Raw genomic sequence first — 144,179 nt, 5'->3', positions numbered from 1 at the left:
TCATCCACCTTTACCTCCAAGTCCTTCTCTGCAGGGCTGCTCTCCATCCATTCATCCTCCAGCCTGCACCAGCTATCAGGGGTTGCCTCAACCCAGGTGCGGGACACCTTGCACTTGGCCTTGTTGAACCTTACGAGGTACACATAGGCTCACTTCTCGAGCTTATCCAGATTCCTCTGGATGAATCCTATTCCTCAGGTGTGTCAACTACACCAATCAGCTTGGTGTCACCTGCAAACTCCTGGAGGATGCACTCCATCCCATGATCTGTCTGCAATTCCTTTTTATTGTGGCAGTTGTAAGCAACTGCAGGTATCTCCAGGAAAAATAACTCAGCTCAGGATAACAAAGCAATGTGAAAGCACTGCTCTTGTGATGCGACCCACACATCATGTGTCATAGAGCAGGAAGCAGAACAACTGCAAACACCTTTCAAATACTGACATGTATGACTGGCACATGAGGCTTCTCTCAGGATATGGTTTCACACCACTGCTCAGCTGGTCTAAAAGCCTGCTATGCCAAAAAGAGGGATCTCTCCCCCAGCTTCCAAGCCTGGACCCACAGTGAACAGATTCAGGGAGCGAAGCTGGGAAGGCTCCATACTGAGGAGGAAGTACTCAGACACACATCAGCACAAAAAGATCAGTGCCAGCACAATGCTGGGAGCAAAACCTTTCCTTTGCAGTACCATTTTGACATTCTATCAGTGCAGCTACAGTGCACAACCATGCTCTAATTTAGGTTTCTAACTAGAAAGGTGTACCTCATGTTCGTTATTCCTCTCCCAACACAATGAGTCACTCTGTTACAAATGCTTCTGTATCACTGTAGTGCTCTCCACCTGACAGGAGCACACATCAATTGTGGATAAAGTGGTTCTGCTTCTGAATGTAGACAAAAACTGAGACAAAGCCAATGGTAAGTGAAGGACAGGTTGCCCAGGGAGGGAAATGATCACAGGTTTAGGAGGAAAGCGGAAAAACCATACAGACGTTTACCTATGCTTGGGTCACCGCTCATTAATGCTCTGAAGAAAATCACTGAACATGTTATAAATTATGCTACTCTCAGCTTACTCTCTTATTATCCAGCTCAGACAGCATCCAGTACCCTTTCACATGCACAAGCTAATGAGAAGACTTGCTCTGAATAAAACGAAATGAAGGAAAGAAGAATTGGGGCCTTCGTTTGAGCAAGAAAATACATTAGGAGACCCAGCAACAGCTTCTCTAGTCACTCTCTCCATTTCCACCTTCCCCAGAAAACGGAAAACCTCTCTGAAAGCAAACTGTGAACTATGTGGGCAGAAGACAGGGTTGTTCTCTCCTGATAATGTTTTTATCTACTCCCTGTTGACTTGGGATTTACAACAGACTTTTCAAAAGCTTTCCCATTCAAGCGGCATTCCATTTTAAGTCGTCTCTGGAGACAGTAAATTGTGTTCAAGGCATACCCTCTTGTGGCAGATGCCAAGAGGATGAGGCCAGACCTTTCAGTGGCACCCAGAAACAGGATAAGGGGCAACAGGCACAAAATGGAACACAGGAGGTTAATTCCATCCTGAACATGAGGAAAAAAAAAACACTTTCCTGTGAGGGTGCCACAGTCCTGGAACAGACTGTCCAGAGAGGTTGTGGAGTCTTCTCCAGAGGTTCCGAACTTGCCTGGACACAGTCCTGGGCAACCTGGTGTGCGTGACCCTGCTTTTGGACTAGATGATCTTCAGAGATCCCTTCCAAATCCCTAGCATGCTGGGATTCTGTTAAAGCTAGTGCTAAGTCAGTCTGGATCTGGAATGAGTTCAGAGGTGTCACACAGTGCCTCAACCCCCCATGCAAGCGTCCAGTAATGGCTTCTGCTCTGGCCTGTACAGATCTTACAAGGCTATGTTCCGGTCCTACAAGGCAGTTTCCGTGAAAGTATTTTAAGACAAGAGATTTAAGTTTGGAAGGGTGGAAGGTAAATGCATTGCTGCACAGAAACTGCCTCTAAGGAAAGGAGGGTGCACTTCTTTCCTTTCCCCTCCCATCTTCTTTGTGGGGCACCTGGCTCCTCTGCTTCATCCTGCTGATCCAGCTGCTGCCTTTCCCTGTGGACATATTTTGAGTCCTTTTAATTCTGTCTAGAGTTCTCACTGTGAGGCATGACAGAGCTGATGCCTTTGAGGAGGAAGGGAAGCCTTCGTTAGCTCTCTAGGGAGTCAGTTTATACTAATACTCTTGGGTTTACTAGTCAAGTGTGTCTTTGTTTCTATAGGCTTTTGCTTCTGAAATCTTATTGTGAGATCAAGTGATAGTCTGCTGCTGCTTGCAGGACTGTAACCACATAGCTCATACTTTGGGATCTTTACTAGGAAGGGGAGGGAGAATTGACAAAACACTTGGGCCAAAATTGGATGTTTCAGCTTCTCTGGCTGAAGTTAAGTTATACTGTTCTCTCTCAGCAAGTTGTGGATTGTTTCAACCCTTAACGTTCAGAATAAAATCTTAGTTAATAGTAATTATTAGTCTGTTTTATCAGTGATAGTAACAGATGAGATGATGTGTAGAAAAAGAGTTATCTCCCCTTTGACAGCCCAAATAGAAGATATCACTGGTATACTGCAGTCTGATGTTGGATTTTATTTCAATATAGAAAATATTTATAGAAGTGTGTGTTACAGCTGCATTTTTCTCAAGCCATGATTAGAAAGAAAAAACAATTGGGACAGAAAGTGGCTGCTTGCTTTTGAGTACTGAGCTTTTCCTAACAGTCAAAATTAAAGGGGGTTTACCCCCTCTCTGTAGCCCTCCACCAAGACTCACAAAATCTTTCCCCTCTCTTTGCAACAGTATAAATAATAACATGCAAAACAATAATCTGATTCTTCACAAATGACTTACAAATATTCAAGTCTGGATCACAGAATCACAGAAACATTCAGGTTGGAAAAGGCCCTCAGGATCATCAAGTCCAACCGAAAACCTTACTGTACAAGGTTCACCCCTAAACCATATCCTCAAGCACCACATCCAAACGACCTTTAAACACATCCAGGGTTGGTGACTCAACCACCTCCCTGGGCAGCACATTCCAAGGCCTGACCACTCTTACTGGGAACATTTTTTTCCTAATGTCCAGGCTAAACCTACCCAGTCACAGCTTGAGGCCATTCCCTCTTGTTCTATCACTAATTACCTGTGAGAAGAGACCAGCACCAGCCTCTCTACTACGTCCTTTCAGGTGGCTGTAGACAGCAATGAGGTCTCCCCTCAGCCTCCTCTTTTCCAAACTAACCATCCCCAGCTCCCTCAGTCGCTTCTCATAAGATTTACTCTCCAGGCCCTTCAGCAGCTTTGTTACCTTCCTCTGCACTGGCTCCAGCCCCTCCACATCTCTCTTGTATTGAGGTGTCCAAAACTGGACACAATACTTGAGGTGGCCTCACCAGAGCTGAGTACAAGGGAACAATCACCTCCCTACTCCTGCTGGACACAGCATTTCTGATACAAGCCAGGATGCCATTGGCTTTCTTGGCCACCTGGGCACACTGCTTGCTCATATTCAGTTACTTGTCAATTACAACCCCCAGGTCCCTTTCTGCCAGACAGCTTTCCAGCCACACTGCCCCAAGCCTGTAGCATTGCTTGGGGTTGTTGTGAGCCAAGTGCAGGACCTGGTACTTGGCCTTGTTGAAGCTCATCCCATTAATCAGTTTTCCTGCAGTCTAACACAGGTCCAGACTGAAGCATGTTCATAGAGGCAACCCCACTGCCCGGGATTCCTCCCAGCAAAGAAGGTTGCACCCACTGTTCTTCACTCCAGACCAAGATTTCCTCTTCTAAGATTTAATTTTAAGCACCATCGTCACAGGGCTATGCCCACAACTTCCACATCAGCCTTTCCCCTGCCTGCAGGGGGTACAAATCTTGGTTTTCTTTTAGCTCATGTGTCACTTTGGAGGTGGTAAGAAAGGTCTGTACAAACAAGTATCCTCCAGTCATCAGCGTCACTGGCTGAACACAGAGAACAGCAGGTCTGAGATCTACCCTGAGACCAAGTATATGGAGGATATAACAAAAACATTTTCAGAAATAAAAAAAAATAAAGCAAGCAAAAAAAATTACTAGTTTTGGAAAAATAACTACACTTGATTCTCACTCTTCCTTTGATTTGCAACAGGAGGAGGAAGGGGTGTGAAGGAGGGAGAAACGAGTTGTTTAAACAGCAGCTGTTACATCAATACTGATATAATGGAGCCACAAGCATCCTGCTCCTGTCAGAGCAGTCACTGTTTAAGTACAAGCTCTGCCTTTTGAAGAGGACTTTATGACCTCAAACACAAACCTTCAGCTACTTTTTCTTCCTAATTAGAAGTCAATTATCCTGCTGAGTGGTGACAGAACAACTCCACAAAGTAAACCCTAGTCATATCAGGGCCTTCCCTGATGGAGTTGCACTGGAAACCTCCTTGCTCACAAAAAAGCAAAGAGGATTTCACTTGCATTTCCCACAGTTGTTCCCAGGGGCCTCTCTTCAAACTACCAAGTGAACCTTTGGTGTAGAAAAAACTTCATTCAACAATGTGAGCTAACATGCTTTCATGAAAACTGAAATGTCACCAGTCAATCTTTTATCAAGTTTGAGGCTATCTAGAAAGTGTTTATGTCCAGCTCCCTGTAGATTTTATTCAGAGAGGGGACTTAGTGCTACCAGCAAATATATTTCCCTGCTTCCCAATCATTACCATAGCAATGCAAATCTCCTGGAAAGTCCCTTTAATGATTTCTTAACCACTCTGACATAGTTTTATTATAGTAACTTACTGCAACATATTCATGTACAGGTTAGTGGTTGACCTACTGGAAAGGTTGACCTGAACTCCATAGAGAAGGACCTGAATGTCCAGGTGGACAACAAATTCACCATGATCCAGCAATGTGCCCTTCTGGCCATGAAGACTAATGTTCTCCTGGGGTACACTAAGAAGAGTGTGGCCAGCAGGTTGAGGGAGGTTCTCCTCCCCCTCTCTTTGCCCTACTGAGGCCACATCTGGAGTACTGGGTCCGGTTTTGGGCTCTCCAGTTCAACAGAGGCTGGAAACTACTGGAGAGAGTCCAGTGGAGGGGACAGAAAGATCATTAGGGAACTGGTCAATAGCTAAAGGCCAGGAAGCAAAAGGACGGGGACAGACACTTTTCAGTGATGCTTTGTGACAAGAGAAGGGGCCTGGATACAGATTAGAGCCAGGGTATCCTTTATTTTGCAGGGAAGATTTCATGTTCTCCCACAGCTCTCCAGGCTGGCATAATCCAGCCCTACTTCCAGCTTGATCTGTAAATAGCTCTAGGAAACCACTCCAGCAGGCTACTTGCCCTCCAAAGGAGATAACCTGTGATCAGTCACTGTTGTTTCTGGAACAGAGAGCACATGTTCAGGGACAGGCCCGTACAAACCATCCTTGTATGAAGAAAAGGCAGAACAAACCTGTGAAAAGCCTGATGATCCTTTATCTCATCATGAAAACTATAGCTACACACTCAGTAACTCTGCTTATTGAGTTCTGGTCTAACAAGAAGTGTCCCTACTCATGGCAGGTGTATTTGGAACTAGATCCATTCTATGAAAAATGTCAGTTAATGTTTATCCCTCCTTCAAAAGGAAGCCCTGCATGGTTTGTCTGAGCAGGAATAGTCAGATTCTACACACTCCTTTTTCAATGAGGACATAAGACAGGAGCTGAAAGAAACCAGGATAGAGCCTTCTCCTTGTAGCAGAAACGGCATGAAAAATACAGCTAAGGAATATGCTCAGATAGCCTCCTGCCAGGAGCAGTTAAGGAATGAACTCAAGAAAGAGCCTGGAGAAGAACAGCAGGGGAGCTGAAGCCACAGCCCTCAACAAGGGATAGCTGAGCTTTGTTATTTAATACCAAAGCAGTCATACCAGAAGAATAAAAGAGATGGAACACTGCAGACCTGCATTAACACACTGTGGAGCATCCTGCATGCAACCTGATGGCTTTAGTGTCACTTCAGCACTCTTCCTCTAACCTGCCATGTGATTCCAGAAGAACTGCAAGCAGAAAAATAATAAATATACAAACAGTGATTTATTCTACCTAAATATGAACCAGTTCCTGGAAGGGAAGGGAGGAGAACAGGACTCAAACTGATATTACAGGCTTAGCAAGTGTCAAAAAGGCAGCCTGTTACAGCTCTACCATTACAGCATTGTCAAATGCAGCCTCAAGTCCCCATTTCAATGGCTGTAATAAATGAAAAGTCCCCTGAATGATGGTGTTAGTTGGCTTCTTGGAGCTCTCCATTCATAGCATCCTGCTTCCCTAGCATGGCTGGATAACAGCAGGGATCCCAGCAAGGTCACAAACCTTCCCTCGCTCCAAGCTAACACATGAGGTTTCCACTCCATGGAGGCTCTCCATCACAAGAGATTTGCCTGGGCAGAGCAGAAGTCCAACAGATAACTCAGCATTTTGCAGGCCCTTTCCACACTCCCTATACTGTTCAATGATAAAATACAAATAAATAGATTTTGTGCTCCAGTCCAGGAAGAACTGATTCTGCTGTCAGAGAGATCAATGCCTGGTGCATCTATACTCTCTAAGGACTGCTTGGCCAAAAATAACACTGAAACTGAGAAACAGCCAATTTGGCTGTTCTTATCCCAACCAGATTAAAAATTACTCTCAATTTACTATCTTAGTAAACTACATCTGAAATTGTTACAGTAGGCTGTCTGTGGGCTGGCAAGCTAGCTGCGTGCAACTTCACATGAGCATGTATAAAAAGAATGAGGAAGAACCATAAATGCACTTATGAACATGGCAAGGAATGGAAAAAAATTCCCTCCAACAGTCCTTCACTTCAAACAAGCTGGGGCTGGGACATCCTGGGTAGTGACAGATCCCAGATCAACTCACAGTTTCTGGCTGTATTTCTCTCCTTCTTTCCTCCTTTTGCCATACATGTCCCACGTCCAGGTGAACTCTGCAGCTTTGATTCAGGACTGTGTGAGGCAGCTCTGTGTGCCCAGAGTGATGTGCCTTGGCAGGCCAGGAGAAGCTTTAGGAAGCTGCTGTTTTATCACCAGTGAAATTACATTTGCTGACATACTTTCCTGGGCACAGCAGCAACATCAGCTGCTTCAGGAGAAAACAGCTACAAGGACTTGGTCTGCACACATCTGTAGGTCAAATTTACAGTACCATGATACCACAGACTGGTACAGAAGAGCTCCAAGGCTTTTGGCATGGTACTGCTATGGGAGAAGGGGTCACCACACCCTAACAACAATTAATAGGGGCCCTTTGAAACACAGTCTGAAGCAGACAGAAGTAAGGTCCTTTGGCTTCTCTGAACAGAACAAAAGGCCCAGATCACTGTGTGGGTTCTTTGGTTTTAAAAGAAGGAAGGAAGCACTAGGAGATGTGGCAGAAAGGAGAAAGGAGGAAAAGCCTAGTGGCAGGAATAGCCCTAGAGCTATGAGGGGTAGGGAGAGAATGCCCTGGGTAGAAAAGCCTCAGCACAGGGAAAAACTGCTCTGGATAATCCCTGGTACTCTGACTCAGTGCCAAGGCAGAGAAAAATACTCAAGTGTTCCTGAGGTGAATCAAGGTGCAGGTTGCTCAGGCTGCTCACAGGGCAAGACTTTAAGCACCCTTGTGGGAGCCATGATTCACCTTAGGGCAGCACCAAAGCCACAAACATGAGTCAGGACAGATATCTGAAACCACAGCCCCAGGCATGTCAGTCTGCAGACCAGCACTGCAGACCTTTGACTATAACCCAGGGTGTTATGATTCTGATCACATACATTCAGTTCTACTTTTTGGAAGCCACAGAACTAATAAAATAAATACCACTAATGCAATGCACAGGGCATGGAGGGGCATGCCTTGCTCTTGCAGAATCAGCACCTGTTTGGTAACACTGATTTATACTTACTTAATCAAGGCTAATTCTCTCTTTAGATATCACTTCCTCTCTTAACCACTAGAGAGGGGGGAGAAGGTTTAACGTCGAGATTGTTTCTTGGCCCCATTTAGAAGACAGTATATAGCAGCAGCCACTGAAGTCTTATGAAATCACTGCAGGATACAAAGATACATCTCACATCCTGGCTGACAGCTTTTGCACAAAGCCACACAATCCCTGCCTGGGCTCCTTTCTAAATACTGTATTGTTCTAGTGACCCAGGGCACTGGAATGTATCAGGTTTATTCATAGCTTTTCTGATAAGGGTGTTCAGGCACATAGACTTCTGCTTTTTAGAAAAAGAAAAAATAAGTCTATGGCTTATTATGTGGAGTATAAAAAATTCCTCCATTTTTATAATCCTGGAAAAGAAGTGAAGTAAAAAGGACAAGCCTTCAGAAACCTAATGGTTCTTTCAAGCTTCTAGTAAGTAGGGCTGTAAGAACATTTGAGAGGAGAAAAACCAGACCAGTAACAAGACCAGAAGTCACTGTCAAAAGGAAAGAAAACAGAAGAGTAGTGAAAACAACCAAAGACATGGAGCATGGAAGACTGTCAAGGCCTGAAGCAAGTTGCCCAGGTGGAGTCACCATTCCTAGAGGGATTTAAAAGACATATAGATGTGATGTTGAGGAGCATGGCTTAGTGGTGACTTGGCAATGCTGGGTTAACAACTGGACTTAAAGGTCTCTTCCAAGCAAAACAATTCCATGATTCTGTCTTCTGTACAGAGGACAGTTGCATTAATTAGGACATTCTAGTCTTGAAAACAGACCTCCAGTCAGGGAAATGGTAGGGATCTATAGAATCCAAACCAGCATGGAACTGGCAATCATACAAACAACCATTCCCTATACAGGAACTTGTAGCAGTAAACTTGTTAGGTTATCAAAAGGAGGCAGCTCATCACAAAGTTATAGTTAAACTCTGAAACACATGGGGGCAAGACAGAGGCCAACAGCACATGTGAGTTCAAGTAAGAGCTAAATAAACTGATGTGAGATGAAGGCCGTCTCTACATGGCACTGCTGGAGACAGAATAGACCTCTGGTCTCTCGCAGCCCAGCTGTCTGTTTGAGATGTTCTGAGTTTTAGATGAAGCTGTCAAGAGTCTATGGCATCTTCTAGAGAAGGACAGCAGCTTGACACAGGAATTCATCTGACTCAGTGTCCAGTACTCTTTGGGAGGACATATCAGCAGCCAAATCCTCCTTGTGATACTAAACTATCTGTTCTTGCTCAGTCTTGTTGATTTCAGCTGTGAGTAAAGTCCACATGAGCACATATACTGCTAAGAGCAGTGCTTGCACAGGAAGCATCAGGCCTACACTCACGTTCATACAGATGATGCCACATCCTCATAGGAAGAGACCTGTAATACAATATCCTGCAATACTTAGCTTTGCTGCCAAGCCAGGAAGCCTCAGGTGATGCTTGAAAATACTTTTATATTCCAGTTGCAGACGAGTTATTTTGGTATTTAGTGCCACAGAGCCTTGCATAAGAATCACTTGTTGAGGACTCCCTAGAAACAGGTTATTTTGCCATTCTGCTCCATGGCAATTGTAGACAGACTGTGTTTCTAGCATCTCTTCTGTTCTAGCTATCTGCCAAGAACAGCCCTTGGCTCAGCTATCTCCTACTGACCTAAATTCACACATGCAGTCTTCTTGCTTTAATCACAGTCTTCTGCCCTGCAAAAGAACTCCAAGGTTGAAATCCTTGTCTCCTACATTCATTCTTCCAGCCATCAGGTCCACAAATGCATAACAGCTTCTGAAGGTCAACGCCGAGCCTGCTACACAGAACACCAGCCGTAATAAATGTTCTGCAGGCCAAATTATGCCCTTGGGGAAGCCTATGCAGCCCAATGGCCTTCTGTGGATTGCACAGCTGTCAGCCTGCAACTTACTATGTTCTATTTAAGATATGCAAGGAGAAAGAGAATTCAATGGTATCGACTTATTTTAGCTACTGAAGTCAGCAGATCTGACTCTAAACACATACTGGGATTAGATCTGTCGATTAAGACCATGGCACGATGGCACCATCGGTCAATAACAGCATCATTTGTTCTTCACACGACCTCTCTGCTACTTCCAGTTCTATTATTCACTATTGCGTTTGTTACAGGAGTCAAAATAGTCAGGACCAGCTGAGAGGAGAGTCCCCACTGTGCTTGGCATGCTACACAAATAGAGTAAAAAGACTGTCCTGAATCCAGAAGTATAACAAGTTGAATCAATGCTGCAGAAATCAGGAACAGAACATCTGAAGCAACGACATGTTGCATGTCACTATACTGCTCAAATATAGAGTTTGTACCAGAAACAGCATGGCCAGGAGGACTAGGGAGTGATTGAATATCTGTACTCAGCACCGGTGAGGCCACATCTCAAGTACTGGGTTCAGTTTCCAGACCCTGATGAGAAGAAGAACATTGAGGTACTGCACCATGTCGAGTGAAGGGCAAAAAAATCTGGTGCAGGACTCAGAGCACAAGTCTAGTGAGGAGCAGCTGAGGGAACTGGGGTTGTTCAGCCTGTAGAAAAGGTGAGACATTTCTCTCCACAGCTACAGAAAGGAGGTTGGACTAAGCTTGGGGTCAGTCTCTTCTCCAAAGGAACAAGTGATAGGACAAGAGGAAATGGCCTCAAGTTGTGCCAGGGGAGGTTTAGGTTGGACATGAGGAACAATTTCTTCCTTGAAAGGGTTGTCAAGTCCTGGAACATGGTGCCCAGGGAAGTTGCGGAGTCACCATTCTTGGGGAGATTTATTTATAAGACATGTAGATGTGGTACTACAGGACATGGTTTAGTGGTGACCTGGCACAAGAATTCTCTGCCCTGCTTCCAGAATGTACGTAAACCAACCTGCTGACACACTCCAGCCACAAAGTGTATTATTTGATCCTTGTCTTTCCTTTATGAACACTTTAGTTTTAAAATTCATCATCCCATGTTATCCTTATGGGAGCTGCCTGCTAGGACTGTTACAATAAACTTAATTGTGCAGTGGTCTCAGTCCATCCATGCAGCTCCCACACTCACCTGCAGTTTACATCCAGAAGCAGAGTATCCTCCCACTTGCAGATGCCTACAGCAGGCAGTTAACTGTTTCAGTCTGACAATACCACTGCACCACACAGGCCAAAACATTCCAATTAACCAGTACTTACTTAACTAGCTAATGACCTTCACAGGAGCCAGTTAAAAAGTACTTGCAGACACCTCATAAAGCATGGGTTCATTACCATAGCCCATTAACATGCATGCCAGATATTTTAATGTGTAAAAATCCTCCATGAAATAACGATTTTCTCCTCCTCTTTCCGAGAAAACCTGCCATCCTTACCATGAACTAGGCAACACTTTCCAATTATTTTTTTCTTACCCTTTCCAGCTCACAAGTCAAGTCAAGCCAAGCCTCATCTGCCTGATTTCACAGCATGCCTCTATGAGTAACCCCTACATGTGCCATGGCAGGTCCCTCACTCAGCCTCTTCACTGAGTTCAACAGCTCCAACAAGGCTGGAAAAAAGGAGGCAAACCTTTGCTCTCCTGACCCCAGAGCCTCCTCTGCTCTGCAGCACAGGAAACTGCACATGACACATTGCTAAATTATGTGGTAACACCTTTAAAGTTGATTCCCCACAGCCTTGAGCAGGTAGAAGACATAACTGAATCAGTTCTCTGCTCTGCTGAAACATGCACACTCCTGCAAGTGGGATACAAATAAAATTTACCACTTCAGATAAAAGGAGCTGGAACATGCTCCTCCCAAAACAAGAGTGAAGCCAAAGAAGCTTGTATTTCCAGGACAACACTGTCTAAGCACGCAGACTTAATGCTGCTCCCTTGTGAAGTCAATTTTAAGTCAACCTTAGGCACTGCACATAATCTTATGCTTAAAATATTAAGGTACTCACTGTGTAAGGTGACCAACTGGAAAACTGCAATCTGTCCTTAGGTATGCAACTCACTACTCATCTGTGTGGAGCCTATGAGAGAGGAAAAAAAAGTTGTAAATATAGACAAAGGGACAACAAAAAGTAATCTTAAAGTATTTTTAAAAAATCAAGTTGTCCAGCTAAGCAAGGCAAGAGAGACACAAACACACACACTCCCAACACTGAGGTCAGGAACTGGTCTCTCGAGAAAATAATTGAATCATTAAGGTTAGAGAAGACCTCCAAGATCATCCAGTCCAACCATTAACCCAGCACTGCCAGGTCACCACTAAACTATGTCCCTCAGAACATCTACACAGCTTTTTAAATCCCTCTAGGGATGCTAACTCCACCTCTTCCCTGGGCAGTCTGTTTCAATCTCTCAGCGAAGAAATTTTTCCTCATGTCCAGCCTAAACCTCTCCTGGCACAACTTTAGACCATTTCCTCAGCCTGTCACTTGTTATCTGGGAGAAGAGATCTACCCCTACCTCACTCCAGCCTCCCCTTTCAGGGATTTGTAGAGAATAAGAAGGTCTCTTCTGAGCCTCCTTTTCTCCAGACTAAATAACCTTAGTTTCCTCTGCTGCTTCTCAGATGACTTGTGCTCTACACCCTTCACCAGCTTTGTTGCTCTTCTCTGGACCCACTCCAGCACTGCAATATCAAATGTTGTGATCTTCAAAACAACTATGGCACCAGCTGCCTCTGGAGCTTCTCAAAAAGGTCAGACTTGATCCAACTCAAGAGTGAAGCACAATATTTATCTCAGAGTAGCAACAATAGCCGCACAAAACCAGTTACTATACAGATGGTGAATCACAGCTCTTCGTGATGCATGCCGATCACACTGGTCAAGAACGTTAGAGGGAAACAAATTTTTCCCCTCACTGGGCACAGAAACTGCTTTGCCAAGACACAGTCTTCAAGGGTTAGATGGACTGTGATCTAGTTCTTTCAACTCACTTTATCCCCAGTTTAAGCAAAAGATTACCTACAGAAATGCACTGGGGTGCAGACAAAAGAAAAACTCATTGCTAGATACACGTATTAGTATACATCACACACAGACCAATTATGCTTCAGGGAGACATTTAGTCCCTGTTCAATTAATAGAGACACCTTAGAAGATGAGCATTAAATAATTCCCTACAATGCAGCCAGGCAACTGGCTACTTCAGTAAATTGCTATTAAAATAACTCGACATATCCCCATCAACAAAATCCCAGTCAAAACTCTCCCACAGAACGACAAGAGGTCAGTAAAGAGGGAGGAGGGGCAGGAATGGTACTACTGCAGTGCTATTGTATGCTTATATTAAAGACTCCTCATGACAAAATTAAATGAAATGGATGCTTTTCATGTTTATCAATAACAGAGCTAATGGTTTTTATGTAAATGCCATTACTTTCAGCTAGATCTGCAAGAGACTCAAGCCATATAGCCCCATTTCCCCTTGCCAGTGACTCCCCTTCAGGCAGCCAATCTAAATGCAAATTACAATCAAACAGCTAAACCAAGAGCCTTCTGGATGATACTGGAAAAGTATAACCAGGGACAAAGCACACAGATGAGAACAGCCCTCCTCTTCTGGAAAGACCTGCTGATCTCACCTTGCTTTTTTTCATCCTGAACACATAAAAAATTGAACTTGGTTCTCATTTGCAGTCATATTGTTTACCTATACAGTACCATCAAGAGCAGGGAGGATCAACAGAATGATCTGGACAGGCTAGAACAATGGGCTGAGGCCAAGAGGCTGAGGTTCAACAAGGACAAGTGCTGTGTCCTGCACTTGGGCCACAACAACCCCATGAATGCTCCAGGCTTGGGGAAGAGTGGCTAGAAAGCCACCTGGTGGAAAAGGACCTGGGGGTTTTGGTCAACAACTGGATGACGATGAGCCAGCAGTGTGTCCAGGTGGCCAAGAAGGCCAAAAGCATCCTGTATCAGAAGTACTGTGGCCAGCAGAACTAGGGCAGGGATTGCCCCCTATAATAGGCACTGGTGAGGCTGTACCCCAAATACTCGGTTCACTTGTGACACCCACATTCCAAGGACAATGAGGGGCTGGAGCGGGTCCAAAGAAGAAAAATGAAGCAGGTGAAGGGTCTAGAGCTCAAGTCTTGTGAGGAATGGCTGAGGGAACTGGGGTTGTTTAGTCTGCAGTATAGGAAGCTCAGTGGAGACATTCTCAATCTTCCCAACTTCCTGAAAGGAGGCTGGAGCAAAGTGGGGTTTGATTTCTTCTCCCAGGTAACAAGTGATAGGATGAAAGGAAACAGCCTCCAGTTGTGCCAGGGGAGGATTAGATTAGATATTAGAAAAAACATCACTGAAAGACTTGTTAAGCCCTGGGACAGGCCACCGAGGGCAGTGATAGAGTCCCCAGCCATGGACAGACTTAAAAGCTGTGTATATGCAGTGCTGAGAGAAATGGTTTAATGGTAGACCTGGCAGTGCTGGTTGGACTTGATTATCTTGGAAGTCTTTTCCAACCCTAATGACTACCTGCTTCTATCTTTCTCTGTCCTATTGCCCTCAAGTATTAAAACAAGGAGGGGAATGTTCAGCTACCAGGCTAATAAGAGACAATATCTCTTGGAGATGTTTCACCTGTACCAAGAGCATTCTGGTTATTAAACCAGAGCAATAATAAAGCCCCAGTTGGACTTGGCAGAACAAACAGCAACATTTTCAGGGGAAAATTTCTCCTCGGAATCCAGTTGTCTGTGTAAGTCAGAGGAAGAAAGTATTATCACAAGATGGTTATTAGGAGGCAAAGATATAAAACTGTTGCCAGCACAAGGAGCACCATTCTCGCATCACAAAGGCTTCTTTGAAAAATACTTAAATCCCAACCCTTGCCTGGAGCCTGTAGCAAGTCAGGCACTTTGTCAGCACTGATTAAAACAAGGTACTAATGGCAAATCTGAAAATAACTAAGACTGGCAACTGCACTGCTTGGCAAGTAGAATGAACAGAGGAGAAACCAACGATTAAAACAAAGGCCAAACATCTGACTACGGCACAAGTCCGTGAGCAAATCTCGGAGGGGACTGACTTTAACTACCACAAGCAGCTGAACACCAAAACTATCATTCCCAAGAGGGACTCATGTCCTCAGAGGGATGCAGCTAATTAACAGTATAGCTGTACACACACTCATTACACAGGTGAAGAGCTTAGCCCTTTGTATGTTTTCCAAGCACAGACTACAGGAATATTCATGGAGCAGAACTTGGCTAATTAACATTAATAACCCAGAGACCACTTCTGCAAACAGCTGGGCTTTGTGAATCAGCCAGCAAGAGAATATGCAAAGCTGGGAAGCCAGCGAGACAACACAGCCGAGCAGGCACCTAGCTTGCTTCTTTAGGTATCTATAATTAAATAATTTATCACTGTGCCTCAATGTCTCTGAGAGAATGTGTGGCCTGTAAGAAAAACACCTCTTTGCAAGGCCCTGCTACATATGTTTAGTCAAGTTTGACTCCCCATTGAAAAAGGCTGTAAAGTAAAACTACTTTCTGTCAGGAACTTTCCACAAGTCTGCATTTCAGAGAGCTCATCCACCTCCTTTCAAGCAGTTCTGACATACTTCATGGTTAATTACTCGCAGATCTCTTGTTTTTTACACCAAAATGCTGGCTTTCAATCCTAAATCACAACCTGGAATTGCTATGGCTCCCTTCTCCTCCTTTTCAAGGAAGGTGATTCTGCTGCTCTACTCCATGCTGGTGAGACCTTACCCAGAATACTACATCCAGCTCTTGAGAACTCAACACAAATCAGACATCAATCTGTTGCAGTGAGTCCAGAGGAAGCGACAGTAATGATCCAAGGGCTGGAGCACCTCTGCTGTGAGAAATGGTGTTGTTCAGCCTGGAGAAGGTTCCAGGAAGACCTTCTTGCAGCCTTTCAGTACTTAAAGGGGCCTATAAAAAAGCTTGGGATAATCTTTTTAGAAGAGCCTGTTGTGACAGGGGACAAGGGGTGATGGTTTTAAGCCAAAAGAGGAGAGATTCAGACTAGATAGAATGAAAACTTTTTTTTTTTTTTTTTTTCACAATGAGGGTGCTGAGACACTGGCCCATGTTGCCCAGAGAGGTGGTAGATTATCCATTCCTGGAATTATTCCACATCAGGTGGGATGGAACTCTGAGAAACCTGATCTAGTAGAAGATGTCCTCCTCACTGCAGAGATTTTGGACCAGATGACATCTAAGGGTCTCTTCCAACCTAAAGTATTCTGTGACTCTGTAATTCTTTTCCCCTACTTAGAGCTTGTCACCACATTGGCCACATGTGAGAACTACCTGTGAGCAGTGGAAAAAAAAAGGAGGAAGCCTTTAAAAAACAAGCACAGCTTTTCTTCTCCCCAGTCTGGATGCTTCAGCAAACAGTTCACAGTACAAGCCTGTCAACAGATGTCCTGGCAGAAGAAGCGAGTGGCAGCACTGGGATGCAAACGAGCACTCAGGCACAGCAACAGAAAGAGAACTCTCCTGCTCCAGACAAGACATTGTGTGACCACACAGTGGTGCCTTGGTGACGGTGCCACTCAGCCACCTGGGATTTCACACCCAGCCACCTCGTGCAAGTGTAATCTGATTTAGCAGTCGTATTCTGACTTCAGCTGTCAAACCACAACCATGGTACATTTGCTGCAGCAGCAGGTGCAGCAATGTGCTGGAAAACCAGAGCTCTTCTGCCACAAAGCCATTTCCTCCTAGAACTGAAGGTTCAGAATCAGAACTGCTGTAGCTGTATACCGGTGCCCAGCTGTGCCACACACCCCCCAGTCACCACTTACATGCTGCTGAACACAACCTCAACCACTGACTTAACCAAGTAGATGGCAGTGACAAAGAGTATTTCTGGGAGACCTTATTGCAGCTGTTCAGTACTCAAGAGAGCGGTGAGTCACTGGTACAGTTCATCCAGAGAGGTGGTAAATACCCCATTCCTGAAAGCTTTCTAGGTCAGATTGGACAGGGCTCTGAGCAACTTGATCTGGTTGAAGATGTCTCTGCTCACTGCAGGGGAGTTTGGACTAGATGGACCAACTAAAGGTCCCTTCCCTTCCTTCTATGATTTTCCTTTGGATGGCAGAAACTTCCAACAATTATTTGATTTTTGCAAAGGGAAGGAACAAAAATTGCAAATCTTTCTCCTCACAAACTGCTTTCTAATGGCTCTTGTTCTTAGCTGTACAATTCAAGACCAAGCTAAACTTACTCAGCACTCAGCGGTTTTTTGTTTGTTTTTTTCCTTTTCCCTCAAAACACTTTCTGTCATCACTTAAACCCATCCTGTGTCTTCCCCCATTAAAGCTCAAGGTTTTCCCTTTGCAAAGGTTTAGGTTTCTGCACACCAAAATGGCCTGTTCAGCAGCCCCTTCTTACTGCCTTTTGTGAGAGGCTTGATGTGATGATGAATACATAGAAATGCAAAGCAGGAGTCCACACAAAAAGAAGCCAGTGTGTGAGGTGTGAGCCAGACGAGAGGCTGGAATGACTTATCACCTCATTAAAGAGCTCCAGTCTCCATTTTTATTAGATATATTTAGACACCAATGGTTAAAAAAAAAAAAAAAAAGGTAGTTATATTCTTAACATATGGCCCTGGATCAGTCACATGGCTACAAACAAAAATAGGCATAGCACATTCTCCAAACATAGGCATGAAAATCATTTTATGGTGCACATGTCCTAGAAAATGTCAAGCAATTCCAATGCACACAAAGGTGTGACTGGGTTTAGCTACTGCAAGGATGTGCCTTGTCCCCGTTCTCTTGCATCACATATGCCTGTGCGTATCACAGATACTACAAAGGACAGTAAGAAGGAGGAAGAGCAACTCCTGCTCAGTCCTAATGAACATGTACACAGGCTCACAAACCCTTTTCTTGAAGGAAAAGAAACTGCTTTCAGCACAGCCTGTAGGCAAAAGAGCTAACTAATGCTGAACTTCACATCATACTGTATGTAAGGTACAAACGTGCTTGGAAACACAGCAGCACTCACCTTTTCATCACTCTGTTGTGCTCAAGTCTTACCACACAATTAAGGAATTTCTTCAGTGCTCTTATTTCTGTTTTCTGACATCATTACACAGAGTTTGAAGAGTTTGCAAGCTGTCCAGTGCAGTAAAAAGGCAAGTCATGTATTTGTTTTCCTGTGGAGAAACTGAGGCAATGAAGAGGCAAACTGCCTCTTCATTTCCTATTTCAGTGGTAAAAATGAGCTGACAAACCAGTCAAATATCTTCTATGGCACTGCTGCAGCCCAGTGTCACCCCTTCTTGCTGTCACCTCTATTCCGCAGGAAACCACGACTTCAAGGCAAAACCTACCTCAAGAGTCAATGTACGCAAATGTGTATAACGTGCACGAAGCACAAATTACTAATGCAAATTCTATCTCTCCAGCTTTAATGGTAATGATAAATTATGGCCAAGCACATACATGGACACTTGCCCTGAAGACAAGAAGGCACACCCAAGAGCAAGCCTGTCTGGCAACCACTAAACACACATTTCTGTACCATACGTGGGCAGCAGCTGTTGTCCAGAATATTTTAACAGCAGACACTGCACTGCTGGCAGTAGGAGGCAAAAAAAAAAAAATAAAACAAACAAACCACAACACAATGAAAAAAAGATCCCTGAATACATTCCTTCTCCTAGTCAAAGCCAGAAAATAAGAAAGAAGCAATATAATTATTTCCACACAAGAAGGAAAATAAGCCCAAGAACACACAGATGGAAAGAAACAAGCCTCCAAAACTGGATTTGCAAAATTGTTATGGGTCTTCTGTGCAGGACTGCAACTTCACAGCAGAAGTCAAGAAGAGCAAAAACTACAGATAAGCCTACTGCAGAGCCCACACCACCCCCTCTTCTGTACCCTTCCCCATCCCATCACTGACTGATTCAAAAACAAATCCCCAAAGTTTCTGCCCAGCATCCAAACAGCAGTGAGGTTATCTGTGATACCTGCTGGCTTCATTTCAAATGCTGGTTCCATTTCTTCCCCACACTAGTGACCCCCATCACAGCCTGCAGCAGTGTCTGCACTGAGGCAGCACCCCAAAGCCAACACAGAGCCTGCAGCAGCAGGTGCCATAAATACCGCCCATCCTTCATGGTGTGACCAAATTTCAGTTTGCCTGAAGTTATCCTTTCTGGAGCGGCTTCTGTTATAAGAAAATAAAATACCCAAACATGTTCCTACCTTCTGCATCAAACACAAAACTCCACCACTGAATCACCATACCTTCCATCCCACAGATTCACTCAGCATGTCCATCCACAGATTGCTCAGCTGAGATCAAGAACTTTGGGTCCAGCATGAAGGTTGCAGGCAAACAAACCCTCAGCATGAACAAAACCAGGCTCTCGCACCACCCTGCTTCTTCCAGATAGCAAAAGCATAGCTTGGACGCACTCACTCTTCATGGGCAAGTAAAAGCACTTTAAGGAGGGCTTTTTTTCCCTCCCTCCACTTTGTTTTAAAGGGCTGAAGAATTTCCTCTCTGAATGCTCCCAGTTGTGGCTCACGCTGAGTTATTTTTAAAAGCACAGAACCAGATTTTCAAGACCCTGAATGAGGAAATGCAAAGCTTTTATTAAGCAATAATAGCCCAGACAATGGCCACAATTTCCCAAGGGTCTGAACACTGCAGCTGACAATAAGCTTTATTCCTCCACAAAACCTCCTTCTCCGGCTGGAAGGGTTTGCTTTGTATGATCTAGGCTCAAGTTAGAGAGCTAAAACAAAAACCTCTGTGGCCATTTTCAGTGTGATTTCCTCCATCAATGAACATCTGAATATCTGATCAGAGACACAAAAATCACTAGGAAAAGACATTTTGCACTATCTTGCTCCCTCCTTTGCTAGTGCAGAAGGAGTCCTCCATCTAGCTGCACCTTTCCCTCATGGATGGATTGTAGTTGACAAACTGGCCAATCTTTCCAGTGTCAAGTGAGTGAAACAAAGCCTTTCAAATTCCTTCAATGATATTTCAACCATCACATGACTCTCGCTAAAACGGCCAGAAACATGCTTCAAATCTCAGACCTGCTGCCAGGTAGTGAAATCGGGTCCAGCAACCACATCAGCTCTTCCTTCTTCGGAGAAGGAAGAAGTTGCAACTACAAGGAGCTTTGTACAGTCTCCAAAATTACCCAGCATCCAAGGTTTGGCCTTGAGTAAGCCACTTCTCATTCAATAAGGTGTCGTGGTTGGCCACATCAGATTAAGCATTACACCTAAACTGGCTGGTCTGGCTCTCTGTACAGCTAGCAAAAACAGCAGGCACTTCTGGGGCACATAAAACATAAGTGGTTCAAGATGTTTGCTTAGGACAACACGTGCTCCAGAAATGGTTGTTTTTCTCTGCTGCTACAAAGCAGCAGAGAAAAAGGAAAAAGGAAAAAAGAAGAAAGGCTTTGTACACAGCTACATCTGTACAAAAGAGTCCCAACCTAAACACTGCTCTCACCTTAAAGACCAAAGGAACTAGTACAATAAATTCATCAGTTCTTCAAACCAAGCCCACAGTATTTCTACCCTCTCATCATCTCTCCCCTTCCTTGTCCCAGCAAAAGCAGTGCTGTTGCACAGCAAACTGAGCATGCAGCTAACACTGCAACAAGAAAGCTTGTATTCCATCCCATCACTTCCCAAATCTGGTCTACCACACAGCTAGGAGAGAGAGACCACAGGACCTCTCCTTTCCAGCTTACTACAGCTTCAAGGGGTTGTGAAAATATTTCCTAATCTTCTGTGTATCTGTCAGTCTATGACTGAGAGAGCTTATGCAAAGGAGAAAACACTTCAACACCCTTCACAAGCACCTGCACTACTCCTGCTGCTGGTGCACCCTCTCCAAAGCAGCCATCAGGAGCTGCAGATGTGAGAGACACATACCTGCTGAATCACTTTCCCCCTTCCACCACTCTCAGAGGTACAGACAATGGAAAATGGTTTCACGTTTGTCCTGAACTTCCTAAGGGAGAGAAGGAAAAGGCATTCAGAGGATTTAATTCAAACACGTTTCATCCCCTTTACCTTTTCAACCCTGCCTGTCAAATCAGACACAAGGCTCTATCATCCTTTGTCTGGTTTACTGTAAACTTCAAGGACACTTGACCCAACATAATCCCTCAACTTGGCTTAAAATGCTACTGACACGTTATTAATGACCTGCTTCTCTCTAAAACGTCTGTCCACATTACATATGTAGACAGCTCCATACTCTGTCCAGAGAAGTATGTTCAGAAAACTGACATACTCACAAATTGAGGATGCCAAACATGTCCAGATATTGCCATGCAGAGAATCCACAGAAGTACTTTATGTGCAGCAATATCTGTAAATCAAATAATATTATTTTCCACCCTCAAAATCAAGAGATTTGCTTGATTACCTAGCGATCTCTCTGATCATGACAGACAAAGCTGTTGAACCTCATGCAGCTGCCTGAAATGCACACTCAGGCAAAGAGCTTACTCATGACAATGAACAACAAATGTGGCCCTTTCAGAGCTTGCTTCCAATTAGTGAAACTCTCAGTGCCACTGCACAGAGTTTCACTAATTGGAAGCAAGCAATGAGGAAAGAGCCCATCACAGCCAGAGGAGTGGCCACAGGTGACAAATGTGAATGCCAGCAACCAAATCACAGTCCCCGTAACCAACACAGTGAAGTTCAGATGCAGACTGCAGTCAGGGCTTCATCTGCACTCAGTGAGAAGCCAGAGAGACTGGAGTAGTGTTAGGATGACAGACAGCAGACCTAAAAAGGCAGCCTTGACAGTGAGAGCAGCTTCAATTAACACGATGTATTTGCAAGGCCGGACTCCAAAATGGTCCTTGCCATCCAATCACATAACTGTTGTTTAAAGACATGCCATTATAAGGCTATTGGGTATCAGCTGGCTGAACAACTCATCCATGTCAGATGCCAAAACTACCAGCAAGTAGGTCAGTCACATACTCTACCCTGTTCAGAGCCCTTCAACCGGGCGGTTTGAGAGGTTCCTCACAATCCCATTTGCCAAACGATATGTCATTTTGTGGTTCAGGAGCAGGCAAATCACAGCCCACCTCATTGACAAGAAGCCTTTTCATTGCTATCCTTCCAAATCATGTTATGCAACAAATAATTCACTCCTACACAGGTAGGGGCAAAATGCTGTTCAGCATTCATAACAACTCTACGTTATACTCTATATTATACTTAGTAGAAAGATCATGGAGATGTTATACAGCTCTGCAAGCGACTTACATCAAGCCAAAAAGTACAAGGTCAAATTAAGATTCCTTTCCTGTTCTACCCTTCGTGCCTGTCTGTGGGAATACAAACGAGATTATTAAATAGAGCTGTTAACTTTCAGATGCAGTATAACAGCTATTTATTGACTTATGGAAGATCCAAGCACACTCCTCAAAAAGCATGTGCCAAGGATAAGTTATTTGAGGTACTTTAAGAGCCACTTCTCTCCAAAGAGAGAATATACCATCTCTGGGAAAGATTCAGGGCTGTATTATACTGAGCCTTCATTGCCATCTATGACCTTTACAGTAATACAATAAATATTTTAGCATATAATGAATTTACTGCATTATATTTGCTCTCTGGGCTACTAAATATCAGCAAGGAACTGATCAATTGTAGGCATAAGGCTCCCACAAAGCTGAAAGATACAATAGAGATCTTACTGCCTGCTTCAATACTGCAGCAAAACACTGAGGGGTTGAAGAGAAAAAAGGTGTCTTTAAACAACCCATGAGCTTGCCATTTATATAAGCTTCCACCAGATTCAGAGATCCTTGCAGTCACTCAAGCAGCATTGCTGCTGAAACTGCATCTTTATTATTTTTAATCCTGGCATTAATTGACGCCGATGACAAACCTCTCAAAGCTAACCTCAAAGACTCACAAGCTTCCCAGGAGTTTGAAGGACATGCTGCATGGTAGCTCTCACACATGAGGGAAGCTGCATGTGTGTGTTAGCTCCAGTTCTGCCATCAGCTCATTTGGATGATTCCAGACATCTCTTTGCATCTCCATTTCTTTGCCTGCTGGGAGACTCAGCACTTTGTAATATTGCAGTAGCATTTCAAAAAACACACAGAGTTGTCCATATCTACTCCACTCATGCAAAGGAGATGCCACGGTCTCTTTCTAGATACCTTCATCTCAGCAGAGGGTAAAGCATCCACAGAACACATCAAACCAGCAGTTAGCAGCACTGCTGATCTCTACTGAAACCTCAGGCAGCCTGATTATCTCATTTTTCTGAATCTCATTTTCAGCAGATTAAGAAAAATTATCCCAGGGGTATGGCAATGGACCAGAATGCAGGAGATCATTGCAAGACATCTGTAATAGCACACAATTAACAACTCTTCAATTTTGTATGATGACCTCGCTCATTAGGAAGGGTTTTTATCACCCTCAAATAACAGCTTTAGAAACACTACCCGCCATGTTCCCAACAGGTCTTTCCTTACTGCCATAGCAAGCCCAAGGCTTCTCTTTCCTCCCCTTGAGATGGACTCAAGGCAAGATCCTAATTTCCTGTACTACCTGCAGTGAAATTGCACATACACAGACATACCAAACAAGCTCAAACTATACCATTCATTTCAGCTTAGTCAGCTCACACCACAGACTAAGTCAGTATTAGCCAGATATTTAGCAAAGACTACAATTTATTTAAATTACAGAATCATACAATGTTTTGGGTTGAAAGGGACCTTTAAAGATCATCTAGTCCGTATCTCCTGCAGTAAGCAGGGACATCTTCAACAAGAGCAGGTTGTCAGAGCCCCATCCATCCTGACCTGGAATAGTTTCAGGGATGAGGTTTCTACCACCTCTGTGGCAAACCTGGGCCAGCGTCTCACCACTCTCAGCATTAAGAAAAATAAACATCTTCCTTGCATCTAGTCTGAATCTCCCCTCTTTAAGTTGGTTCAAACCACCACCCCATGACCTGTCACAAAACACCCTGCTAAAAACATTGTCCCCAGCTTTTTTATATGCCACTTCAAAAGTTCTGAACAGCTGCAAGGTGGTCTCCCTGCAGCCTTCTCTTCTCCAGGCTGAACAACCCCAACTCTCTCACCTTATCCTCACAGCTAAGGGGTTCCTGCCCCACATCATTTTTGTGGCCTCTTCCAAACTCACTGCAACAGACTGATGTTGTTCTTATGCTAAGTGCTCAAGAGCTGGACTTAATACTCCACATAAGGTCTCAGCAGAGCAAAGTAGAGCCGCAGAATCCCCTCTCTTGACTTGCTGGCCATGCCACTTTGGATATAGCTCAGGACACAGCTGGCTTATGTACTGTGAACACATATTGTTGATTTATGCCCAGCTTTTTCACCCACCAGCACTCTAAGTCCCTCTCCACAAGTCTCAATCATATCAGCCCCCCCCCAACCTGTACCAATACTGAAGATTGCCCTGACTCGGGTGTAGGACCTTGCACTTGGCCTTGCCAAACCTCAGAAGGTTTACAGAGGCCTACTTCTTGAGCTTGTCCAGGTTCCTCTGGATGGAACCCGTCCCTCAGGCATGTCAACTCCACCACTCAGCTTGGTGTCATCTTCAAATGTGTTGAAGGTGGACTCAATCCTACTATGTCATTGATATCACACAGTACCGGTTCCAGTGTTCAGCACACTGCGCTCACAGAAGCAGATAAAGCAAAGGATGAGAGACAGCAGTACATGCTGTTTGTGGTTTGGGGGTCAAACACTGGATAGCCACAGAATTCTTTTGGCTAGGAATCTTCTGTTGTCAAAAAATGGGGGTTGAGGGAGTAGAAGGATCAGTGTTTCCCAAAATCAGCCCTTCAAGCCAGGCCTGCTTCACGAGAAACAACCTTCCTGTGAACACCACCACGTGCGAACGAGAATATCTCATCTTTCAGAGAGGCAGGGTTGCTAAGGCAATCAAACAAAAGGCCCCTTGTCTGCACCTCTACACAGTTTCTCAACACATTGCCATCACTGCAAGCTATAGGGCAGTTCGGTCCATACAAGAAGCTCCAGCTAAAACCAGCCTCCATTGCAAAACCATGTTTCTCTGATCAGTTCTTAAGAGCACTCAATGTTTTCTGGTATCTTCATAGCTGCTCCACAGCTGGCCAAGAAGAGGGAAATTTTGAGCAAAAGGACTTACGGGGAAATAATGCCAAAGTGGAGGAAGTCAAGTGAGAAGGAAGAATGTGAGAAATAAAACAATAAACAGATCAAGCATAACTTCACCACAGCAGTTGCAACTGGCCCACTACTCTTACTCTAAGTTTTTAACAGAACCATAGGGAAAGAAAAAGAAACTATCAATTGGAGGACAGTCCCTCTGCTTCCCATCCCCTCCTGCAATTTTTATAATTTTCTGAAATCCAGCTGTTTAAAACAAGCACAGCCTAGCAGATATCGATGCTGTGAGTCAGCAACATCTCTCCACAAATGTCATCTCTCCCAAAGTGACTGTTTTTCAGAGCAACATCTCCAAACCAAGCGCAGCATCAGTGCAACTCAAAGAGTTTTCTGCCAGTGGTGTTTAGGGGAAGAAAAACTGCTGAAGCCACCCAGCATGCCAAGCTGGGTTGGTTTATCTCAGATCATGTCAACTTCTGACTTGGAGAGGCTTCATATTAAAAGACTATTTTTTGTTATTCAGTATAAAAGGCTAGAGAAGACAAAAGCAATTCCTTCAGCTGTTACTTCCATTTCTCACAATAGCATCTTTTTCCCTCCTGCACCATCACAAGCAGATACCAAAGCTCCTGGGCCTCTTTCACCCTGTTGCGCATGCTGGTTCATCCTGCTAGTTGGCAAAGCTCTTTGCTTACACTAACTCTGGGAAATGATGCCAAAATTGAAGATTAAAGGAATAGGTCAATGAAAAATCCCAATAAACAGACTATCCCATCTGGTGGGAGGGGGGAAAGTGTCAACACAAACCTCCCTCTTACACAGCCAACCACAGTTAAGTCCCCTCCTGTCAGCAGATATAAAGCATTACACACATCAGAGCTGCCACCAGCAGTGAAAGCTGCTCATAAGCAACAAAGTGACATGCATGAAAACTAAGTGTTCCTTGTTTTGTACATAACTATCTGGGACAGGCAGTCCAAAGACCAAGTAAACAGTCCACGTGGAGCCCAAACCAGCTGCATAGCATGGAGTCTCCCAGCCAACAGTGTTCCTGGGACCTTGCAGACATCTAATCACACTTGGCAAAAGGAAGATCCACATTCAGAAGAAACCCTGTTTTGCAGTGCTGCAGCTCACAGAACTGATGGGTTTGGTTTTAATTCTGTCATGGAGTAAAAATTAAAAACAGTGAGACAGGTATCAATGTTTAGCAACAGAAGTTTTATATGCGTATATTCTTTTTCCCACGGACAAACTCTCCAGCTACAGAAGCTGAAGGAAATCACACGGACAGCAGCAGACACACATACACGTTTGAAAGCACAAAGAACAATGCTCTGCTGAATCCAGGAATTCAAAAGCCTGACAGACTTAACTCTCGTTTATCCCTTCGTAAATTAGCTACTGTTCAAACATGAAGCTTGGGCATTACATCATCTGTTTGCAGGGAATTTAGTATTTTCCTAAAGCTAAATCATTCTTGTGTTCACAGCTTGAGAAAGATCATTTGATTTGCAACAGACCCAACAAAATGAAGGGGTGGATCAAACTTTTTGCCAGAGCCCTGCAAGCACGGAAGCACATATTTAAACTGTTTTGCAAGTACAAACAGAAGAAGATCTTATCTGGAATCTAGCAGGAAACACAGAGTGCCCCTCAGGTTTGTCTATGCAGATTCAAGAAGGAAAAGCCTGCTTTTTCAAGTTAGGAGGTGCAAACCCCAGCTTGATTAGGGGCTGAAATCAAACAGCTTCACACAGCTTCAAAGGCCTGTGATTTGGTCCATTTAATTCTTTCACTCCTGCCACCTATGCAAGTAACTCCATGTGTCAGTGTGAGAGTGAGTCTTAGACCTTCATCCAGTGGATGAAAATCTGGACGTGAGCCAGCCACACGCACTCACAGCTCAGAAGCCAACCATATCCTGGGCTGCATCCAAAGCAACACAGCATAGCCAGCAGGCAGATGAAGAGGATTCTGCCCCCTCAGCTCAGCTTTGGTGAGACTCCACCTGCAGTGGTGTGTCCAGTTCTTGAGACCTCAGCACAAGAGACACATGGGTCTATTGAACCCAGTCCAGAGGAGGGCCACAAAGATGATCAGAAGGCTGGAACCCCTCTGCTGTGAGAGCAGCCTGAGAGCTGGGGTAGCTCAACCTGGAGAGGAGAGGGCTCCAGGGAGACCTTCTTGCAGCCTTTCAGTACTTAAAGGGGCCTATAAAAAAAGCTTGACATAATCTTTTTAGAAGGGCCTGTTGTGACAGGTCAAGGGTGACCGTTTTAAGCCAAAAGAGGGGAGATTCAGACTAGATAGAATGAAGACTTTTTTTTTTCCACAATGAGGGTGCTAAGACACTGGCCCACACTGCCCAGAGAGATGGTAGATTCTCCACCCCTGGAATCATTCTAGGTCAGGTTGGACAAGGGTCTAAGCAACCTGCTCTAGCTGAAGATGTCACTGCAAGGGAGTCGGGACTAGATGACCTTTAAAGGTCCCTTTCAACCTAAAGCATTTTATGACTCTATATTTCTAGATACCAAGCTGCCTTAATGCACCAGACTGAGAGGCGGGGAAGGACCAGCTGCAAACTGAACTACTGGAGATATTTTTGGTACCCATTCTCTTGTTCAGCTTTGAACACTCATCTTGGCAAATTATTGTCCCTTAAGAGACACAGATCTCCACTAGTGCAATTTTGTTTCTCAAAACTGAGCAGAACCCTAATTTTGCAGCACCTGCACTTCCTTCAATGCTTCTTTCACAGAGCTTTGAAGGACCAGGCTCTCACAGACTCACCAAGTACAGCTTCAGAAAACAGTCAGTGCAAGGGGCTCTTGTGAAATTCATACTTATAGAGTTGATCTGAGAGATTTCATACAATCTGGTTTTTTCAATTCTTTGATCTCAAGAGTTGTCAGATTTTAGAGAGGAAAAAGGAAGAATGCGAGAAAATACATTTCAAAGGGGTAAGGGGAGGAACCATTGGTCTCGGCCTCAAGAAGAGGGATTAGTGTGGGGTGACTAAAGCCCCTGCAAATGTTTGACATCATCCTACATACCAAACCCACAGCAGGCTGTGACAACCACACAGTAACATCGAGGAACAAGATACCACAAAGCTTTTGCTGAAGTTCAGAGGGGTGGGGGGGAACCACAACACATTTTAAAGTTGGGGTTTTTTTTTCTAAACCTGGTACAGTCCTATGACCTAATCACGTTGCAACCTCTTGAGCTAAAACAAAACAAAAAACAAACTAAAACCAACACATACCAAAAAAGCAAAACACCAAACCACAATAAGCACCCAACAAAACCAAAACCCCAACCAAAATGCAACAACAAACCACAGCCCTTTCATTATCATGCCTTAAGACAGTCAAACACAAAGTGAGAATTTTCTTCTTAGATTAAGAAAGCAAGCTTTATTTGGGAGTAACACCAAGAACAAACAGTTCTGTCTAAAAAAAAAAAAAAAAAAAAAAAAAAGGAAAAAACCCACAACCAAACAAACGCAAAAAAACAAACCTCAAAGTTTCAGAAAACTACATCTGTTGAAGTCCTGTTAAAAGACAATTTAACCTTTAGAAAAGCCAAAACTGTAACACACAGAATGTAATTAAAAAAAAAAAAAAAAATCAAAACAACTCAATTCTACTCTATCTCAAGATAGCCAGAAGCTGATCAAGTCAAGGAAACAAATTTTCTCTCTGAGATTCTGAAAGGTCATTTTAAAGAATTACTACAACACAATACTGAAAATAAATATGCCAATTCCTTGTTTTGTTTTGTTTTTTTAATTTAACAAGGCATCTTACTGATCTTGTTATTACTTGGAAGGAGTAATAATCCCAAGGATCACAAAACTGGTTAAATAATTATATGAATACCAAGGATCCATTAAAACTGTGTTTCAAAGTGAGAAGGCTACACAACTGTTTGTTTCCTCTTTGTCTGCTTTTGCATAACACAGTTCCCAAAGGAGATCTCACCTGCAGTTAAACCTGGGCTAGAATGAAGACATTCCTCTCCTTGTATTGGAAATAAGGGAGATTATTAATTTCACTTCTCCTAACAGAAGAAGAGAAATCATAGTAAGATAGCCTCAGAATAAAGAGGCAGGTAATAAAAAGAAGTGCTGAGGCCTGAAGAGATTTGTACCAATAGCACCTCTTTCCAGTTGTCTCACTGCCAAGCAACCCTCAAAACCAGGCATTTTCTTTTTTCAGTCCAACTCCAGACCCCATTAGTAGGAACTGCTTGCATCAGCACAAACCTCAGCTTCACCGGGAAGCAGGCAGGGACTGAAAAAAGAGCATCCTTTTCTAGTGACCTTCATAGTCATATACAACAGTGAACTGTTCCTGTCCATTCAGCGCCTTCATTTATAACAAGCTCCCCCCCAGCACTTCATTAAATTACCCTCAGTGGTCCTGAGCAGAGTCCAGGTTTGCAATGAAGATAAAAGAGCACTGGAGCAGACCTCTGGCATGGCACAGCAGCTCTATCACTGTCCCACTGCCAATTCTACACTTGCCCAAGCCTTGCAATGATCAGCCGTTCCTGTCACTACCAGAGAAAGGGGCCAAGCATTGTTAAAAGCCCAGCTGAAGATGTCTGATGTCCTTGCTCATTGAAGGGAGGTTGGACCTGATGTCCTTTAAAGGCCCCTTCCAACACAAACCATTCTGCAATTCTATGACAGCAACCAAGAGCAAGAAAAGGAAAGAAGGGGTGCCTAGCAACCTCTCCTCAAATCCTGCTAGTAAGGAAACCCCTCACCTCTCCCCTCTAAAAATAATCCAGCAGCAAACTGCCTGTCTATCAAAGAGAATCAGCTTACTGAGGCATCATATAAATAAGAGGGACCACCAAGCTGAGAGAGGGAGAGGGACCAAGGCCATCTCTTCCAGCAGCAAGCTCTGAAATCAGTTCAACCATACCACGAATCCTGAATCCAAAAGGTCAGTATCAACAAGTACTGGGCACTTCCCTACATCACAGAAGCTGTATGATGCTATGGAAACATTAAACTCTATTTCCTAAAGATCTGTAAAACACAAAATGTCCCCGTGTACTCAGTACAGTTACAGCCACAACTAGAATATGGATTCAGTTTTGGGCCTCTCATTCCAAGAAGGGCATTGAGGTGCTGGGGTGTGTCCAAAGAAGGGCAAGTTAGGTGAAGAGTCTAGAGCATAAAAGTCTTCTGAGAAGCAATTGAGGAAACTGCGGTTATTTAGCCTGGAGAAAAGATGGCTATGGGGAGATCTTCATTTTCCTCAACTTCCTGAAAAGATGCTGGAACAAGGTGGAAGGTGGTCTCTTCTCCCAGGTAATAAGCAATAGAATCATAGACTGGCTTAAGATGGATGAAACCTTAGAGATCCTCTAATCCAACCTCTCAACTAGACCAACAGGACAAGAGAAAAATCTTAAGTTGCACCAGGGGAGGTTTATTTTGGATATCAGGAAAAATTTCTTCCCCAAAAGGGTTGTCAAGATCTGGAATAGGCTGCCCATGGAATTGGTGAAGTCCCCATCTCTGAAAAGATTTAAAATGCGTAGATGTGGTGCTGATGGACATGGTTTAGTGGTGACCTGGCAGTGCTCGTTTAATGCTTGGGCTTGATGATCTTAAAGGTCTTTTTCAGCCTAAACAATTCTATGATTCTATGAAGCAGTAAAGAGTGAAAGAAGAGCTAGGGTACAATCCTGTCTCTCCCCAAAAGGCTCCACATAAAAGCACAAATAGTCTGTACACAGCATAATTTAACACAGCGCTCCCTTGGTAGGTACAAAACATCTCAGCTCTTGGTAAACAGGCTAAGAATAGGTACAGGGACAGCAAAATGCTCAGGCAAGACACTCCTGAAAAGCAGCACTGAGCTTGCAAAAAACATTTGTGACACCACTTTTCCTTTAATGAGTTTTAAGAGGAGGAAACTCACTTTGGTTCTTTTTATAATACCTACTCTATTACATTTGTCGAACAGCTGCCACTTTCTGTCCCAGATAGAGCTGCTGCTAGCGATAATCGAAAGGATCGCCGTGTCTGCACATGTATTACAGATCAGAGATGCATATTCAAACAGACTTGAGATCCATCTGGAGATTGCATGTCACTCCTTCCACAGCGATGGAATTAAAGAGATGCAAGTCAGTGCAAAGCCCAGGTCATGCTTGTATAAACTATGCCAGAAGATGCTCTGGGCCTTGCTGCCTAAGAAACGTCTGAAATGCAAACTCAGTAAGACAGACACTCAACTGATGTAAAGACATCATCTTCTCCAACATCTCCTTTGACGAGAAGAAATAATTGCGTCGCTTGACCTTTCTAATCAAAATCATCATTGTGCCTGCAATGAAAGAGAGAAGAATCCAGAGAAAGGTTTGATTCCTGAGGGGTGGGGAGGAAACCAGCTTCTGTACAAAAGCCTCAAGATACCTGCCAGCTCCAGCTCAATCCTTGTGCCTAACTAACCACACAAAAGGTTAGTTTTACTGTCACAAAGTAAAAACAAAGCCAGAAGACCCTGGAGGCAAAAGGGAAAACCCAACAACAAGATTTCTTTGAATCTTTTTAACATTATATTCATTAAATTGTCATTGTAAGAATTTTACAACTAGCATCATCAATAACACTTTGCAGCTGATTTACAGCTTTCTCATGAAGAAAGGCAGCCTCAAACCTCTTTTATAGGTAAGAGGCATAACACGTTTGCTGACTATGACAGAGTCAAACAGCAAAGAGCTTCTGGGTCCACCATCTCCTGCCTGCTCCCACAGAAAGGAACCACATCATAGAATATATGTTCTGCTCTTAGTAAGATTGACAAAATAACAACCATCCAGAACATTTCCTACAAGATCTTTACAAGGACAGCTCTTACCTTTCTCCAGGTCCTTGTTTTTGTTTCCTGATGCGCGGTTGAGAATTCGCAAAGAAAGGCTTAACAGCAGCTAATTGTCAGACGCCACAGTAATTAGTGGCAGTTTTCCAAGGCATCCATCTCTGGCTGTTTTAGATAGCTCCCTCCTCCTCAATCCCCACATTAAAATGAAGGTACACAAGGTAGGCGGCAGCTTCTTTTACAGGAACCAAGGCCTTCCCAGGAGAGATGCCTAATGAAAGAAATACCTTACCCAAACAATGCACGGGTTCGGGTTTTTTCCTTCCCATTTGCTATGGGACTGCTATTTCTATTAATAATCTAAGAATGATCTGAACCTATTACTTGATGTATTAGGAGATGTACAATGCATTTCTGGGAGTCTACAGGCTTGCGTATCATGTTAACTCTGGCCAGTGGATTATCTAAAGGAAGACAACAGGATCATACCATCCTGTCCTTCTGCCCACCTGCTGGTTACACATCATGGCTTTTATGTAACTACTCCACTTGTGGTCCACAGGTCAAGGAAGTGTATTTCGTTGCTCTACTCCACTTTGATAAGACGCCACCTGAAGAACTATGATCGGTTTTTGAGCCCTCAGCATAAGGACGACATTAAGCCGTTGGAGTGGGTCTCGAGCAGACCACAAAAATGATCCAGGGAATGGAATCCCTCTCCTGAGATGACAGAGTTGAGATTGTTAAGCATAGAGAACAGAAGGCTCTGAGAAGACCTTCTTGTGGCCTTTCAGTACTTAAAAGGGGTCTATAAGAAAGATGGGGACAATCTTTTTAGTAGAGCCTGTTGCAAGGGGTGATGGTTTTAAACTAAAAGAGGGGAAATTCAGATTAGATATAAAGAAGAATTTTTTTATGCTGAGGGTGGTGAGACACTGGCCCAGCTTGCCCAGAGAGGTGATAGATGCCCCATTTCTGGAACTATTCCAGAACAACTTTCTCTACCTGAAGATGTCCCTGCTCACTGCAGTAGTTTTGGACTAGATGGCCTTTAAAGGTCCCTTCCAATCTGAACTATTCTATGATCCTATGAAAGGCTTCTGGCATGTGTTATTTTCAGACCCTTCGAAGTTTCCTTGCAGACACAAAGACTCCCAGTAGCAATTCAGAACTACTCTGCTTAGACTTTACAGATCCCTTGGAAAAGGGCTCACACCGTTGCTCTATGTATTTAGGCTTTGCTCTCAACTCTGAGATTCCCCACTTATTTGGCAGCTCTTCTTGTCACAAGCTCCAATGCTTTCATGCCAATCTTTTCCAGGCGTCATCTGCATGTCAGCAGTACTCCACAGCATACACTCAACGTCAACACAATCCAGAACACATCACTTCCCACTAAGTGCCTACAGAGAGCAGACCTGCAGTATAATTACTTCCCCCTGCCCGTAATAGCAACACTAAAAGACACATACAAATTCCATCCCAATGCACTCCGTTACAGATGATGTGGAGGCATTCCGTCAAGGGAGTCTTTCCCACCTTCAATGACGTGCTTCATTCCATCACATTCAAATCCAGACCCAGAAGGTGGGGTACATACAAAAGGTTATCTTCACATTGAAAATGGAGGGTGCTGATGGTTTTAATTGAGATGCCTTTATATAAGCAGGACCCAATTTCCACATAAAGGTGCCAAACCTGAGTTCGTCGTCTGTTTGACTGGAGTTAAAAGCACTCAACCTATTGAGAAGTGTTCCTCAAGGAAGACAACACATGCACAGAACAATTTATTTTCTGCTCCATAGCATTTTGGCTTTTGAATAAATAAAACTCACTTGCAAATGAATTCATAGATGACCAATACACTGGCAGAGATTTGAGATGACTGCATAGCCCCACAGTCCTTTCATGTCACACAAACAGCAAAACAGCTCATCCTACAGAGTCAGATGTCAGAATTTGCACTTCAGCACAGCAGCTCTCCCACCAAAACAACAGGAATGGAAACAAACCTCAGGCTACCTGCACTGCCACTACCCCTAAGAAGAAAGTGAGATAAGAAGATACCTGAAAGTATTTGGAACTACAAAAGAAAGCATTTTATGAAACAAGACAGACAAAAGGGTAAGCAGCTGGAAACTATTTTTAAAAGGAAATAAAAACATTACTTGTGCAGTGGGAAATGAGTGTTTTGCATTAGAAGAAACTTGAGAGGGTTACATGGGTTAAGGCCATATTCTGCTGCTATTCTCAGGCAGACATTTGCGTTAGAAGAGTGACACATTCTGTTAAGCACCAAAATTCATGGGCAAGAGAAGGGCAGGAGATTGGCAGAGAAAACAGACAACCCCAATCCAGGTAAGGAGATCCCAATCATTTAAGAAATTGAAAGTAAGAGCACAAACTCTGAAACTCATTAAAACAGACACCTTAACAAAAACACTCCTTTACATCAAGTAGCACCTACAGATTACCTCAGTTTGGAATGTTAGGTTTCCCTCTCTCCTTTGACAAATAAAGTTTCTCCTTATGTTCAGATTGAACCTCCTGGGTTTCAGTTTGTGCCCATTGTCCCTTGTCTTGTTACTGGGCACCACTGAAAAGAGTCTGGCTACATCCTCTTACCCCCCCCCCTTTAGATATCGATCAGCACTGAGAAGATCCCTTTGCAGTCTTCTCCAGGTGAAATGGCGCCATGTCCCTTGGATTCTCCTCAAAGAGATGCTCCAGTCCCCTTAGTCTTCATAGATCTGCTGGACTCTCTCCAGTAATTTCTTGTCTCTCTTGGAGAACCCAGAACTAGACACAATACCCCAGATGTGGCTTGAATAGAGTAGAAAGCAAGTAGAAAGTGAAGAAAGCCTCTCTCAACATGCTGGCCACACTCTTCATAATGCACCTCAGGTCACCTTGGCCTTCTTGGCCGTGAGGGCACATTGCTGGCTCATGGGGAACTCATCCACCAGCAGCACTCCCAGATCCTTCTTGGCAGAGCTCCTTACCAGAAAGTCAACTCCTGACTTGTACTGCTGCAGGAAGCTATGCTCGTCCAGGTGTGAGATTCTACACTTGCCCTTGTTGAACTTCATGGGGTTCTCCTGCACCAAATTCTCCAGCCTGTCCAAGTCTCATTGGATGGCAGCACAGCCTGACTGGGTGTCAGCTTTGTATCATCAGCAAACTTGCTGAGGGTCCACTTTGTCCCTTTATCCAGGTCATCAATGAAGATGTTGAACAAGACCTAACACTGACCCCTGAACACCACTAGCTACTTGCCTCCAACTAGAGTCAGCAGCACTGATCACCAACCTTTGCCCTTCAGCCAGTTCTCTATCCACATCACTGTCCATGCATATAACCCACACCTCCTAAGCTTACCTGTAAGGACATTATGGGAGATAGTCAAAAGCCTTGCTGAAGCTGAGGTTGTCAACATCCACTGCTCTCCCCTTACTCAATATTGCAGGATGCTTTAAAATTTCTATTGCCTTGTAGGGAATGTCCATGAAGTCAAGGCAGAGTCTACAAAATGTCCTTTCAAATCCATCTGTGATAGATTAGTCAGACCTCTAAACTGCTCTTGCTGATAACAGACATCAATTAATTAATAATAACGATTTCACAGAAACAGGATTTCAATTTGCACTTCAAAACTGGCCCTGCAACTGCCGTGTAATGACATCAATTTACCTGGCTGGCCAGTGCTCAAGGCTTCCCATGCCCAGGCAGTCCAGGAATTGATTAGCTGTAGGCCATGGAGCTGAGCTGTACATACTTTTCTGTCTCTGTACTTCCTAACCCCAAACCCTCAAACTGGCTTTATACCTTTTCTCAGGCAGCATCTACCAAACAAACACCTGCCAAAGTTGCAGGAGCTAAAACCAGCCGTGACAATACCCAGTCAACAGTACTCCAAAGGATTCTCCAAGAAGAAAACTACAGGCTCTTTGCTTTTGTCTAAACTGCAACCACAGAACTGTAAGCATACTCATGCTAGGGTTATAGCTCAGCAAGCACAGCATGTGTCAGCACAGGTTGTAGCAGACAACTGAAGTTCCAGCTGCGGCCCCAAATCCCATAGAAGTATTTCCCCTATTGTCTAGCCACATACTAGTAGAGCTAAGTCTGTCTGTACCAAAATCATAGAACCATAGAATCATTTTGGTTGGAAAAGGCCAATTAAGATCAAGTCCAACCATTATCTAACTCTACCAGCCCTGGTGCTAAACCATGTCCACTAGTACCACATCTATGCATGTTCTAAACTCCTCCAGGGATGGTGATTCAACCACCTCCCTGTGGAGTCTATTTCTTCAAATATCCAACCTAAACATCCCCTGGTGCAACCTGAAATCATTTTGTCCTATCATTTGTTACTAAGGAAAAGAGACCAACACCCACCTCACTACAACCTCCTTTCAGGGAACTGTAGAGAGCAAAAACGCCTCCCCTCAGCCACCTTTTCTCCAGGTTAAACAATCCCAGTTCCCTCTGTGAGCTGCTCCTCGCAAGATTTGTGCTCTGGACCCTTCACCAGTTTCATTGCCCTTCTCTGAACCTGTATCAGTCCCTCAACGTCTTTCTTGGAGTGAGTGGCCTAAAACTGAACTGGTGGGGTCTCACCAGTACTGAGTACAGGACAATCACTTCCTGGTCCTCCTGCTTACACTATGCCTGATCGAAGCCAGGATGCTGTTGGTCTTCTTGGCCACCTGGGCACACGCTTACTCATCTTCAGACAGTTGCCAACTGGCACCCCCAGCTCCTTCACCACCACACAGCTTTCCAACCACTCTTCTCCAAGACTGCAGCATGGCAGGGGGTTGTTGTTACCCATGTGCAGGACCCAGCATTTGTCCCTCTTGAAACTCATCCCACTGGCCTCATCCCATCAATTCAGCCTGCAAAGGACCCTCTGTAGAGCCTTCCTACCCTCCAGCTGGCCAACACTCTCTCCCTCTCCCAGCTTAGTGTCATCTGCAGGTTTACCAAGGGACCTCTCGATCAGATTATTGATATCAAGGGTCTCATCCATACTATTGATAATGTTACATATGTAAATATGTCTATGAGTATCACTTGCCTTTTTTGTGAGGAAGCAAACTAAAACCCCACCTGTTTTGCTTGTTGGGTGGTTAAAACATAGGGATCCCAGTCTGGGTTAAGAATATTTTGTTACAGTGACAGCAAAAGTTCAACCCCGGGTTAAAACCCAAGAGTTAAGTGTTATTTTAAAATACTCATTCTGCTCCTGCCCCAAAAAGAAGCGTTGAGCACAGATCAGAAGCAGACACCTGAGCCAGCAAGCACTAGGATAACCTATCCACTCCGAGAAGAAGGGATTCAATGATTAAGGGGTTGCTTCCAGTTCAGGGGTTTTGTGGGGCTTCCAAAGCAGGACAAAAAAAAAAAAAAAAAAAAAAAAGGCAATACTGAACTAAGAGCCAATTTACAGTCAGCTGCTGTGATCTTGGCTTCAAAGAAATAGCATATATGGTTAGCTGCATCTTCCACCTCAGTGAAATCACTATTGTGAGCAGGGGAAGAAATGCCATGGGAAACCAGGTGAGGCAACTGGGACAGGTGACAGGCATCATATGACAAGGAGAAAAAAACTTTGCCAACAGAGACTAGAAGGAAAAAAGAACAAATACACACAGCCAGAAGGAAAGAGACAAACTCCAAAATGTCAAGATAATGGCATTCTGGCATTTCAGGACAGAACAGTCATGGAAAGCAGACTCAAGACAGGCTCTGCCTCTATGTATGCAAGCAAGCCCTGGGACTACATCAACATTCACCTCCTTGGCTGAACAGTACCAGAGCCCCACGCTACAAATATTCAACAGAAGCAGATGATGATAATGATGATCTTCCCCATCCCATCTTAACAGCATACAAACAGCCCTCTGATTTTTGCCATGTATCACTCAGAAACATTCTAAGTGAAGGCAATTCAGCAATCATATATTTCTTGTTTTGTGTATTTGCTGCTTTTGCTCTGTTTTGACATCTGCCAAAATCCATCCTCACATGCAAACAAACACAAGAGCTAGCAGTCTCCACTTGAAAAGCTAGAGAATTTCAGAAAAAAAAAAATTTGGACTTCCCTTCTGCAACAAGACAGCAAGAAGTTCGAGAACTGTTTGTACCACAGCTGAACTGCCAGAAGAATTTGGCTGTACTGTGCTCAAATGAAGAACCCCAGCTCCAGAATCTCTTAATACTGAGCTGAACTGATGCAAATTTCTGTTTCTGGAACGTAGAACTGAAAAGAAGCAGCACCCCAAAGTCATGAGTGAAGACAGATAAAGCTACATATAACGATGGGGCTCTCAGATGACACATGAAGCAAAGGGATTTGTCATTGGGAGAACACTTCTCTCTCTTTATCATCATATAATCAGACTGGTTCATTTCTGATGCTACTTCTGCATAGAAACTAGCTTAAGATTACTCATTACTTGATAAAACCTGACAACACATAAAACACACCCTGCACTCCAAGAACCTCGCCACTTCACATCTAACAGAAACACTGTCAGAATACATGTATAACATCTGTTTTAGACTTTGACATCTCACATATATAGATTTGTCCATGAAAACAGAAATATCTGTAAGATAATCACACGCATGTGACATCCCTTTCAGAAAACAAAGTGATTTAATCTCCTTTATACGAACGTTAGACTTACAGCACAGTAACCCAGAAATTTTAATGCCAAGCTGTTGTATCAGGGTAACAGCACACGCTATTTATCAGGCACACAAACAGCCAACAAGAGATGAGAAAACAGTCAATGAGACTCTTTGTGTTTGAACATTAACACACAGCCACAGAACAGTACATCTAGAATGCTTCTCAGTATGTTTGTGATTCCTTAACACCATTTTAACCATTTCCTACTCTTCCTGGCTCCAAATTGTTTGGGCTTGCACCAGCATAATGGTACATTAGGCAGTCAGCACCAATGTATTGGAATCCACACTGGTAAAAAGTTTTGAATGAGGCATGACCCTTTATGTTTTTGAGCAAGAAGAGACCTCATGTGGGGAAAACAGCTGGGGGAAAAAAAAAAAAAAAAAACAAAACACAGCAAAAGATAAACCTCCACTTCAGTGAACAATTCACAGGAGCGCAATACGAATGTACCAGAAACACTAAGAAGCCCAGAAAGGCAACAGCCTGGTCATCGCTGTCCTCACCATTTCACGAGGCGAAAAACCAGCAAGAGCAACAGGGAGCAGGCACTTGTCGGGAGAAACTCTGTCAAGTTTCCAAGGCGCGGAACTACCCTGCGAGATGGCAATAAGCACCAACGCTTTTGGTGACCATCAACGCCGGACCAGGTGCTAGGCCTCAAGCCCCCACACCAAAACATGCCTCAGAGCGGGAGGCACAGGTCTGCCCCAGCCATGGAGGAAGCAACGCCCGCCCCCAAGTGCAGGAGATGCTGCAGGCAGCCAAGGGAGATGGAATGAGGGGGTCTCGGGCCCATCTCCTCGCAGAGTTAGTTAAAAGAGGAGAGACGGCAGGGGACAGGCAGGAGGGAGAGCAGGGGGCAGGCCGGAAGGCTGGAGCCTATCAGCAGCGCTGGGAGCCGTCGCAACGCTCCCGCCATGCGGGGAACTCCAGCCCCGGGGGATGCCCACCCGCCCGCAGCGTCCCTCAAGCTGAGAGCCCCCCCGCTCCGTGCCCTCAGCCCCGAGGGTCCCCCCAGCCGTGTCCCCAGCCCTGAAGGACCCTACCGGTGCCCCCACCCCCGGGCTGCCTCTCAGGGACACCCCAGACGGGCCTTTCCTCTCCCCGCATCAGGGGTTTCCTCCAGACCGTACCACTACCGCCACTCACCCGGCCCCACGGGCTCCCCCGGGGGTGGTGGCAGGGGGGTGTGCAACCGCGGTGACTCGCTTCCCCCATCTCCGTACGTGGTACGGTCCACCCTACCTCTTGGCGCCCTCACTTCACCCTCCTGGCGGAGCCGCGGTCCCGGCGCCCGCTACGCCTCCCTCCGCAAGTGGCTGGGGGGGGGAGCCATAGCCGCTGTCTTGTCTTCCCCCTCCGTCCGCCCTCCCCTGCTCCCCCCCCTTCGGTCCGGACACACTTGGTTTGCTCCGAAAAGCCGGCCGGTCTTCTCTCCTAAACCGCTGGCTCTCTCACGTCTTCGGCCATTTCCGACCGAACCGGCGGAAGTTGCCGAAGTGGTGGCGGAAGGTAACGACTTCAACCGAACGGTGGGCGGAGAGACGCGAACCGGCAGCGGAGCTAAACGAAGGGCTGAGGGGGCGGGGAGCAGAAACGCGAAGGAAGAGACTGAGGAGTCTGGAATCTGCCGAGGATAGCTGAAGCCTCCCACCTCTGCGCCGTCTCCAGCGCGGAGAGAAACGGCCCAGAGTTGGCAAGGGCTCTACCACCCGGCCTCCCTCGGTTCTCAAAAGGGGAGCTGGGAAGAAAATAAAGAGGACTGTGCCTTTAAATGGCGGAGGACACGAAGCGACAGCTCCTTCCCTTTCGAAAGCCCGCCCAACCGTTTCTGCGCATGCGCACTGCGCTGCAGCGCTTTTCCCGCCTAAAACCAGGCACGCAGTCTGCTGTCCGTCTCTCCCGGGAACCGTTATGAAGAGCCGCCGTCCCCTCAGCGCCCCACAGTGCCTCACACGGGCAGTCACGTCAAGCTGTTCAACCACCCAGCCATGTCGTTGTCCAGCTGTCCCCCAAAACCCCTGCAAAGCTGGGGCTGAACGCATGAAGCTCTGCCACAACTCACCCATGTCGGCTAAACTGCTGCAGTCACTGCAAAGGTTGCCACACGCCGCAGGCAAAAGGGGTGATGAGAACAATCGTACTGTGGGAAGCTGACCTAAAGATATGAAGATCCTGACTGCAGAGCCTGCTTACAAGTACTAAAATACAGGTTTGGTTCCTGATGTACAAAAAAGATGCATACAGGTTGGAAAATGTCCAGAGAAGAGCCACAAGAATGATCAGAGAACTGGAAGACCTGGCATGAGGAAAGGCTGAGAGCTCTGGGTTTGTTCAGCCTTGAGAAGAGAAGGCTTAAGGGAAACCTTATTACCATGTACCTGTGCATAAAGGGTGGCTACCAGGATGATGGAGACTCCCTTTTTACAAGAAGTCGCATGGAAAAGACAAGCAAAAATGGGTACAAGGTACTCCTGGGGAGATTCCAACTGGAATTTTTCACAATGAGAGCAGTTGGCATAATCACTGGAATAATCTCCCAAGAGAAGTAGAGGCTTCCCCTGCACTGGTCAGTTTTAAGGCTCAGCTAGACAATCTGCTGGGCCATCTTGTTTAAACTATACTGTCACCTAGAAAGGTCGGACCAGATGATCTTTGGGGCCCCTTCCAACCTGCGATTCTGTGATTTTGTTACAAAATTGCATTAAGATACAACCTGGAAGTTTTGCATTAGCAGTACAAACAATCACTTAGTCTGGATGAAGTACTTCTAAATACTAGAGAGGTGTTGCCATTACTGATTAAATGTTAAGTCAAAACAGCTATGTAAAACTGAGGTGGGTAAATACCAAACATACTATGCAACAGATGGTTATTGAAGCAAAAGGAAAAAATAAACCACAATGAGGAAATAAAGGGGGGGTAGGGGGGGAAGAGGTAAAGAGGTAATGATGCCAACATCTTTGCACAACAAAGCCAAATCATAGAATCATAATCATAGAATCACAAAATAGATTGGGTTGTAAGGGACCTTCTGCATCATCTAGTCCAATCACGTGCAGTCATCAGGGATATCTTCAACTAGAGCAGGTTGCTCAGACCCCCCATACAACCTGACTTTGGACACTTCTAGGGATGGGGCATCCACAGTCTCCCTAGGCAACCTGTTTCAGTGTCTCACCACCCTCACAGAAAAGAACTTCTTCCTTGTGGCTAATCTAAATCTACACTGTTTCAATTTGAAGCCATCACCTCTTGTCCTGGCATTACATACCCCTGTAAAAAATCTCTCTCCAACTTTCTTGTGGGCTCCCTATACTAATGGAAGGCTGCTGTAAGGTCTCCCAGGAGACATTCTCATCTCCAGGCTGAACAACCTCAACTCAGGTTCAGTATTCTGCTTCATTGCTTTATGCACTTTAACTGTAATTTTATATTTTAGGAGCCCTATGAAAGGCATTTGTATGTATAGGAATCAAGTCCTACCCCAAAGCACACAAAGTCACAACTTTTGGGGGATTAGAGAATTTTCACAGGAAAAAATAGGTTTTTATCTCTGTAGTAGTGGAAAGGGTGGCAACTGGAGGGTGTCTCTGGCCACAAAGCTCCAGGAATCTCAGCTTTAATAAAACATGAGCACTTCAAAACTACAAGAAACCACTTTTCCACCACTGCAGTTTTTAACAGTCATTTACACATCTGTAAAGAATGCAAAGAGAAACCAACTTTTGTACTGAGATGAAAAAGTGGGGGGGGATAAGGTAGGGGGCACAGGTCTGCCCTTTGATAAACAATACAAAAACCAATCTCACAAGCAGGGAATTTGCTGTACTGAAGGACAGAGATAGGTATTGCAGGTTCAAAGGTTCTAAGAAATAATACTTGGTATTTTTCAGGAGAAAAAAAGACAGACTATGACTGCATTGCACAGTAGAAAGACAAAATTAACATCTGAATCACTGAACACACCCACGTTGTCCTAGCATACACATCTGTTCCCACTCTGACGCAGCTTGAGATTTTGCTATTCTACTCTGCTCTACCTGGAGCTCTGCACAAGGAAATGGGCAAACAATAAATTCCCTTCAGGACCTCCTCAGAATGTAGGTGCAATGCAAAGACAGCAAAAAGCAGCTGCAGTTCAGATCTTGCTCTTTCTGTTCAATCTGCTCACCAATCAAGTAGCCAGTTTGTGCATTACCATGACCCAACTATCCAAGTGGTGTATTTCCAGGCAGCAACAGGAGGTTTGGGATTCAGGGGGTGCCTGGGGCTACCAGGGAGGCTGTGAAATATTTTGAGGTTTACAGTAAGGACAAGTAAGTAAGGACAGGGTTTGGAAGTGGTGAGAGATGGAAATGGGGTGAGGGGTGGGCCTGTGATAGAACACGCATCAGGAAACTGAAGAAATGGCAGCACTCAGAGGCTACAGGGAAAAGACAACATGAGTCCCACTGCTCACAGAAGAACTTACTGACATTTCTGTATGATTTCATGTAGGGAAACCCCTTTATACTGAGGCTGCTGCATCTTGAATACTGAGTTCAGTTTTGGGGCCCTCACTACAAGAAGGACATTGAGGTGCTGGAGCATATTCAAAGAAGGGCAACAAAGCCAGTGAAGGGTCTACAGCACAAGTCTTGTGAGGAGCAGCTGAAGGAACTGGAGTTGTTTAGTCTGGAAAAAAGGAGGCTCAGAGAAGACCTCACTCTACAACTCCCTGAATAGAGGCTAGAGCAAGATGAGGGTCAGTCTCTTCTCACAAGTAGCAAGTGACAGGATGAGAGGAAACAGCCTCAAGTTGCTCCAGGGAAGGTTTAGGTTGGACATGAGGAATAATTTCTTCCCCAGAAGGGTTGTCAAGCCCTTGAATAAGTTCCCAAGGGCAGTGGTGGAGTCCCCTTCCCTGGAGAGATTTAAAAGCCATGTAGATGTAGTGCTGAGGAATATGCTTATGTGGTGACTTGGCAGTGCCACAGTTAATGGTTGGACTCGGTGACCTTAGAGGTCTTTTCTAAACAAAAATTATTCTATGATTCTGTGCTTGGAACCTCCCTACTTTTAAGTAGCTCTGTGGTTGGTAGCTGCAACTGAACATGGTGAGTGCCAGCACACCTTTGTGTCCTCTTTTTCTCTGCTGGAAACAGTCCCCACTTTATCTCTTCTCCTTACATATACCAATTCCCTCTCCCTCACTCCACTTACTCATAAGCATTTCTCGCATCCAACATACTGGTCTCTCCAATCTACTATAGATTGCATCAGGTCATTTCAAGCAGGCATTAAGGAGTTTGAGAGCCAGCTAATGCACATTTCCATGGCACACTTACATGGCCTGAAATAAACCTCAGAAACACCCCTCCTCAAGTGAACAATGATGTAACAGGAGGACCCTGAACTTTCATCTTTTCCTTGCTGTAATCCTTTGGGTAAATCTTTTTTAAAAAAACTTCTTTCTCCTCCCTTCCACAGGAGACAGTACCAAGGCTGAACCATTCATGGATTTAACAACTTTCATGGAATGTTTTCAGTCCGCACTCTTAACCTCAGACACTCCCATTGGATTTTTACACTCCTATTGGATTTTGTAGGATTCAGTCTCATTTTAGCCCCAGGGTGCTGTAGGTGCTAAAAAGATAATATACATCTCTCAGCCATTATGGAAGGACTACTCAGCAAAGCTCAGTTTTTAATCTTGCTGAGACTCAGGCCATCAGGTATCCCGCAGCATGCTTCACAGGAGAGGAAATGTTAATCTGGAACACTGGCCAAATTCCAGTTTAGGTAATTGCATTCTGACAATTTACACTCTCCCTGCAGTTTTTAATGGATATGGATTTTTTTTTTTTTTTTACTCTTTGCTTCATGTCATAAAAGCAGTACTCTGGTCCTGCTCCTGCTGTTACAGCAGCTGCCAGGCTTTGCAGTGTAAGTAGCTGCATTTCAGTGGTAGGGGAAATGCATTTCGTTACATTTAAATAAAGCACTTTGAAGACCTCATGGGCACAAGAAGTGTTGTAACAATACATCCCACTGCTGGCCACAAAGCACAGCAAGGGCTAGACCATGAACTGAAACACTCAGTGGCAGTATCTATGTTGGGAAAGGAAAAGTTTGCACCAGAATGGGCACACCAATAATTAAAACTTTTTCCTCCAAAATGCTAATTCTATTTTGGACCCAGTGGGGATCCAAAAAGTAAGTACAGTGAATTACCAGCATCCTGCACAGGGGAACCAGATCCTGAGAGCAGGCAAAAGTCCATTTGTAAGCAGTGAAAGCTTTTGGCAAGATGCTGGAGAACACTGCCTGGTTAGTATAATGGTGTGCAGAGAAAAAATGCCCCTTCCCTTGTTAATGAAGGCAGAGTTAGTGCCTTTCTTATTTAAGAGAAACATCAGAAGGCAAAAAATGGGGATAGAAGGTTTTGTTTAAGGTGGAATATTAGGGATCACACTCAGAGTATGTTGAGTTGCACTGCCACACATTTAAGAATGAACATTCTAGATTAATTAATTAAATTAATGTATTTGCTTTGTTTATAAGCCCATGCATAGCCACACTCATCCCAAGAACCACAGTGCCTAAAAGTGTAATTCTCGTATTTCAGTAAAACACAGTACGTTAAGAGAGATTAGGATAAATAAACAGTGAGGGCCCTTGCAGGATGTGCAGTAGAGAGAAGGAATCATAGAACCATAGAACAATGGGTTGGAAGGGACCTTAATGATCATCTAGTTCCAACTTTCCTGCCATGGGCAGGGACACTTTCTACTAGACCAGGTTGCTCAAAGACGCCATCCATTCTGGCTTTGAACACTTCCAGGTTACAGCCTCCACAACTTCTCTGAGCAACATGTTCCAGTGCCTCACCACCCTCATGGTGAACAATTTCTTCCTAACGTCTAATGCAAATCTAGCTGCTTCCAGTTTGCATCCATTACCCCTTGTCCTGCCACTACAAGCCTTTGTAAAAAGTCCCTCTCCATCTATCCTGTAGTCCCCCTTCAGATACTGGAAGGCTGCTATAAGGTCTCTCTGAGCCTTCTACTCTCCAGGCTGAAAAACCCCAACTCTCTCAGCCTGTCTTCGTAGGAGAGGTATTCCAGCACTCTTATCTTCACAGCCCTTCTTTGGACCTGCTCTAACAGGTCCATACCCTCTTGAGTTGGGGCCTCTGAAGTTTGACACAGAACTCCAGGTGGGATCTCACCTACAGCAAATGTGTCTGAATGCAATCATTTTTTTCCCTCTTCTTAGATAGACTTAGCTCTGACATTCTAAAATAAAAATAAATCAGTTACCCAGCATAAAAAAAATATCTAAAACTTATCTAAATTAACATTTATCTACAAAAATAACAACCCCTCCCTCCCACTAGAGACTTCCATATTGCAATACTGCTGAAAATTTCAGTGACTCTTAAGGAAGATGCCATCCAAAGTAGGAAGCAGCAACCCAGGCTGGTGACAGCTGAACAAAGCTCTTAGTGTATCTTAGTGATGGCTGAGTAATAGCACAAAATACCAGTGCTGCCTCTTTGCTTAAGGCTCCTTCCCCTCCCAAGCCCTGCTACACTGAGGAATCAGCTGTATTTCTGTACAATTCCTTTGAATTCCTTGGATATTACAGCTAACCATGCTTTCCCTTAATCTCAGAGCAGATGCTTTGAAGTTTTCCAGAGATACCCAAGAAAGAAGACACATACAAATACCTAGCCTACCCCCAAACTCCACCCTGGAACAGATGTCGAGGTTATAAATACAGAATCATCTGGTAACCACTGGTATGAAAATGCTGGCAAGCAACAGCTTATTCTGTTCAACTAAATATTCCATAATTTGAACTATATTTAAACAGGAGATAAAAAGCAACAATCATTTCATTTGTATATAACATAATCCCCAAACATCTACATACTGTAACTGCAGCATAGCTTGGCCATTACACCCTTGTCTACCCAAGGCACTTTGTGTAATTAAGCATTCAGCACCGTCTAAACTGAAATTAAAAGTGACTGCAAACCAAGCAGTTCAGCAAAGTACAAAAGCATTGTTTTTAGCATGTGCTTTGTTGCACCAGACGACAAAACACAAGACTGCAAGTCTCCAGCACTTCAGCTCACTCTTGAGTCCGCACCGTTTGAGGGGCCTTGACAACCTGCCAGATTGCTGAGAGTGCTTGAAAAGACAGAGGACTCAGGGAACGCAGACTCTGCTCACACAGACCTGTGAGCTTAAGCCAGCTGTTTAATTTGTCCCCAGTTTCGGTTACGACAATGTAAACTGGGAATAATTCTTCCTACATGGCTGTCAGAACAACAATCTGTTAAGAATTATACTCATCCTCTAGTAAAGAAGTAAAGAAGGAGTAGTAAACACGTACACAGGTGGTTAAGAAAACCCACCCTCAAAGCCCCAAACCAAAGTCAGACCTGATCATGCACTCTGCCTCAACCGACTTAGAATCTTAGACTTCCAAAACTCTGTTTAAATAATCTTTTGGGACACTGCTCTGCATTTTTTCTGTGAGCTGAGTGAATCATCTGTGTTTGCTAGAAATCCAAAGCGATGGCATGCATAAAACGATCACTCTGGATTAAAGTCACTTTGGGAAAAGGCTGTAAAAGGCTGTCTGCTGGGATTGTGTTAGAGGTCCACTAGAGACCCCACCGTCAGCTCTGGATGTGCACAGAGAGCTTTTCAAAATGACTAGAGAGAGAAAGAAATACTCCTAGGAACTGGCTGATAAGGGAGTCTTACATTCCAGATATAGAAGGAAGAACAAATACTAACTGCAGGGCCATGTACGTCCAGGATGTAACAGCCAACAGACTTCTTTACAAAATAGGCACTGAGCAAACCAGAGGTGATTCTGCTGTCAGCTTTCGGCAAACAGTGAAGATGTTGTAATAAAAGCTCCTTGTGATCACTCAATTCCAGCCTGCTTTCCACAAATTGGTTCAGTTTAAGCAAGGTCTGCAAGGCTTTCCATTTCAAAAAGAAAAGTTGCAGTAATTAAGGGAGCTAGTTTGTGAAGCTGATGGGTTTGATGGCTGAAAGGCTCCAAGGAGAAGACCTGGAAACCAGAGAAGGAAAACCATCTGCTATTTGTATCCTGAACAGAAGAGGTGAATAAAAAGCATGTGTAGGGAAGCAATGAGAACATGCCGGAGACTGGAGATAGCCATGGTCAAGCTCCTAGACTGAGTAGAGACTCTGCCTTCTTGGGTAATGAGGATGGTATGGAACATAGGGGCAAACGCAGAGTGGACCACAAGAAAGTCTGCGAGCAGTTTCCCCAGCGAAGCGAAATTTCTCCAGCCAAATGAAAGTCAATTGTGCTGCTTCATGCCCTCTGTGCCAGGCTGCCAGAATCACAGAATCACAGTATGGTGGGAGCTAGAAGGCACTTCTGGGGATCTTCCAGTCCAACCCCCCTGCTAAAGCTGGGTCACCCACAGCAGGTTGCACAGGGTCACGTCTAGGTGAGTTTTGAAAATCTCCGAAGAAGGAGTTTCCACAACCTTTCCAGGCAGCCTGGTCCAGTGCTCCAGCAACCTCACAGGAAAGAAGTTTTTCCTTATGTTTAGATGGAACCTTCTGTGTTGCAGTTTGTGCCTGTTGCCCCTTGTCCTATCACCAGGCACCCCTGAAAAAAGCCTGGCCCCATCTTCTTGCCCCACAAGATATTGGTCAGCATCGAGATCGCCTCTCAGTCTTCTCTCCTCAAGGCTACACAGCTCCGGATTCTCAGCCTTTCCTCCTCAGAGGAAATCTTTGTAATAAAAGCTTAGAAGTGCTGGAATTAACCTCTTTGTCCCACAACCCATGTTTGAAAGTTCTGAGGGCTGGAATACTTCTGCCATGAGGACAAGCTGAGAGAGCTGGGGTTGTTCAGCCTGGAGAAGAGAAGGCTGTGGAAAGAATTAATGGCAGCATTTCAGTATTTAAAGAGGGCCTGGAAAAAAGCCAGGGACAGACTTTATAGCAAAGGCCTGTTGTGACAGGACAAGGGGTGATGGTTTTGAACTAAAAGAGGGGAGATTCAGACTAAATTTCAGGAAGAACTCATTTGAGCTTAGGATTGTCCAGAGAGGTGCATTCTTGGAACCACTCCAGGTTAGGTTGGACAGGTTCTGAGAACCTGATGCAGTTAAAGATGCCCCTGCTCACCTTTAAAGGTCTCTTTCCACCTAAACCATCCTATGATCCTATATCTGATGTTCCCATGTAATGACACAGCATCTCATCAATACCATTCTTCTTAACCCAGCATCTCTCCCAAGTGGCAGAGACCTCTACGCAGAGTAGACAGGGTACACAGAGTACCCTGTTTCAGGAAGGAGGGCTAGAAGGCAGCCACACTGGGGGAAACAACAGCTATCAATTGCAGACAAGACTTGAGCACAGAGTCTGAATTAAAACTTAAAAGGCATGGAAATACAGAGTGTAAAGTGCATCCTGAGATCAAAGTTACACTGTGCTAAAATAGCTTGGCATCCATCCTTGATTAAATAGCTGGTTTCTTTGGACAGAGAGGCAGTCAGTCTTATTTATTGGGATTTTAGCAAAGCAACAAGAAATCCAGGGACTGTCAGGGAGGGGGGGGAAAATGGGGATTGATGAAGAGAATGGTAAGATCAATAACAAACATAAGTGTGCACAAAGTGCTGCAGGGGTTTTGAAAAATACCATTGCAAAGAAATAATAAATAATTGTAATCATTTTGAACACAATCTATTTCAAAGCTTAACTTTACTATCACATACCAAAAAAATATTTAAATTAAAAAATAGAAATATCTCTAAGGAGTACAGGCTGCTGCCAAAATCAACCACTGAAACAGGTAAGCAGTTGCCAGCTGCTTCTTTTTACCCAGTGCAAGAAGGATACTTCTTTTCACAGTCCACACAACTCAGTTATTAGTGCCTTAGAAACAGAGAAACCAACTCCAAGATGAATCATTATGAAAATATTTCTTAAAATGAAAACCTTCTACATTTTTTTCTCATACTTGCAAGATTCGTAAGTGTATTTGTCAAAGCACAGGACCGGAAATCCTGAGCCTGATCCTTTAATACTGAAATCAACCACATTGCATAATCCCATTACTACATTTATCAGGCTTCATCTTCACAGTAATCAGGTTTTTAGCCCCTGTTACACAATTCCCATTAGAAAGCTATTCAAGAACCTCCCTTGGTTTGAAGCCATCCTGCTCATTTCCAGCCTAAACTTATTCCGAGCCATTTGTTCTTGTGCCAGAATTGTCATTTAACTTAAATCCCTCTCTGGTATTTATGCCAGAGTATTTATAGAGCAGGAATATAATTATTCTCTGCCTTTTTCTGTCACTAGCTTACCGTCAGGCTCCTATAATTGTTTTGTGAACCATCTTCTCTGCTCTCCAGATCATTTCTAGCAGATGCTCTCCCCTGCACCCTTCACAGTTGAAATCAATCTTTCCCCTACATGGACAGGGAATGCACGGTCCATTTTAAACAATGCCTCACTAAAACCTGCTGCAGTGGCATTCATGTTTCCCTGTCGCTAGTGGAAACAACTTGGCTGACAAATGTAATCCCAGTATGTGTCTTTGTCACTGGGACATCAGAATTATCCTGCAATTGATTAATCCATTCCAGTTCTGATATAGAAAACCCAGCTTTCTGTCACAGTTTGCATTGCAAGAGCTTGCATTTCAGACAAACAGTCCTGAAGTCATTCATTCTGATGACAGGGTGTCCTCTTTTTCTGCTTTTGATGACATCTCCAAATCCCATTAATTTCTGCTCTATCATTAGCTGATACATTAACTCCTGAGACCAGTCCTTGAGGAACACCACTACTAACTTACCTGCCAATCTTTCTTCAACTATCCTTTCTCCTGTGACTTCAGGATTTAGTGATGCAAAACAGAGAGCAACATACTTTCATTCTGACTGATTTAAACTCTCTTGCTTTGCATTTTCTCTGTTTCCTTTTTTCCTTTGCAAAAGGCTTCTAGAGAACAACAAAGGCACATTTCTACATAAATAAGGCCCTTTGGTTAAACTGGAAAGTTGTCCTATTTTCATAGTCAGGCATTTGTAAAAATTAATAAACAAGGCAAGTCAACGAATTTTATGTTGAAAATGGTAAATGAAGTTTCTTAATGCCTAGGCCTGACTTTTCAACTGTACTTAGGATTTATGTCATAAATTTAAAAAACAATTAGAATGCAGGGAAAAGGCATGTAAATCTTGTTGTTAACTAGAATTAAATGTGCTGAATACATAGTTTAAATTAAAACAAACTGGTTTGTTATACAAAGGAATTATGCAGTCTATAAATAGAACCCATTTCTATTTATTCAGCATGTCTTCAGGTTTTCAGAACTTCAGACAAAATTAATTTCTGTACTCATGCAAAGGAAAAGCTGATGCTTGAGTAAAACGAATGTGGCAAAAACTACCTCATTAAAAATGTGCTTAACCCAGATCACTTCAGCAGTTCAGCTGCCCGAGCAGCCCTGCCCATGTTGTTAGCAACGGTTTTGTTAGTAAGATGAAGGAAGAGCAACATCAGTGAGAAAAGGTGGGCAGAGGTGAGCAGGAATGCTTCTGCCATTTGCAGTCCTGCCTAAAATGTTTGTGAACATGTGCTCCTAGGTGTTGTTTTGGGGAAGACTGAGATGATGTGTACTGATTGGACACAGAATCATAGACTTGTATAACCATAGAATAGTTTGGGTGGGAAGAGAACTTTAAAGGTCATCCAGTACAATCACCCTGCAGTGAGCAGGGACATCTTCAACTAGAGCAGGTTGCTCCAAGTCCCATCCCACCTGATCTGGTATGGTTCCAGGGATGGGGCATCTACCACTTCTCTGGACAAGCTGAGCCAGTGTCTCACCACACTCAGTGGAAACAATTTCTTCCTTCTCTCTAGTCTGAGTCTCCCCACTTTTGGTTGAAATCCATCACCCCTTGTCCTGTCACATCAGGCTTTGCTAAAAAGTTTGTCATCTTTTCTCTACAAGCTCCTTTAAGTACTGAAAGGCTACAATAGGTGTTCCTGAAGCCTTCTCTCTAGGTTGAACAACCTCAACTCTCTCAGTCTATCCTCACAGCTGAGGTGTTTGAGGCCTCTGGTCATTTTTGTGGCCCTGCGGTCCTATGAACTTCAGTGGACAGTTGCATTTGCAGTATCTTATATTTGTACTAGTAATGGCAAGATTGCAGATTGAGAAATTCGAGGAGTCAATCAGAAATTAAGTCTACAAAAGAAAGTTATTTCTTTTCTGGTTTTTTCTTAATTGCAAACCCATGTGTTGGGTGATGCATGTGCAAACACTGCCTTCTAATTTGGTTATTGCTCACAGATCTCCTTAGTAGCAGCAGCCTTTCTTTCCGTCCCTATAAATCCATGCCTACCTACACGGGCCCTGCAGAAACATACAGGCTGACAACACCACAGCAGTTTGAAATCTCATCAACTAAGAATTGGGCAACGAAGCTTTTTAAGATGTAAGCGCAGAAAGGCAAAAGTCAATGAAAGGGTGTGATGGTTTGAAACTGTCTTTTAATTTTTCTTTGCAAAGTTCAAGCAGAGAAAGCTAAAGAGTGCAAATAAGTCACTATTGGGTATAAGAAAGCAAAATAATGATTGTTCTAAACACTTCCATTGGATAGATAGAAATGTTTAAGAACTACTACTCAAAACAAAGTGGGGCAGTCTGCAGTCAGGGCAACTTGCTAGGCTGTCTGGCTGCTGTTTCTTCTTCTCTGCTGGCTGAAGGTGACACACTGACCTTGGCGAGCTAACTTAACAGCCTCTTTGCTTCTACCTAACTAACTGCTTTCTGCCAGAGGGGTCCGTGGGGGGGTGGCCCCTGGGAGAGAGGCCCTTGGGAAAGATCCCCTTTGGGGGGAAGCAAAGGGGACCGTGGTTGTGCTTTTTCTATTGATTGTATATATTTGTAAATGTGAATTTTGTATATTTGTACATATTCATTGCATTTCATCATAGATTGTAGTTTTGCCTGTAAATACAGCTTTTCATTTGCTTCCAGACTGAGCTAGCCTGGTTATTGTCGGTGTGGGGGGAATTTCAGCTCACACTGACACAAAGGGGCAAACTGGAGAATAAACACGGAAATCACTCTAGCTGGTGTAGGGAGGGATTTGATCTAGCACAAACATACACTGCTATGGATCAGGAATTGTCCCCAGTAATCACTACCTCAGTCTGAGCCTAGGAAGTTGTTTCAGCTTCCCTATCAATGGAGAAACTAATGACATTTTCCAAGTCTTCTTCAAAAGGCCAAGTCTTGCACTTGGGTCACAACAACTCCCTGCAATGCTACAGGCTTATGGAGGAGTAGCTGGAAAGCTGTCTGGCAGAAAGATACCTGGGGGTGTTGGTCAACAGCCAGATGAACATGAACCAGAATATACCCAGGTGGCCAAGAAGGCAAATAGCATCCTGGCTTGGTTCAGCAATAGTGTGGCCAGTAAGACTAAGGCAGGGATTGTCCGCCTGTACTGAGTACTGGTGAGGCCACACCTCGAATCCTGGGATCAGGTTTGGACCTCTCACTGCAAGGAAGACATTAAGATGATGGAGCATTTTGAAAAAAGAGCGACAAGTCTGATGAAGGGTCTAAAGCACAAATTATATGAGAAGCGGCTGAGAGAACTGGGGTTGTTGAGCCTGGCCAAAAGGAGGCTCAGGGGACACCTTGCTCTCTACAACTCCTTGAAAGGAGGCTGGGGTGAGCTGGGGGTCAGCCTCTTCTACCTAGGAACAAGCAATAGGGTGAGAGGAGATGGCCTCAAGCTGTGCTAGGGGTTGCATATTAGGAACAATTTCTTCACTGAAAGAGTGGTTGATCATTGGAACAGGCTGCCCAGGGAAGTGGTGGAGTCAGCATCCCTGAGAGGATTGATAAGCTGTGTAAATGTGCTGAGGGACGTGGTTCAGTGGTGATTTGATAGTGCTGGGCTAACAGTTGGACTCAATGATCTTGTAGGTCTCTTCCAACCTTAATGCTTCTATGATTCTATGATTCATTCCCTAGTCCTGAAGTGATCTGAGATCATGTACCAGATGGCAATATTTGTGTTTAGTCAATACTAGTCCTGGCTCCCAAGAGAGCAAGAACAAACAATAAATTGCCTTTTCCAATTACAACAACATTCCACTAAAACCACCACGTATGTTGAGTTTTAAAGTCGATCAAATTTAAAGATTAAGAAAAATCATTTCTTTCTCCCACCAGTGACATAATCATGAAACCCTTTGCCTTTTTTATAAATTAAAAAATAGGTTGAATTTTAGGAGTGTTCTTGCACTTGAAGCAATAGAAGAGGCTGAATGAAGTGTATCCTAAAAGATGCCACTGGGATCAGTTACAGCCAACAGAAGTGAAAACATTTAGAAGGAATGAAGCCAAAAACACAGAACCAGATTTAAACTTGGCGCATGCTGTGGCAGGAGGCCAGTGGAAGGAGAACTTGCTAAAGTAGTAAGGAGATGGAGGGCTCTCTGCTGCAGCCCACAGATCAAGTATGATGAGCCAGATAATCAGGTGTCATCAACTGGTGCAGCTGGGATGAGATCGATGCCATTTCCAACTTGCCGAGGCTCTGTTCTTGCATATTTAAACACAGATGTAAAAAATTCTCATTGTATTAAGCCATGCCATTAATAAACATTGAGCTGTTATACACCAGTTGCCATCTTCAAAGAGCTTTAAAACCAATGACTAATCCTTACAACTACCTCCTTAGGTGCAGGAACTGTTTATAAAGATGGGGGAAAAGGCAAAATGGTGAAGTTACTGGTAACAGCTCCTAAAAAGCAATTTTTCAAACCAGCTGAGCAGAAGGCAGAAATTCAGGGCTCTAACATACCAACTCTACTAGGCTGAATTTCCCTTTCATTTCTTTCACAGCGGGAGAAATCTACAACATAAAGTATCTGCCCCTCCCCTCTCCCCAAACCTGAAATCTTATCTGTAAAGATACTTCTCAAGTGCATGTAAGACTGATTTTGTATCTTTTCTGCACAAGCAGAGAGCAGCAGAGGAAGTAAAATGGGTGAAGTGATGATACAATGGAGATCAACAGGAAGTTTTGGCCACTAACTTGTATTTGAGTTTATGTGGTTTAACCAAAAAAATCCCCGAGCAGACGAATCTACTCACTAGCATGTTGGTAAATCATAATTCCTAGATCATCTTAACAATCACAGTTTCTCCTCTAATAAAATTGCCTTAAAATTTACAAACAAACAAACAAACAAACAAAACAAAACACTCAAAAAAAAAAAACAACTATGAAAAAAGCCAGGTTTACAACAGACTCTTCAAAGAAATATGATATAGATGTACAGAGCATCTCCATTGTTTTTTGTGTCCAAAGAAGGGCAATGAAGCTGGTGAAGGGTGTGGGGCAGAAGTCTTCTGAGGAGCAGCTGAAGGAATTAGGTTTGTTTAGTCTGGAGAAGAAGAGGCTGAGGCAAGACCTCACTCTTTACAGCTCCCTGAAAGGAGGCTGGAGGGAGGTGGGGTCAGTCTTTTCTCTCTGGTAACAAGAGACAGGACAAGACGAAATGGGCTGAAGTTGTGCCAGGGGAGCTTTAAATTGGACATTGGGAAAAACACCCTTCACTGAAAGAGTAGTTGAGCGTTGGAACAGGCTGCCCAGGAAAGTGGTGGAGTCAGCATCCCTGGTAGGATTGAAAAGCTGAGTAGATGTGATGCTGAGGAACATGGTTTAGTTATGGACTTGGCAGTGCTGGGCTAACAGTTGGACTCAATGATCTTGTAGGGTTTTTTGCAGTCTTTATGATTCTATTATTCTAATGCTTTGCTCTCCAGAGGAGACTAAAACTGGGGGAAAAAAATTAATAAAATGCCATAAACAAGAATAAATTACTCCAGGGAGAATAATCCAAACATACTTGTGTTTCTCAGCACCTCAGTATCATTATCAATAAACCCAGATGCATCCTTTCCACAAATGCAGTAGCAACAATCGACTCAAATGGATGACACTTCCATAATGCACCCATTTGACCCTCAAGATGAAGCAGATAAAGATTGGAAGATTGGACTTCCTTGGTATTTTTATGTTAATCTACACAGCTTTAGGGAAATTGTTGCAACTCAACCTACAATTCACTCAGTGCAGTCAGTGACATTCAAGTACCTACCAGCAATTTTCATACTGTTTCCAGTCTGTCTTACAGGCTGCCATCAATTTGATTTCTTTGCAAAAGATCTGTCATGAGCACCAGGCAGACTTCCCCTTGGTTTCGACAGGCAGGCACAGAGCTGACTCATGCTCTTACATTTCCCCTTTCATTCTGATTTGTATTGTCTCATTTTCAATTTAGCTTTCCCGTGTTACACGAGAAGAGATCTGGCTACATATATGTATAATGTGTGTGCATGTACAAGGGACAGCAAGAGAAAGAAGATGGGTTTAATCTCCACCTATTCCTCTTGCTAACAGTTCCTTATGCTTCATCTCCTTGGAAGTATTTGTGTATTAAAATCAAATTAATTCTCATTTTCTCTTGCTTTTGTTGCAGGAAAACAATAGGACTTGTATGAAACCCCAAGAGGAAATGTTCACGAGTCCTTGGACCTGCTGAAGTCTTTTGCTATGTTTCTGTAGAAGGCAGGCAAGCAACTACACCTCCCACCAAGCCACAGGTTTCTTTTGCACCAGACAATTTCTACTAGGGCTAGGATTGCCCAACCACCACCTCATTTAAACTCAGAAAACATTTTACTGCAAATAGAGATCACCATCCATGGGCCTGGGGTCTACCCAGGCAACAAAGGAGCCATACACTGGCTCTAGTTGATAAGATTTCATGACCAAACCAGTCAGAAGATCTCTCCCTCATGGGGACTGTCTGGTATCCACTCACACAAGCAGGAGCTGCACCTCTCCCCAAGGCTCAGTAAGTACCTAGGCTATTCCTCTTGCCTGTTTTTCATTAACTTATGCAACCTTAATTACCTCTACAGACCTGTATCTCCTTGTCAGGCTTGAATGAAACAGGCCAACAGGTTTACAAACCATTGGGGTGGCACAAAACATACATAAGGGGGGAATTAGAAACCTGAATGAGATTGAGTCTTGTTTTGCAAGAAAACAACAGGGATGTTGATCATGAGTGCAAAACCAGGGAGTGGTGTTGTGGATCTGAGCAGAGATCCCAAGCAGTGAAGCAAATAAAAATCTTAGATGTAGCCACCCTGAAAAATGAGTATTTGAATGTACTGAAGAATAGAATAATAGAATTATGGAATCATTAAGATTGGAAAAGACCTCCAAGATCATCAAGTCCAACCATTAACCCAGCACTGTTAGGCCACCACTAAACCATAACCCTCAGCACCTCATCTTTCAAACCTCTCCAGGGATGGGGACTACCATTTCCCTTGGGCAGTCTGTTCCAGGGCTAGACAGCCCTTTCTATGAAGAAATGGTTCCTCACATTCAACCTAAACCTCACCTGGCACAACTTGAGGCCATTACCTCTTGTGTTGTTCCATGTTCCCTTGGATACCAACTCCTGCTTCGCTCAGTCTGCTTTCAGGAAGCTGTAGAGGTCTCCTCAAAGCATTCTTTTCTCCAGGCTAAACAACCCCAGTTCCCTCAGCCACTCCTCAAAGGACTTGTTCTCTAGACTCCTCACCAGTGTTGTTGTACTTCTCTGGATCTATTCTAGCACCTCAATATCTTTCTTGGAATGAGAGGCCCAAAACTGAACCCAGTATTTGACTGAACCTCACCAGTGCTAAGTACAGGGGCACAATCACTGCCCTAGTCCTGCTGGCCATGCTATTGCCAATACAGGCCAGGATGCTGTGTATGCTTTCATAGTCACAAGGTTGACCTGGGCAGAATTGAAAGAGCACAGAAACAAAGACTCCTACTTCAAGCTAGTGCCAACGCACAAGGAGATGAGAGATGTAAATTCAACAGCAAACACAGCCCATCCTTAGGTAACAACCTGCTCTGCACTCAAACATTGCGTTTAATATTATGCATATTTCCTCATTAACAGTCACAGTTAACAGTTGCTCATAGACAGTCACAAGAGAGCATCCCCACCCTCTTCTCCCACAATCTGCTTGGCTCAATGCATGGTACAAGCTCACCCATCCCACTAAGCATGCAAATATGACACAAAACAGCAGTCCATCACTGTTCCAGAGTGTCCTCCTGATGGGCCTTCATGGCAACACAAGACAAAACAGAGCAACAAGCAAAAAAAAAAAATACCTCAGGTGGCCAAAGATTCATTATAACCAGGAGAATAATTCCCTTTATCCTCTCTCCACCCCCAACTTAATTGAGTAGCCTGGTAAATTGATAAATTACAGTCAAATGATCTTGCTGTGATGCCTCTTGCTGATGAATGAAGAATACCCTGCCAGAGTCTCCTGACTCCACGTGATGAATTTGAGCCCAGGCTGCAACACAATTCCTTGTGACTGACAAATTCAGCTATTTTCACTCTTAATCTTGATACTATTTGATTGAATAAATCCAAGGTCATAATTACCTAGGTGGATACAGTTGTTCAAAATACCACCAGCCCTCCAATTCCCTTTAACTGCATTCCAAAAAAAAAAAAAAAAAGTGAAGAATATTTGTTTAAGAGCTGCTAAGATCTCAGCTTTGTTGCAGGGAAATACCTGCACTGAAAACACACCTTTGCTAAAGCATGAACAAGCAACTGTGAAGTTACATTTGTCATGTCGTGGCCCAAAGCTCTTATCATCGAGCCCTTAAACCTCAGGGACACAGACCCCTGAGGACTAACATTCCTCATGTTCGGCCACAGTTCAGGAGCAGCTTGGCTGAATGGGAGCGACTTGAAGATGTGGGAAGGAGGGAAACACTTCATAAGAGGGGAGGACCTTAAAAACCCCATGATTGAGGCTTAAAAACCCCATGATTGAGCCTTAAACACCTTTGGGATATAACTGATTTTTCCTTCCCATTTTCTTCTCCTTCAAAAGGCACAAATGGGAGGCAAAACTTCTCCAACTTGGCTGCACAAAACTTTCACACAGATCTCTGCATAGCATCAGCTGGATTGAAAGATGTTGTGTCATGCGTGAAATATTCCAGTGCTTTATTGTGCAAGCTCCTAATTATTAATGTCTAGGCTCAGTATTTCTGCAGAGAGATTTATGGTGTAGCTTAGGGTGGTGGATTTGAAATACTTTCCCTCAAATCTACAGATGGGGAACCACAGAAATGTTTTTTATTCCCTCAGCTTCTGTAGTCTCCAGTGTAGAAAACCCCCAAGGAACAACAAGCCCCTCAAAAGAGGAATCTGGCTAAAAATTGTCCTTCTCTGCCTCCACCACCACTACAGTAGCATAACTGTATTTTAAAAGCCTCCATGCTGTCCCTTGGGTACAATACAGCCAGATCTTTGCAGAATTTCACTATTGTATCTGTTTTTAGGGGATATAAACCACACTTTTGCAACTCTCCTTCCCTCCCACCGAAGCCTCCCCAGGCCAGGTCCAGAAGCAGGACTGAAGCGGGAACAGGACACAGATGGTCCCCTGGGATCAGGAGAAAGGAGACAGCTGATAGCAAAAGATAGTGTAGAGAGCCAGAAGCTGCCCCCGCCAAACAATGGAAGGAAATGCTGTCACTGAGCTGGGCTGTGGTCTGTGCCTTCAAAACCAGTACCTGATGTTGGTAAGGTCTTGCAGAGAAGCAGAAAACTCCTGGGAATAAAGCATTTCACTTCTGCCTATCATTTTCATGGCAGACAGAAAGGGAAACATTTTAAGGATGGAAATTAAGCTGATTTTTGAGGTAAACACATGGCTGGAAATCCAAAACGATGCTAATCCTCCTCCCTCCTCATGAATACAGTATTCTGGGAAAAACCTGTAAACGAGTACCCAGATTGGTGACACACACTTCTCTTACTGGTCTAACAGAGGTTAACACACAGTGTGTGCTCCAGAAAACAAGTCATGTTTATATATTCATACATGTATGTGTGCATATACACACTGCAATTATTTTCAAAAGCCCTCATTTTTGGCTCCAGGATGTAGAACTGAAAAACAATCCACACGTGCTACTGTAAGAGCTGCAATAAAAACAAGCACTGCTGGTGCCAGTTATAGGTGCTCACAACAAGAGGGATAATGGGACTGCACTGTGTTTTGTCTCCTCAGAGGTAACTACATTCTTATCAGGAGATGCAGGATATGAGGCTCTGACACTGCTCTGATTCAACACTGGAATAGAGCAGACATTTGATGGCATCTGCATTGCTGACTCAATCACATATCTCCAGTGCTCATCTTGACGCCAGGAAAAAGAATTTCTTGTTGCTCTTCTTACCCGCATGCAGCAGGTGACACAGCCACAGCTTACCTGGTTTGCTTCAGGGCCCCACTGGGAAAAATAGGTAAATAAATAAAATAAAAGTGTTCCTGCCTACATCCCACATCCACTAAAGCAACATTTTTAGCTGGGTTTCTCCACCGAGACTTAACAAAGCAGCTTAGGGAAAAAAAAAAAAAAATAAAAAAAAGAAAATAGGAATATATTTGAAACCAAAAGGAAGTAAACCTTGCTTCATCTTCTCCCTGCACTTTACTCCCAGCCAGCCTCAGAAAAAAAAAGGTGGAAGACAAACATTCTCTTGTTGAGGCTCATTCTACCTCCAAGTGGTTATTTCAAAGTCTGGATTTTTTTATTTTATTTTAAGATCTGGCACGTCTAAGTTACTTCCTTTTGGAGAACAAACAAGAAGAGCAGCAGCCCAGCAGGTGATGAAACAGATTCTCCTCCAAGTCTGTAAGTACAGAGTGGAGACCAAGGAGGTGACAAAAAGATAAATTAACACCTTAGAGGGCGCTCATCGCTCACGGGAGTGATGCTTTCCAGTGGGCAGGCACTTTTGGCTTTGTCTTGTACTCTGGCAGCCCAGAGCAAATGTTCACAGACCCACCTGTGGGATTGCTGCTCACTTTCTCTTCTGGCTATGCCTTCACCACCCACAGCTGCAATGGATGTAGCTCCTCAGTCTCTTCCCTGCTGCAGCTGCAGAATGAGATGGACTGTGACACTTTCTGCACTTAAAAGTGGGTGACTTAGCAAGAAAAATATCTGCAGATACACATGGGTCTTCATCTCCATGGCATGATCCAGGTCAGGCTGTCTTGTGTTGGACAAAGACAATACTGGAGAGGACTGGCTGTGCCTTGTGTCCCTCTTAGTATTTTACTCATCGAGGTTGCAAACAGGATCACCAGGTGGGTCAGACTAAAGGTCCTCTCTTTTGCTGTCCCATCTCCAGTGGTGACAGTGTGAGAGTTTTCTCCTTGCACACCCTCCCAGTACAGCTCACTTGAGCAGCTGCTATTCACAACATCCATGCTGACTTTAGAGACCTTTGGGATGAACCAGGACAAGAGCACCTCCATATGAATCACATTTTCAAAGCATCTCATGAGGAAGGCAATGCCATCCCAACTCCTGCCCTCCTACCTGTCCTGCAGCAATGGCCCCAGCAAAACCCAAAGGAGCCAGAGGATTTACGGCAAACAAAAATAGGCCTAGGGATGATGGCCACCATGCCTGATGCCAGAGCTAAGCCTCTTTTCCAAGGAAGTTGTGTCTCATCAAGTGCAGGCTTTGACTGAATGCTCTCCCAGGCTGAGACATGCTGGAAGTCTCTTCCTGCTGCATCTTGGCCAGTGACTAACACCACGTGAGCTCACCTCTTCCCTCCACACGACATTTCTGCCTGCACATAGAATCATAGAATCACTTTGGCTGGTGGAGGTCTTTAACATCATTGAGTCTGACCATTAACCCAGCACATTAAAGTCCAACACTAAATCATGCCCCTCAGCATCACATCTACACAGCTTTTCAACCCCTCCACAGATGGTGACTCCACTATTTCCCTAGGCATCCTGCTCCAGGGTTTGACAGCCTGTTCTATGAGGAAATTGTTCCTAATATCCGGCCTAAACTTCCCCTGGCACAATTTGAGGCCATTTCACCTTCTGTTGCATGTTCCTTGGGAAAAGAAACCAACTTCCACCTGGCTCCAACCACCTTTCAAGCAGCAGAAGAGAGCCAGAAGGTCTCCCCTCAGCCTCCTTTTCTCCAGGCTAAACAACCCCAGTTTCCTCATCCGCTCCTCAAGACTTGTGCTCTAGATCCCTCACCTGCTTTGCTGCCCTTCTTTGGACACACTCCAGTACCTCAACGTTCTTCTTGTAGGGAATGAACATCTTGCACAAAGCCCAATGAGTTCCCATCCCTCTGAGACCCCACTGCCTTACCAAACATGATCAAAATTTGGATAACAAACAGCACCTCATTAAGCCCCCTGGGGTTTGGGAGCTACCTCAAACTACAGCTGTCACCAGCTGGACACAGGCCTTCAGGTGTACTAAGCAACAAACTCTGCCCACGCCTGCTAACGATGCTTATTGTGTTCACCTTCGGCACTCCACACTTGCTGAATTTTCCCTGTTCCAGTTCATCTCTGCTGTTTTATTAATCAGGTACAGAAGCTCAGGGGAGAGCAGCTTTTCCAAGAGGGTGGCAGTACACAGTCATTAAATAAAATATAAACACCTCATCTATACTTAACATCAGGTTTGATCTTCACTGTTTTCACTCCCCTTCTTCAAGGTGATTTGCTATTTCTTTAGTTGTTTTTTTGGGAAGAGAGACTATAGGGGAGGGCTGACTTTCTGCTTAATCTCATTTTTGATCTATTATTAAATGCCTGCTTTCTCTTTGTTTGCCTTTTTACTTTTCCCCCTATTCTCCCCCCTTTCTCTAGAAAGCCAGAAGCCCCAGCAGAAATTACAGCCAGAAAGAAAGGTGAATTGTGAAATGAAAGCTGGGAGAGAAAGAATTGATTGGGTCAGGGCTTTTTTCAGAGTTTTCTCATTTTAAACTGCATGAAATTTCTAGAATGCCAGCCAAGTAAAAGAAAATACGCTGAAAGCAATGGAATTGCAAAGTATTGGCCCTGATCCCACTGCTGACATATATGGCCAAATCCTCTGATTGAGGCCAGCACACGTGTCCCCACTGGATTCTTCACAGACCTGCTTTGCAACTACAAATGCACTGATATTTCTTCTCCCTTCTACCAACAAATCCACAGGTTCAGGGAATGGTGTTTGTGTGCCATGAAGCCACACAGTCAGATCTACAAATTGATGACAGAAGGGTGGTGAGGCACTGGAACAGGTTGACCAGAGAAATTGTGGAGGCCCTGGAAGTCTTCCAAGCCAGGTTGGATGGGATCTTAGAAGTGTCCCTACCCATGGCAGGGAGGTTGGAACTAGATGATCTTTTAAGTCCTTTCCAACTCAAACCATTCTATGATTCTATGAAAGACCAGGACAGACTCCTGGCATCCAGCATCATTTTTTTTTATATATACAACATCTTCAAAAGGTTTGGTGAAGCTGTAACAAAACATGATCAAGGAGCTTACTCAAACCAGTAGCACACAGTCAAGCAGAGAACACAGCAAAGGCACAGCAGCATTTAGCACCTGCTGCCTTCACTTTAGGATGCTCTTTAATAGCTCTCTGATTATTTTATTACTTTATCCTCCCCCATCGCTCAACAGCAGTGTTTATGTCTGCCCTGCAGCCCAGTGCGTGACCTCCCCTGCCCCAGCTCAGGGGGACAGATTTGGTTTCAATGTAACAAAGCCAGCCCAAGAAGCAAAGTGATTCCTGGGTAGTTTCTTTGCTCTCTGCAGCCACTTTACCAGGGTCAGTTTCTGCAGATGGTTTAAAGTTGATCCAGGGAAGCCAAACTGAAGGAATTCCTACCACAAGTTCAGAGCTATCTGTAGCATGCCCTGAAGGTGGATCAGTTTGTTCCTAAAGCCATACTGAGGTGGGTCAGAATTGATGGAGGCCCTGAACAAACCTGCATCCATCTTGTGCTTTTTCATCACCCCTTTTGGCCTGTTTCCATCATGTGAAGCAATTCCTGTTCCTGCTGTATTTGCAGAAATAAGGAGTTTCTCCTTATTTGGTACCAGGACACGCTTCCACCTCACAGCCAGATTAGACCAAGAGCAAGCATCACTCTGCTGCCAGCTCCTGCAGAGAGCTGGATACACACCTCACCAGGCTGGCTGTTTGGCTGGCAAGCAAATAATACCCATGTGAAACCAGAATGCCCAAATCGGGGCTCCCAGCTCCCCAGTGAGCCACTCCACTCCTACATCTGGGCTGCCACAGGCCCTGACTTCCAGCCAAGCCTCATGGAGAGCTCACCCATCAGCAACTTCAGTTAACAGCAAATGCTCCTTAGCATTTCTTATTAATTTCATTCATTAATTTAAGTATTTCCTATGATAAAAATTGCCTTCTTAACTAACATGAAGAAAGCTATCTCCTAACCATCAGGAATACAGGGAATTTCAGACACAATCACTATTTTGGGGTGGGGGGAAAGCAGTTTTTAAAATGCATTTTATTTTAAACAATGGCCCAGGCAAGCAGCTGAAGGTTTTACAGCAGAACTGGGCAGGTTCAGACCCATTCTGAACGAAAAAGCATACCCAGGCCAGAGAATCATTTTTGTTGGAAAAAACCTTCAAGATTACTGAGTGTAACCTGCAGGGATGGTGATTCAACCACCTCCCTAGGGAGCCCATTCCTGAGCCTGACAACAATTAGAAGTTTCTTCTAATATCCAATCTAAACCTCTCCTGGCACAACTTGAAGCCATTTCCTCTTCTACTGCCTGTTACCAGGGAGAAGAGACCAACCTGGATGTGTTCCTGTGCAACTTGGGCTAGATTCTATGGTCCTGCTCTGGCAGCAGGGTTGGACTCAATGATCTTCAGAGGTCCCTTCCAACCCCTAATATCCTGTGATCCTGTGAACCCCCACCTTGCTCCAACCTCCTTACAGGGAGTTGTAGAGAGTGAGATCTCCCCCCAGCCTTCTTTTCTGTGAACTAAACAACCCCAGTTCCCTCAGCTGCTCCTCACAAGACTTGGGCTCTAGACCCTTCACCAGCTTTGCTGCCCTTCTTTGGACACACTCCAGCACCCCTATGTCCTTCTTGGAGTGAGGGGCCCAAAACTGAATAGAGCAAATGTTCCACAGCAAACCCTCTGGTTACTCCAGGGGAACATGGAAAGGACTGGGCAGCAACCTACATCCAAGAGAGCAGCTGGGTAAGATGCCACCATTTCCTTCTGCCTCAGTTAAAACTGGATATCCCAGTACCACATCTCTGGGAAAAGCCATAGGATGTTTGGGAAAGAAATAACATATCCAGAAAGAGCCATCCCTGAGCAGAAGCCATCAGGAGCTGCAGCCACCCCATGTGACATCCACCGGTGCCCACCTCTCCTCTCCCATACAAAAGGCCACTGAGACATTGTCCTGGTCCTCCTACAAGGCAGTATATGTCATAAAACCTCCTGTTTGATCATTTCCAGCCAGCTGTTCCCAGGACCCACTGGAAAATTACTATAGATGTAATAAATACTGACACAGGACTGGAAACCTTTTTCTCCTTCCCAAGGGACACCAGACAAATAAAAGAGATGAAAGCAGGAACTGTGAAACTTCAATTCCAACTCACCCAACAACTACAAAAATCTTTTTTTGAATTCCCCAGTGATCAAATCACAGCTGCTGCAAGAATCACTGTTGATGACATGGGAGCAGAGGTTCCCTCACTTTCAGATCTTTGCAGCAGGAGTAAATCTGCAAAGAGCCTGTTCCCACAGATGTATTTCTCCTCAAAACAAAACAGAACTGGAAGTCACCACAACACAAGGGGCACATGTGCCACCTCCTTTCTCCATGTCTTTCCTAAATCCCTCCCTGCCTCCCCTTAAACTCAGCAAGGAGGAGCCAAATAAAGGAGCTGTCTACATTTGGTTTTATCTGCTACAAAAGGGCATATTTTTCTAAAGAAATGACTACATTTCCATCCTCCCTCCCCCCAAAGCATGAAGACTGGTATAAGAAGTCCAAAACATATCACAGAAAGGAAAGCATCACTTATACCAACCACTAATGCCAGCCACCAAGGAGTGGTTGATACACCATCAGGCTGTGCTGCCATTCAGCAAGACCTGAACAGGCTGGGTGGAGGGGCTTCTAACGATGTACAACAAGGGCAAGTGTACGGTCCTTCACCTGGGGAGGAATAATCTGCACCAACTCAGGTTAGGGGTTGACCTGCTGGAAAGCTCTGCAGAGAGGGACACAGGACAAGTGGGCAAGTTCACCAGCAATGTGCCCTCCTGGCCAAGAAGGCTAATGGTCTCCTTGTGTTCATTCAGAAGAGTGTGACCAGCAGATTGCGGGATTCCCCCTTGTGCTCTATGAGGTCACATCTGAGATACTGTGTCTAGTTCTGGGCTCCCCTGTTCAAGAGGACAAGGAACTACTAGAGAGAGTCCAGCAGAGGCTGAGGGAACTGAAACATCTCTCTGAGGAAGAAAGGCTGAGAAACCTGGGTCTGTTCAGTTTGGAGGAAAGAAGACTGAGAGGGGATCTTCTCAATGCTTATCTATGTAAAGGGCAGGTGCAAGAGGATGGAGTCAGACTCTTTTCAGTGGCACCCAGTGACAAGAAAAGGGGCAGTAGGCACTAACTGGAACCTGGGAGGTTCCAGCTGAACATAAGGAAAAGCTTTTCCTGTGAGAGTGCTGGAGTAATGGACAAGGCTTCTCAGAGAGATTGTGGGGTCTCTTCTGGAGAGATTCCAAACCTGCCTGGACATGATCCTGAGCAGCCTGCTCTGAGTGACCCTGTTTTAGAAGGGTGAGAGGACTAGATGATCTCCAACCCCCCTGCCATGCTGGGATTCTGTGAAGGCCAGACTGAGGCTGGAGGTCTGTCTCAAGAGGAAAAGAACCCAAAGAGCCCTGTTGGGGAAAAACCCATCTGGGTTTCTCCATTCCCTCATGTCCCCTCCAATTTTGTTTCCCACACATTTGTTTATAGAGAAATGTGAGTGCAGGTGCAGTAAAAAACCCTGGAAGCATCATGACTAAGAGATGGGAACCTGCGCAGTGTGTAAACGCTTCCCTCTCTCCTGATGTAACAGCATTTTGCATGCACTTTAAGCATTGGCACCTACATTTCATCTGCTTTCTTATAAGATGGTGGAATACATTTAACAAATTACACTGATCTTAAGCCTCAGATTCTGATTCTGCATTGGCATCATTTCAGCAAAGAAGTCACAGGCCTCCCCTGGTCCATTGCTACAAAGGCAATGGGCTCATGCACCCCCTTCATTTTTTCAGGATGAGCACATCAGGGTACGACACATCATCTAATGTTGATCTTTTTTTATATCCCCCCCAATATTCCACTATCCTCAGCATCTCTGCTCTTCGTCATCTGCCTGGATGTGACAGGACTGCATCTCGTGCCTTGACCCCACTGTTCCTGCACACATGTGGTCCTGTGTCACTTGGACTGTGCCAGCTTTTCCAGCAAGGAGAAATCTCTTCCTCAAGGTTTCTGCACAGGCAGTTGGGAACATTTACAGCCCCATATAAATGATATGTACTACCACCTCCAGCCATGAAATCTCCTCAGCCCTTGGTTCCTGCATTGGAGAGGCACATTCCTGTGCTCACTGGGTTGTATCTAGGCTCCAGCTCCCAGACTGCAGCAGTGGGGACAGGTAGAGAGATATTTCAGCACTTTGGGGTTTTTAACACCCTGTACAGGTGTACAGGGACCAAAAATAAACCCAGCTTCCATCACTTACAGCATCCTTTACCTCCCGAGCTGAGCAGCACAAGCCATGGAGGAGACACGCATCCCTCAGCAGGGCACACAGCCCCAGCTGACACACAGTTGCTGCCAAGTCAGCTGTGCTCACTCTTTGTACATCCACAGCACCTCTCAGCCTGGTCCTGAGCTGCTTTGTGGGAATGGGGCTGGAGAAAAACCCCTGCAAAATCCCTTCCACACAGCAACCAAGGAGAAACACCCAGAGGAAGAGCATGGGGAAGCAGAGGACAGAGCAGCCTCCACAGGGAGCAAGGGCTGCAGGAAGGAGCAGAAGTTTTTTCACTTGGCTAGTAAGGCACATTTGAAGGTGAAGGTTGGACGTGCAAATATTTGTGATTGTGGGAAGCCCAGACTGCCCAGAGCAGGGTGGAAAACAAAGAAACCCAACCCCTGCATGATGAAATACAAGTTTATTTGCTTTAGCCCATGTCCAGCTTCTGTCCCTGGCACAGAAAAAAAAAAATCTTCAGTGCTGCTCTGGCTGGGGACCTTTGTGCAAAACTGAGGTTTTAACCAAACAACAGACCCAAAACACAATTTGAGGGAGCTGGTGACTCCCAAGCACCTCCAGATATATCTCACGAAGGGAGAACTAGGCATGGAAGTGAGACCGAAGCGTCCTGTCTTCTGCAAGCCCTTCTGCTCTCCTCGTCCCCGCCTGGTTCACGTCCCAGAAGATGGAGTTAACATAGCCGTAGCCAAACGACGGAGAGGTACTACTAAACCAGCAGCGATAGGCACGCTGAGGCTCTCCAGATCGCTCTCTGAGGGAAAGCCAAAGCCATTCTTCCGCTTCCAGGGGCCACTCGCCTCCTGTCTGGCTATCCCAGGCTCTCCCTCCTGGCTGGGATCTCTCCTTGCGGCTCAACAGCCCTTTCAAAGCCGCCAATTTTCCTTCCGTCCCCTATGGCCCAAATTGCCAAACCCAAAAGCAATTTTCACCAGAGGCAGAGAGGATTCCTCGCCCGCTATTCAAACAGCGGCTTTTACCTTCAGTCTAATTTATGTTGCACCATCCCGGAGCAGCCGGAGAGGAGACAGTGGCAATCCAAAAGACACGGGCACAAGTTTCCCCTAACTTGGGGCGTATGGGTGAAAGCCCAGTCCCCCTGCTCCAAGAATGCAGCCACCAGCCCAGCCAGGGCTCACCCCACTGCTGGTGCTGCCCTCCACAAGCATCAAAAATCCTCAAAAAACAAGCCCGAAGCCTGGGATGGGGCAGAGGAAGACGTGGGCGGGAGGGGACTGATGAATCCCCTCCAGCTGGAATCGATCCTGGAGGGGATGGTGCCGGTCCTCGGCAGAGCCAGAGCTCCCCCGGTCCTGTGCCGGGGGGGAGGGATTGTAAAGTAAAATAAAATTTAAAAATTACGATAGAGAATATTTTTTTAAATGTTTAAAATAAAAGATCAACGTAAAATATCAAAATAATTAGGGAATCGATATAATTCAGAGATAATATAAATAAAATAGCCCCCCCAAAAGTCCCCGAGCCCGCTCCGAGGCCCGGAGATCAGCGCTTACCTGCCGACGGAGGCGGCGCGGCTCTCCGCGCTCGCCCTGCGGCCGCAGCCCGGCGTGCGGAGCGGCGCGGAGCTCCTAGCCCGGCTCGCTGCATTGTGGGAAGCGGCACCCAAACGTGAGGCCGTGGCGCCCTCTGGTGGCAGGATCTTCGTGGTAGGGGGGTGGGCTGGCACCTGAGGAGGGTGTTACGGAGTCAAAAGGGCGTCTATCGGTAGATACCTATGTACGTTAACGTATGTGAACCCCTAATAACCCCCACCTGGGTCCGGCACCCCTCACAGGCTCTCATCACCTGCGAGAAATTTGGGGAGGGACAATCTGATGCGTCCTGGGCTGCATCAAAAGAAGCGTGGCCAGCAGATCGCGAGAGGTGATTCTGCCACTCAGCTGCAATACTGTGTCCATCTATGGGACTCCCAACACAAGAGAGACATAGACCTGCTGGAGCAGGTCCAGAGGAGGGTCACAAAGACGATCAGAAGGCTGCAGCACCTCTCCTATGAAAAAAGGCTGAAAGAATTTGGGCTGTTCAGCTTGGAGAAGGGAAGGCTCTGGAGAGACCTTATAGCTACATTTCAGTATCTGAAGGGGACCTACAGAAAGGATGGGGAAGGACTGTTTAGAAGGGCTTGTAGTGACAGGACGAGGGACAATGGTTTGAAACTGGAGCAGGGGTGATTTAGGCTGGACATCAGGAGGAAGTTCTTTACAGTGAGAGTGGTAAAATAGTTGTTGTCCAGGGATGTGGTTGAGGCCCCATTCCTGGAGGAATTCAAGATCAGACTTGATGTGGTCCTTAGCAGCCTGATCTAATTGGAGATGTTCCTGCTCACTGCAGGGGCATTGGACAAGATGACCTTTGAGGGTCCCTTCCAACCCAATGCAATCTGTGAACCTGTGAATTAAAAGCAGGGTGCTGGGGAGCAGTGGAGGTTGCAGGAAGCTGCTTCCTTTCTCCACTGTGCCAAGACAGCACCCCCAAGCTTCGCCCTTTCCTTTGCAGCACCCTAAATCTCTGTCCAATCCCACACAGCATCCCAAATTCACCCAAAAATGTGCCTTAAAACACCTCTGAGAAAATAAGTGATGTGGAGGATATTGATTTGGGAAGGAAGGGGTAGAAGTTGGGGCACATCAGTTTTCAGGGTTCAGCTCATGGCTGGTGATTCAGAGTATTCCCCTTGCTGCATGTGCATGTGCATTAAACACACACAGAGCTACAGAAGTGTGTAGATAGCACCCATGGGTGCTGCAGAAGGGATGTGAGGCCAGACTGCAGCTGGGGGGTGCTGGGTCACAGCCCCCATTCTATCCCTGACTCTTTCTGCCCTTGCTTTTCCCCACAGGCATCTTCTCTCTGCTCGAATGGGTAATTAACGCAGCTTGGATGTGTAATTAATGCAGCTCAGTAGAAGGATTGGCTAAATATTAATGAGACTTTGTGGCTTGCTGGAGAAGTCATCACTGGAGGAGCCTTGCTCTGCAACTCAGCAGTGACACCCTACTCAAAAGTCAACCAAAAATTCAGTAAATCTTTGAAGAAAAGGGATCCCAAAAGGGTGACAACTACACCCTACACCCAACCAGGGTAGGATCACTCCAAAAATGGGGCTGAATCACAAACACGGCTCTGAAAGTGGGTCAAAAGTTGACCCCACATGCTTTGATCCACATGTCCAGATTGCAGCAAGATCTGCTAATACAATTCCTGTCTTTCTGCCTGCAAGTCATGGACAAGTCCTGGAAAAGAGCCACCAGCAATGATGGAGGACAATCACTGGATGAATCAGAGGCACAAGTGAGCAGGCCCACACGCAACTTCAGCTCCAGCTTTGTCCCTCTTCTTTACCAGGGCAAGAGTGGCTGAGCCACCATGAGCACCCTCACAGGTAGAACCAGGTTTTACAGTGCCACCCTGCATCTGCTGCAGATGTGAAGTGACATTTCAGATCCCACCAGTGGCTTGCTCAGACTCAAAAAGCCTCTTTTTAAAGCAAGTTCTTCATCCTATCAGCTCTGTTTGCACACTGCCTTTCCAAACATTCTGGCACTATTTCCTTCAGCTCCTGGTGCCAACTTGGACATGGATGATTTGCTGTCTTCAAGGGGCCACTTCCTGCCCAGACCTCCCTGTGTGGTGCGGGGAGGGGATCTGCAAAGATTACAAAGGCTCAAAACATTCCTCCTGGCTACAGAGCACCCAGATCTGGACAGACCCATGTCAGACAGGGCAGAGTAATGCCACCGAGCCCAGCATGGAGCATCTCCTCCACATTGCTTGCCACCAGTGTGGTGCTGGGGTACCTGGTGGGGGTGAGTTTAATCTTTTCCATTTGATTTTAATCAGCTCATCAGTGATGGGCACTGACAGCATGGCAGCTAAGAGGCTTACATCCATTATTCCTGCAGGATTAGCCTTTCTGATCCCAGCAGAGGGAGGTGGCTGCATCTCAAGCCTTGCTGAGGGTGTGCATCATACCAGTGATGGGCTGCAAAACAATCTGCCCCCACACTGTTATTTAGTGGCATGCAAATGCTGCTCTCTATTTGCACAGCTCAGGGCTGTCTCCTTCCTTCTAGCCATGTGCTCAACAAACCCTTCAACCAGCCTTAGAATAACAGAATCATTTTTCTTGGAAGAGACCTTTATGGTCTAGACCCTTCACCAGCTTTGTTGCCCTTCTCTAGAACCTTAATGTCCTTCGAGTGAGGGGCCAAAACTGAATGCAGTATTTGAGGTGCAGCCTCACCAGTGCCTAGTACAGGGGAATGATCACTGCTGTAGTCCTGATTCAAGTCAGGATGCCGTTGGTCGTCTTGGCCACAGGGGCACAACTATCCCCTATGAGCTCTCTAGGATGGGGGATGCCCTCCCAGCAGCCTTGACAGGACCACATGGAGTGCGTGGCCATGCTTATGTAGTTGGAAGTGTGCCCTTATGTATGTACACACTTGGGGGGGTGCTCAAAAAGCAAACCTGGACCATAAATATGCTCAGGGGAAGAGGGGTCCTGTCCTGAAAGCTTCTTGTCCCTATTTGATGCCCTAAAACAGTCTCTGGATAAGTGGGCATGGAGTGAGCTGGGTTGTGATGGTGGATTGAAACTCACCACGGCAAGAAATTGTCAAGAGCTGAAACAGGGGACACTGCTCCACTCCTCCCTCCTTGGTGCTCATCTCACATGAGCTGAACTGCACCCAGAGGCACTCTTGGGCTCCCAGGGAGCCAAGAAGGCACCCATCAGCGTGTCCTTGGTCCCTGGGGCATAAGGGAGACACCCATCACCCATCTGTTGTCGTTCCTGTAGCTCATCCAGCAACGGGGCCTTCATGATGCATTGCTGCTGCCTTAGACACGGATCTATACATGCACAAAATCATCACTTCCTTCTAACCCTCCTAGAGGCCATGAGACAACTCAATAATCCCGAACACCCCGGCGAGGTTTCTCCTATGTGGTGCCGGCCCTTCCCGGGGCTCCCCTCAGAGCGTCGGCGATGGGATGGGATATTCCCGTGTGTGTCCCACTCCATCTCCGTCCAGGACAGGACACCGAGCAGAGGAGGGGATTGCGTGATCCGGAATCTGGGTGTTGCCACGAATCCATAGGTGCACCCCGTCCTGCTTGGCACCCATCTACGACCCAGCCAAGGCCACTTGAGCCGCCGGAGCCGCTCTTCCCTCCGCGCAGCGTTCACACGAGGGGGCACTAGTGCATTAAAAATCCCAGCCAGCCTCTGGGGATGCTGCTTGCTCTTGCGATGACTCCCCGCAGCCCTCCTGGCCACAAAGGTTTCCCCGTGGGCTCCTCAAACCTAGTGGAGAAGCTAGGGCAGACCCTGCCCAGTCTGGTGCTCAGCCTCACCAGGATGAGATCTCGCATTATCGCAGGGATTTTCCTTTTCCAGGGCGACAGACGTGTTTATACCCTGGGGCTTGGGCGGAAAAGCTGTGGTGGATCCTGACAAGCTGCCTCAAGGGACAGTGTAGGATATCTTACAAACGTGGAACCTTACAAAAAGTATCATGGCTTCTCCCATAACACACTCCCATAACCTGCCTGTTTTGGTCCAACAAAGCTGTTTACACCTCTTAGCAGCTTTGTGAGCCCGGGGTTGTTGTCTTCAAGCAGGCAAGACCGCAAGCTGTCTCAAGGTCCCGCTCTCTTTGCTATGAGCAGCCACCCCCCTCCATCTTTAGGAGCATCCCTTCATCCCCACAAACATCCATTCAGCTCCACAAGTATTCCTCTCTCCTTGGGAGCATCCCATGAGTGTCCTTCTATTGCCGTGAGCATTAGTTCCTCCCCACAAGTATCCTCCATCTCCACAAGCATCCCTCCATTCTCACAAGTGCCCCTGCCTCCCTGCAAGTATCCCTGCATCCCCATGAGCATCTGTACTTCATCATGAACATCTCTCCATCCCCATGAGGATAAATTCCTCCCCACAAGCATCACTTCTCCTGAGCATCCCTCCCTCCCTATAAGGATCCTTCCCTCCCGTGAGCATCCGTTCCTTCCTGAGCATCCCTCCCTCCCTATAAGGATCCTTCCCTTCCGTGAGCATCCATTCCTTCCCAGGAGCATTCCTCCCTCCATACCCATGAGATTCCCTCCATATCAGTAAGTATCCCTCCATACCCATGAGTATCCATATCTCTCTCCCTGTGAGTATTCCTCCATCCCCACAAGGCAAAGCATTCTCTTCCCTGAACCCAGATTGCTCTGAGAGCCCTTTCCCCTCTGTTCCAAGGGGGAGGAAAGGCCTCTAAGGATGGATTCTCCTTACGGAAAGAGGGCACAGATGGGGGCAAATGTTTTGCTGTGGGAGAAGAGGATAATGAGGACGGGGACTCACCTGATGCAAGGGGTTGGGTCAAGCCCAGTCCCAGCAACACTACATGAGCTTGCAAGGTGGTGCAGCTCTTCACCTACTCCTGTTCCATCCCTGATCCCATTAATTTGATTAATCCAAAGCCCCAGCTCCAAGGCCTGGAATGGAAGCATCTTTGGGAGCTTGATTTACTGCTGATCAAGGTGGGGAGCAGAGATGTCCCCACAACAGCCACTGGGCTCTCCTGGGCTTTAAGTGAAAATCCACGTTTCAGTCCTGCTGGTCGTGGCGTTTTTGGGAGCTGTTGCGCTGTATTTTCTCTCCTGCTTTATCCCACAGCGTGCAGACCCTCCCATTCCTGCTGAGTATCCGCAGGGTGGTGCGGTGCGGGATGGGACAGCCCTGTACCCCATCACAGCCCTGGGGACACCGCTCCTGCTTCCCACTGCTGCACAGAGACGAGCACGAATCCCTCCCCGGCAGCGGAGAGTGAAGCGCTCCCGCGGGGAGGTCGAGAGGGTCACTCGCAGTGAGCGACAGCGTTCGGGGCGGGGGACTGGGGTGCCCCAGCACCTGTTACCGGCAGCAGAGCTCGGCACCTCCTTGCTGCGCCGCTGCTAATTTGTCGCAGGTCCGGAGGCCGGCGTGGCGAGGCCGTCACTCCAATTAGCACCGCGGCCCTTCACGGCGCTCAGGGGCTAACGAGCTTTGGCGGCACTCAGGGAGTTCGCTGGCAGTTAACGGCACCCAGAGACAGCCTTAACCCTCCGTCTGCCGAGCCCTGCCCAAGCGGCGTAAGGGGTCCCGTTTCACTGGGCTGCGGCCAAGTTCAGGTCCCCAAGGGAGCTCCAGGACCTTTACTGAACAACCAGGTGCTTCAAAACCGATTCCACAAGGAAGGTTGGATCAGGTAAGGTCTCTTCCAACCTGCTATTCTGTGATTCTAGGATTTAGAGAGAAGCATTTCAAGTGGAAAAAAGAGATTTGAAATATAAAGATGGCTTCTTCTTTTTGATGGGGTCCACATGTTGGTTTGGTCTCACACTTTATTGCTCTACCATGAGCTGGCATGTTGAGGGTCCCTCTCTTTCCGTGCATTGGTGCCACCATACCCAAGGGCTTGTCAGCACCTCTTCCTCAAGGTTCATGGACCACCATGAAAGCCCCAAATCTCCCATGCAAGCAAGAACCAGCAAGAGGAGCTGGTTGTTCTCCCAAATCTGAAACTTTAGGAGCAAGGTTAGCTTTTATCTAACTCCTTTCTGCAGCCAGGCAGATGTTTTGTGTCTTTTGGCAGGGGGTGAGCCTTATCTCACAGCAGCATTTCCATGGAAGAGAGCAGAGGGCTTTGAAGGTGTCGTGGCAGCTTGGCAGAGGTATGTCAGGGCTCGTCGCTTCTGACAGATTCCAGGTGGGATTTGTTGCTGGGTTATGTTGCAATTCAGGGCCTTAAGGGATTTCTTCAGCATGTTCTCCCAAAAGCAGGAAGCTTCCACACCAATAATCACGAGAAGCAGTGGAGGAACCATCTACGCCAAACAGGATGGATTTAAAAGAAAGCAAACAAAGGAGATCTCAAGACAAAACAGAAGGAAATAAAGTCAGTATCTGAAGTTCTGAGAGCCAAAAATGTACCTGAACCCCCTTGTTTTATTAGGGCTCCAAAGCCATGAGCTGAGTAACAAGCATGGGGCAAGACCTTGCACCCTCTTTGTCCTTGTGTTGTTTCTGCAGATCAATGTGAAATAAATATATAAATATGGGGGTCCATTTTGGTTCCCTCACTCCAAGAAGGACATTGAGGTGCTAGAGCATGTCCGAAGAAGGGCAACAAAGCTGGTGAAGGGTCTAGAGCACAAGTATTGTGAGGAGTGGCTGAAGGAATCTGAGGTTGTTTAGCCTGGAGAAAAGGAGGCTCAGGGGAGACCTTCTCACTCTCTGTAACTCCCTGAAAGGATGTTGGAGCAAGGTGGCTGTTGGCCTCTTCTCCCAAGGAACAAGGGATAGGACAAGAGGAAACGGCCTCAAGTTGCACCAGGGGAGGTTTAAGTTGGACATAAGGAACAATTTCTTCTCTGAAAGGGTTGTCAAGGCCTGGAATAGGTTGCCCAGGGCAGTGGTGGAGTCACCATTCCTGGAGGGCTTTAGAAGCTGTGTAGATGTGATGCTGAGGGACATGGTTTAGTGGTGACGTGGCAGTGCTGGGTTAATGGTTGGACTTAATGGTCTTGAAGGTCTCTTCCAATCAAAACAATTTAGTGACTCTATGATCTAATATAATATATACTAAACTATGCTATACTATACTACATTAATTCTATTATATTATTATAATTGTAATGAATTGTATCAAAATGTTATAACTGTTGTATTACAGCAGCTTGGGATGAGGTTGACAACCACTTGGCACTGCAGATCCATCCTTCTTCAGCTTTCCCACTATTTCAGGTGCTACCACCAATTGGATGAGCATCCCTTAAGCCCTCTCTTGGGGCACTTTCCAGCCACCCAGGAAACTTCTTAAAGCCTGCCCTGATGCAGAGACAGTTGCTTCAAAATGGATCCAAGTGCTGCAGGTGTGTTGTGGAGGCAATGTGTTAAATGGGGGCATGAAGTAAAGGGTCTTGGCACAAGGTGGGATTTAGTAAAACAAAAAAGCAAAGAAATGGGTGAGGAAAAAGTGGCATTGCCCAAGCTGAAGCCCTTGGACATGTCCTCATGGGATAGAGGGGGAGCAGGAGGTACAGGCGGGACTGTGTGAGTGGGATGTGGATGTTGGGAAGAGACAGGAAACACGCAAAGGCATTGAAACCAGAGACTGAATATCAATCAAGTGTGCTTGGAGTATCATAAAAAACAGTCAGACCAGTAGCAAAGCAAGTTGGAAATGTAGGTCCCAGCACATGGCCATGCGAAAGGGTCAGCAGCTTTGTCCTGCTGTGCAGCAGTAGCACTGAGCTGGTGATAATGCCTGAAGAAAATGGCTATTAAAAAAGGATCCTTCTGTTTCCACCTGATGTGCTTCCATCTTTACTTATCAAGGATTTCTTGGAGATTTTAATTTCTTTAGGATTTGTGCAAGGCCAGGTGCTTCTCTGCCTTCAAAGTCGTGAAGGAATTGCAGTAAGAGCAAGAGTCAGCAGGGCATAGAGGCAAAGCTGGACCCAAACCAGGGTGTCTGGGTGCATCGGAAATGCGACAGTGACTAAAACTGGCTGCCTTATTCTCAGTGTGGGGAGGAATGTGGGTCTGGGCTGCCCTCTGCCTCCAGCTCTGGCCATGACCCCTCTCCCAGCTGCTCTTATTTCACTCCATTGGGTCTGCCTGGCCTGCAGGTCATTAAAACAATCTTTAAACTTTACCTTCCACATATCCTGAGGGCTAAATTCCCTTGTCCCTTGCACTGACCCCTCTGGGACCTGCAAAGGCAGTGCACAAGTTGGGAGATAAATGACGACTCATCCCTGATGGTTTTAGCTGTGGTAAGAAATCCCCCACCAGCTGCCCCAAGTGCCTGAGGCAGACAATTTCTTCAGCTGCTCAACTTCAAAGCTGACAATGCTCACAAACCAGTTTAAAGCCAGTGAAGATGGCTTTAGGAGGAGGGATATTGTCCCTTCTGCCCTTTTTGTTGTGGTGCAGGTCCTTACAGGACAGGCAGTGTATCCAACCAGCTCTGTGAGTCCCCAGCACTTGGTAGCCACAGCCCTACCTTGGTTTTCACTAAAAGTTTTCTATAGCCAGCTGCCACCACTCCTGAGAGCTCTTTAGGTGCTGCAGTTGCAGCATCCCCACAGAAGCTGTTTTGGGAAGGAGCTGCTCTGCTGAGGCTGCTGTGCAGGGATGTGCGCGCATGGGCTGACTTCACTTCTCCATGTGGCCCTGCACAATTTGTGTCTGAACCAGCAGCTCCTAAATTTCATCCTTGAGCTGAGTTAATTATCTTAATGAGACCCAAACCAGCAGCATCTGTGATTACTAATAGCAGCCATTTTATCACCAGCAATGCAAGACCCAGAGCTTAGGGCCTCCCAAACCAAAATAACCACCTGTCTGCCCAGGTGCCAGGCAGCCACTTCACAAAATCAGAAGTCACCTGTGCTTGGGTTTGATTAGGCAGTAAAAAACCCAGCACAAGCCCACAGACACCCTCAATGCTGCTGCTGTGAAACCCAGCTGCCAAGCCTTAGCTCGCTCCTCTTCTTGGTTGCAAAATGCTGGTGGTTTGAGCGGTCTGTTGCTCATGAAAGGGTGGAACAAACCAGAACCCAAAGTCTGTGAAGAGCTTTGTGTTTGCTGGAAGGGTGCCCAGTGTCCATGAGCATAGATGTTGAGGAAAAGATTAAGCCTAGAAAGCCCTTCTTCAAATTCAGAGCGCTGGAGTAAAATGTAATATTCAAGACTTTGCTGCCTCTGAGCTGGGTTTTAAGGGAGGGGGTTAGTTCCACACATTGGCAAGGGTTTCAAGGCCCATTGAGGAAGAGACTCAGGAATTTTCCATGGTTTTATTAAAAACTTCCCAAGGTCTAAAATGAAAATGTACACCTACTACAACATGACCAGTTTGTACACTCACAGTTAAAGTGCTAAAAATTAAACGTTACACAACCGACACTGGACTACTGTAAATGAGCCTACCAAGAGCTGAGTGCAAGTCAGGTCAGCTACAGTCAGGGCCTAGCCCATGCTAACAGCCACATGCACCCTCTACACACAGCTCTCACAAACACCAAAGCCTCCTCCTCTCTCATTCCAAAGGGTTGAAGTTGCAACAGCGACGGGAGCGTGGCACAGGGAGAGGCAGCGGCACCGGTACAGGCTCTGGGACCTCCGGTGCACAGAGCTGGCAGCCGCTGGTGGCAGGCAAACACCGCCTCAGGCACCCCGCCTCTGGGGAAAAGAAACCTTGGTGCAGGTAGAAACAGAGGACACTGGGGTAGGAATGAAATTCCACATTCAATTTGACATTCAAGGCTAATTAACCATGGGGTGTCTCCCATGCGGGGGCTGCTCCACTCTGCACCCCAGTTTCATGGTATGGGCAGGGCTGCCTGATCCCTTCTGCCATCTTTCTTGGGGGTCCTCAGCCCCCTGGAGCTGGGCTGTGGAGTCTGCTCCCATGGGAGGGTAGGCATTGCTCTAAGGGCTGGCCGCTACTCACCCAGCTCTTCTTGTGGTCTCCCCAGGTGCTTTGGGATCTGTCTTCCCTCCCCTTCTTGCTGGAATGACTTGGCAGTCATGGTTGATTTGTCTGCGGCTGGATTTTGGCTGGAGTGGCCCTATGCAGCCCCATGCTCACCACTGACCTCAGGTACAGTTTATATCTAAAGCTTCCATGGTACAATGCAGGTCTAAGCATTAAGAAGAGAGAGAGCCCTTGAAAGCAGACCAATAAATTCACACCTAGATGTGACTTGTGGCTGCTGTTGGACTCTTTTAGAAGAGCACTCCTGATCCAGTGGCAGGGCAGCTGCAGGGGGTCCTCAGACAGCCTCTGCCATACAGTGTGAGCACACTGCTGAGTCGTGATACGTCACAGGGATGAAGAGAGAAGGAGCCTCACAAACTCAGGGGAGCTGCTGCCAGTGGCAATCAGGCCAGTGTCTGTGTTCACCAGCTGCAGCCAAGTGCCCACCAGCCTTCAGCTACCTCCTGCTTTGCCGGACAGGACAGCAAAGGTGTTGGAGCAAAGCGTGCTGTGCTGCATTGCTTCCTGCTGTGGGATAAAACAGGAGATTCAGTTCCCTGGAACACTGGGAACAAGAAGCCATGGGATTTACAGGAAGCTTTGATATCACAATCGTGCAAAGCAGCATTTTGGGGCTTCAGTCATCATTACGTGTAGGGTGGAGATACATTAACCTGCTGCTGAGGCAAGCTGGAGGAACTGGGCTATGTACAACTTCTCTGCCTGCTTCAGCGCAGAGAGGGTCATGCTTAGCCACATGCATCTGCTGGAGAGGAACAAAGCACTGCTGTGAAGCCCTCAGGAACCTGTGTTTGGCTACAGGTACATTAGGTCAGCCCAAGCCCAAAGCAACCAGAGCGTTTCAGCAACTGCAGAACTGCCCTCCTGGGATGGGGTTTAAGCTCTGGGGGAATTCAAGGATTGGCACCAGTCCCAGAAACTAGGTGCCAAGGCTAAGGTTCTTTTCAGTCAGCTGGGGGTGCCAGACAGGAAAGCACCCCAAAAACACAGCCAAGTATCCCTGCCAGAGATGGCAGCTAGGCTGCATTCAACACCAGACATGCCTCAGAGCCCCGAGGAGCAATGATTTGGGAGCTGAAACCCTGCCAGCGCCCAGGCCAGGAAAACAGCAGCAGGGCTGGAGCAACAACCTTAGACACGAAACCTGAAACAGCCACTGGGAAGGGCTTTGAAACCCCGGGAAGGAATGCAGAGCTAGAGCGGCATGCCAGCTTGGGTGTTGAAGAGCAAAGGGAGGGTTTGGGATGACAGGGGTGGGGGCCAGAAAACCCAGCCAGAACTCAGGGTCTACATTCTGATCACTCCTCCAGAGTAATCAAATCTGTCCCTCGTGTACAGAACTTTTGAGCAAGGAACAGCTTAGATATTCCCATCCGGAACAACCCAAGAACTAAACCTCAGAAATTAACACAATTTCCAGCAGGATGAATTTCAAACTTCCATCACCCTTCCCCTCCCTGATTGAAAACAAGTCAAAGCATTGCTACTATTTAAAATAAAGTCCTGGAACTCGAGCCAAGAAGATCAAGATAAACACTAGAGCTTATTTAGTTCATTTACAGTGTTAGGGAAACTCAGCTCCCCAGCTCCTTCTGCAGATCCAGATTCCTCACACTATCATCCCTTTGAGGCAAGTTATTTAGTAGAGAATAAAAAAGGGGTTTCACCTTTGTGGCTTACAGGGAATTGTAGCTTTGCCAGTTTAAGTCACTCAAAAGACTTTTCCTGCTCATGTGCTTTGAAAGAGGTGATCTGGACAGTTATCCTTATGGATGTCCCCCGGGGCTGTTTGCAGAGCAAACCAAAGCAGCCAGTCTGCTCTGCCCTGAGGCGGGTGGTGCAGCAACCTCCCTCCCTGGATGTACAACAAAGGGAGTGTGGGGGCTGCTTTGTTTTTCCATGACGGGTTTGGTTTGTGCTTCTCCTTTGGAGCAAAAGTCTGGTGGAAGCAGGAAATACAATTTACAGTAAATATATGTCCAAGACATGGTGACTCCCAGGGCAGCCTTTGATTTTCACGTGCTTTGCTCGCGTCCTCAGCTACAATTCAAATGAGTCATTGTGGCACTGCTCCGATGCTGCAAAAGCCTCTGGAGCTGCTACCCTAAGCCTGCCCTTGAGGTTGTGCCATCTAAGTGTGTACAAAGGCCTTGCAACATGCCTTGAACAGGTCAAAAAGGGAATTATGTAAGGACAGTGTAAAAATAAGTATTCATTTCCCAGCAACAATGGGTAGTAATTACTGAGGTAGGTTTAAATGCAATCAGTGGTTCCTCATGCTGAATGAGTCTTGCAGGGGATGCTTCAGATGATCTACAGCACCATCCAAGACACACCCCGATGGTTGCCAGCAGTGTCCACAAAGACTCACTGTACCCCAACAGATTATTTACACACAAAAAAGCCCAAACTGAGAATTCTCTACAGGAAATTGCAGTAGGGAATGAAAAGAAAAGAACCTACAGCAGAGGTGGAGCAGTAATGCAAGGAAGGAGACAACAATTTACAGTGGATTCCTGTCTCCTCCTCTTCAAGGCAGCAATGCAGTGGGTTTCTGGCTGCTGCGTCCTGCCCTTTCCCCACCTGCTGGTAGCTCCTGCCTCGATTTCTCCCACCCATTTCGAAATTCCTGCTGAAAGCAAAGAGAATTCTCCCCAAGACCAGCCATGGTGTCATGAGAAAGGCAGCTCATCCCTGATTAAACTCCTCCTGAATACTCTGGCCTCTGCCTGCCTCGCCCAGGTTATGGGGTCTGTAAACAGGCTTTGTTCTGTTTGTAAGCAAAAAGTTCTACATTCTAATCTGGGTGACAAATGCAGCTCTGCTATTCTTAATATTCTTTTTTAAATAGATAAGGAACAGGCAATCTCAGCTTTTGTACATGAATCTAAAAAATAAGTGGCTGAAGATTATCTAGGTTAACTGGTTTTAAAGTTGATCTCTGCCTACATAAATTGTAAACAAGTAGAAAATTTAAATAGTCTTCCGTAAAAAAGCAAGGACCATACAAGTTATACAAAACCCTTTCTGCCCTCCCTCTCTCTTCCCCACACCCTTCTGCCCTGGCCCAGCCACTGAGCCTGAGCAGCTCTGCTAAGAGGTGGTAAGCACCAGCAGAGTCTTCTTTACGGATAAGAGGAATTTGGTATCTCCTTTCCTTCTCCAGAATGCTCTATTCTTGCATCATGCTTCCAGTGTAATCCGGACAAGCGCCTGCCAGTGCGCGCAGACGTCCTCTCTTACAGCATTTCATGTGCCTCCCCTAATTGAAATCCAGCATTGCTCTGGGATCTCATCAGAGCTGGAGGGAGGGATTCCTTCGGTATTCCAGGGTCCCCTTACACCTTAGAGGGAAGAACCTCAGTGTCACCCTGCCAGCAAGTTTCCAAGAGTAACACCTACCAAGGTGCAGAGCCGTTGGCAGGGAGGGGGGATGTTTTTTACCAACGAATAAGAAATTCATCAAGCGTCTGATAAGTGACAGTTATTGAATAAATAATTACCTCCAGAGAGGTTCAAATGAGGCAACCAGCTTTTTACTCAGTAATTCCGGATTGCTGAACGCTCTAGGCGCTGAGGCAAGTACAGGAGTGGTGGCTTCCAACATGAAGAAGCTGGTTTTGGCTTCCTGATGGGACACGATCAGCACCTGATGAGAGGCAGGATAATACTGAGCATCATCACATGGCTGAGGAAGGGCCGCCAGCAGTACGGCCACGTCTGTGTCTCCCTGCAGAGCAGAGTGGCTCAGGCGCTGGTGCCATCCTCCTCGATCACGCGGTTCATGCTGGTCCCGTGCGTGATGTGTGTCATGGGGTTGCTGCTGAGATCCCTGATACTGCTGTGCCGGGACTGCTCGTTGAGCCGGTGGGAGCTGCTGTGCCTCGAGTGGTCTGTCAGCCGCGACATGCTGCCGTGAGGTAGTCTTTCTTCCACGCCTCTGTAGCTGCAGGGAGTGTACCTACGGGAGAAAACCAGAGGACAGTTGTTGTTGTTCTTACTGCCATAGACACAAAGGAATGCAAATAAATCTCAGCACAAACCCTCTCCGCTTTTGGAAGTCATTCTCTGTGCAGCTCAGTCATTAGTTTACAATAGTCCCAGGTAAGTTGTTTCAACTCCTAACACAGCCTGGCTCTTATTCCAGCTCTACACAGAGTATTGATAATGAACACAGAGTAAGATACATGATTCACAGATTGCGTCAGGTTGGAAGGGACCCTCAAAGGTCATCCTGTCCGATACTTCCAACTAGATCAGGTTGTCCAGAGCCACATCAAGTCTGATCTTGAATGTCCCAGGGATGGGGCTTCAACCACATCCCTGAGCAACCTGGTCCAGTATTTTACCACTCTCATTGTATAGAACGTCCTGCTGAGGTCCAATCTAAATCTACCCTGCTTCACAAACCAGTGCCCCTCCTCCTATCACTACAAGCCCTTCTAAACTGTCCTTCCCCAGGCTTTCTGTGGGTTCACTTCAGATATTGAAATGTAGCTCCAGCAGGTCTATGTCTCTCTTATGTTGATGATAAATTAGGTTATAAACCTTAACTACACCTGGAGTTAGAGTAGGTAACTTCTAGTATTGTTTACTCCAGCAGGACCAGGACTATATTCAGAAACAATTTGTACACCGTTTTGGACATTAAGTTGTTGGAGTGATTCCAAGGAAGGTCAGCAAAGCTGGTCAAGAGTCTAGAGCACAAGTCTCTCAAAAGAATTCTTTGATTCTAGCATTCTGTAAAAGCAGACACAAAAATAAGAAGTTGATTTTAGACCAGATCTGTTTTCTCATGTGCTCAGGTGATGTAACCAGATCACTGCAGGAAAAGCCTCACTGGACACATTCACACCACATAATTCATGAACATTCTGAAAATATCATGGTATTTTTTGATCTTTCCCATCCAGTCACTAACAGGAAGATGAGATGCCATAAGAGAAATTAAGTATGAGCAGAATTTCTAGTTTTAGAACCACAGAATCATTTAGGCTGGAAGAGATCTTTATGATAATCAAGTGCAACATTAACCCAGCACTGTCAGGACATCACTCAAGTCCCTCAATATCCCATCTATATGCCTTTGTAATCACTCCAGGGTATGGGGACCCAACCACTGCATTGGGCAGCCTGCTCCAGGCCTTGACAACCCTTTCCATAAAGAAACTGTCCTTCATGTCCAACCTAGACTTCCCCTCAGCTTGTGTTCTCCAGGCTAAACAACCCCAGTTCCCTCAGTTGCTCCTCACAAGACCTGTGCTCTAGACATTTCCCCAGCTTCATTGCCCCCTCTTCAGCAATGTGATGGCCCAGCAGCCTGCCAGCAACTCATTCATTGCCCCACTTCAGCAATGTGGTGGCCCAACAGCCTGCCAGCAGCTCATTCATTGCCCCACTTCAGCAATGTGGTGGCCCAGCAGCCTGCCAGCAGCTTGTTCATTGCCCCACTTCAGCAATGTGGTGGCCCAGCAGCCTGCCAGCAGCTCATTCATTGCCCCACTTCAGCAATGTGGTGGCCAACAGCCTGCCAGCAGCTTCATTGCCCCACTTCAGCAATGTGGTGGCCCAGCAGCCTGCCAGCAGCTTGTTCATTGCCCCACTTCAGCAATGTGGTGGCCCAGCAGCCTGCCAGCAGCTTGTTCATTGCCCCACTTCAGCAATGTGGTGGCCCAACAGCCTGCCAGCAGCTCATTCATTGCCCCACTTCAGCAATGTGGTGGCCCAGCAGCCTGCCAGCAGCTTGTTCATTGCCCCACTTCAGCAATGTGGTGGCCCAGCAGCCTGCCAGCAGCTTGTTCATTGCCCCACTTTAGCAACATGGTGGCCCACTGGCCTGCCAGCAGAGGCTGGTCCATTTTCCTACAAGCAGCCACGTACCGGCCGTCCCGTGATCGGTGCAAGCTGCCATGGTAGCTGCTCACTTTGCTGTGGACACTGCCTGCCTTACTCCTTTGGTCATCCATCATCGCCAGCTGGGTGGAGGAGGCGTGCGTGGAGGTGCCCTGTGTGGAGGTGCCTCTTGACTTTCGGATGATGGGGGTGTTGGGATCTCTCAGCAGAGACTGAGCAAAGTCTGGCTCTTGAAGCACTTGTCGGCTCTCATTTACCACCCTGCAGAAGAAAGGCAATTTGCAGTTAGCATCAATGACTGCAATAGTAAAGCACCACAGTAGCAGCACTGCAACTCTTGCAAACAAAGCCAACAGAGGCTACAGCTTCTATTTACATTAGAATGCCCCCGTCTGCCTAATTGTGAGGCACCTCTACATTTGGATACTTTAGTTAACTTCATATTCTTGAATCTTTTCTATTCCCCATACCTGATCCTCCAGCCTAGATGTGTGCAACCACTGCTCTATTTACTTATGTGGCCTCAGTTTGTGAATAGAATCACAGAATCATAGAATCATTTTGGTTGGAAGAGACCTTTAAGATCATGAAATCCAACCCTAAACCCAGCACTGTCGATTTATCACTAAACCATTTCCCTCAGCACCACATTTACATTTCTTTTAAATCCCTCCAGGGATGTGACTCTTCCACTTACCTGGGCAGCCTGGTTTAGGCCTTTAGAACCCCTTCCATGCAGAAATTTTTCCTCATGTCCAACCTAAAGCTCCCCTGGCACAACTTGAGGCCATTTCCTCTTGTCTTATCACTAGTCATTTGAGAGAAGAGGCTGCCCCCTCCAACCTCTTTCCAGGGCGTTGTAGGGAGCGAGAAGGTCTTCCCTGAACCTTTTTTTTTTTTCTCTAGGCTAAACGACCTTAGTTCCCTCAGCTGCTCCTCACACTGTTAGAAAAAAGACCCTTGGGATAGCACTATGACTCAGCAAGCTCCCATGACCCCGGACACTGCCTCTCAGGGAACATGGGAAGCTGCTTCCTCACTCAAATCAGCACTTCAAATTGGGATCAGTGGTTACAATCCTGCAGCTCCTCTGTTTGCTGAAACCCCTTGGTGGGAAGGGCTGGTGGGGTAGCATGCACTTGGCTGCTCTACCACAGCATGTTGAAAGGAGGAGCTATCACACCCTCTACATTCCTTTTGATTTTTTTTTTAATCTCTTTTTTGTGGGGAGGCCTTTTCCTCCCTTCCCATTCTCTCATGTGCCATTTCCTCTGCCTGGCTAACTCCTCCTTTTATTTTCTTTGAATCAAGAAACATTTACTCAAACTTTACAGAAGCTCATTTTACTTTAGCCTCAGCAGAGGGCCTGTACTGCTAAGGATGGACAAGTCAAAGTCACAGAATCATGGAGTAGTCACCATCTACTTAAAAGACAGTATTTTCCGTTATGGAAACCATATAGATTGTCTCAAATTCATGTGATACCTTAGTCTAAATAATTTCAACCTTACAGAAGCTCTAAGACTTTCTTACAGTCACATGGGGCAATGGTTTCAAACTGGAGCAGGGACATCAGGAGGAAGTTCTTTGAAATGAGAGCAGTAAAATGCTGAAACAGGTTGCCCAGGGATGTGATTGAGGCCCCATCCCTGGAGAAATTCAAGATCAGACTTGATGTGGCCCTGGGCAGGCTGATCCAGTTGAAGGTGTCCCTGCTGACTGCAGGGAGTTGGGTAAGATGACCTCTGAGGGTCCCTTCCAAACCAATGCAATCTGTGATTCTGTGCTTTGGCACCAGTGCATAGGAGAAGATTAAAAGCAGACACAATTGCCTTTAACCTTTTTCACGGTGGAAAGAACTTCAGTTTAATTTCAATCTATATGTCTGATTCAGTTGCCAAGCACATCTGTAAATAAAACCTTTCAATTCCACCTCTCAGTAGATGGCAGAGAAGTTGTGGTATACAACTGAAACCTAATTCTTGTTTTAAAGTATTTTGGAAAGAGATGGAGCAACAAAGATTTGATTCTGAGACCAAACTATAGAAGCACAGATTCAGATTGGATGTTAGGAACAAGTTCTGTACCATGAGGGTAGTGGAACACTGGAACAGGTTGCTCAGGGAGGTGGTTGAGGCCTCATACCTGGAGATATTCCAGGTCAGGCTCAATGAGGTTCTGAGCAACCTGATCTAGTGGAGGATGTCCTGCTGACTGCAGGGCGGGTTAGACTAGATGACCTTTGGTGGTGCCTTCCAACCCAGACCATTCTATGACTCTATGAAAAATAACACCAATTCTTCAGGGTTTTTTTTGAGCTGTTGCATGCTTTCTTCCTTACTCCATTTTGGAGAGTAAGAGATCACTTCCTGTCTTTGCCTCCATGAAAAACTAACAAAACCACTCTTCTAGGACTACAAGGGAAGAGGAGATTATTTGCCAGTACTCTCCCAGTTTATCTGTTAGATACCAATACACACTCTTTTTTCCTGCGCCCATGGAAGAAGCTAGCCCACTCAAAACAGGTCTTTTTGCTTCCAACCCAGAAGACTGAGGGTATCCCCACGACCAAAGCCATGAGATATTTCATGAGGAAGAGAATCAAATCTGGACGACTCATCTGAGTGACCTAAAGAGAAAAAAAAAAAAGAGAGAGAGAGAAAAGATTATAGAATCCATCATCATTCACGACTTCATTTATTAACTCACTTAAAATAACTATTTCTGTCTCGGGCCAAAGTAAACATCAACAGAGTGCCTTTGTTTCAGGGCTCTGCAGAGCATGACCGAGTGTGTTGCACAGCCACTGTTAAGTAACACAAAAGATTCAGCTGCTGTGAGGTCTTGGCCTGGATTTGTATTTCTGGCCTTTTGTCTGTGCACTCAGTAACTGTGAAATATTTTCTACTCTTCAAAATTATAAAGCCTTGTTTATTGGGTGGAATTAACCTACATTAAGCCAGGTGCTACATTTGCTGTTGGGAAAAGTCCCAGTGAAATGCTTCATGGGATGCTCAACGTTGATCCCGGGTTGGATGGTCTCTGAGCAACCTCGTCTAGTTGAAGATGTCCCTGCTCACTGCAGGGCTGTTGGACTAGATGGCCTTTAAAGGTCCCTTCCCACCCAAACGATTCTGTGATTCTATGATCCTTTATTCTTCAGCCTTTGGTAGAGGGTTATACCCATTCTCCCTCCCTCCAGAGAACTTCAAGTGCAAGCCTGAAAGATAGCACCATCTTCTTACAAGAAGGTTGTAGAGGAAAGGAACTAACTTATTCTGCAAGCATTTGTGTGATGCTGTCACTTCCACTCTGACAGTACTCTAGATCTCTAACGCCCAATGGCAAATAAATGACCTGGAGTACAGGAAGGGGCTCCCTGTTTTGTGGGGAGAGCTGTTCAGAAAACGTAAATGAGGGCTCAGTAGACAATAAAAGTGACCACAGCAAGGCTGAGTCTGCAGGAATGGTCTGCAAAACACCTTGGATGGTAAGAGGGGATGAGTTCTATGAATGGAGATGGCACAATAATGGAAGAAGAGCCTGCAAGCAGAGAAAGAAAATTAAACCAGCCAGGGACCAAGAGAGAATACAAATGATAAGCAGATGGCATCAAAGGACAGGAGGTGTGATGGCAAGAGCAGAAGGCAGAGAGAAGGGAGGGAAGGAGATCCTGTAGCTGAGAGCTCCTCGATAAGGATTGACAGGCCTTTAAGTAGAGCAGATCCGGAGCAGAAGGGTCTTCTGCCCGAGAGGAGCACTGCTAAAAGCAGTGGGCGTGAGGCAGAAAAGGAGCTTGACAGGCGAGGGGAGGATGTCAGTGACTGTCTCCTATTGTGACACGTTGATAGTTTAAGATTCTCACTAGAATAGCATTAGGACGTGTGATGGTAAGACTAGGAAAGATGGAAAAGAAGTGGAAATTCAATCATCTCCCATTAAATTTTCCTGGTTCCAATCAGAAATAAAGTAAGTAGATAACAGGACAACAAAGATCCACAGATGGCTAAGGATTATTACAGCAGGAAGGTTTGGGGCTGTTTAACCATGGGAAGATGCTCATTAAATTAGGTCTCTCTCCACCAACCAGTGTCTGCAGCAACGGCTTCGAGACTGATGGTGACACAGGTGATACAAACAGTTACACTCAAGAGAGAGACCTGGAATCTCCCAGCTTTCTAAAACCAGACTAGAACAACAAATAAGCTTTTTCAAGCCAGGTGAAAATTGCTCTGTGAGGTAAGAGTGAGACAGAAACACTTTCTCCAGTTCTGGGAATTAGGCTCAAATCCATCTTCCTGGAAAGCAGAAGGGTAGAGGGAAGGACTAGCAGCATGACAGGGAAGGGACAGCCTGTCTTGCAAGAAGCTTCTCTGGCCTGTGAAGACTCAAAGGTGGGGAAAAATAAATGCCATATAACATGAAATACCTAAACCTGAAATGTGGGAAGGCGATTTGCCAGAAAGAGGCTCATGCCCCATGACTTTCCCACCACATAATGCCGAGGGACAGCACAACCTCTACATGGACCACTGAAAATACAGCAATTGTAGTTTTAACACCTCCTATTATTACACATTTTTAATAATATAACCATTACAGATGGAAAATGAAAATATCAGTGCCTTGCCTAAAATCACACAGTGCAGTGTGGCAGGCTAAACATGGCAAGAATTCAGGACCACAGATGTTGGTCTTCAGTGGCCACATGCCCATCTTTCAATGAAATGCAGAAACACAATGAGCATTTTCGTAAGGTGCTTCTTAGGGTTGATCTTCAGAGCTACAGAGATGCTTAGGGGACTGGAGCATCTCTGTGAGGAGGAGAGGCTGAGAGACTTGGGGCTCTTTAGCCTGGGGGAGAGCAGACATAGAAGGGATCTTCTCAATGCTTATCAATAACTACAGGGCACAGGGCAAGAGGATGGGTCCAGACTCTTTTCAGTGGTGCCCAGAACAAGGGACAACAGGCTCAAAGTGGAACCCAGGAGGTTCCATCTGATTGTGAAGAAAAATTTCTTTGCTTTGAGGATGATGGACCACAGGAAGAGGCTGTGGAATCTTCTTCTCTGGAGAGATTCCAAACCTACCTGGACATTGTGATCTTGGGCAGTCTGCTGTGGATGACCCTGCTTTAGCAGGGAGTTGGACTAGAGGATCTCCAGAGGCCCCTCTGAAATCCCACCATGCTGAGATTCTGTAACACGAAATTAAACGAGACCAAGGCTCTTGCTATGTCAGTTGGTTTCTCAGAACTGCCAAGTGTGGTTTCATCAGAAGATGAAAAACACTGATGTTGAAGGTCTGGCTTCATAGAGGTTTTGACTCTACAGACCTTCCTATGTCTGCAACCATTTAACCATGCAGAACAAGTCTGAAGGCTTTCTAGATGCTTTTGTAGTTAATCTGCAAGATTCCACTCAGGAAAAAAACCCCAAACAATTACCTACTAAAAATTATCCAAGAAAATTAAGTTCTCAAAAATTAACCTTATTATATCATTTCATAATGTGCAAATGGGGCCTTAAGTGGAAGAAATGGTGAAGTTAATGAAGGTAATACCTGGGTAAATGCTTCTATTTACATGTAATGCTTGTCTGTGGAGCCTGCCATTACCGCTGGCCTGAAGGGAATTTCCTTTCAGTTCTTCCATTAAGAACAAATCAACGGTTCCAATGCTGGAGCTCTCAGTTCCTCATTTCGTTTTATTGACTGGAACACTCTGCTTGAGGTTTGAGCCAACAGAAAGCAGGTGCTGTGATGGGTCCCACTACCCAGACTGAATATATTACATAATCCTGTTTCTAGGGAAATTATATTATTTCCATGAAGAGAAGGTCTCCCCTGCTCCAAGGAGACCTTACTGTGGCCTTTCAGCACTCAAAGGGGCCTATAAAAAAGCTGGGGACATACTTTTTAGCAGGACATGTTGTGACAGGACAAGGAGTGACAGTTTTAAGTAGAAGAGGAAGGATTTAGACTAGATATAAGGAAGAAAATAGTTTATGCTGAGGGTGGTAAAACACTGGCCCAGGTTGCCCAGAGAGGTGGTAGATGTCTCATCCCTGGAGACATTCCAGACTAGGTTGGACAGGGCTCTGAAGAACCAGATCTAGTTGAAGATGTCCTTACTTACTTGAGGGATGACCTCAAGTCACTCAAACCATTCTGTGATTCTGTGATGTTATAGTAAATCACTTGATATCAAAGCTTCTGGCTCAACATATTTGTGCTGGGTACTCTGAATAATTCCAAGCAAAACCTGAAATAGACACTTTTCAGGTGAAAGGAAGAACATCCTGCCCCTTGCCAAAGGAAGTTAATAACCATCATCACACAGATTTCTTGAAAATCAGCCTCTTTGCACAGAGGAAGGAACCAATGGAGTAATGCAGATTAAACTCCCTGATCATTCACACTGAAGTAACTGCACCTGTTTTAAACAACATCTATTCACCAATTATGAGACATTTATAATAATTAACACAGCAAAAAATAAAGCCTGAAATTACTGTTCCAGGCTTATAAAACTTTAAATACCAGGTGTTCAAACCCAAAGCTGCCATCTCATTTCCCAGAAGCGTGGCACTCATGTAACTTCAAGCCCAGAATGTCACCATTTTCACAGAATCCCAGCATGGTGGGGGTTGGACAGGACAAGATCTGCAGATCTCCTAGTTCCGCCTCCTCCTAAATGAGCTTCACCCAGAACAGGTTGTCCAAGATTACATCCAGGCAGGTTTGGAATCTCTCCAGAGAAGGAGACTCCATAACCTCTCTGGACAGCCTGGTCCAGTGCTCCAGCACCCTCAGAAGAAAGAAGTTTTACTTCATGTTCTGATGGAACCTCCTGACTTCCAGTTTGTGCCCACTGCCCCTTGTCCTGTTGCTAGGCATCACTGAAGAGCCTGGCCCTACCTTTTGCCACCTGCCCTTTAGCTTCTAATCAGCACAGAGAAGATCCCCTCACAGTCTGCTCTTCCCCAGGCTAAAGAGCCTTTCCCAGAGCCCCAAGCCTCTCACAGCATCTCCTCCTGACAGAGGTGCTCCAGTCGCCTCAACATCTTTGTTTTCTCCACTGGATCCTCTCCAGTAGTTTCCTGTCTCTCTCGAACTGTGAAGTCCATAACTGGACCCAGGACTCCTGATGTGACCTCACTAGGGCAGAGTAGACATGAAGGAAATCTCCCTTGACATGCTGGCCACACTCTTCCTGATGCACCACAGGAGATCATTTGCATGCTTGGCCATGAGGGCACATTGCTGGCTCATGGTTAACTTGTTGTCCACCAGCACTCCAAGGCCCTTCTCTGCAAAGCTACTTTCCAGCTACTTTCCAGCAACCTGTCCTGGTGCAGGGGATTATTCCTGCTGAGAGTGACACTGGTTTAGCAGGAGTGTTGGACTAGATGGATCTCCAGTCCCTTCCAACCCCCACCATTCTGTGATTCTGTAACTTCAGCACCCTTAGTGGTCTATCTTAGGACTTCAGTGTTAACCACAGATTATACATGACAGTAATCTCCCTTGAAATGAGTTCTGTCTGAGCATTAACTTCAATATTCAGTTTTGTTCTGCAAGTAATCCAAGCTGTGAAATGCTAATTAAAAAAAAAAAAACAAACCTGTGCATCTGAAAATAGAGGGTTGAACACTGTTTCAGCTTCAGATTAACAGCTCTCAAATGCTATAACTTTTTTGGCACAGATGCAGGACCATGAATCCCATTAGAACAGCAATCCCTTTAATACTAGGGTTCCACAGAAGATGCTATGAGGAAAAAACTCTCTTAGAACTAATACTCATGTTGTCAGCTGAAAGAGGCTGTGAACATGAGTTAATTCAGTCATTTCTTCTGTTTCCTACTTGGCACTGTTGCCAGACCCTTCTTCATACCTGTTAACCTCAGTGCTCCCCTTGATATCATCTATTGAAGGCTTTCAAAATACCTCTTGTATATCAAAAGCCACCAATATGTCTAGAGACATTTGCAGATCTCCTCTGGGCCTTAAGAAACTCTGATAACACTTTTCTTTCCGGAGAGAAGCCTGTCTCGTAAGCATGCTGCTGTTCTGAACAACAGGAGATGTCTTTCCATGAGGGCAGATAGTGTCAAGGAATCAGAAGGCAACCACTGGTGATGTCTTTCAAGATGAGAACCTCTCCTAGAGGAAAGATAACACTGGTGGTGATTCTCCATTTTCCTACACACCTCACTGCTTTCCCAGAGATGCAAGAGGGGCTCATGCACTCCAGCAATGTGAAAACTCAGGGCAATCCCAAATCCAAATATAGGCTGTACAGAGAATGGATAGAGAGCAATCTTGATGGGAAGGACTTGATGAGAAGTTCAAAATAAGCCAGAACTGTGCACTTGCAACCCAAAAAGCTAACTGTATCCTGGGCTGCATCCAGAGCAGTGTGGCCAGCAAGTCAAGAGAGGTGATTCTTCCGCTCTACTCCCCTCTTGTGAGACCCCACCTGCAGTGCTGTGTCCAGCTCTGGAGCCCCCAGCTCATGGAGGAGAAGGAATTATTACAGCAGGTCCAGAGGACAGCCACAAAGATGATCAGGGGACTGGAACAACTCTCCTACGAAGACAGGCTGAGAGAGTAGGGTTTGTTCAGCCTGGAGAAGGCTCCAGGGAGACCTTGGAGCAGCCACTCAGTATTTGAAGGTGGCCTATAAGATAGCTGGAGAAGGACTTTACACAAGGGCATGTAGTGACATGTCGAAGGGTAATAATTTCACACTGGAAGAAGCTATTTTTTGCATTAGACATTAGGAAGAAATTCTTCACCATGAGGCTGGAGCGGCACTGGAACAGGTTTCCCAGAGAAGTTGTGGAGGCTGCAACCCTGGAATTTTTCAAAGCCAGGCTGGACAGGCCCTTGAGCAACCTGGTCTAATAGCAGGTGACCCTGCCCATAGCAGAGGGATTTGAACCAGATGATCTGAAAGGTCTTGTCCAACCCAAACCATTCTACGATTCTATGACTCCACGAACTTGGCAGTTTAGCAAAGCCAATGCAAATAAATTCTTGAGTGACAGCCTGTTGGCTGCACATTGAGTTGGACCTGCTGCAAAGGCAGCCACATATGAAGATGTGATAGGAAAGCCTTGACGGGCTTCATGTAGACACCCATGTGAGTGCTAGATTGCATGGATCTCAGTCCCTGAACTGAATTTGCCTTGCTGGGCAGCTCTAGGCCTTCAGAGGCATTCAGCTAATGAGAAAGCAAATCAGCAATGAGATGCAGATGTGGGGATTTGGGTTGTGTGCTCTAGACTCCACTCTTCTCTATTCAGACACGTCTCATGAGCAGCATGGGCACCAGTGTTTCACCTAGTGAAGACCAACAAACAAGTTCTGTCAGATACAGAGATTGCATATGTGATAGAGAGATTTCTCTAACCCGTTCTTCCCCTCCCATCTGCTGGGCTGGGTAGCAGCTGGGTTGGTATGGATCATCAAACAGAAACGTACTTTCCGTCACGACTACAGGAAGATGTTCGTTTGAATCCTTTGTTTCCCAACTGAAACACACAGTGGCAGGTGTTCAGAAAGGAGGTTAAAACCATCAATTTCTGCATTCCTCCAGGGAAAAATGCTTCTTTATAGGCACACTGTTCATTTAAGATGTTTATATAACTAATTTCTGAATATTTTCCCCTTCTGCCCTGAACCATCAATCACGGTTGCTTTTTAGTGACAGAGACCAGTGGCCTTTCCCCACTCAAATGTACAAAATAGCAAATTAATGAGCTTGCTGCATATGTGAAGTGAAAGCACAAGCACAACACCTGTCCCCCTCCTCTGGGGCATGGTTACACAGTAACACTGATCATTTGATATTTCCCTTAGGATAAAAAGCAATGAAATTCAAATTAACCCATCCCTTTGTTGAAAAGAGGAGAAGTGGGGGGAGATACCAAAGGGAATCTGATCCAATGTTCTCACTTTCATAACCATTTCCATCACTCTCACTGCTTTGAGATGCAGAATATTATACTCACAGTGCTCATTTCCCAGGAAAATGCAGTAGCATTTGTCACTATAAAATAAAACTGTCCTTCCAGGTTATTGAAACTGTGCAACTTGCTTGCTTTCCTCTTAGCCAACAAACACATCCATGCTACCATTTTAGCTATTGGACTGTGCAAGCTCAAGAACTGAGCAACTAAAAGCACCTGAGAAAAAGATAATGGCTAAACCTCATTCTGCCCTCTTTTGAGAGCTAACACCAAAGTCAATGCACACTTTAGAAGCTTTAGAAATGCTTGAGTCTGTGTGAAACTGTCTTGACACGATCAGACTTCCCTGCATCCCAAAGAAAGAGAAGGAAACTTTTCTGGCTCTACATACCAAAGCCACACGGCTCATGAGTTTTCCAGGCTATTCCAAGCAAAATAAATATGGGATTTCTTGAGGGTGCTGCTCTGTACTGTCACATAAGAACACCAATGCTCATCCTTTCTTGCTCTCTGCTGCACACTCCTTGGCTACAGCAGCAGGAAAGCACCATGCTTTAATTCTGTCCATTGGCTCACTTTAAAACAATTACATTCTTAAAATAATTATGAAGAAGCATTACTAACTCCTCTCCAGACTTACTTAATAACTCCTGAGTTGCCTAAAGTGGAAATTAAAGCCAAGTGATCACCTTATGCCAGGCTTGGGCCAGTAACAGATAGCTCTGAAACCTAACCCAAGCCCAAAATAAATAAATAAGGCACTGTAATAAATGCTTATAAAATTACCATCTTAATGGGACTGCAGCCTCTTCTGCAGGAAACTTATTCACCACAGAAATTTAGTGTGAGCCCAGGCACAGGGGGATCCATCTCACCATGCCAAATCCATCTTGCAATAGGTTTTGCAAGAAGTTAATCTGTATGATTGCCTAAAAATACATCTTTACTGTCCTAGTTTGAGCTACAAAAGAACTAATTCTGTTCAGTGACTTTACTTCTTAGCTCAGCTTCAATCACATCCCTGAGCAACCTGGTCCAGTATTTTACCACTCTCACTGTAAACAACTTTCTCTCCTGATGTCCAACTGAAATCTACCCTGCTCCAGTTTCAAACCATTGCCCCTTGTCCTTCCTCACCCTTCCTGTATGCCCCCTTCAGATACTAAAATGTAGCTATAAGGTCTCTCTGGAGCCTTCTCCCTTCCAGGCTGAACAGCCCATTTCTTTCAGCCTGTCTCCATAACATTGATGTTTAACTACCAAGGACTGGGGTGTGGAAAGGCTCTTGCTCCCATGGAAGCCAGGGTCACTACTAAATCTTGTGTGCCATGTTGGGGGGCATTAAGTAAGTGGTGGCACCTGCAGGGAGGCATGGACAGGACAGATGACCCTAAACTGACCAGCAAGGGATTCCATTCCATGTATGTCATATTCAGGCAACACCAGGGTCAAGCCCCTTCTTCAATGGCTGCTGAGGAAGACTCTGTTCATTCTCCAGCCTTCAATCCCTATGTGTGTGTTCCTGAATCCAGTTCCAGAATCCAGCTCCTGAATCTGGTTCAGCCTGGGACTTCCCCAGTGGCTGCCCACAGCATCAGCAGTGACAGTAATGTAATTGCCATCAGGGGGCTGGGTTCGATACTGGGTTTGTATATATTTGTATAAATTTAATTTCATTATTATTATTTTCATGAAAGCTGTTTTAGTTTTCTTTTCCAATCTATAAATCTCTCTTGCTCCCTTTGGGAAGGGAGAGGAGTTAATAGCATCTGTCACCCATTTAGTGGCCAGCCCAGCCCTATGCCTTAATGCTTACAAAAACTCCCTCTGCAGAGCACTCAAAATGCAATTAATTCTATTACGGAAAAGTTTCTCTGGAGTTTCTCTGGCATTTTATGGGGAAAAAAATATATGGGAAAGAAATCATTCCTTTCATAGAAGAACTGCATTGGTTTTCACCAGCAGCCATCCTTTGTGCCAGGGGAACACACTGGAGTCTAATCACCCTCTGGAAAAATAGCTCAGATAAAGAATGACAGAGCAGAGAGCAGCTTCTTACAAGGTACTGCTGCAGGGTTTCCTCATCCATCTCCTTCCTGAAAAGGGATCCCAAAGGACAACTAAAAAGGTCCTGACTCATGACTGGAGTCTAATAACTCGCCTCCAACATTTTGCCCTTCATGCCCTGCAGTTAGTCACAGTGTCAGTCACCAGCAATCAGCAAGACGTTGTCTGGGGTCCATGGGGTGGCAATGCAGAAGGCTACGGCTTCAGCAATCATCCTGCAACCATCTTGGGACAGGTTGATTCTGCAGCTTCAGGAGACTGCTTCTGGGAGAACGCCCAATTTATCAAGAGAAAGCTGCATCTCAGTGAAGCTGTCAGGATGTCTGCTCATTTGTGGCTTTATCTTGAAGCAGAAGACAGCATTCAATCATGGTGACTAATTTTTTAAGTGCTACCCACAGACTGCAATTAAAGAGATTGCCCAAGTGCCTGCCTTCTGTTTCACCACGAGGAGGAACTGGAATCACCAGTCTCTTAGCACTGAGAGCAGACTCAGGGGAGACCTTATCCCTCTTCTGCTCCCTGAAAGGAGCTTGGTGTGAGTTACAGGTCCAGTCTCTTCTCCTAGGTAATACGCCACAAGATAAGAGGAAATGGCCTCAAGCTGTGCCAGGGGAAGTTTAGTTTAGGGTTTAGGAAAAAAATCAAATTTAGATTTGATAATGAGAAAAAAATCAAATCTAGATTTGATAATAAGAAAAACTTCTTCACTGAGAGAGTGGTTAAGACCTGGAACAGGGAAGTGGTGGAATCACTGTCCCTGGAAGCACTCAAAAAGCATGTAGATGTGGTGATGAGGGACATGGTTTAGTGACCTGGCCATGCTGGATTAATGGTTGGAGTCAATGATCTTGGAGGTCTTTTTGCACCTTAATGATTCTACGATTCAATAATATATTCCATATAATATGATTCAATATTATAATGCTGAGCATTAAGCATGGGAAAAGCAAGTCTACTCAAGTGTACTACCCAGGAGAGACTTGGACCTCTCTTTTCCTGTGAACACGTAGAAGCTGAAGTAGGGTCTTCTTCTGAGAGAAAAATGCAAGCATGTCCCCATCTGCCACGCAGTTGTTTTCCTCAGCACAGCTTATCCTTCCTCCTGTCACTGGAATTAAATGACCATATCACAATTCCTGCTCACTTTGAGCCATTTCAGCCCCACTCTGGAATACTCTTTCTTGAATGAGTTGTAGCTGTCTGACATCACACGTCCAAGGATCCACAAACCATTTTTTTCCCTAAAGACCTCTAACTAACATGTGGATTAAAAGGATGAAGCATCATTGCAAGTCAAGGCATGACTCACCCAAAGGTGTCTAGGGCAAAGGATGAAACCAACCCAATCTATTAGCGTTTCTTTTACTTAAATCTCAATGCTCATCAAGAAAAAAAAAAATCACACAGTTGTCCTCATCCCTCTTGTGGAACTCCATGGCATTACTGTCATATTCTGTCTGTGCAAACAGAGATTGGGGCTGATAGGGGCTAAAACGGGTCAATAAACTTACAGCTGAAACAAAGTCTTATCAGAAAATGCTTCTCTACTGGCACTCAAAACACACTGCTTGATATACCTCTCTTCCACAGAGATTACAACAAAGAGTAAAGAGGGACGACGGAGTCAGGCTCTTCTCAGTGATGTCCAATGACAGGACAAGGGGCAGTGGGTGCAAGCTGGAGTATGGGAGGTTCGACATGAACATAAGGAGAAACTTTTCCACTGTGAGGGAGACAGAGCACTGGAACAGGCTGCCCAGAGAGGTTGTGGAGTCTCCTTCTCTGGAGATATTAAAAAATCACCTGGATGCGTTCCTGTGTGACCTACTCTAGGTGATCCTGCTCTGGCAGGGTGGTCGGACTCAATGATCTTTTGAGGTCCCTTCCAACCCAAACATTCTCTGATTCTGTAATTACTGGCAAATCTGTCAAATAAAGGAAACTGAAAGGTTGCTGTGGTAAGTTGCATTTGGTGTATTTGTCCCATAGCCAGAGAGGTTGGAAGCTCCCTGTTGCCATTCAGGAAAGATTGCCCCCCACATACTTTTTTTTTTCCTTTCTTCTTTTTTTTTTTTTTTTTGGTATTAGTACTTCATTAGGAATCAAACAATAAGAAAAAAGAACCCAAACAAATTAATCAGAAAACCTGATTTCTGTCAACCTTGCTGTGTGCACTAAAATTGCAGCACTAATATCTATTTTGGTCATAGATATTCTTTCTTGAATTCATTCACTTCTTACAAGAAAAAAATTTAGCAAGCTTACACCACCCAGGCTCAAAATGTATCCCCATTAATAAACTCCTGCTACTTGAATGAAGACACTTGGCATTAAGAACACAGAACAAAAGAAACATCCTGGGTCAAGTCAAGCCTTGGCACACAAGCTTATCCTAAAATCAGGAGCTCCCCTCTCAATTTAACACACAATTATCTAACTCCCACCTGAAGCTTATTCAGGACCATGTGATCACTCTGCCAGCACTGCCATTTAACTTTAACATCTCTTCTTCATTTGGACTTCTAAACCTTCAACTGCAGCCCTTACTCTTCTTTTACAAGGCTTTGTACACTCTTACACCCTCCCACCCCAAAGAAAAGCTTCAACAGAACCTCATTCCTGCAACCCCTTCATTACTTTTTCAGTTATTATTGCTTTCTTCTTAGTCTTTTTTGACCCAACACAATGCAGTCAATCACATAATGCTCTACAGAAAAAGCTAGCTGAACACGAGGTTATATTTGTTCTGATAATGGTTCAGAAAGAATAACTGCCACACTGTGCAACTGCTGGAGATGAAGTCATAAGAAACAGAGTAATTCTGTAAAGATGCAAATAACAGTCAAATCATAGCTTAAAGGAAAAGCACAGAACTTAGGGAGAAGAGACAATTTTAGCAAACAGTATTTACAAAATATTTCTGATTCTCCACACACAGAAATACTTTGTCTCAAGGAAATACATTAGTCTTCAGGTTGCCTTTTTCAGGTTAGAGTCTGAAGGGAGCAATGTTAATGATCATTTATGTGATTTGATTTTGAAAGCTCAGTCCAACTGACTCTTTGAAAAACACTTCGGTGTCAGGGTTATTACATCAACAAAGCCAGTGAAGAGTCTAGAGCACAAGCCTTGTGAGGAGCAGCTGAGGGAACTGGGGTCATTTAGCCTGGAGAAAAGGAGGCTCAGGGGAGACCTTCTTGATCTCTACAACTCCCTGAAAGGAGGTTGAAGCCAGGTGGGGGTCAGTCTCCTATCCCAAGGAACAAGCAATGGAACAAGGGGAAGTGGTCTCAAGCTGTGCCAGAGAAAGTTTAGTTTGGATATTAGGAAAAAATTCTTCCTTGGAAGAGTGGTTAAGACCTGGAACAGGCTGCACAGGGAACTGATAGAGCTGCAATCCCTAGAAGCGTTCAAAAAACTTGTAGGTGTGGTGCTTAGGGACATGGTTTAGTGATGGACTTGGCAGTGCTGGGTTAACAGTTGGACTTGATCTTGGAAGTCTTTTCCAATCTTAATGATTCTAAGAGTCTATGTAATACTGAATACAGGACAAGTTGCCAAGAGAGCTTGTGGAACCTCTGTCCATGGAGATACTCAAAATTCAGCTGGACACAGCCATGAGCCAGCTGCTTGTTGAAAATAATAATGATCCTCTGGAATCAGTAGGAATAGATGCACAGAAGTGCAGTGCCTTAATATGCACTGTTCTTGGGAGTTTCTGTGCTGGCATGACAAATCATGCAATAGTCAAGGAATGTTAGAGAGCACAAGCTGGAATTCACTCAGATGCAGAATATTTGGACTTAGAAATGGTGAGGTTCAGCACTTGCTGAGATTTTGGCAGAGAACTACAGTTAACATCACATTAAAGACTTTCCCTTTGTAAGCTGGTCTACAACTATTTGGACACCACCAACACCTAAAACTAAGATCCAGTGAAAGAGTGATAATCATTGATGAAAACACTGCTATTCAGAATTTCCAAATGCAAATTAGAGACAACTTTCTTTCATTTATTAAAATTAGAAGTAAAATTTTCTTCTAAGCGACTGATTTCCTAACAGATAGACTGCAACATTCAATTCTGACAGTTAAGAGTGACTGGTGCTTCAAAACCAGAGAAATCAGACCTCTTGACTTATTTTTCTTGGCATTTTAATAGTAATTAAAAGAGTCAGTGGGAAAAGAGCTTCCTTCATAATCAGAATTAAAGGCTGTTCTGGATATAAAGTAGGCTTAATAAAAAGAGAATGGAATGAAACTGAGAACTCAAACCCAGCAAGATCTGACCTCCTTTGGCACGTCACCCTCAGCAAATATTGAATACAAAGAAAGGGGGGGGAAAAAAAGATGACCTTGAGGAGTCATACTTGGGTGCGAGTACAAATCAACCTGTGAAGAAAATGGTTGAGAAATCAACATTTCCCTTTGTCTCTAGCTCAGTCAATCCAATTAAAAACCCAGCCAGCAGTGAGTCATGGGGTTGAAATGATTGCTTTCACTCAATATGGTAATTGACTGGAAATTGCATATGTGCCAAGGTGAGATAAGAGAATACATTGCATCTGATGTAGGATTTATCAAAGCCCTGGATGTGCAAGGAGGAGACAGGGCTGGTGTTATTAATGCTGCGAAGGAGTATTCTGAGAAATTAACTTGAGTATATTCTTTCTCTTGAATATCTTCTATTTCCTATGCACAAACCAGGAGAAATTAACTGAATCACTGCTAGGAAGCCGTAATACTGTGATTAATGTTACTCTGTGCTGACATTACCTTTGTTTTTGAATGAAGCCTAACTGATAATTCAGATTTGCTCAGTCTCTTCCAAGGACACAGCAATATGGAAACACTTTTTTTATCTCAACCTCTTTTTGTTCCTTTTTTTTTTTTTCCAATTTTCTTTTTTTTTTTTCTTTACGACAGAATAATTACATTCAACAAGGAATTCCTTAGGGCAGATTTAAGCAAATCCATTACCTCTTCTAAGAGGAATTCTAAACAATAACTAATGAAAAAGAGGGGGGAGGAGAACTCTAGCTTTATAGACATCTCTAAATATATTCTCTTTATGCCTGTGCCACACGCAAACGGTGCTAAGATGCTTCTTAACAAAGCCTCTTTTCTGTAGCCAGCTTAGTGCACTCCCCTGCGTGTTTCTGAAGACCCACTGTCACACAGATGGCAAAACAGCTGAGACACTTGGTATTTAAAAAGATAGTGGCTACATCCCCCATTAGTGCAGAAAATGGCAAAACCTGGAAAAGGCCACTTATTGCAGCCAGTAAAAATGGGGAAACTCCATCCCAACTTCACCAGCACCCCCAAAACCACAGACTCTGTCTCAATGATTAGTTCTTGTCGCTGGTTTTTTTTGGTGGGATGTTTGCAGGCCCCATCTTTTCTTCTCTTTCCTCCATGTGTGCAATTGTTCTAAAGCACTTGTGCATGAACATAAAGCCTGTGTCAACAGGGGCTACACTTCACCCACAATGCAGCCATGGGAAAAGACAGTCTGCTGCAAGAGCTTTTCTGAGCTGCGCGCAAGTCAACATGGCCATCACTAAACGTAGGAGTTCTACACTAAGTTCAAACATCAGTATGAATTTGGGGAGGAAAAAGTACTATGAAAACAGAATATAGGAACAAAAAATTTTTTTTTCTTTTTTTTGAGAGGGGGACACAGGAGATGTATCTGCAAAAACCTGAACTGGATCTTATGGCAGCTCGTCTCCCTGTCTCTTTTGCTTCTGCACAGTTTTTATATCACAGTAGACACCACACGCTGTATTTTTCATTGGAGTGAAGTGAAACAGGGAAGAGACTAAACACTCTTGCCTCTCAGCCCACCATTACTTTACCACCACAGTCCCTTTGCTGTTGGCCCCTGTTCATAAGAAAGCTTCCTGGTGTTGAAAGGGTTCTGCTCAATGGCTAGAAGTAGTCGCTGCTTTTAGTAATCTTCCTGCTGTGTTTGCTGAGGGCACCAGGCATAAAGCAAAGAGGACAAAGCCACGCCCAGAGGGAATGAAACACTCTTGGAAACGTTACCCCACCCCCGTTACGTGGGCAACCTTTACAAAGGATGCAAACCAAACAAAGCAGTTTGTAGTTGCTAGTGAGCCCAACCAGCCTGAAATGAAGAGATTTTTATCTCAGCAGTGTTAATTTGGAGACATCTAAAATGATCTTGAAATTGAACAGTAAAAAAAATTAACTGTGAAGAGATAAAAAGTATGTTTTTGAAAAGGGGAAACAAGAAAACGCACAAATTCTTGAGCCAAAGCAACAACCATAAGCATGTGACAGAGATTAATTCTAATATTCAAATCCATTTTTCCAGTGCTGGTTGTCAAATACTGCATTAAAATGATCTGTGATGTGGTACCATTTCAGTAGTAACAGGAATACATTAGCAAGCTTGCACTTTGTTTTCCTTTATGTCTGTACTAGATACACATAACTGCCATCGACAGAGGAGAGCTACTATTAACAAAACATTCCCTCCTGTTATGCTTTGGGTTTCTCAGGCAACCACAATTAATCCTCTCCTCTCTATCTGACACCAGCAATGAACAGAAGCAGGTGGTAAGAACTCCCATCTTCAGTAAAAACCCATTTGGCACTATTACACAGCAAAACTGGGGCCTCATTGATTCATAGAATGGCTTAGATTGGAAGGGACCTTAAAGATCATCTAGTTCCAACCCTGGAATGGAATAAGTGGAGCAGAAGGAGAAAAACATTGTCTGGATGGACTAACTGTTATTGTTGCTGATAGAAATTATATTTGGTATTACATCATCTTACAGCATCACTTTTCATTCTTAAGTCCTTTAAAATGCCTCATAACAGTGAAGATCAGAAGGAAAACAAAAAAAGTGTCAAGAGATAAGCATGGGAACTGCTTCAAGAACTCGGAAAAGCAGTTGTGTGGTGATCATTGCTCTGGTGGAGAAAGTCTAAAGTCAAGCAGAATTCATCTTCATGCCCAATGAATCACTATTCAAATTCCCATTTCTCTGCTTCAGCTAGAAAAAGAGGCGAGGGTACCTGGCTGGGATGGAGACATCTGAAATTAGATAAACAAACTTTGCCATTGGTAATATTATTGATTTTCATGTTGTTTTCATTCTAATGTATGTCCATTATTTTATCTTTGAAATTCCACTGGTTTAGATGAGGTCAAGCCCAAAGCAGCATTGGCCAGCAGTTGAGGGAGGGGATTCTGCCCCTCTACTCCACTTTGGTAAGACACCACTTGGGGTACTGTGTCCAGCTCTGGAGTCCTCAGCACAGAAGAAACATGAACCTGTTGGGAATGGGTCCAGACTAGGCCACAAAATTGATGAAAGGGCTGGAACCCCTCTGCTGAAACGACAGGCTGAGAGATTTGGGGTTGTTCAGCCTGGAGAACAGAAGGCTCTAGGGAGACTTTCTTGCATCCTTTCAGTAGTTGAAGGTGCTGATAAGAAAGCTGGGGACAGACTTTTTAGCAGGGCCTGCTGTGACAGGAGGAGGAGTGATGGTTTTAAACTAAAAAAGGAGAGATTTAGACTAGAGGAAGAAATTTTTTAAGCTGAGGGTGGCGAGACAATATCCGAAGTTGCCCCAAAAGGTTGTAGATGCTCCATCCCTGGGAACATTCCAGGCCAGGTTGGACAGGGCTCTGAGCAATCTGCTTTAATTGAAGAAGTCCCTGCTCACTGCAGGGGAGTTGGACTAGATGACCTTTAAAGGTCACCCAAACCATTCTGTGATTCTAAAAGCATAGATGATGTAGTGAAGCAGACATGCTCATGCACAGTGCCATGCATTGGCACTCTCTCTCCAGAGATCCCTTCCCACTCCTACTGTTCTGTGATTCTGTGAAAAATATTAGATATGAAATAAAAGTCTGACCTGAAGAACGTGTAAAGCACACCGCCCAGTTAAAATGTTACATTTATGATGGTGGTACAAGATTCTCTAGCTAGTGAAAATTAACTTCATTTTCCACTGCAGGAACTCTACTTGCACAAAGCCATTAATGCAATTTTCCAGGCCAAGAATGAATTCATTCTATAAAGCAGTGAGTGAAAAGTGGGACACCCACACAAAATTCAGCTCCTCATTTTGATTACTGTGATGAAAGCAGATTACAAAGGCACTGCTACCCCCTACAGAAAAGGAAAAATAGCCCAACCTCAGTGAAAATGGAGGTGGATGGTTAAGATATTTATGAGCAGATACCTGGTAGAGAAGTAATGTTAACTGCAAAGATCACAGCACTGTGATTACTGCAAATATTTCTAGCATTAGAAATAATCAAAATCATCATTTGTGGCAACACATTAGGCAATTTGTCATTATTCATATTGAAAGAATGATGTTCTAACACAGAAACTTTCATATCTGTAACTAAATTAAGAAATTAGTCTAGGCTGAAACAAAATCAGTCTAGTCTAGGAAACTCCTGGAGTTGCCTAAGTTGACATCCACAAAACCAATTAATTTTCCCTGTGGTGAGGAAAGTGTAACTAAATTGTTTCATCATACAGAATCATCACATCCCAGCATACTGGGGGATTGTAAGGGACTTCTGAGGATCATCCAGTCCAATCTCTTCCTAAATCAGGGTCACCCAGAGCATGTTGCCCAGGATCATTTCCAGGCGGGTTGGGAACTTCTCCAGAGAAGGAAACTCCACAACCTCTCTGGGAGCTTGTTCCAGGACTGTGCTGGTTTGGGGACTCCAGAAACATCACAGCATCTTTGAAACTCTTTGTATTAGCTACACTGTCTATTCTGTGAGCAAACCTCACTTCTCAATGTAGCTGTTGTTTTCTCCTTATTGAAGGAGAAACAATGTTCACCACAATGTTTGCTTTTGACAGCACACCTCGGAGCTCACTTGAGCCCTCATGGCTACAGTATAAGGGGCAACTGCTGCCTGCTTTACCTGCTGTTGCTGCCCAGGCAATGGATTCAAGCTACTGCCTGAACTGCAGCAGCTCATGATGCTGCAGGAAGCTGAGGACCAAGACATGCTCATGCTTTCACAAACCCTTCCTCTCCTTCCTAGTCTCTCCCATAAACTTGAAGTGGCAAGAACACTGAAGAAAAGGTAAGGTAATACGAGTTCCATTTTGCCCTGCACTTACTCCTCCATGAGAGGAAATACAAATTGGGATGAATACTGATTTCTTGTCTTTGTGGCTGAAAAATTTTTATTTCACAAGGAAAGCAACTGATGCCTCCCAGATCAATGCTTATCCATATCTAAAGGGCAGAAGTCAAAAGAATGGGGCCAGACTTTTCAGTGGAGCCCAGAGACAGGGTAAGGGGCAACAGACACAAACTGGAACCCAGGAGATTCCATATGAACACAAGGAAAAAATTCCTTCCTGTGAGGGTGCTGGAGCACTGGAACAGGCTGCTCAGAGATGATGTGGAACCTCCTTTTGTGGAGGTATTCCAAACTCTACTGGACACAGTGTTGGACAACCTGCTCTAGGTGACCCTGCTTTAGCAGTGGGCTTGGACTGGATGGTCCTCAGAGGTCCCTTCCAACTCACACCATGCTGGGATTTTGTGACTTGACAAATAAGCATAATAACACATAGCCAAGTGAACCCAGGAAACGTCAAGGTAGGCAGAAATCATGATCAAAAGCATAAAGGCATCCTGTTGTTTCCTCCATTTGGGGAGTATTTAGCCCTTTAGGTATTCAAAGAAACACAATGTCTGCTTTTCATTTGAACACCAGCTGCCCAGTCCCTTTAGCAGCAGCCCGGAGACTCTGCAGCGAATTATTAACCCCATGGTATCTCCTGCACGAAGCAGTCACACAGGAGGGAGGCAAGGGGTCTTGCCTGCAGCAGCTGCGTGCCCCAACTCCCCCATTAGCAATTTTCCAGAATGAGTTACTGTGGCATCATCCTCTGATGGCAAAGATGAGGTCATGTTTGAACACACTAATGAATTTTTAACCTCAGGTTTGCTCACTGTGCCTATGCAAGCAGCAAATTCTAACTACCACAACCCTGTGTAAGTTTTGCACATGAAACCTACATCTACTGTGGAGTCAACTGCAGCTCTCAACTTCGGGCAGCTGAATCTCAGAAAGTGATATTCAAATATTTGAAGTTAAGTTAAATAACTTCAAGGCTTAAAAAAAAGTTGTCTTATTTTGTGAGTGATGTTTTTTACAAAGCTTGGCATTTTCCCCTAACTTAACAACTTATTTTACTAGCATGATCTAAGGATAAAATTATTTTCCCCCACAGCTTTGAGCTTTGGAAATCTGTTTCAATTATGACTCTGGACAGTTTAATTAGGGAAGCATGTTTAGTTTAAGGGAAAAAAAAATTGGATGGGTTAGAAGAAAACCCCTTCTAACACTCCCTAGGGTCTATGGGTCCTTCAACCCAATTTGATGTGAATGAAACCATTATTGTTCTTTTGACTCCTGCTGAGCTATTGTGTTAATGGTTTCCTACAGATCTGAGTAGCGTTTTACTACACGGCTTCGTTACTCCACTCACCAGCATTTGAGCCCTTTGACAACAGAAGTTTCAAGGTTTAAAACAGTTTTTTGTTCAATGTTCTGAGAAAGAAAAACCCTTTGAAATTTAGAGGTTCTTAGACAAATTTTAGGTTGGCATACGGTGGGTATTTGAAATTAACTGAGAGAAAACCACACACCCCTCTTTGAAAGCGTCAAGTTTAACACATTAAAACCTGTAGCGACAAAGACTCAATCAAGGCAATGAAACTGAGCACACCCACCAACAGATATTTCCTGCCATAAAAATGTTCATGCACTGGTTGGGAGGGAAGAATCACACCCTAATAAAATCTAACAGAGAAAACAGGGTTATAAGGTAATAAAAAGATTATTATCAAACTATAGAGACTACGTCAACCCTTAAAGTGATATTTTATTGCATTAAAAAGTGAGCTTTGAAGATCCAGCTGCTGTTTTAATTGCCTTAGAGCCGAAATACTGAGTTTTATACCCCTGAGTGTGCAGTTTTATAATAGATGCCTGCTGTAAAACCACCTTGAAATAAAGTTGCTCCAAATAAATTGCAGAGAATATCTGTGTAAAGTCCTGCACCTGGATTGTAGCACTCCTAGGTATCAGTCCCTGGACTGTGGGATGAAGAGATGGAGAGCAGCCCTGTAGAGAAGGACTTGGGGGTACTCGTGGATGAAAAGTAGGATATGAGCTGGCAATGTGCACTCACAGCACACAAGCCAACTGCATCCTGGGCTGTATCCAAAGCAACATAGCCAGCAGGTCGAGAGAGGGGATTCTGCTCCTCTACTCCACTTTGGTGAGACCCCACCTGCAGTGCTGTATCCATCTATGGGGTCCCTAGCAAAGGAGTGACATGGACCTATTGGAGTAGGTCCAGAGGAAGCCACAAAAATGATGCAAGGGTTGGAACCCCTCTGCTGTGATGACAGGCTGAGAGAGTTGGGGCTGTTCAGCCGGGAGAAGAGAAGGCTCTGGGAAGACCTTCTTGCATCCTTTCAGTACTTAAAAGTGCTCTAGAAGAAGGATGGGGACAGACTTTTTAGCAGGGCCTGTTGTAACACGACAAGGGGTGATGGTTTTAAACTAAAAGAGGGGAGATTCAGACTACAGAGAAGGAAGAAATTTGTTTGCACCGAGGGTGTTGAGACACTGGACCAGGTTGCAAAGAGAGGTAGTAGATGCTCCACCCCTGGAGAGATATCAGGTCAGGTTAGACTGGGCTTTGAGTAACCTGATCTAGTTGAAGATGGCCCTCTGCTCACTGCAGTGGGGTTGGAATAGACGACCCTTCCTACCCAAACCATTCTATGATTCATGCAGTATCATTCCAAAATCAGTTTGGCACTTTGGCTCAGAAAGTAATGTAGGCTTCAAGCAATTCATATTGACAATCGCCTCCTTGCAATTGCACCAGTGTAACACTGAAGTAAAGAGTGGACAGTTTGATATCTAGTGGTCTTAAAGGCTTCTTTACAACTCAAACAAATTGATCAGGTAAGAGTAATATTCTTGAAAAACAAGAACTGATGAGCCTTGGTTTTCTTCAGAAGACACTTCAAGTAAGATTTTATACAGAGGTTTCTGACACATGCAGACTGCTCTAAAATAAGCATAGAACCTCAATGCAGCAAAACTACTAGAGATGAACAACAAGAACTAGAAAAGCAATAACCAGGCTGATGACAGCTAGTTTAAATACCAAAATTCCTTCAGAGCAAAACTTCTAATGCATCTCTAATGACCAAAAGTAAACTCATGAAGTCTTCCTCTTGAACACAGTTTGAAATAACATCTTTATGTCCTGCATAGGTCCCACACAGCCAGGAAACACCATGAAAAACACCCACCAAGTAGCTGATGCACACCTCCAGTTTTCCAATGATACCAAGTCTTCCACAAGGTGTTACCCAAATAACACAAGTATGGAAAGAACCTTCCCTTGTAGAAATAGCAGCACTTTCAGTAGGGATAACAAGTCAAGTCTTAACGTACCCCTTTCGTTATCATTTTATGCACTCCTGAACATGTCATATTGGTGTTCTCACCTGGTAGGGACAGGGGATGTGATATTCTCTGCAGCGTTCCTGGATCCAGGTCGTCTCCCACACACCTCGATAAGCCTGCTCATAGAAATAGCAGCCAATTACAACCAACAGTGGCACGAGGTACAGAACACTGAACACGCCAATCCGGATCATGAACTTCACTAGCTTGTCCTGGTTCTCTTTTTCTAGTGGGATTTCAATGCGAACCCGATTGAGGGAGATAATGCCAGCTAGCAGAAGAGAAACTCCAACAACCACATACAGGCAGAGAGGTGCAAGGACAAAGTATCTCAATGCATCCACATCATAGAGGCCAACAAAACATACGCCGCTAATATTGTCACCTTCAATTTTATTCATTGCTAAGAGGATGATGGTCAGAGTCCCTGGAATGCCCCAGGCACTGGCGTGGAAGAGCAATGCTTTCTTCTCGATCGCTTCGCTGCCCCACTTTGGCACAGCTGCCAAGAACCACGTAATGGTAAGGATGACCCACCAAACACTGCCAGCCATCGTAAAGAAATAGAGCACCATGAACAGCATGGTGCAGGCTTTGTTGTGAGAGCCTTGTGTCACTGTGGAAGCTTTGTACTGGGCAGGGCTAGAGGCGTTACACGCTACTCGGTCTTCAAGCAGAAAGCCAATGAAGAAAATTAGCGACACCATCATGTAACAGACGGCGTAAAATATTATCGGTCTCTCTGGGTAGCGAAATCTCGTGACATCGATTAGAAAGGTTAAAAAGGTGAACAAGGTGGCAGAAAGGCAGACGATGGAGATCACTCCGATGAAGTAGCGAGCAAAGGACAGCTCTTCACGCCGAAAATACATGTTTGGGCAAGGAGGGGAACAGTCCCGTACCCTCAGGAAAGAGTAACCCAGATCAGGGTCTATTTTCAACTCCCGAGGACACCAAAAACCATAATCCCTCTGGACTGCCACTGGGGCCTCTTCTGTGGGCTCCCCAGCTAAATTGAGGTCAACAAGACGAGGATATGGCTCATCGCAATCTGGGAATCTAAAAGGTAAGAAAATAATTATTTACAAGACATATAACACATACTTTGCAAAGACTCAGTAACTTTATCTATATGCCTGACTTCAGACACGCTCACTAGAGTGAAAACAAAGACAATCCAAATAATGGGTGATCCATGGAATACTGCACCGTGTATAAATAACTCTAGAACTCATTGTTCCAGGATTCAGCAGATGCTGGAACTATACAACTGGTTGAAAAATAAAACAGAGAAATTACAGGACTTTTTACAAAGACATGTAGTGACAGGATGAGGGGTAATGGCTTCAAACTGGAAGTAGCCAGATTTAGATTAGACATTAGGAGAAATTCTTCACCACAAGAGTGGTGAGGCACTGGAATAGATTGCCCAGAGAAGCTGTGGAGGCTGCAGCCCTGGAAGTGTTCAAAGCCCAGTTGGATGGGCCTCATCTAGTAGGAAGTCTCTCTGCCCATGGCAGGAGAGTTGGAACTAGATGACCTTTTGGTCCCTTCCCACCCAAACCATTCTATGATAAATGGACAACGGGCCCACTGAGGGTTTAAGCATAAAGGTGTGGATTCAAAGTTCATCTTAGGAAGCCTATACATTTAAGATGACTGTAAATTGCGACTGTGTGACCAGGGAAACAGGACTTTATAGAACATTCTAAAACCTGTTCCTAAGCAACTGTAGCAGCTACTACCAGACAGTTTGGTGAGCAAGTGAGACCAAACACCCAACTGAGTGCTGCTACTAGCTTTAATAAATTGAAATTATGAAGAAGGTATTTCTGTAATTAAGCAAAGTTCTGACTGGAGGCTGAAGGCTGCTTGAGGTGAAGTCTGAAGTTCTGAAGGTGAGACAGGAGGGATTCCATGCAGAGTTGTCCAGTTCTTCCCTCTGCTAGATGATAGTGCCACAGCACATACATAACCTTTTCTATCTCTGGGAAATTCAGTATCACGTATTAAAATTTGGTATAGATGACAAAACCAGGTCAGCATAAATGACAAAGAAGACGACAAATAGAGGGGTGTATTGATTCATTTAAGTACATGTATGTGCAGTTGGCAGTAATTCCCCACAGAAATTATCAGCTGATCTCTTAGACAGATAATAGAAACAGGGCAACAGGCTGACAGACACCCAAGGCAACAGGCTGACAGACAAATGGATGGGATACCAAGAGCACTTGTAATGGAAAATATTTTAAATGTTTGTTTCAGAGTGAAAAACATCCTAGATGATACTAAAACTTCATCCTGAAAAACTCAGAGTTGCTCACCTGGTGCACTCCATATCCTCAGGCCAAGATACCCCAAACATCTCCATGAGCTTGGAGCACTCACTATAAGCTCTTTGACAGAGTCTGCGACAAGGGAGAGTGACACGGCCGTACTCCATGCACACAGGAGCATAGAGGGCACAAAGGAAGGGTCGGAAGTCCCTGGAGCATTCCAAATTCACCATCGGATGGAACGGCTAGAAAACAAAAAGGAGAATTCAACAGCTACACACAGCAGTTTTGCAGAATACTTCAACAGGAAGCTGTAACAAGGGCAAGCATGCAGTCCTGCACCTGGGGAATAACCCCCTGCACCAGTACAGACTACAGGCTGACCTGCTGGAAAGCAGCTGAGGAGACGGACCTGAAAGTGCTGGCAGATGACAAGTTGTCCATGAGCCAGCAACATGCACTCACAGCCAAGAAGGCCAATGGTCTCCTGGGGTGCATTCAGAGGAGTGTGACCAACAGCTTGAAGTAGGTTTTCCTCTCTACTCTGCCCAAGTGAGGCCAGATCTGGAGTACTGGGTCCACTTCTGGTGTCTCCAGTTCTAGAGGGACAAGGAGCTACTGGATAGAGTCCATCAGAGGCTACAGAGATGATGAGGGGACTGGAGCATCTCTCTGACAATGGAAGGCTGAGAGACTTGGGGCTGTTGAGCCTGGAGAAGAAAAGACTGAGAGAAAATCTTATCAATGCTCTTGAATATATAAAGGGCAGGGGTTTCCATGAGGAAAAACTTCTTTCCCGTGAAGGTGCCAGAGCCCTGGAAGAGGCTGTCCAAAGAGGTTATGGAGGCTCCTCTGGAGAGATTCCAAACCTGCTTGGATGCAATCCAGGGCAACCTGCTGTGGGTGACCCTGTCTTAGCAGGGAAGTTGGACTGGATGACCTCTAGAGGACCCTTCCAACCTGCATCATGCTGAGATTCTGTCTAGAACCACGAAATTAAAGCCTGAAAAAAGGAGTCAGAAAAAATAACTGGGGTCTTGTGCTACTGTGCTGTTGTACAACAAGTTTAAATAACAGTGATAGCATCACTCCCTGGAAGCACTTAGAGAAAATCTGTCACAATTAGCCAATTAATACAGCTGTTCTTAAATATTTCTGAAGATGAAAAGAAGGAATAGGACAGGGGTTGATATATTAATAAAAACAGGTGCACATTGATAATCCATGTTGTCTTCTTACTATCCAGCATGGGTTCATTTTGCTCCTGCTTATTACAGCTTGTCTTTCAAACTCTCTAGGAGTTAATCAATATTTTATTCTGAGTTTGTGAGGCACCTGCCACTATGCAAAGCTTACTGTATCTTCAGATACTAATATAAGATCAATTACATCCTCTTGAGAGTGGAACTACAGCATACTGAAGTACGTGAGGAGTTACAACGCGAGAATGAAACGAAACAGCTTATGAATGCTGAATTACTCTGCTGCCTCCAGACTGCAGAAACAGCAGTGACTTCTCTTCCTTGACTTCCATTTCAAGTCAGAGCTCAAAGGGGAAATGTGACAGTTCTGTGGTGATGGCAACACTAACATGAGCTCCATCCTAGACAGATTTTTATTAAGGGTCCATTATCTTGATATTAGTCTCCCCTTCTCTACAATCTAGCAGGATTATAAAGCAAGAAGTCTAATCCTCAGAATTTGTGGTGCAACAGCAGAAGCACAAATGAACCTGTTTCTCTCTAAAACCTAAATCTTATTATAACTAAAGCTGAAGAGCAGGCTGTAGAGAGATTACCTTTTCAAACAGCTATTTCCTGAGCTTTCTTTTTCCAAACTATTGAACAGATCCAGCAATAAAAAATAGGACAACTCTTGTGCAATATAAATGACAATTACTATAATAATGATGAGGAAAAGTTTCACATTTCAGTTCTTCCCTATCACCTCCTTACTCTTCCAATTCTTTCTATATGCCTCCTTCAGTCTGCAAAAGGTTAATTTTTCATATATAAGACACAACCACACTGTGATTTTACTAAATTTGTAATTCTTCACTCAGCTAACTAGATTTTTTAAACATTTTTGGAAATGTTGCCAGATGATAACAAAGCCAAGCAATTGGGCTGCTGTGAAAAGTACCAAGCTTTCAAAGCTATTGATGAGGAAAAAGGAGGCATTTACATGAAACATCTGAAGTAACAGTAGAGTAAGTGGATCTTCCCTGACAAACTTTCCCAGAAGGCATGTTGGCTGCATTTGGGGTTCTTTAGAGCTGCAGACAACAAGTCTGGCTTGGAGCACAGCCTCAGCATACTCCTCCAAACACAGTACAAACAAACTTACCCCCCAAAATACTGAGGAAATACAGCAAAATAGGGGTAATTCAATAGAACTGCTCCCCTAGTGCTGGCTGTTCTGTTCCTCATTATCTCCAGATCTCTGTCAATATGGCATCTGTGGGCAGACAAAAACTCTCTTATGCATTATATCAAACCAGTTCATTTTTAAATCACAAAGAAGCTAAGATGGACAGAAAGGAAAAACCCTACAACCACTCCATGTAACGCAGAAAAAAGAGACTTAGGTGCCTTCAACCAGTACCAGCAACATTTGTGCCATAAGCAGCAGTCTGCAAGCCCTCTATCACTAGAATTATTTTACCCCATTGCAGCTCCCAAGAAGAAAAGTCACTTCCAGCTATTAAGTATGTTGTTCACTATTAAAAAATAAAGCCAAGGAGATTAAAAGCCTTTTTTTAATAGTCTTGCCCAAGGACACAGTGCAAGTTATGACATTCAGCCCTGCTCCATTGGTGCCTAACAAAAGGCTCTCTGTTTAAATGGAACATGCTTTTGAAGAACAAACAACTCAACACACAGAGGAAAAATGGAGAGGACAAGAGAGGACATGATAGCCAAACTGATTTCAATAATTCAGGCCAAGTCCTGGGAAATCCAAGAAAGGGAAGAGATAAATGTTTAAGAAGAGATAAACACTTCTTTGCTCCTGAAGGTATTTAAGTATTTAAGATATGCCAGCTCACATAACTGTATAATGTATCTACAGTTGTACACCCACCTCTGAGAACATCATGACCACATAAATTCCATCAAACCCAGTGATAACAGCAGCGTCATGAACCTGATCTTTTTCCAGGATGAGTCACAACACTCCCATTCCTCTTTGCTTTGCCATGGAGGTGGTGTGGATCAAACATGTCACCAATATGTATCACAGCCTTCCTCAGAGAACCCCAACCTTATCCACCTCTTCTTTTCCTCTTTACCCAGAATTTTCCTTGCTGGTAGCAAAGTTGCTTTAAGAAATTTCCTGTTTCCCAGAAGTGTGGCCGCAGCTCCTCACAGAATGGTAAAGGTTGGAAGGAACCTCTGGAGATCATCCAGTCCGATTCCCTTTGTGATGGGTTGGAACTACCACACCCCTGCTAAAGCAGGGTCACCCAGAGCAGGTTGCCCAGGATTGCATCCAGGTGAGTCTGGAATCTCTTCCAGAGAAGGGAGACTACACAACCTTTCTGGGCAGCCCAGCTCTGGCACCCTTTCAGGAAAGAAGTTTCTCCTTATGGTCAGGTGGAACTTCCTGGGTTCTAATTTGTGCCTATTGCCCTTTTTCCTGTTGCTGGGAACCACTGAAAAGAGTCTGGCCACATTGTCTTGACTCCCACCTGTCAGATACCAATAAGCATTGAGAAGAACCCCTCTCAGTCTTCTCCAGGCTAAACAGTCTCAGATCTCTCAGCCTTTCTTTGTAAGGGAGTTGTTCTAGTCCCCTAATCATCTTTGCAGCCCTTTGCTATATCCTCTCAAGCAGTTCCCCATCCTTGAACTGCATTCAGTACTCCAGATGAGACCTCACCAGGGCAGAATAGAGAGGGAGAACTTCCCGGACGCTGTCTTCTGAATGCACCCCAGGAGACCATCCTTCCCTCCCCCAATTCCAATTTGCTGAAAATGTTTTAATGATTTAACATAGGGTAGAAATATCCTGCCTTGACTTTGGTTTTCTTTGATTTTTTTTTTTTTTTTTTTTTTTTTTGTTGTTGTTGTTGTTCAGGAGGGGATGAAAAACAAAGCAGAGATGGAATGATGTGTAGATTTTCCTCCCAAAATAATTTTTAAAACTTCACTTTTCTTTGATAACTATAAATATACCACAGAGCTGTGTTACAGTTTCAGACTTGTCATGTTCCTGAGAGACAATAATAAAGCAAATTCTTCTTTTTATTTTACACAATGGCAGCCATTTAGCTGGCTGTTACTTGGGAAGTGGCATTACTGCAAGATGTAAACAAAATTCTTTCAATGATTTTTCCCTGTTCTATTTGTTTATATAATCCTTTAACAGAAAACTAACCAGGAAGCATTCTCATGAACTCATAGATGGAAGGAGAGAAGTTTTCTTCCCTGAGACTCATGGGAAATGTGTGATGCTATGACTATCAATTACTGTTGCAATTCTCTGGTGGAAGAAACTGCCTCAGGGCATGCACTGTCTCAGGTCAGCTGCAGAACATCCTCAGATCTTCTGTCCTGTGTTGCCCTATGTTTGAATTCAGCTTCCAATTCATTATCAAAATACCTTGCATCCTGTCTCAAAGTGCATGGGCAATAATGATTTCCAGGCTTCCTCCCTAGAACTGCAGAAGTTGCAGCTAGATTTAACTCTTCATACAACAACTAGTTAGGCTGAACATGGTATTGCCTGCTGCTTCTGAAAATGATACATCTTTGACTGACCTGCCCTCACAGATTTGACAATTCATGTGAATGCTCTCTAGGGATCATTACAGGCAGAATTGGTTTTCTTAAGACAAGAGAAATTTAGTCTCCAACGCGTCCTGGTCTGTCTTAGAACAGAACTATTTCTGTTCAGTGATTTTACTTCTCAGCTCATTTTCTTCTCAGTGACAACGCTTTCTGAAGCTAACAGCATATTTGCAGACAGCGGCTGCTGCTAGCTGATGTTTAGAGTTTCCACCAGGGACCAGTGAGCAGAAAGGCTCTTGCTTATACTTGCTCCTGCGGAAACCAATGTCAGTGCTAAATCCTGTGTGCTGTGTTGGGCATGCAGTAAGTAAGAGGTGACACCTGTGGGGAGGGGCAGACAGGGCAGGTAACCCTAAAGTGATCAACAAGGGATTCCATCTCATGGATATCATACTCAGTATAAAGTTGAGGGATCACCAGAGTCAAGACTCTTCTTCAGTGGCTAGCACCTGAGAAGGCCTCTGTCCATTCTGCCTTTGATCCCCATCCAAGTGTTACTGAACCTATTTTCGGAATCCGGCTCTTGAATCTGATTCCCATCTGCCACTGAGTTCAGTCTGGGACTTTCCCAGTGTTTGCCCACAGCATCAGTGGTGATGGTGACGTCATTACCATCAGGAGAGTTGAGTTCTGTCATAAATAAGCTAGCCAAACAAAGTCTTTTAAAATTTTATTGGGAATAAGAGCAAGCACTTCACTTGTCACAAATCACTTGTCACTCTTCACTTGACACAAATCACATATTCTTATGAATATTATTCACAACAATTTCAATATTGGTTTGTATCTATTTGTACATACTTCATTTCATTATTATCATTTTCATTAAAGCTGGTTTAGTTTTCTTTTCCAAGCCGTAAGTCTCTCTCCCTTATTCCCTTTCTCTTTACTTTGGGAAGAGAGAGCACCTGTCACCTATTTAGTGATCAGCCCTCACCCTTGACACAATGGCCCTGACCTGCATGCTCCTCTGAGTCCTGCTTCATTTGCTGGTTTGCTAGGTTTGTATACCAGTCAGACCAGTATACAAACATAATTTGAAAATATTTGTTGTAGGTTAATAACCTGAGCTGAACAACTGCTGCAGAGCAGTGCTAATGATAGCTCCAAAGGAGGACATACTCGAGAGTCCTGTCATCACAGAACTGGTATTTTCTAAAGATCAGGGAGTGCTCACACAGACTAGTGATTTGGGTCACTACCTTCTCAAAACAAACCTTTTTCCCCACTCAGTTTAGCCTTGAGCTAGACAGTGGCATGTAAACAATGGCTGCAGAAAGAGCCTGAAACACATGGTCAGGTGTGTAAGAGCAAGTCCATTTCTCTTGGACTCAATCCACACGTGCTCAATTTAATATCACTGTGGAAGTACAATTCTACTTCACAGATACTTTGTTCTGTTTTTAGACTCATTTGCCCACACCTGCTTTTAATGCACTTGCCAAGACAAATCTAGCGTAGAGTACTTAGCATAATGCACATTCAAATCTTACCTCACCATTAACTTCCTTGTTTGGGGAGACTTGAGTACACTTTTTTAAAAATTATCATTATTTTTAGCTTTGCACAGTATTGCATGTTATGAAAAAGCAAATGAGGGTCACAATTTTGGCTGCCTGTTAAGGTCCTCAGCATAGCAGATAGCTATTCTCTCATTATCTGTACAAACCCTTATGAAGCACACAGAATCATAGATTCATAGAATAGTTTGGGTTGAATTGGACCATAAAGAAACAGGATTAGATTTACACTATTCTACTTTAGGGACTGGGAAGTGAATAAAATAATAATAATAATAATAATAATAGAATAAACGATTGTTTTAAATTAGTACTAAAAATATTTATGTCTTCATTTAAATAGCTATTAAGTCATCCCAACAATAAAAATGGCAAGCCATTACTATGCTTTTAAATGTTTTTTTTTTCTCATGCTGTAAATTGAACCAGACAATCATCCTGTTACTCACTTTAAAACCTAAGACCAATTATTTCACCTGCCTTACTTGTTAAAGGGCAGCAATCATGCAAACCATCCTACACTTTTTGGTCTGTGAACAGACAGCTGAGGGTAATTTCTCAACTGCAGGGGTAAAAACTGTAGCTTAAAGACAGTAAATAACATTAATCTCTGTCTATAGGACTAAAAAGCAAAGCCATCTGCTCTTGCTCTTTAAAGAGGTCTCCTGCTTCGTTTTAAATTCTGAAGTTTCTCTGGAAGACAGTGAGAAGATGGCATCCATCTGTCAAGCTGCACTTTCCCTAACTGTGATCTTTATGTTTTAGGAACTGATGAATGCAGATGGGTGGTCTTGGTAACAATTTCCATTTGCAAGAAGTGTTAGTTTTTGTAAGACAGCTGAGACTGCTTGGACTTCTTCCTTCCTCTCCATATGCCTGCTGTGAGGTGCTTGGGAGAATTCCAAAGTATCACAGAGGAATAAATACATAGTCCTCTGGAGAGTATTTTAGATCCTATTAAGTTCAGACACTACAAAGCACACTTGCCTGGACAAGAAAGAGACTATGGGGAAGGACTTGTAAGTCCTGACAAAATATTGTTCATTTAAATGACACATTTCTATCTCCTGCAGTTTCAAGACAACCTTCCAAGTACCGACTAAATGTGATTACTGCTTCGATGCCTGCTGAAAAAATGCTCCAGTGCTATTGGCATTGTGGGAAGGAGAAAGATCCTCATTATATGAAGTGAAGTGCTAGTGATAACAACCTTTTATTTCCCTCCTCTCTGCCACTGCTGACTGATCTGCATGTCAGGGACACGCAAACTATTTCTGCCAGCTCTAGAGAGGTCTGTATCCTTGAGAAATAACAGGAGTGAGGACTATCAACAATTCACTGCTGGCACAGTGTTCAAAAATGTATCTTGGTGAGTGAAAGAGGAAAAGCTGATATTCATTGTAACAGGTTGCCCAGGGAGGTAGCTGAGGCCCCATCCCTGGAGATACTCAAGGTTAGGATTGACAAGGCTGTCAGCAATCTGATCTAGTGGAGGCTGTCCCTGGTCACTGCATGAAGGTTGGACTATATGACCTTTAGAGGTCCCTTCCAACCCAAACCATTCTATGATTCCATACGAAGATTTGTTAGGAGAGTTGACACTAAGTTGAGAGCACACAGTGTCAAGATCAAGCTGTTGAGAGTTCCTGAAAAGGGGAATTTCTAAATGAAGCGTGGGAAAACATAGATAAGGACATATATAATATTCAAAATAAGATTTGCTTCACCTTTACATTTTTACTGCTATCAATGTACACAGTGACAGTGTCTGCCACATCATAAACAACATTAATACCCTGCATGTGACAACTTGGGTATCTGAAATACAATGGAAGTAACAATGAATACTCTTGCTGAAGAGAACTGCCTTTTAATTCTCAAAGCTTGATGACTTTTACTATTTCATGGACTATCTCATGAGGGATTTACAAGTGGCCTGCCCATGCTGGGTTAACAGTTTGACTTGATGATCTTAATGATCTCTTCCAGCCTAACCAATTCTATGATTCTACATGTGACTTCTCTATTTTTTTACACAGCTGAAGTAGCAAAATATCCAAGACAGCTTAGTATCATAAGCCAGTACAGACTACATGAAGTTTCATGTTTTCCACTGGGATGAGGATGAAAGAAAGCTTCTGTTCTCTAAACTCTGACATTCAAGCAGAAGCGTTTCTTGACAGACTATGGGTGTAAGTTTATCAACCCTTGCCCTCTCACCTGCCACCAGCCTCCTTCGCACTGACCTTTAAGATTATTTTAAACAGTCCATGAAACTGACTTTGAAGCCACACAAGCTGTGTTTGTACCATTCATAATGTAAAAAGCCAGGATAAGACCCTGAATGTTGAGACCTTTAAGAGTTCACATCTAAGTAGTGCTGGAGTATGTCCAAAGAAGGGCAATGAAAGTGGTGAAGGGTCTAGAGTAAAAATCTTGCGAAGAACAGCTGAGGGAACTGGGATTGTTTAGCCTGGAGAAAAGGAGGCTCAGAAGAGACCTTCTCGCTCTTTACAACTCCCTGAAAGGAGGCTGAAGCAAGGTAGTGGTCGGTTTCTTCTCCAAAGTAACAAGCAATGGAACAAGAAGGAATAGCCTCAAGTTGTGCCAGGGGAGGGTTATGTTGGACATCAGGAGCAATTTCTTCCCCAAAAGAGTTGTCAAGGCCTGGACCAGTCTGCCCAGGGCAGTAGAGAAGTCCCCATCCCTGGAGGGATTTAAAAGCAATGTAAAATGTGGTGCTGAGGGACATAGTTTAGTGGTAAGGTGTCAGTACTGGGTTAATTGTTGGACTTCACGACGTTCAAGCTCTCTTCCAACCAAAACGGTTCTGATTCTAAATACCTTTCCTGTAAAATACACTTAGGCTGATGAATTCACTTCTTCCTAAGCTTACTTTTTCACTGGTGTAGTTTCTTAATAACCTTACAATAGGTGTGGGCAAACTCGAGTACCAGTGCACAAAGCACAAAAGGGACATGTTACTGGAGGATGAAGAACAGGGTACATCTATGCTGACCTTACAGGTAGTTAACATTGAACCCTAAGCCGGGCTGCTCAGGACATCTGAGTTCAACTGCCCTGCACTCAAGCAGCCTCAAAAAATGTTACAAGGATATATTTAAGGCAAATCCCTGAGTTTTAAAGCATGAGCTCCACCATACAGAAGACAAAGACTTCTTGCTCTACATAAGAACAGGCATTGATGCTGTTAAAACCCAGGAACAAAACCCAGACTGCAAAACAAGAAACACACTAACTCAATTCAGGAAGCTCTATTTGCTACTCTCTTGGCAGCCAGACTGCTGTCAAAATTGTCACACAAGTTCTCTCACTAGCCATAACATTCTCTTTCATATAAGAAAATACAATGGCAGATGCAGTTGTAATAAATCAACTTACTGCTCAAGCTATGAATATCAGATAATGTTCTCAAAGAACAAATCACCATTCAAAAGCCCATGTCTTACCTGGCCACATGAGGATCAACATTTCCTTGGGCATAGGTTAAAGAACTTCGTTTTGCTTCTCTTAAAGCTTGTAATGCATCTAACCAAAATACATCAGGAATGATCTTGCAGTATGCACTAAGACTGTTGCATTGTATTAGATAAAAACCCCACAAACCAGTTACTGAATCACAGAATCCCAACATGGTTGCCCAGGATCATGTCCAGGTGGGTTTGGAATCTCTCCAGAGAAGGAGACTCCACAACTTCTTTGGGCAGCCTGGCCCAAGGCTCCCAGCACCCTCATAGAAAAGAATTTTCTCCTCATATTCAGGTGGAACCTCCTGGGTTCCAGTTTGTGCCCATTGCCCCTTGTCCTGTCCTTAGGCACCACTAAAAAGAGTCTGGCCCCATCCTCTTCACCTCTTCCCTTTAGATACTGATAAGCATTGAGAAGATCCCCTGTCAGTCTTCTAAACAACTCCAAGTCTCTCAGCCTCTCCTTATCACAGAGATGCTGAAGTTCCCTCATCATCTTTGTAGCCTCTGCTGGACTCTCTCCAGTAATTCCTTGTCTCTCTTGAACTGGGGAGCTCAGAACTGGACTCCCAGATATTTCCTTACTAGGGTGGAGTAGAGGGGGAGTAGAACCTTCTCTGAGTCTGTCAAATGATTTTTCGGCTATGTATTGGAACTTTTCTTGACTATGCCCAATATTTATTGTCCAAATTGAAAATGAAAAGGAATCCTCAGGTAGTACAATAAAGCAGTGCTAACTGTGAAATTTGGTATACACAGCTTGGAAAGAAGCAGACCACAACACTGATCCAATAAAACTATCTATATAAATAAATGATGAAAACTGAAATTAGAACATAACCTGTTAGATTAATACTATAAAAATTGTTCTAGAGAGCAAACAAAACCAATGTATAATATGAATGCTAATATTTTAACAGCTGTGCCTTAATATAACATTACAAACCATCTGTTACATCTACATACCAGCAAAAACCATACCCACGCAGAGATACAGACACAGAGACACATATCAATAGCTCGATGGAAGAGAAGATTTGCATCCTCAGGCCTCAAAATTAAGGATATTTCAGAGAGCAATAGTCAAGGGTTAGGGCTGGGCTGGCTGCTAAACTCTATGAACACTTCTCCCTCCCCAAAGTATAGAGAAAGGGAAAAGGGAGAGAGACTTAGGTCTCAGAAAACTGAAACAGTTTTAATGGAGAAAAAAAAAAGATAATATTAAATATACACAAATAGATACAAACCAATATTAAACCCAAGCCCTGATGGCAATTATATCACCATCACCAGTGATGCTGTGGGCAAGCACTGCGGAAATCTCAGACTCTGCAAAAGATGGGAAGCAGATTCAGGTGCTGGATTCTGGAACTGGATTTAGGAACACATGGATAGAGATTGAGGGCAGAATGGACAGAATGTCCTCCTCAGACACCAACCACTGTAGAAGAGCTTGGTGACCCCTCAGCTTTATACTAAATATGATGTACATGGAATGGAATCCTTTGAGCGGAAAAGAGGAGAAGAACCTCTCTCAACCTTCTGGCCACACTATCCTTAACATACCCCAGGACACTGTTGGTCTTCTTAGCCATGAAGGCACATTGCTTGCTCCTGGGAAATGTGCTGTCTACCAGCACTCCCAGGTCCTTCTTGGCAGAGCTGCTTTCCACCAGGCTAACCTCTAACCTGTACTGGTGCAGGGGGTTATTCTTCCTCAGAAGCAGGACTCAACACTTGCCCTTACTGAACACAAACAATGGGAAAATGAGGTGGCTTTGGGGAAAGTTTTCAGCCTTTGGAAAGAAATTTTTCTTTCACGGTTATAATTTTATAGTGAGTCTGTATGTTCTGAACATGGATTGACCCCACTTCCTGGGATGGCTTTATAAATTTTAAAAGATATTGTCCATCCCAATACATATTTCTTTTTCCCCATTACAGTTATTACAAGAGGACTGCTACACGGGCCTCTCTACTTCACCCAACTGCACATCAGAACAGAGAAGATAAGACTGAGAAAATCTCAATTTACTTCAACATATTAAATGAAAATTCACTTTCTCTCAAAGCTTTAAGATAATTAGTTGATGACGTAAATTATTAACCAGTTAAACCATTAACCATATGTAAAAAGCATCTGCAGACACAGCAGCTGTAAATTAAAATTTCACTTTTTTTAGATTCATTGGTGAATCTTATCCCTCCCACTTAGTGTCAAGCTAATGAGGTCACATATGAACTTTACAGGGTAGGATAAGGAAAAATAATTAAATATAACTGCAATTAGACAAGACTTTTGCACTAGACAGAAAGCTGTTAGATACCTCACAAGCCTTCAAATGACCAATTCTAAAAGCCTCACCAAAACTATCAACTTCAGAATAAAACCAAGTTCCCCCAGTTGATTTTTCTTCCCTTAAGTTAATTTATCAGATAAATATTTGACAGAAATTCCCACAGTGCCTCTGCTTATTTGTTTCTGTGGCACCCTAAAAGCAGGCCTGCCTCTCTCAAAAGAGATAAAAGTGTAAGATCCAGAAGTTTCTCCCTGTTGAGGACAGAAGTTTGTAAGCCTAGCTCTCTTCTGTGGAACTAGCACAGCTGTGGGGGAAAATTGCTTCCACAGTGTGTCCTGTGTGTCTTTGTAACACTCTGGACAAGTAGGACAAGACCTCACACAATAACAGGATTAACAAGACAGTGGGAGAAGAGAGGGGACACAGATGGAAGGAAACAAGGGAAGACAAAAAGCTTATGCAACTACTGTGTGAGATCACTAGACCCAAGTTCTTTTCCTGTTGAACAGAACACAGGGAAGCAAATATCTGTGGGTGTTGTGGAAGAAGTACTCCTTCAAAACATATCATGAACAGTAAGTGACACAAGCACTATAAACGTACTCAGTGTCAGGCTGTGCATGGAACAGACTGCAGCAGGGGAAGCAAAGCAGAATGGAGTCAGCGAGATCAAACTATGAAAGAGCAGGTCAGATAAATAGGAAAGACTACAGCCCAGAGATGTACCATTTGAGAGTGATGTGAAAGACAAGAGGAATAAGCATGTTTTCCCATTGATTGCCTCTTTGAGTAATTGCCCAGTGCTGCAAAATTCCTTTTATATAGACCTGTGTCTAAAAGGATGGAAAATGCAATTGAGCAAAGAGCAGGTGTGGGGCTCAAAGGTAGGGAAGGCGAAAAACGCTGGAAGCCTGCTGTGATCAGGCCTGTTTGGTTAGCCACAGCAGGGCTCATCTGGCACACCGCAGATGACCAGTCAGAGGGAGGTTCTGCTCTGAGGAACCACAGAAAGTTCATAGAGCAGAGCTGGCTTTCCAACTACCTTTGTCTCTTAAATCTCAAAAGCAGCAGGATGGGGACAGGACAGTGCATTGGAGGGTATGTACGTGCATTTTTAGCATTTCATGATGAGTTCTGCTTAATAGCTCTTGGCTGATACCACTCATACTTGGCCTCCACTGCCTCCCACCTCACAGATTAGAACTAACACTGAGAGATCAAAAATGTGTCCTTTATCTGTCATGTTGGCTCCTCTCCAATGGGTACAACAGGTTGTGTCAGAGGAAATTAGCTACCACTGCAGGAGAACTGCAAGTCACAGATCTTTTGCAGTCCTGGCTTCAATTCAACACCCCTTTCTTGAGCCCCCTCTGTGACCCCGGCTACTAATAGCAACTGGCACGAAGAGGGAGGGGAATCAGCGCCTGAAATTTAAAAGTCTGGAAGCTTACTGTTGCCTGACAAAAGCAACTCCCCTCTGTTGTGTCAAAGAAAAAGTAATGCATGGATGTGAAAGATTATGTTGCCTTTTTGTGATGCCACTTAATTAAAATTATTCTGAAAAACAAGAATAATTTAGAATCATAGGCTCACAGGATTGTTTAGCCTGGAAGAGACCTTTAAGATCATTGAATCCAACCATTAATTCAGCAATGCCAGGTCATTGCTAAGCCATGTCCCTCAGCACCACACCTATACAGCTTTTCAGTCCCTCCAGGGATTGTAACTCCACCACTGCCCTGGGCAGCCTGTCCCAGGGCTTGAAAACCCTGGGTAAGAATTTGTTCTTCATGCCCAACCTAAACCTGCCCTGGCACAACCTGAGGCCATTTCCTCTCGTCCTGTCATTTGTTGCTTGGGAGAAAATTTGCCCCTAGTTATGAAGTAAGACTATGGAAGAAGTCTGTGTGCTTTTCAGGGGCTCAGACTTTTCAGCATTTTACCCACAAAATGTCTTAAAGTGCAGCTTTTGTTTTTTCTCCCTTTATCATTGAGAGCAGGCATCAGAAGTGAAATCCAAGGTCAAACTTTGTTATTGTAGTCTTCTCTGCAGTCACATTTCCATACTGCAACTGTCCAGCTCTGGCCACAATGATAAAATTGTGCAGGAAGACAGCAGAAGGAACACTCATGAGTAGGAATTTGACTAATGGGTCTGTTGATTCTGAATGGCATATATTCATCCACTCCTCCACAAAAAAAAAAAAAAAAAAAAAGGATGTGCAGATGGTAGATAATTGACAGTATGATTGAATCATTAGGAAGGGAAAAAAACGTAAGAGGTGTAAGTTTTTAGAGCAAAATATTAAAAGCATGAATGATGCTTTTGGACCTATGAGGGGAAAAAGCTAAATGAATGGCTGAGTAGAATTCACTCACAGAATTTTAAAAGGAAGATGTTTCTCCTTGCTTAGTGCCACTAACATGACAAATTTAGTTCTATAAATCAAAAACAGGGAATATAAACAATTTTACAAATTGAATGCAACTTTTAAAAGATAAATTTCAGGTTTCTACCAGACACAAAGATGAACTACAAGGAGCCTTCCTTCCTTCCTTGTTCAAATTCAAATCAACCAGCCCCCTTTGTGCTTCTGTTCTCTCCTCTCTTTTCAAATTTCCTTCCTTGTTTCCATGGGAACCCCCTCGCTGACAAGCCTCCTAGCAGAGCCAGAGGCCAGGCTTTGCAAGGGGTGTGAAAAGGGGAGAGAGTCAAAGGGCAGAATTTGGCTCTGGAGAATCAAGATGCCAACCTTTGACACCCCACAAAAGGGACGTAACCATAGGAACTAACTCTGTGGGACAGGGGCAGGAAGGAGGACAGAGTATCATGGCCAAATCCACAAGATGAGAAACAAAATGGGAAAGGCATCTTTAAAAAAAGTCAGTTCTGGAACCTCCAATAAAAAAAAAGTCTTATAAATGGACTCAATTGAAATACGACTTTAAGGAATAAGTATACAATGTTGTGCTAGTTTTAAGTCCATCTAACAGCCTCAAATTAATTTATATGGAACCATAGAGAATTTGGGCAGAACTGATTCTTAAATTCAGTGAGTATTTAATCATAGAATCACAGAATGCTTTAGGTTGGAAGGGACCTTTAAAGGTCATCTGGTCTAGCACCCCGCATAGTGAGCAGGGACACCTGCAACTAGATGAGGTTGCTCTGAGCACCATTCAATCCAACCTGGAATGGTTCCAGGGACAGGACTTCTACCACCTCCCTGGGTAAGCTGGGCCAGTGATTCTAAGATTTCTACTAGGTTGTTTTTCACATGAATAATACTCTTTATAACCACATTTTATTTAAAATGTCACTGTTTTGAAAGCCCCAAGTGTTGCAAGATCGAACATTGAACTCAATTCAGAAACACTGGGCTCCTCAACCATTAGGGATATTTTGCAGCCCACAGGCTATCTGCCTTGGGTACCAGTTTGGTGCTAGGTACAGGGCAAACATTGTATCAGTTTCCTGCAGAAAGTCACAAAACCCTCCTGCATCTGCATCTCTTAATGACCAGGAAACAAAATGGGGAGTAAAGTAGCAGACACATATGCATTTATTTAATAAGGTTCATCCTTTGAATATTAAAAACATGCTTTGGTGAGCAGCTCTTCTACTCATACCACAGAACTCAACAGCTTCACAGACAAACTTTCTCTAAAACCACCACAAATACCTCCCCAAAGAAGAAAACTGCAGCCACAGCAGCAAGACAAATGATGAAATTCATAGCTGCTCCTTGGTGCTGAAGTTGTTTTTTCATATTTGTTCTCTTGTCTTGTCAGTCTGTTGTAGCTTCCATTTTAAATTCAACTATCCTATAACTGGAACCATCATGACACACTAGAGAAAGGAAGGAAAAACCCACCACATCCAAGTGATCAGCAAAATAAAAAGTACATCTCAGCTAGGCCACACAATTTTTAATCCAATGTTTTTTAAGTAGTCCACTGTTATATACATATCTCTCAACTATTTGCACAAAAACCCACATTCTGAAAAAAATGACAAGTCAAAAGGACAGAAAACTAAAGAGTCTCCAACCTATTATGTCAGCTCGCAAGTTACAACTGACTTGTCTAAATAGTCTTTGGAACAGAAGAGTATAAAGGGGGAAGAGAAAGGTCTTGCTAGTAACTTGGACTAGCCAGAATGGTTAATTCTACGCTGGACATGCTAAATCTTTGTCTTACCAGGGACATAATCTAATGTGTGTACGTGCAGAACACGAGGTGGCTATTTCAGTACTAATATAGTAGAACTCTGCCCTCCAACTTACACATACCACTAGATGTAAGGCTAAGCCTAATTACTGTAACCTATACTACTACATCATCAAATATGTAATATAAACATGGGGTTTGTCCTACAGCAGCTGCCTCCAAGATAATCAGCTCATTGGTTTTGATTAAGGTAGAGAAAAAGCACACCACAACCAGTCTGCACGCTTGTTGTAAATGAGAGGAAGGGTACAGGGTATGATCAATATTCCCTTAATGCTTCAGCACAACATTATTTTGATTCTGAGTTTAGACTTGTGGATGGATATAAAGCTGAAACTGACTATAAAGTACATTGTCATTCAACTATTCAAAATAAATTCATGTGTATTCCACCTTCCCTAATAATTCCTCTTAAAGCCTCCACCAGATGCTGCTGAATTAGCCACACTGCAGAGCCATCTGCCTTCATGGCCCTGAAAACAAGCCCACTGTGAATAGATGTTGATTAAGATGTAGATCATTTACTTTAAACCAAATCATTACATAAAACTAATGTTTTTTTCATATGCCTGCACTAAACTATTAAGACTAAACTTCATTTCCATACATTTCCAGTCAAAGATGATGCTCTTTCCTTTTCTTCCTTATTTAAGCCTCTACAAATTTCAAAGAAAGTACAAAGAAGGGAGATTTAGACTAGATGTAAGGAGGAAATTGTGTATTCTGAGGGTGGTGAGAAACCAGCCTGGGTTACCCAGAGAGGTGGTAGAAGCTCCGTCCCTGGAACCACTCCAAGTCAGGTTGGACAGGGCTCTGAGCAACCTGATGTAGCCGACGACGTACCTGCTCACTTGCAGGGGTGTCGGACTAGATGACCTCTAAAGATCCCTTCCCACCCAAACCATTCTGTGATTCTACACATGCATACTTTTATGGTTTATCTGAACGTAAATTACTGTCTCACGTGGCTGCTCTTCCTGTCTGTTAGTATTCATTGAATATTCAATATTCATTCAGATAATCTTGAGGTTCTCTGGACCTCAGTGTGAAAAGGATTGGATTGATGGTCCTAATATGAGTTTGCCTAAGGCTATGCTCAAGAAACAGCTTCCTCAGAAGCCTCTTTTTACAAAACTGTCAGATCATACTATTTTTTTATCAACCTGGGGATGCAAAAACTCTTCTTCTTTTGCAATTGTTTCTATCACCCCAGATTTTCACCTTCATACAGCACTCAGGCCCTTTACAGGTCAAGACTGAAGCCACAAGCTGACAGGTTTCAAACAGACAAATCTCAGATATTCTTAGAGCAGGAATTTCTATGCAGTGCATCATTGGGCACTCCTTTGCTCTGCAGAATCATCTTTGCAATTCTAGCTTCAAGACAGTCTGGTTTAACAATAAAACAATCTACATCTTCCAATGGTTATTTCTAAAGTAAAAATTCAGAGTGGGAATAAGGGAATACAAAGTTAATAAAGGAGTAAGCTCTAATCAGATGGTGTGCTGCTTGTGTTCTTATGATCACGTACAGCTCCATTGTTCTGCAAGTATCATAATCTTACACACTAAAGAGAAAATGAATCCCTTCTGCACATTAGTTTCTAAGATTAGGATGCTTACAAAACACCAGCTGATTAAAACCTACTTTTCCATTAGCTTTCTATTCTTGTACAAATTTTTGGATGCAGAACTGAGGAATACAGAAAGCAAAGAAAAAGTGCTGAGATTTAGAGCGTATAGTGCACAAGCAAAGCAAAAAGGAATAAAGATGGAATTAGGGGGGGAAGCAGGATAAAGGAGGGAAGAAGTTAAGAATTTTCCCCCCTACACTCTCCCCATCCTTGTGGATGAGTGGGAAAGAAAGAAAGAAAGATGCTTCCCACCTGCATACAAAAATATCACTCAAAAATAGAAGAGGGATGGGGCAATATTACCTCCCAGCTCCAAGGGAGGCAGGAATCACATCCACATAAAACAAGGTCAGTGCATTTTGCACACTTTTCCTGGCCCTTATGAAAACCAAGAACTGAGACACACTATTCTACATTAAATTCAAACCTCAGTTGTCTTAAATAGAATCATAGAATGATTTAGGTTGGAAGGGACCTGCAAAGGTCATCTAGTCCAACCCCCCTGCAGTTAGCAGGGACATCCTCCACTAGATCAGGTTACCCAGAGTCCTGTTGAGCCTCACCTTGAGTATCTCCAGGGATGGGGCCTCAACGACCTCCCTGGGCAACTTGTTCCAATGTTCCACACCCTTGGTAAGGAACTTGTTCCTAACATCCCATCTAAACCTACTCTTCTCTAATTTCACACAATTGCCCCTCGTTCTGTCACTAGAGGCCTTTGTTCTACTCCAACTTTCTTGTAGGTGCCCTTTCAGGTGCTGGAGTCTATAAATCAGTAACAATATATGTCTGACAGTAAAGCTATTTGAGAAACACCACTAAAATGAGCCACTTAGCATGTGACCAAGCTATACAAGTAAAACTCTAATCTCAGAAGCTAAGGCTGGCTAGGAATAAATATAGCTGTGTCTTCTGTTGATGCCATTTTTAACTATACTGTTTGGTTTCTATTCAAAAGGGACTTTAAAAAAAGAACTAAGACTCCAAATTCCTGCTGGGAGGAGAAACAAAAATATTGCCACCCAAAAAACGAAAATATGTTATACACACAGAAATGTAGATACCGAGGATATGAAGTTTTGCAGCACGCACTCTGCTCTGTGCCAGGTTGATGGCATCATCCTCTGTAAGAATTGGTACAAAGAAAAAACAGCTAATTTTGAAACAGAGTATGAACAATCAGGTATCTTCACATCTGTGGTTGCATGTTCTATGGCAAAGTCCATTAGCTCTGCTTCTAAATATTCAAAATCCCATGACTGGATAATCTTTTTTCATTAATCCAGTGATTCCCAGATGGTGAACCCTGCCAAGCTGATGGAGTAGGAGAATATTTGTTGGAAAAGACCTTGAAGATCATGGAGTCTAATCTTTAACACAGTACTGCCACGTGACACTAAACCAATGTACCTCAGCAATACATCCACACAGCTTTTTAATCCCACTGCCCTGGGAAGGCTGGACCAGTGCCTTGCAACCCTCTTGGGGAAGAATGTTCCTCATGTCCAACCTAAACTTCCCCTAGCCCAACTTGAGGCTGTTTCCTCTCATCCTGTCTCTTGTTCCTTGGGAGAAGGGGCCAACCCCCCCTTGCACCAACCTCCTTTCAGGGAGTTGTAGAGAACCAGAAGGTCTCCCCTCAGCCCTCTTTTCTCCAGGCTAAACAAGCACATTTCCTGCAGCTGATCTTCACAAGACTTGTGCCCTAGACCCTTTGACAGCTTCATTGCTCTTCTTTTGACTCACTCCAGCCCCTTAATGACCTTCTTGGAGTGTGAGGCCCAAAACTGAATCCAGCATTCCAGGTAGAGTTTCATCAGTGCCAAGTACATGGGGACAATCACCCTCCTGGTCCTGCTGGCCACATTATTGTTGATCCAAGCCAGGATGCTGTTGGCCTTCTTGGTCACGTGGACACAGGCTGGCTCATCTTCAGCTGGTTGTTGACCAACACCCCCAGGTCCTTTTCTTCTGGGGACTTTCCAGCCTCTTCCCCTGGTCTAGAGTATTGCATGAGGTTGTTGTGACCCAAGTGTGGGACCCAGCACTTGGCCTTGTTGAACCTCAGCCCATCCACCCAGCCTGTCCACAACTTTCTGTAGAGCCTCCCCGCTGTCAAGCAGATCAACATTCCAGTCTAACTTAGTTGTGTCTGCAAACATACTGAGGCTGCCCTCAGCCTCCTTAACCAGATCATTAATAAGCTACTAAAAAGGTCAGGCACCAGTACTAACCTCGGAGGAGCTCCACTTGTGATTGCCCACCAAGTGGATTTATGAGACAGCATTACTCCTTTCTCCTTCAAGCTACAACCAAGTCCACTGCAAGATGACATTATTTCTCTATTGCCCCCTTTGCTTCTCCCACCTGCACACTTAGCCAGCCTGGTTACAGTGCATCCATAAGTCCTTCTGACTGCTCTTTTTTGATATGCAAAATTGGAATGAAGTTGTGAGTGAGTGCAAAGGAAGAACCTGTTATCTCCTCTGCCCACATGGTCACCGCATCATTTCATTTCTGGAGCATTTGACCTCTGGTATAATCCCAAAAGACAACATTTCAGTGCTCACCCAGAGGGAACCATTTAGCCCTCAATTCTGTCTGGTTTCTGTCCTTGAAATCCTCTTTGATCCCTAGCATCATTTGTCAGATCCCTTAAAAAATCAGGGGAATGAGGAAGTGCTGGCAGTATGTTTAACTGCAGAAAGGCTGGCAATCATCATATTAAACCACTTCTCTTCATCAGTGACAAAAGCTTTAACAGCATGCTCCCAGGCTGCAACAGGCTACCAGGTTACGTGTTCTCTGACAAAAATATTTGTTGACAAAGACTGCATTCAAGCATATAAAAAACACTGCTTCATATAAAAAACACTGCTTGCCTGTCTTACACCTAAGCAAATCCTCCAAGGCCAAAGGAATATTAAGCGAAAAAGGGGACAGAAGATAATTCTTCATGTTGTAGCAATAATAATCCAGAAGATGGGTAAACACTTTCAGATCCCTCAGGGAAAAGGGGTAATTTTGTCATTGTCACAGCCTCACACAGCATACAATCTGTGTAACACAGCAGAACTGTGGCAGCAGCACAGTGTGACATCATCTCAATGTCACAGAACTATTTAGAGGGGAGTTTTAACCACAGAGCCGAAGCAGATTGTGCTAGATGGGTATTGCCACAAAACAACCTGTTAGTGGATGACACAATATTCTAAAAAGACCTTACAAGATGTTTCACATGACAGCAGGTAGCATATAAAAGGCATGAGCAGGGTCAGCGGCTGTGATGCTGGCAGCAAGCACAGCAGGTGCTGCTGTGCAGAACTGCAGGGCAGGACAGCTCCCAGCTCTGGCCTGGACAGCTCAGCCCTGGCTCCAGGCTGCTGAGGAGGCTCCCAAAATACCTGGTTTTTACACCCATCACCTTAGAACTCTGTACTCTGTCATAACCAAGTGGCCATGAGTGCCAACAGCATCCTGGCCTGTATCAGCAATAGTGTGGCAAACAAGACTAGGGCAGAGATCATCCTCCCTGTGCTGGATACCAGTGAATCCTGGATTCAGTTTTGGGCCCCTCACTCCAAGAAGGATGTCAAGATGATGGAGCAAACACAGAGAATGGCAACAAAGATGATGAAAGATCACAAATCTTGTGAGGAACAGCTGAGGGAAAAGGGGGTGTTCAGCCTGGAGAAAAGCAGGCTGAGGGGAGACCTTGTCACGCTCCACAACTCCCTGGAAGGAGGTTGTAGTGAGGTGGGAGCTCAGTCTCTCCTCCCAGGTAACAAGCGATAGGAGAAAAGGAAACAGCCTGAAGGTGCAGCAGGGGAGGTTTAGATTGCATATTAGGAAGATTTGCTTCATGGAAGTGGTTGTCAAAGCTGTCCAGGGCAGTGCTGGAGTCCCCATCCCTGGAGGGATTTAAAAGCTGTGTAGATGTTTTATTGAGGGACATTGGTTAGTGACCTGGTAGTGCTGGATTGACAGCTGGATTTGATGATCCAAAAGGACTCTTCCTACCAAAGGTGTTCTGTGACTAGTGTGACAGTTTGTGCTAATCAGCTTTACTCCTTTTAGAAAACTATAGATGTAAAACTGCTCTTTTTACCCTCTGCTACAGCCAAGTAGTTGTCAACAGAGGTTGCACTGGTGCAACTGGTGTTTGCCCTCTACCAGAAGGAGTAAAAATCAACTTAGAGATACGTAGGGATAAAATAATGCTCCAGGCCTTGAATATAGAAAGCTTTCCCTTCAATCTCACAGGATTAGAGCACAGATGAAATGTAGCACAGAGGAAAGCTTAAGGCATTATCTTTCCTAGAGTAAATAAAGGCACAAGGGAACCAATTACAGTATGGACCAGGATACACTGAGAGAGATTCCTGATATTTTAGTTTTCTTTGTTTAATCAAGATGGTTAACACCAATATTGCTGGAACATATCAAGAAAACACTGACCTATTATTCTTTATTATAATTATGAAGGAATCAAAGTCTCAAAAATACAACCTACTAGGATTTTAACAGTTGCTTCAATTAAGTAATCAATGGTATGGACAGAGAAGTACAATGAATTCACTAATGATAACACCACAGCTGTAATAGTTCTCTTTATTGCTTCACATTCACCCTTTTTTGGATTGCACACTTGCAGTCCAAGGAAGCTGCATTTTTCTCAAGGGTTATATTAAGAAGTGGAACCTGCCAGAATCACAAGGACTTCCTCCCTCAATACACCACAGGAATCATGCTGCTCCTGTTGCTATATTATTTTATCATAGATTTACAGAATCATTTATGCTGGAAAAGACCTTTAAGATCACCGAGTCCAACCATTAACCTAATCCTACCAAGTCTGCTGCAAAACCATGTTCCTAAGCAGGTAAGAAAGGCCAAATATTACAAAGCTATCCAAGAATGCAGCCTTCAGAACTAAAAATCTGCTATTTGTGGCTCAGTGTCCTGTTTTTCTGGCACTTAGCTAAGTGACAGACCATTCAAACTAATCATTCATGATTTGCCTGCATATCTAAAGTAACATACAAACATTAGATCTAGAGTACTTCACACTAAATTAGGCAAATTTTGTAGTCATAGAATTTTCTGTATATATTACAATACATGTTATGAAAGTGGTAGCTGGGGTTTATATTGAAGTAATTAATTATTTTGATTTTTCTCATTTTTACTTCTAATATAAAATATCTTCCTGGATTCTGTTATCATTTATTTGTCAACTAGAGGACAAAAATATACACATTGATAATAATATAGTCTTACCTCCATTGCTAATGCTGCTGTTTGCTGGTCATAATGATTCAGAAGATTAGGCATGAAGGTGGTATTGTAAGGCAGGTCCTGGCACATCCGCAAGATGATGGGCTCACAAGAAAATAAACTGTGCCCTCTGGTGTGCCCCACTAAAACATCCAACAGCCAAAGGTAACAGAACATCCAGCTAGAAGCCATCCTTCCACGCTGGGAATGGGGCCAGGTCTTGAGCCCAGGCTGAAAGGTGCTTTAACTCCTCATGTACACTCAGATTTCACTTCAGCGACATGTTCAGTCCTGGTTTAAGGTTCTTCAGAACTGGAATGTTTTTTGTATGTGACATTCTTAGCTCAGTCCAGGACCTGTATTTGAGACAGATGTGAGAAATCCTGCCTTTTCTTTTCCCAGTACTACAGGTTATGGTATGAAAATCTTTTAACCACATTCCCACACAACTGACTCCATTGTGACAGAGCAGAAGTCAAGACACGTTCTCCTTTTGTTAGGAAACCTAGAATAAAAAACACACAGAACACAGTAAGAAGCCTTGCAATTGATTAAAATATTTAAACTTTAAATAGCTTGGCAGTCAAATTGCTCAAGTTCTCAAGTGCAAGACTAGGAGGACTCCATGACAAGTTTGAATCCTGGTTTCAAACTATTTCTGATGGAAAAAAGCTTGTATGCTGCAAACTTGACCCAAAAATGATGTCAAAAATGAAGAATATATTTAGAATCACGGAGTGCTTTAGTTGGGAAGGAACCTTTAAAGGTCTTCTAGTTCAACCCCCTGGCAGTCAGCAAGAACATCTTAGGGATATGATTTAGGGATGAACCTTACGGAGTAAGGTTATCAGTTGGGCTTGGTAATCCCAAGGGTCTTTTCTAACCTGAATGTTTCTCTGATTCTGTGATAGATCAGGTGGCTCACAGCCTCATTCAACCCCACCTGGAACAGTTCCAGGGGTGCATTTACCACAACAGGCCCTGCTAAATAGTCTGTTCCAGCTTTCTGATAGGCACCTTTAAGCATTGAAAGGCCACAATAAGGTCTCCCTGGCACATTATTGTTGTGTCCTCCTCTAGACTGGCTCCAACAGGTTCATGTCTCTCCTGTGCTGAAAACCCCAGAGCTGAACACACTACAGGTGGAGTCTCACCAGCAGAGGGGCAGAATCCCTTCCCTTGACCAGCTGGCCATGCTGCTTTGGACACATCCCAGGATGCAGCTGGCTTCTGGGCTGTTGAGTGCACATTTGCTGGCTCCTGTCCAGCTTTTCACCCAGCAGTACCCCTAAGTCATTTTCCACAGGACATAGGACTTACTACGAAGATAGTATTTTTAGAAGCCCCTACACTTCACATTTAACCACATGAGCACTACAGTTGTTGACCAAGTTGTTTATGACTCAGCAGCTCCACTGGTACATTCACGTTGATAGCATCTCTTTAGCTGCACAGCCTCAGAACTTCTGCTGAATAATTATAAAACAAAAACAAAACAGTCGCAGCCACCAATACACAAGTCCCAGCTTGCAAGGCTGAAGACTACTGCTCTGCCCAACAAGCTACAGTGAGGGTTTGGCTACTGGTGTTCAAAGAAGTCATTTTAGCCTAATAGTAAACAGCTTTTTTGTTGTCTCTAACCCAGTCGCACATGTATCCCGTATCATCCTCCCCAGGAATCATTGTAACAGCTAAAGATAAGCCAGAAGACAGTATTGTCTGACCACGCCTTTCTCCACGCACTCTCAAGGATGGAAATTGCAAAGGTAGCTACATCTGGTTCTCTGTCAGTGCCACACTACCTATAGTGCCAATTTAAACAGCAGTCTTTCCCCAAGGCTTGATCCGCTCTTGCTCAGCACGAAGGGACTAGAGCAGGATGTGGAAGCAGGACTCGGTATATCGTGTTCAGCAACTGGAGAAACAAACTCTGACATTGGAAGCTGAAGCATGGAACAAAGTTGTCGGAGCTGTAAGAGCACAAAAAAGGCCTTTTCTTGTAACAACTTTGTTTCACAGCAAAGAAATTCCCAAAATTCAGTCTCTAATGAAGTGCGTTAAAATAACGATGGTTAAAAAAGATAACAGGAATTTGGAAATGTCGTTTGAACCAGAAAACCCCAAGTACTCCCTCAGTATTTGGGAGGTATACCCCCCTGCCTCAGTACAGGTTAGGGGTTGACCTTCTAGAAAGTAGCTCTGTGAGGAAGAACCTGGGAGTCCTGGTGGACAAGTTTACCATGAGCCAACAATGTGCTTTGTGGTCAAGAAGGCCAGTGGTGTTCCGGAGTGCATTAAGAAGATTGTGGCCAGCATGTTAAGGGAAGTTCTCTGCTCCCTCTGCAATAGTGAGGCCACGTTTGGAGTGCTGGGTCCAGTTGTAGGCTCCCCAGTTCAAGAGAGATAAGGAAATACTAGAGAGAGTCCAGGAGAAGCTACAGAGATGCTGAGGGGACTGAAGCATGTTTCCTGTGAAGAAAGGCTGAGGCTGTTTAGCCTGCAGAAGACAGAAATGGGATCTTCTCAGTGATGATTAATATAAGGGCAGGGTGCAAGGGGATGGGGCCAGACTTTTTTCACTGGTGCCCAGCAACAGGACAAGGAACAACAGGCACAAACTAGAACCCAGACAGTTCCATCTGAACATGAGGAAAAACTTTTCCTGTGAGGGTGCCAGAACACTGGACCAGGTTGCCCAGAGTGTTGTGGAGTCTAAACCTGCACAGACACGATCCTGGGCAACCTGCTGTGGATGACCCTGCTTTAACAGAGAGGTTGGACTAGATGACCCCCAGAGGACCCTTCCAACCCCCACCATGCTGGGATTCTGTGATATGATAGGGAATCCGTATTTGAGGCAGCAATGATATACTTAACAAAATAGTAAAATTGTTCCAAATCTGGGCAAAAGAGGGGAAAGGAGGGGAAAGGAGCCTTTTCAGTCTGTTGTCATCTCCAGAACACTGGCTTCAAGCAATTTGTTTTCCCCAAACACTCAGGCCACCAACTCCTACAGACTTTATCCAATAGCTGCAGTGAAGTCAACTGCAGTGTGGATAGCAACTGCATTTCAGATGCTCCCTGTAATTCAGGTGCCATTCCAGAAGTAGATAATGCTTCATAACAGAGATTCAGAAGCTACATAAGATGAACTGTACTACACCAGTTATTCTGTTAAAGTTTGAAACACAAACATTGGGCAACTACAGACCAGTCTGCTTCACCTCCATCCCTGGAAAGATGATGGAGCAGCCCATCCTGGAGGTTATCTCTAAATGGAAGACAAGAAGGTTATCAGGAGTAGCCAACATGGATTTACTCTGATAGCCTTCTATGAAGTTATGACCAAGTGGGTAGATGAGGGAAGAGCAGTGGATGTCATATATCTTGACTTCAGTAAAGCTTTTGATACTGTCTCCCATAATATCCTCATAGAAAAGCTCAGGAGATGTGGCAGAGATGGCTGGTCAGTGAAGTGGATTGAAAACTGGCTCCACAACAGAGTTCAGAGGGTTGTCATCAATGGCACAGAGTCAACTCAGAGGCCTGTGGCAGGTGGTGTCCCCCAAGGATCAGTACTGGGTCCAGTTTTGTTCAGTATCTTTATCAACGACCTGGCTGAGGGCATTGAGAGCACCCTCAGCAAGTTGACTGATGATACAAAACTGGGGGGGTTGGCTGACACCCCTCAGGCTGTGCAGCCATCCAACATGGCCTGGACAGGCTGGAGAGCTGGGTGCAGGCAAACCTCATGAAGTGTAATAAGGACAAGTGCAGGGTCCTACATCTGAGGAGGAATAACAACACACACCAGTATAGGTTAGGGGCTGCCCTGCTGGAAAGCAGCTCCACAGAGAAAGACCTTGGAGTGCTGGGGGACAGCAAGTTCTCCATGGGACAACAATGTGCTCTTGTGGCCAAGAGAGCCAATGGGATCCTGGGATGCATCAAGAAGGCTGTGTCCAGCAGGGCTAGGGAAGTTCTTCTACCTCTCTGCTCTGCCCTGGTGAGACCACACCTGGAATACTGTGTCCAGTTTGGGGCTCCCCAGTTCAAGAGAGACAGAGACCTGCTGGAGGGAATCCAGCAGAGAGCCACAAGGATGCTTAGGGGACTTGAGCATCTCCCCTATGAAGAGAGACTGAGAGCCCTGGGGCTGTTTAGTCTTGAGCAGACTGAGAGGGGATGTGATCAATGTCTATAAATATCTGAGGGGTGGGTGTCAGGAGGAGGGGGCCAGGCTGTTTTGGGTGGTTCACAGTGATAAGACAAGGAACAATGGGTTCAAACTTGAACACAGAAGATTTCACCTCAACATGAGGAGAAACTACAGTGAGGGTGACAGAGCACTGGAACAGGCTGCCCAGGGGGGTTGTGGAGTCTCCTTCTCCAGAGACTTTCAAAACCCAGCTGGATGCATTCGTGAGCAGACTACCCTAAGTGATCCTGCTCTGGCAGGGGGGTTGGACCTGATGATCTCTTGAGGTCCCTTCCAACCTCTGATATACTGTGGGACTGTGAAATTCAGGTCACGACCTACAACTTTGGGAAGAACACCAAGAACATTTCATACAAATCAGTGTATTAATGATATCCAGAGACTCCAAACAAATGCACACCCATCCTCTGACTGCCCTGCAACCTCAAACTGAAAAAAAAAAAACAAAACACCATGCAAAACTTCAAAGACTCAATAAGCCAAAAAAAGCTTTAACTGTGCAAAAAGCATTAAAAAATATAATCATATCCTTTCAGGAGTTTTCCATTTCATGTTCAAGATATCATTACTGTCTAGTATCAGCAAGGAAATGAAGAATAAACTTACTAGAACCAGTGTCCTGGTTTGAGATAAAACAGAAATAATTCTGTTTGGTAATTTGACTTTTCAGCTCAGTCTCTTCTAATTAACTGCACTTTCTGCATGTGTTTTCAGACAGTGTCTGCTTCTAGCAGTGGCAAAGCTGACATTTAGTTAGTACCACAGATCAAGGTCATTCCTAAATCTTGCGTACCACATTGAGGTGCACAAGAGGTGGCACCTGAGGGGAGGAGCGGACAGGACAGGTGACCCTAAACTGACCAACAAGGGATTCCATCCCATGGACATGATATTCAGGGTCAAGTCTCTTCTTCAAGGGCTGGGCATCCAAGGAGGGCTTTGTCTGTTCTGCCTTCAATCCACATCCATGTGTTCCTGAATACAGTTCCAGAATCCAGCTCCTGAACCTGGTTCCCATTTGCTGCTGAGTCCAGTCTGGGACTTCTCCAATGCCTGCCCACAGCATCAGTGATGTCATTGCCATCAGGGGGTTGGGTTCAATATTGGTTAAGTATCTATTTGCGTATTTTTCATTTTATTGTTATTATTTTCATTAAAGCTGTTTTCTTTTCCAAAGCCATAAGTCTCTCTCCTTTATTCCCTCTCTTTTTCCTTTGGGATGGGAAAGGGGTTAATAGAGAGCATCTGTCACTCATCTGGTGGCCAGCCCAGCCCTAACCCTTGACAGCCAGAGAAGGACACCAAATTATACAGTCTAGCCATGTAGTGTCCTTTCATAGACACAAAAACCCTCTAGGTGAAATTAAGAATTGCATCATTGCAAAAGGAGACCAAAAGTTTTGCAAACAAGCATATAGATGACCTATTAATTGGTGCAGACAGACAAATGCTGTAATAAGCAATTTTCAGTGTCAAGATACCTTCCTGCCACAGATCCAGTTTTGTAAACTCTGTGTTAAGCCTCTACATATGAAATTTTGTGGTTACTTTAATATGTATCTAAAAACAAAAGAAAACACTTTAGATGACATTGAAGATAAAAGAGAAGGAGGAGATAACAACCCATCCAACCCAAGGCACTGCAAAAATCCTCTGTGGGCAAAGAGGGTAGGAAAGAGGTAGTTTGTTCTTGTGGTTATGAATTTATACATTATTTGTAGTCATAAGAAGCCCCCCCAATTTCTCCTGTAAAGAATAAATAAAGACATGCATAGAGAACTACTACAAAGAGTGAAAACTATTCAATTAAAAGTGCAATATTTTTAAAATACATTTTGAAGTTCCTAAGGAGGCAATAAGAGGGAGAAGCAATGAGGAAAAAAAAAGTCACCAGACTTTATAAAGAGAGTCTGTAGGAGGATTAATTCATGGTTATCTGTCCCTCAGAAATGAGGTGATACAACAACACCTGCACAAGTCGGAAGACAAGAGGAGAATGTCACCTTAGTCATTCCCCATCTAATTCTGATCATGGTGAAAGGCAAAGAACTCATTGCATACAAGCACTGGCAGCACTTCCCCAACCCCTTCCCACCCACGTGAAGGCACAAAAGGAGAATACATTATTCTCCTGACTCCATTTTAATTAATCAGTGGGAAAGAAATTCCACTGCTGTATTCCCCTGTTCCACTTCTGTTACATATTAAGGGAGAACCACACGATAATCTCCCACATTCTCTATTTCAATTAGGAGACCAAGGAGGAAAGAGGGCACATGCTACACTCTTCCATGCTCCTCCTCACTGTACTACATGGCAGAATGAAGACACACAGAATCTCATCTTCCTCTCTCCCTCCTTGCAGGGACACCACAACAGTCCCTGCTCCAGTCCGCAGAGGGAGGCTGGAAAGGCAGAAATCCCTTCTGGTGAGATTCTTCATGAAGGGACAGGCATCTCTCTCCTTTAGAGTTCTTATTGCCCAGAAAGCTAAAGGAACCGGAGGGGGAGCTAACTATCATTCCTTAGATTGAAAGAGACGGTACGGTGCATAGTCAACCAGCATCCCCTTGAATCCTCATAGTGTTTTAAACGCAAAAGGAAGACGTGCACACACGGGGCTATCATGCTCTTGGAATCCTGCTGCACTGCAAAGGCAGGAGATATATGTGCCCTTCTTCCTGGATCCCCACTGCATCGCAAAAAGAAAAGGAGAGTACATGGGCAGAGCTAGCAACCCCTTGGGTTCCTCCTGCACTGCAAAGGGAGAACGGCAAGGGAGGTGTGCATGGGACGTGCATCGCTTTCCCCTGGGTCACTGCTACCACTTTGGAGCATGAATGGAGGCAAGAGTGGCACTAGCAACCTCTTGGGTCTCCCCAGTGCACTGCAGAAAAAAAAAGTGGGAAGGGGGGAGGACAGACGGGGGAATGGATCCCCATGCTCTTCGGGTCCCCATTGCACTGCTGGGAGATAGAGGGGCAGCGCGTCTCCTTTCCTTCTGGAGCCACACACAGCTAAGCAAAACGGGAGGAGGGTGCACATGTACTAACATCCCCATCCTCTGGGTGCTCAGGGCACTGCGAAGTGAAGGGACCTGGGATTCGCATCTCCTCCCCTTGGGTCCCTGATGGAAAGAGAGGAAAAGCGTGGGACAAGCATCTCCTTCTGCTGGTTCCCCCCGGAAAGGACAAGGGGAGCGGGAAGCTCGGGAGCAGCACCTCCCGGCCCCGAGGCGCAGCTGAGGGAAAGGGGGTGGATCCAGCACCTCCATGTCGCTCAGCGGAGGACAGGACCAGCATCCCCTGTCCTTCGGTCGCCCGCTGCAACGGAGTCGAGGACTTAACCCTCCGCTCCGCTCGCTCCCCCGCCCAGAGGACGCTTCATGGCCGCCCCCCACAGCGCCGTCTCCGGGAGCGGGTGTCTCTGTCCCTGGGCGAGCAAGGCGGCCGCTGTGGGGCTGAAAGACCGACATCCCTGAGGAAACCCCCTGCCCGTTTTAACAGACCGTCCCTCTCCGCGCCGCCCGGCTCCCCGCCGTTACCTCAGCGCAGGATCCCGCCGCTGCGGCCCCGCTCCTTCCCTCAGGTGGCAGCGGCGGTGCAGGCAACGGCCGCGCCTCCTCGCGCCCGACCCCGCCGCAGCGCCCGCCCCGCCCCGCGCCCCGCGCCCCGCCCCCCTCGAGCCGTCACGCCCTGCCACGCCCCGCCCCTCTTCTTGCCGAAGCAAACGAGCCAATCATAATGAACAGAGCAGGTTGCTAGGTAGATCGGGACCTCCGGCCCCCCGAGGGTAGGATGTGATTGGCTGATACTCTCCCGGGAAGCGGTTGCCATAGCTGCTGGAAGCGGCCTGGCGGGCGGAGACAGGTGAGGGGCGCCCCGGCCTAGTGCTGCGGGCCGCTGGGGATCCCAGGTAGGGGCGACCGAGGTCTGAGGGAACATGGGACTCATGGAGCCTCTGGGAGATCGTGGGGCACACGGAGGTGCATGGGGAGAGGGTACAATGCAGTGGGGCATAAGTGGATGAATAGTGTGGGACGCTGCTGGGACAGCCACGGTGTGCTATGGGAAGGGGGTTACAAATGTGCTGGAACACAGAAGGACAATGCAAAGAGCGGGGAGTACACACTCCACAGGATATCCGCATGAGGGTCAACAAGGCCAAGTGCAAGGTTCTGCACCCAGGTGGAGGCAATCCCCCATACCAGTCCAGACGGGGGGATAAAGGGTTGGAGAGCAGCTCTGTGAAGGACTTGGGGGTGCTGGCAGCTCCATCCAAAGCTGTGTGACCAGCAGGTCGAGGGGGTTCTGGCCCTCTGCTTCAATCTGATGAGGCCTCATCGGCAGTGCTGTGTCCAGCTCTGGGGGCCTCAGCACAGAAAAGACATGGACCTGTTGGAGCATGTCCAGAGGAAGCCACAAAAATGATCCAGGAGCTGGAATCCGTTTGCTGTGAGGATAGTCTGAGAGCGTTGGGGTTGTTCAGCCTGGAGAAGAGAAGGCTCTTTGGGAGAGGTTCTTGCATCCTTTCAATACTTAAAGTAGCCTACAAGAAAGGTTGTCAAGCCCTGGAACAGGATGCAGAGGGCAGTGGTGCAGTCATCATCCCTGGAGGGACTGAAAAGCTGTGTAGATATGATGCTGAGGGACATGGTTTAGTGGCAGAGTCAGCAGTGTTAGGTTAATGATTGGACACAAGGATCTTAAAGGTCTTTTCCAGCCTAAATGGCTCTGTGATTCTGTATGGATTTCATTAGTGTTAATTCAATGTGCTGTCAGTCACTTACTGAGGTTCTGCTGCAAATAAGTGGTCTTGTTGCCTTGGATAAGGAAGGGTCTCTTAATTTCAGGTATAGAGTCTTAAACCCTAAGAGGCATCCATGCTCACGAGGAGAGATCAGCTTACTTAAATTTTATTGGCAGCTGACCTTGACTTGTCCTCACATGGAGT

General features: G+C 44.7%; 1 protein-coding gene across 2 annotated transcripts; it reads right to left on the bottom strand.

Annotated features, from left to right (window-relative positions):
* Positions 1–82,809: 82,809 nt before the first annotated feature.
* Positions 82,810–135,199, bottom strand: FZD3 (frizzled class receptor 3). 2 transcript variants are annotated; one of them, XM_054383395.1, is made up of 6 exons: positions 135,011–135,199; positions 111,817–112,013; positions 109,531–110,548; positions 87,396–87,544; positions 84,943–85,176; positions 82,810–83,023 (listed from the first exon to the last, which is right to left on the bottom strand). In XM_054383395.1, exons 1-6 carry the CDS (start codon positions 135,197–135,199, stop codon positions 82,810–82,812), a joined length of 2,001 nt encoding a protein of 666 aa, XP_054239370.1. The 2 variants fall into 2 exon arrangements, with proteins under 2 accessions (XP_054239370.1, XP_054239371.1); XM_054383396.1 differs by having other exon boundaries at positions 109,531–109,781; positions 111,881–112,013.
* Positions 135,200–144,179: the final 8,980 nt, after the last annotated feature.

This window comes from Indicator indicator, chromosome 9 (assembly GCF_027791375.1).
Source record: "Indicator indicator isolate 239-I01 chromosome 9, UM_Iind_1.1, whole genome shotgun sequence".
Taxonomy (NCBI): Eukaryota; Metazoa; Chordata; class Aves; order Piciformes; family Indicatoridae; genus Indicator; species Indicator indicator.
The sequence above is the reverse complement of the archived record's forward strand: the minus strand, read 5'-3'. Positions and strand labels throughout refer to the sequence as shown.

What these genes read in the sequence shown, in the direction of transcription:
- FZD3 (XM_054383395.1), bottom strand. Translation starts at nt 135,199, where the DNA reads ATGGCTTCTAGCTGGATGTTCTGTTACCTTTGGCTGTTGGATGTTTTA. An exon ending in GAGGATATGGAGTGCACCAG is followed by an intron (nt 110,549 to 111,816) that starts GTGAGCAACTCT and finishes CTTACCTTTTAG; the next exon opens with ATTCCCAGATTGCGATGAGC. An exon ending in ACATCCCCTGTCCCTACCAG is followed by an intron (nt 87,545 to 109,530) that starts GTGAGAACACCA and finishes TTTTCTCTTTAG; the next exon opens with GTCACTCAGATGAGTCGTCC.